We start from the raw sequence: 143545 nt of genomic DNA, 5'->3' as shown, positions 1-143545 counted from the left end.
AGATTTGTGGATGATGAATATGAGGACAGCCTGAGTAGCATAGTGAGACCTTGCCTCAAATAATACTAGTAGAAAAGAGGGAGGAGAGGTGAAAGAAAAAAAAGAGAGAGGGAGAAGAATGTGAAAGAGAAAGGGGAGGAGAAAATGTAACAGGGAGGGAGAGAAAAGGGAGAAGAGAAGGAAGGAAGGAAGGAAGGAAGGAAGGAAGAAGGAGGAAGAAGACCAGGAGGGAAGGGGAAGGAAAGAAGGGGGAAGAAGGAAGGGAGGAAAGGGAAGGGAGATGCAGGGAAAGGGAAGGAGGAGGGGGAGAGGAGGAAGAGAAGAAGGAAAGTAATATGAAAAGAGGGCAGAAGGGAGTGGAGGGAAGGAAAGGGGAAGTTCCAAAGTATAAAAGGCAGCCAGAACCAGCACATGTCCCTGCAAGAAGCTGAGCATGAGAAAGTGGTCAGGGAGGAGGCAAGGCAGGCCAAGCTGATCTGAGCAGGGACTCTCTGCAAGCCCATGAGGCAGGCTAGGGCTCCCTCTCACTGCTATGCTCCCTGTGTGAGTCCCTCCTGGCTAGAGCTTAATCTGAGCCCAGCCCACTGGTCCCGCCACTTCCACAGGAACCCAGATGCAGGCAGCAAATAGCTAGGCTCCTGGGTTTATTTAGAGAATATGCAGTGTGGGTTGAACCTTCCTGTGGTCATAGCAGAGCAATTAACAACTAGGGGGGTGAGGTCACTCCTAGTGAAGGGCCTTCAGCAGTTCAAGGAACAGAAAAAGGGTCTATCAGAGGTAGCATACAACTCCACTCTGGTCTCTGCAGCCTCTCTAGGTAGAAAGCAAAGCTCTGCTTGTTTTTCTGGAACAGGAATCTTCTTCCCTCCAGAAGCAGACTCTGTCAAGCCAAGCACATTCTCCTTCACTGGCAGGCTTGCATCTCAGTGATAGAATGCTTACCCAGCATGCAACATGAATGAAAAGCCTACAACTACAATCCCAAGTCCCAGGAAGCAGAGTGTGAGGACAGTCTCATCTACACAGCAAGTGCAAGGACATCCTGTCATAAAGAAAGAGAAGAGAGTAGATTTATGCTCACCAGGGCATAGGAAGAGGGAGGATGGAGAAATGAGGGTTAATGGGTTAAGGAATGCAATATGACTTTTCAATGAACTTTACAACGAAGGCATTAAATGACTCAAAAAAGACAAAGGAAATGATAAGAGCCCTTCAACAAGAACAGAAGATTATGAAACAAAAATAAGTAGATATAAAAAGAACCAGCAAGAGCTCTGATATTAAATGGATAGATACAGATGACTGATAGATAAAAGCAGGCTGGCTGGCAAGATGACTTAGAAAGTGAAGGTTCTTGCCACTAAGTCTGATGACCTGAGTTCAGTTCCCAAGACTCACATGGTGGAAGAAGAGAACTGACTCCCACGAGTAACACACACACACACACACACACACACACACACACACACACTGTGGTACACATGTATGAGTGCATACATTCAAGTACATTCACTCACATTAAGTAAACATGATTTTTTTAATATTTTAAATAGACTTGAATAATGTTCTACCATAATGTTCTGCACAAAAGTACGGTAATGGTGAGGACAACTGAATTGGTAGTAAGTATGAGTAATTGAATGTTCTTGGTGATGCTTGGTTAACAGGCAATTGGGTATTTCAGAATATCTAGTAGAAAGAATGTTAAATGTTCAGAACACACACACCCAAAAGGATGAATGTAGGGTCAGCTATGACTTTATGGGTAGGAGTGAAAACCTGAGTTCAGATCCCAGAAAAGCTAGTGGTAGCAACATATACACTTGGAACCGAAGCGCAGGATGAAGACAAGAGGGTGGCTGGGGCCTGCAGGCTATTAGCCTTGCTCTTGGTTCAGTAAGGGACTGTGTCTCAAAGGAGTCATCTCTCCAGCCCCTCAATTTAAATTTGTTAGTTTTAAAGAAAAGTACGTGCTTTAACCAGATTCATATTCTCTTAGCTGAGGGTTCTACAGAAAGTTGGGTCACCTCGCGTGTTTCCAATGCCTTACATGCAAAATGGGGTCAATAGCAGTTCCAAACTCTCTGGTTACATGCAGTAAGAAAAGAGGAATGTGTGTTAAGAAGTCAGGGTACACACTCACCTTAGGGGAGAAGATAATACTGTTGCTTTGATAAAATATCATGTTGGGAAACTGTCTTCTAAATATTTGTGTTTATGCACATAGATTAGTGAGTGTTGCTCTCAGCCTTGGCAATGAAGATTCTTCTACAGTTAATTCAGTCTCATAACTAATAAAAGAGATGAGACTATGTGACCATTGAGTGTCCAGCCCTAAATGGGAAATCTGTATCACATATACACACCACCACCACTTGAACACACATGATCCAGCCAATCAGCATACCAGGACAAAGAGGGGGAGGTTCCTGAGGCCTGTCTCTTCCTGAAGAGCTACAGCAGCTATTGATGGCCAGGAGCGGGTAAGTTGTTTCTTTACTGGTGTAGCCACTGGTGAGTTGCCATGATCCAGTGCAATCTAATGTCCATGTTTATGCAAACAACCCTAATAAAACTCACTTAGTCATCAAAAAAAGAAAAAGAAAAAGAAAAGGAAAGGAAAAAGACAGGAAGATGGCTCAATGGATAAAAACATTGGCTAAAAATGTCTAATGACTTCAGTTCAGTCCAACTCCATAAAGTTGGCCTCCATTTGTGCACCATGGTACAAATGTACACACATACACAAAATAACAGCAATAAATCGATTTTGCAAGATATGAAATTAAAAGGACTTGAGAATAGGAAGGGGTTCTGCAGGACTTGAAGGAATAAGGAGATGGTAATGGAAGTATGAAATGGCCAATTGTATTACACACAGACATGGAACTATCAACGGACAACATGTAAAGCAACCACAAAAAAAAAAAAAGTGAAGTAATAGTAAGTGACTCACAGACCTGTTTTTGACAAGTATTATTGTGTAAAATAATGCATTTTTAAATTTCTGCTGTTATCAGTATTGAAAATGACTGTATCCTTGGAGTTAACCCAACACAACTGTAATCATTCACAAAAGATATGACTTCTGTTCACGATGGCAGACCAAGTATACCCTGAAACCCCTCATTTTCCAAACACTGAAAAATCCTTAGAAAAAAATCTGCCTAGAAAAGGGCCTGATGACCAAAGTTAAAACCTTCTCCCATTACTCAAGGAAATGTGGGCTACTCTAATATACAAGGCAGGAAGAACACAAACTCAGAAAACCCGGGTCAGGAAGAAATAACCTGGAGAGATGGCAAATTCATGGCCACATCATGAGGTTTCTACAAGCTCCCCAGTGGGAAGAATTTACATCAGAGAAAATAGAGACTATCAGCCTTCAGTGAACTTTAGAGTGCATATACTAAGTGATTCAGAAAGATGAAGAAGAAGGGGACAGAGACATGGCTACCATGCAAGCCTGGTGACCTGAGTTCCATCCCTGGAACCTACATGAAGGTGGAAAGAGAAGCAGTCTGACCTCCCACTGTGTGCTACAGCAAGTGTGTTTACACATACACTCAAAACAAATGTACACTCAAAAACAAATATTTCTAAAGGTGAAGGAGGAGCCAGAGAGATGGCTAAGCAGTTAAGAGCACTTGCTGCCTTTGTGGAGGACCTGAATTTAGTTTCCATCACTTATGCTGGGTAGCTCACAACTGCCTAGAACTTTAACACCTAGATATCAGACACCCTCTTCTGGCTTCCTTTGGCATCCACATGCATGCGCACATAAATTTTAAAACAGAGTTTTAAGATTGCTTAAAGATATAATGGAAAACAAGAATTAAGCAAGAATGGATGATTATGAAAAAAAAAAAAACAGGAGGTTCAGAGTTCAAACCAAAAACAGCAGAAAATACGGAAATAGACTGGTTAGCAAAAGAGGAAATTGAGGCCCAGAACCACAAAAGGATCTTCCAAAGTTAATAAGGGATTTTAGTTGTAAAGAACCCAAAGGTTGACAGCCAGGATCCAAAACCTAACTCAGGACCTGAGCCTTGAGATAATTCTCTGCACCCTAAGATTTCTCTCTCTCTCTCTCTCTCTCTCTCTCTCTCTCTCTCTCTCTCTCTCTCTCTCTCTCTCTCTCTCTCACTCACTCTGTAATATGGAAGTCAGAGGACAAGTTGCTAAAATCAAATTCTCTCTTTCCACTACACATGTCCTGAGGATCAGACATGTGTCTGACTTAGCAAGTGCATTTACCTCCTGAGCCATCTCACCAGCCCCTAAGATTTTTTTAAAATGTAGTTCTGACTTCCTCTTTTCTGCTTTCTTTCCTTTCCCAGTACTGTCAGGTTGGTGCAGAACTAGACTGCATTTCCTTCCAAAGGGTGGGGGTGAGGGGGATTCCATTCCTGCCCAGGCAAGATAAAACAACAGGAAGACAGAGGCACCCAGGCATTAGCCCTGCCAAAAAATAAAATTGAATTGCACTGATTGTGAGAAGTGCATTTAATTGGGTAAAACTAAAACAAAAAGGCAATATAGGCAGTGGAATGTCAGATTTATGTCTCAGCTTCAACTTTGCTTTTCAAAATAAGCATTTTGTTAAGTGAAAGACAAATACCACTGACCTTCTTTCACAGATGGGAGCTAAAAAAGAAAACTTGATCTCCTAAAATCATAGAGAGTGACAGCAGTGCAAAGGGAAGGGAAAGGAAGAGGAAGATTGACTAAGGATTATGAAAATCCAACAAAATAAACTAGGTACTAGGGCTGGAGCACAGTTGGCAGAACCCTTGCCTAGAACATACAAAGCCCTGGGTTTGATGTCCAGCACCTCAGAAATGAGTGCTGTGGTCTCAGCACTCAGTGGATGGAGGCTGGAAGAGCAAGTGTTCCAAATAAAATAAGCTCAAGGGGATCCTTGGCTTAGCAAGTTAGACACAAGTCCAAGCTTTGAAAATCCTGTTTTAAATAAAGAAATAATCTCATCTTCTACAGCACAAAAAGGTGATGTCTATGTTTCAAAATACCTAAACAGATATTTGGGGTTGACACTTTTTTATATTTTGTTAACAGCACAATGTAACAACAGATGCATTTGCAGTAGTAGATATGATAATTACTGTGGTTTGATTATTATACAAACATTGATAACACAAGTTACTATGCTAAGAGCTGGGCAGTAGCTCAGTGGTAGATAGCTCAGTGGTAGAGCACTTGCCTAGCTAGTGTGGATGATGACCTAAATCCAGTCTCTTTCTACCAAATGAAACAAAGGAAATTGCTGAGGTTGTCTTTATAAACATTATATTTTACCCTCATAAGTACGTGCAGCTATTATAAACCAATAAAAGTATTCTGAATGCCTTCCAGAGATGGGGAGGGTAGCTGACTCAGGAGTTAAGAGCAATTGTTATTTTTGCACAGGACCTGGGTTTGATTCCCAGCACCCATGTATCATTCACAACCATCTGTAGCTCCAGCTCCAGGGGTTCTGACACCCTCTTCTGACATCTAAGGGCACCATGCACACATATAGCACATAAAATATATATACAGGGTCAAGATTGTGATGGGGGAACCCACAGAAACAGCTGACCTGAACTTGTGGGAGCTCACAGACTCTGGACAGATAGCCAGGGAGCTGGCATGGGACCAACTGAGGCCCTCTACATCTGGGTGACAATTGTGTAGCTTGGTCTTTTGTGGGGCCCCTAGCAGTAGGACTAGGACCTGTTGCCGATGCATGAGCTGACTCTTTGGAACCTGTTCCTTATTGTGGGATGTCTTACTCAGTCTCAGCTTGATGTACCACACTTTGTTGATTCCATGGGAGGCCTTGCCCCATCTAAGTGGAGATGGAGGAGTAGATAGGGGGATGGGGGAGGGTGGGAGGAGGGAGTGGGAGGAAAGGAAGGGGGAAACTGGTTGATATATAAAATAAATTTTAAAATGATAAAAAAACATACATGCAGGCTAAACATTCATGTACACAGAATATAAACAAACAAACAAATAAAATCATCTCATCAACTATAGTTACCTCTACAAGACCTATATACAAGATCAAGCTAGCCAAAATCCTGGCTTACATAGGTACATACTTGGTGCTCTTGAAGAGAAAAAAAATAATTTTTTCCCACATATTGTCACTGGTAAATTTCCCCTGTTCCACATAGGCTGGCCCCACACCTATACACATACAGGCAGCACTATATGGCTCTAATTATTTATCCAAAAAAAAAAAAAACAATGAACTTAGGAGAGAGCTATATGGAGGAAATTTTGGGAGAGATTCAGGGGGCAATTGAGGTGGATATGATCATGTTCATTGTATACATGCATAAAAATCTCAAAAATAAAATTAGTATTAAAATGGGTTTCCACATAGGTGGTTGGAGAATTTCATGATGAACTATGTGTAACACACCCAACATATGAAGGTGATCTCCCATGGAACACCTTCCTAAGACCTCCCAATGTTGTACACTGTTAAGCTGTGTCTTTGCCAAAGTACTCTCTGATTGGTTTAATAAAGAGCTGAATGGCCAGTAGGTATGCAGGAGAAGATAGGCATGATTTCCAGGGAAAAAGAGGAGAAGGAGATGAATCTAGATTCACAGAGATGACAGCAAGACTCGACCAAGTTGGATACACAAAATAGTGGAGAGATAAAAAGGCCAAAAGCAGGTTAATTTACGTTGTAAGAGCTAGTTGGTGACAAACCCAACCTAAAGGCAGAGCTTTCATAATTAATACGAAGTCTTCGTGTCATTATTTGCTAGCTGGCAGCCCTGATGAGAAAGTATGCTACATCCCAACCAACGTTTTTTTAGGCAAGATCTCACATATCTCAAGCTAGCCTCAAATGCTCTGTGTAATCAGGCTGACCTTGAACTCCTGATCCTCTCACCTTCCCAGCGTTGGGCTTACAGGTGTTTGCCTCCATATTTAAGTGTTGCTGGGCCTGGAACCCAAGGCTTTGTTTATGCTGGGTGAGCTCTGCCCACTGAGCTATACGCCCTATCTTTGAACTCTCTTCTTTGAGTCTAAAGACTCAAAGACTAAGGTAAAACTAGACATCCTTAGAAACCAAGTGGCCAGTGGAAGAGAAACTTAAAACCTTACATGGACACAAAAAAAAAAAAAAAAACTTGAGAAAAAAGGAGATGAATCAAATGACAGGAAGTAGGCTACCTTACAAATTCCCCACCCACATGGCCAAATAACAGCCACAGATGCTTTCTGCACTAAATCAGGGAGGGGTGGGAATGACCACAAACTCCTGTGGGTGGAGGACTCCTGAACACAAGAAGGAAGGACATGTTCACAGTGGTGCACACCTGTCATCCCAGCAATGGGGAGATGGAGGCAACCAGTGTCAAGAATTCAAGTTCATCCCAATTCACAGCAAGAACCAAACCAGCCCTGGCTACATAAAACCCTGGATGGGGAGCGGTCGGGGGAGGGGGGGCTGGAGAAGCCCAAGCAATGACGTAGGACCTGGTTCACCTTTGTCACAAACAAATGAAACATTCGTTGGCACCATGAGATAACAAGGTTTCCCACTGAAATTGGCACAGATTTTAAAAATCGATAAAACTCAGTGCTATCAAAGATGCAGTGAGATGGGCACTTCAGGAACTCAGAACGGGCGATATAAATCAGTTCCTGGCAAAGCAATCAAGAGATATGAAACAGGGCTGGAGAGATGGCTCCATGGGTAAAGTGTTTGCTGTGTAATCATGAGCACCTGTGTAAGCATGGGTTCAATCCCCAGCACCCTTTAAAATCTCAACTTGGCAGTGTGTGTCCATAACCCCAGCACTGAGGGGTGAACACTCAAGGGTCCTTGGAACACACTGGCCAGTAATCTAGCCAAACTGTCAAGTTCCAGGTCAGTGAGACACCCTGTCTCAAAAACAGTATTGAGAGCTGACAAGACAGCTCAGTGGGTAAAGGCATTTGTCACCAAGTCCAATAACCTGAGTCCAATCCCTAAGACCCACCTGGTAAAATGAAAGAACAGACTCTTGCAAATTCTCCTCTGATCTCAACACAAGCATTACTGTACACTTGCCATGACATTCACACCATATATATATATATATATATATATATATACATATACATATATTATATATATGTATATATACATATGTATATATGTATATATATAAATTTTTACATAGAAAATATACCTCTTGGGGCAGGGGGTTGAGAAAGATACCTGATATGGACCTCCAGCACACACACACACTCACACACACCAATAAAAGTTTTTTTTTTAATTAATCTCAATTTAAATGTCATCTGCTGCAGATAACATACAAGACTGACTTGGGTACCAAGTTCCTATTCTGGGCTCCAATAGTGCATTGGACTTCAGTTGTCCTCTCAGCCTCACCCGGAGTCTGTCCCGCAAGCTGCGCAGATCCAGAGTGGGCACTGGAACAAATACCGTAGGCGTGGGATTTTTGGAGAATGGAGGGCATGTGTTTGCTGGGTGTGTGTCGATGCAGATGAAAATTTCAGGGTCTGGCAGACTTTCCCATCTGAACTCCCTAAAGCTGCCTTTACAGCAGGGATGCCAGGAGGAGCTCAGGAAACAGGGATGGAAAAGCCATCCCTTCCCCAACCTGCTGTTCTGTGTGGACCTTTTCTGACTCAAAAAGTGGCTGAAGATAAGGGAGCCACAGGGGCTGTTCCCACGACCTTCCCTGGAAAAGCCTCAGAGCCCCACAAAGATTGCATTCTCACAGGGTTCAGGCCATGAGAGAAGCTCAGGGCCCTGCACTCTCACAATGAGTGAGCCCCTGGCATCACAAAAACCCTCATCAAAACCCCATCTGTAGAACCGAGAGGCCTTGGTGGGAACTTAGATTTCCAACGCAAAGCACTGTGAGACCTGGATCTAACCACCCCTACTTTTCTCCCCTCCCTGCACTTCACACCACCACCATCACCCAGAGGCCGGAAGTCAGTACCGCCTATGCCCCAACCCACAAACCCAGCTGGAGTCCAGAGTGCCAGGAACAGGCTCATGGGCAGGAAGTGCGGGGTGGGGGGCAGGGCATGGGTGTCTTGAACTCAGGTTCCAATCCCTGCCTTGTCAGTGACACACTGGAGCTCCTTGGAAACACACTGTCTGTGCTCCTTGGAGCCTCAGTTACCGCACCTGCTAAATGGGCACAGGAGCGATGCAAAAGATAACCTGAAGCCAGTAGATGCCCAGCCTGCCATCACAGTAGAATTCAGCTCTGTATTTGTTCCAGTATGGTATTTAAACCCACGACCTGTACATTCAGGCAAGCACTCTAGTACCTGGCTGTCTCCCTAAATGCTGTTTTTGAAGCTTAGTTTTTCTTTGTCTTTTCAAAACATGTGTGTGAATGTTGTAGTGTGTGAGTATGTATACACGTGGTTGCAGGGGCATGCCTGTGCCCTCCTCTATCACTTCCCACAGGATTTCCTTGAGACAAAGTATATCACAGAACACCTCATTTTTCTGCTTGGCAGGAAAACAAGTCCTAGCAATTCTCCCGTCTCCACCTCACTGCAGCACTGGAGTTACAGGCACAAACACCCATGCCAGGCTTTTCACCGGGAATCAGACTTAGGTCTTCCTGCTAAGGTGTTGTTTAATTGGTTTGATTTGGTTTGTTCGGTTTGGGGAGGTTGGGGGAGTTGTTTTATTTTTTGAAACAATGTCTCACTCTTGCGGGCCTGAAACTGGCTGTATAGACAAGCCAGTTCAAACTGGCTGACTTTGAATTTACAGAGATCCACCTGTCTCTTCTTCCAGGGTGCAGAATTAAAGGCCTGTGCCACAAAACCCAGCAATAATTGTACTTATTAATTTGTAGAAAAGAAAGAAAACAGTCATTTGTAGGAAACCGAGGCAACTAGGCATTGTCAAGTTAAGAGAAATAAGCAGGGGCAGAAGAGATGGCTTATTGAACAAGTGTGCTTGGCAGGCAAGCGCCAGGTCATGAATTTGAATCCCCTGCACCCACCACAAATGGCTAGGCCCAATCTCTCACATGCTTGTAGTGCTGTCACTGTAGGGAAGAGCAGGAGTGTCTTGAGGGCTTTGGCTACCAGCCTAGCTCCAGGTTCAGCAAGAGTCCTGTCAACCCTAAGGCAGAGAGTGACAGTACAAGACAGCCAAGGTCATCCTCCAGCCTCCATGCGGGTTTCACACACCACACCCAGAAGCACAGAGGACAGAAATAAGCCAGACTCAGAGAGAGAAACACCTGTTCAGCATGCCTCTCCTCACACATGAACTCTGGGCTTAGATGTATATGTGATATAAAAGTAGAAGGGGACACTGAGAGGGTCCAGGAAAATGGGAGGTGTAAATACATCCCAGAATTACTGGTGTGCAAATGGCATGATGAAGCCCATTTATTTGTTTCCTTTTGAGTTTGCTTCTAATTTTTTTATTATGTGTGGGGCAGGGGGGGGAGGGTATATTATATGTGTGAGGTCAGAGGACAATTGTGTAGGGTTGCCTCTCTCCTTCCACCTGTAGGAGAGCTTTAAGCATCAAACTCAGGTTGCATCAGGCTTGTGTTTGTCAATCACCTTCACTCACCAAGCTCTCTCTCTGGCTTTTGTTTTGCTTTGCTTTGTTTTGAAAGAAGTACCCCAGGTTAGCCCCAAGATCACTAAGCACCTGAGGATGACCTTGAGTTCTCCTGTTTCTACCTCCTGAGGACTTGTGTAACAGACATGCACCATCACACATGATTTTTTGAAACCCGTTATTTTGCACAATGAATATACATTAATAAAAGAAAGTATAATGTATACACACAAAGGAATACTATACATCCTTAAACAGAGGTTTGAGTCCTTGTCTTTGTGACAGTGTGATTGAATTACTGACATATTTAAAGTCGCTCTCTGTCATCAGAACTCTAGAGTCTGAGGGGAAGGGTGGTTTCCCTGTGCCCTCAGTATACCTGGTACATAGCAGGTGCCAATCACTATTGAATGAATGACTGAGTAGGTGAGTGAGTGAAGGGAAATATTGTTTGGTCCTTACAGTATGCCTAGGACACTTGAAACTCCTTTGATCAAAGAAAGAGAGGCTACAAGAAGTCCATTGACTCAAGTAATCAGCATCACACAGCCAGTTGCAGCAGGTTTGGAACACCGTCAGCTAGAACCCTCTTACACCTAAAGTTAGGTTAGATCTTGAAGCAATTCCCCCACAGTACTGTCAAGGTCAGAACACAGCTCCCCTGGGTCTGCCTATGGGGTTAAATAAGTGGCCATATTGTAGGTCAGGATTCAGTGCCCATAGAGGCCTGGAATCTCAACCTCTCTACTATGAAATGGAGTCAGGGAGCCAGAGAACTCCCTGAGGGAATGTAGCCTCCAGCCCTTGCAGCCATGTTCCTTCCTTCCCTCTCTTCAAAAATGACTCTCAAAACAAGGATATATCCCTTTCCCAGCCCTCATCCAAAGCCAGGGAGCAAAAAGAAATCATCAATCATCATTCCTGCAGAATAAGACTAGCTGTGTACCAGGAACCTCAGAGAACAGGACCTGGACTCTGTGACCATCCCCAACCTCCAAAAGGCACACCGGCATCATTGGAGCCTTTTCTGGGTGCCTGGTACCACCTATACTCAGCATTTTGCAGGCCGCTATCTACCAGAGGGATCTTGCACATGCAATCTGCTTAAAACCCTCAGTACATCAAAAATGTACTCATTCACCCCATACATGGGGCCCCCAGAAACTGCATGCAGATAATTCTGGCCATGTTCCACCCATCTGGCTCCCCCTCAACCTGTCCCCGCATCAAAAGTCAGTCACATAGGGCCTTTGCCCACCAATGGTGGTCCATGCCTTTAATCCCAGCACTCCAGAGGCAGAGGCAGGAGGATGTCTAAATTCAAGGCCAGCATAGTCTACAGAGTGAGTTCCAGGAAGCCAGGTCTACACAGAGAAGCCCTGTCTCACAAAAATAATACAAACAAGCAAAAACAGTCCAAAGGCCTTTGCATATGCAGCCTCATAGCCTGCAAGGCTTCTCCTTCTTTCCCTTAATCTCCTATTCCAAGTTTCTCATTACAATTTTGCTAAGGAACTCTCCTTGATATTTCAGGATAGACCTGGTTCCTCTAATAGATGCCTCTGAGGAATGTCAATTATGTCTGCCTTTTTCAATGGCATTTTAATAAGGGGGAAAGGGAGCATGCAAGGTCAGAAGATCATTTGCAGGAGTAAATTCTTTCCTACCAGCATCTAGCTCAAAGGAATCAGACTCAGATCGCCAGACTTCAGAAGATCATTTGCAGGAGTAAATTCTTTCCTTCCAGCATCTAGCTCCCAGGAATCAGACTCAGATCGCCAGATTTCGAAGCAAGCCCCTTTATCCACTGAGCCATCTTACTGGCCCTATTTTTCTGTTCCTCACATTCAGTGCCACAGACATTTTATATTTGTGTAAATATTTTACGAACATCTGTGCTTTCTCCTTGTCATATCAGCATTGAAGGGTCTGGTACAGGGCAGATGCATGGTAATACTTGTTCAAGCATAAATGAATAGGTCAAGACTTTGGCAAGTGTCCATGAGCCCTGGAACCTCAGCCTCCCTTCTGTGAAATGAACTCAGGAAGGCAGAGTTCCCTGAGTGAGCTCTTGGATCCATGTCACTCTGTCCCCATCTTTGTGTCACTCCAGGCTCCCAATCTCCAAGTAGAGGACACTGAGGCTTGCCCACCTGATGAGGTCACCAACGCTTTAGATTCATCCCTGAAAACACCGTCCCAGAGTCCCCAAGCAGCCTCATCTGCCCTCCAGATTTCAGAAAATGCCTCTAACCCTGAGGACATTTGACAGTGTCTAGGGATCTATCAGGTTCATGCGGCTTGAGACACAACAGCAGTCTATTAACTAGAGACCAAGGCCACCACTAAAGTCCCCAAGATGAAGTATTATTCAGTCAGATATCAACAATGTGCAGGAGAGAGGTCCTGCTTTAGGAAAAGGACCCATAAACTAGACCTAGGTATAAAGATGGATACTCCGGGGATGCCTGCCTGGAACACAGGGCAGCTTGATCAGAAGTAATGGCTGTGAAGTGTTTTCTAAGAAAGCATGATACTCCGGGTTCATTGTGGAGGAGGAAGAGGAAAAGAAGGAAGAAGAGGAAGATGAAAAGGAGACAGAGAGGAAGAGAAAGAAAAAGAGGAGGAGGGAAGGAGGAGGAGAGGGGAGGAGGTAGAGAAAAGGAAGGAGAAGAAGAGAACAGGAGGAGGAGGAGATGGAGAGGAGGAGGAAGAGGATGGGAGGAAGAGGAAGATGAAAGAGTAAAGGAGAGGGGAAGAGAAAGAGGAGGTGGAGGATGCTGTAGTGTGAATGTCCACTGTTTCCCTTGCTCACTCTGTTCCAAGCACATACCATGTGACATAGTGGCTGTTCTTCCAACATGCTAAGCATAGTTCTGCCTCGGGGCCTTGGTACTGGCTATTCCCTGTCAGTAATGCCCTCTGCTCTGACACCAGCTTGGCTGGTCCCATTTTCCGGTATGTATAACATACTCTGTTCTCAAAAAGATAAATAAATAAACAAACAAACAAAAAACTCCTTATGCTTACATGGGCTCCCACATCTACCTCACCCACCACACTCCTCTGTCAGCCTAGGTCATATGTTTCTCTCAAATAACCAACTTTATTTGCTCTCCCCATCCCCAAGCCAATGACTCCCATTCCATACACCAAATATGAACAGTGGAAAGGGAAGGTTCCCACATGGTGGCGCATGGCCCAGGTGACTGCTATAGCCAAATGCTGGTCACATCACACTTTCTCAGTGGATGTGTGGGGGTGGGGTATTATTTTAATTGTGTTGGACATAAGATCTCACTATGTAGTCCAGGATGGCTTGGATCTTGCTATCCTTCACTTTTATTAATAGTTTTGAGAATTTCATATGTGAGTGCTGTATTGACATCATTCCCAACTCTCTCCTATTTAACTTTTCCCATGCCCCCCAACTCCCTCTCAAATTCATAACCTCTTGTTTAGTTATTACTGGTGAGTGTGTGTGTGTGTGTGTGTGTGTGTGTGTGTGTGTGTGTGTGTAAATACAGCTTTCTGAGTCCATTTAAGGTTGCTTATATGTACATGTCTTTAGGGCTGACCACTCAAGATTGGAAAACCTATCAGGGCTTGTCCTGAAAAAGGCCAATCCTCCCTCTTTTAACAGTTAGTAATTGCCTGTAGCTCTTCATTTAAGAGTATGTCTTGTCAAGTGGATGGATCTAGAAAAGACCATCCTGAGTGAGGTAACCCAAATCCAGGAAGACAAACATGGTATGTATTCACTTATAAGTGGATACTAGACATAAAGCAAAGGATAACCAGGCTACAATCCACAACCCCAGAGAAGCTCGGTAAAAAGGAGGACCCTAAGATGAACACACAAGGAGGGCCCCAGCAGAGGGAATTAGTTAAGATCTCCTGGGTATACTGGGAGGGGGTAGAAGGGAGGGGATGGGAGATGGGAAGATGAGAGATCCAGATGGCCAAGTTGGGAAAGGGCCTGAGAGGGAGAGCAATGAAAGAGATATCTTGATAGAGGAAGCCATTTGGGGGTTAGGGAGAAACCTGGTGCTAGAGAAATTCTCAGGAATCCACAAGGAGGACCCCAGATAAGGCTCCTAGCAATAGTGGTGAGGATGCCTGAACCAGCCTGTAATCAGATTAGTCACCACCCTAACTCCCATCATAGAATTGACATCTAGCAACTGATGGGAAAAGATGCAGTGATCCACAACCAAGCACTGAGCTGAGCTCCTGAAGTTCAGTGGAAGAGAGGGGGGAGAGATCATCTGAGCAAGGGGAGCAAGGGGAGCATGGTCTTGACCATGAGGGGGGAACCACAGAGACAGCTGACCCAAGCTAGTGGTAGCTCACAAACACTGGACTGACACCTGGGGAACTGTGTGGGACTGTATTAGGCCCTCTGAATGTGGGTGATGGTTATGTGGCTTGATCTGTTTGGGGGGATGGGGGCCCCAGATACAGGAACTGGCTTTTTTGAGCCCATTACCTATGGTGGGATACCTTTCCCAAACTGATTCAGTGGGGGGAGGGATTTGGTACTGTCTCAACTTGGTATCCCAGACTTTGGTGACTCCCCAAGGAAGACGTTATCCCCACTGAGGAGTAGATGGAGGTGGGATGGGGAAGAGGTGGGAAGGAGTGAGAAGGGGAGGGAGGGTGAGCTGGGGTTGGAATGTAAAAATAATAATTAAAAAAAAGTATGCCTTGTGAAACCCACCCACCCCCATCCAATCAGGATGTCAACTGTCATTGTCACTGTGCAGTTCTTGTTTAGACAACTATATTATTAAGATTCCATGGGTGGCAATGGAGAGATATAGCTCAGCAGGTAAGAACACTCTTTGCTCTTACAGAGGACCCAGAATGAATTCCCAGCTCCTACATGTGGCTCACAACCATAAGTTACTACAGCTACAGTCCAGGGACCCAACAATCTCTTCTAACTTCCATGGGCACCAGGCACAGATGTTGTGGACAGACACACATTCAGCTAAAACACCCATATACATAAAATAAAATAAATCTAAAAACCTCAAACTAAAAAAGATTTTCTGGTGCAGCTCCATGTCAGACAAGAAGGTACCCTCTGCCTCACTGACACACACTGACACACACACTGACACACACATCAGGCATGAACCAGTACACCAGCTTCAATAAATGCTCAATTGAAAATGCAGTGTGGTGCCTGGGGGAGGGAGGGAGAGAGAGAGATCATGGGAATCTGTAATCCTAGTATTCCTATAAGGAGGTGAGAAGTAAGGTTACGAAGAAACCCAGCAGCTCAAGATCCAACTATCTGGCATCAGGTGAGGGGGCAGGGCTGCCTGAAACAAGGTGGGAGACAAGAACTGACACCTGAGACTGACCTCTTGACCTCCATCTATACATGTGCCATGGTGCACATACACACTCGCCTTCCCAAACACGAGTATGCACATATATATCACACACACACTACAACGCTACACAAAATAAGGAAAAGGAAATTTACTGTGGAAGGACTGAAGAGAGAGAGAGAACCCACAGAGACAGATAAAACAGAAAGGGCAAAGGGGAAGGACAGAACTGAGAGAGGAGGGAAGTCATAGGAAGGGAAAGGGAAGAAAGGGAGAGAAGTGAGTTCTATTCCTGGGCCCCACATGATAAGAAGGGAGAACTGACCCCTATGAATGACCCTTGACCTCCTCATGTGTGCTATGCTATGGAGCACACACATCCTAAAATATTTTTTAAAGCTAAACTGGGCATGGTGGCACAATCTGTAACCCAGCCTTCAGCAGGTGCAGGCATGGCAGAGAGTCAGGAATGTAAGGTCGTCAGCTGCTGTTATGTAGTGAGCTGGAGGCCAGCCTAGGCTACATGAAACCCTGTCTCAAAGAAAAGAGAAGCAAAAATAAAAGGTGCGAAGCATGACTGAGGAAGACACCCTGCACTGACCTCTGGCCTCCACCATGCAACTCTGTTAGATGCAAAACTATTTTAAAATCTATGTAATCTAACGTATGGGCTGAATGGACCTAAAACATAGACTAGAATTCTACCACCAACATAGACAGTTCATTATGTTTATGCAAATATCCCCAAGTCAGGGGTGAGGGAATCTTCTGGTCCCCAGAATTTGGAATAAGAGTTATTGAACTTGGATCAAATCTTTGTGACAACTGGGTTTTCACAGAAGAGTCTGCGAACCCACCTGACCAGCAGGTTCTAGAACAGAACTGGTCTCTATAATAGTACCTCTGGCAGATTCCCATAAATAACTTCCAGAAGCCTCACAGCAACCAGACCCCCTGGGTTCCACCTTCAGAGTCCTCCAGGGCCCTCCCACTCCCTCTACCCCCCACCACATCCCCACACACCCCCACCCCCGACCAAGCACACGAGTGGAGTCATAGCCCAAAAGAACAGGAGCTCGGCAGTGCGTCCAGAGTTGCCTTGCGTCTATGCTTGCTTAGTTACTTGGTGTTACTAAAGCTTCTGGTAGTGAACCTGAGGCAAGTTAAGACTCACTGTGTAGAGCACTGATGTGGAAAATATGCCTGTGGGAGACAGAAGATGAGAGGCCAGATATCCTCCGAGAAAAGGCAGGGTGAGCAATGAGAAGGCAAAGACTGTGGAGAGAATGTGGGCTGTGAGGAGAAATTGGCTGGAGAAGATGGACTTGAAGGAAAGGGCAGGCTTTCTAGAAAACAGGCTGGAAAAGCTAGACTACAGGAAGAAGATAGGTGTGGCAATAATGTTGCTGAGGGAAAGAAGGGCTGAGGGGGGAAGTTTGCTGATGAGAAAGTGTGGGAGAGGTGGCCTAAGGAGAAACTGGGCTGTGCGCTGAGTCTCCTTCATGGGGGACTGAGGTGTCAAAGAAACATAACCTAAGGAGACCACTGCATACCAGAACCAAGGGTTTTCTGGAGCCTCAAAGACACTGGCAGACAGAGGCAGAGAATAGGGGGAGACAAAGAGACACAATTAGATAGGGACATACACCAAAAAAACCAGAAAAAGATAGAGACCCAGAGACAGAGTCCGCTAGATAAATTTAGGATGAGACCAACAGACACACCAACTCGTAAAACCTAGAGAGATAGAGATGGGGGCAGGAAGAGAGAGGTTTGAGAGACTAAGAAAGAGATATAAAAAGGGGGAAATTCTAAGAGCCAAAAGTACCCAGACCCGTAAATCATGCCGGAAAGAAACACAGAGAACAGAAGGAAAAGGAGCTCAAAGCAAGGAGGCTGAACCTGAAGGCGAAGCCAAGCAAAGGGGCGAGGGAGTGCACGTGAGTCCCCCAGATCTCCCACCACTACTGAAACTGACCACCTCGGCTGGACCTTTAGCTGCTCAGAACTCACCTCAGCCTGGTCACCACTTCCCCTGCGAGTCTTGTATGAACCACACTAGCCATGTAAAGACCTTCAAACTCTGTGGTAGAGTCACTGGTGCTTACGTCAAAGGTGACACCGCAGGCCCCAGCCTGATGCTGGTGGCTCTCCTGCCAGGGCTGTACCCTACCTGGTGTCTGTGGGAGGGTCCTGGAAGAACACAGCCCTGTAAGGAGGACACATGTGGAAGGAGAGATGCTGGTCTAACCATTTCAGGACTCTCATTTCAACCATCTCAGACTTTTTTTTAGAAGGATCTAGAAAGAAAAAGACAGAATCCTCTTTTTTTTTTTTTCTTTTTTTTTTTTTTTCTTTGTCTCTAACTGAAACATCCTCTATAGCACCCCAGTGCCTTTCAGAATTTCTGGGTTTGTTTGTTTGTTTTCCTATGAATGACAGGCCACCATGCCTGATGTGTTCCATGCTAGGGCTCAAATGCTGGACTTCATCCACACTAGGCAAGTACTCTACCAAATAACTCCAACCTTTGAGAATTTCCGATTGCTTGCCTTGAACTTGCCCTGCACATACCTTCAATGTCCAATCTATCCAAGGGAGGAAACTGAGGCACAAAGCAAGAAAGCAATGTGTCATCCCAGGGTAAACTGAGTTCATGCCTTTAAGTGCAGTTATCAGTTTTCACTGTGGTCAGCAGGAAGTGGGAAGACAGTCTAACCATCATCAGGGAGGGACTGAGAGGTGGCTCTGTGGGTGAATCATTTGCCACAAACGCGTGAAGACCTAAACTGGAATTCCCAGAACCCAGATAAAGCCAGACATGATAGTCTAGCCATCTATAATCCCAACACTCCTATGCAGAGATGGGAGGTGGAGACAGAATTATCCACTCTGCCTGACATACATAAGGTAAAGAAAAACAAAAGACCATGTTTTCAAACACCTGACCAACACACCTAACTTCCACACAGGAGTGTCTGAATTCACACACAAATACACACACACACACACACACACACACACACACACCATATATAAACATAATTATATCCAGGCATAGTGATGCACTCCTTTAATTCCAGCATGCAGGAGGCAGAGGTAGGCAAACCTCTGTGAGTTCAATGCCAGTTAGGACTATATAGTCAAACCCTGCCTGAAAAATAATAATTTTAATATTTGACAGTGAGCAGCATATATCTAAGGAACCCTTCAAGGAGTTACAACAGTGGTTCTCAACCTGTGGGTCTCAACCCCTTAAAAAGGATCCGCACACATTTCAGATATTTACAGTATGATTTACAACAGTAGCAATCACAGTTATGAAGTAGCAACAAAATAAGTTTATCACAACATGAAGACCTGAGCCCAGCAGTGATGGTGCACGTCTTTTATCCCAACACTCGGGAAGCAGAGGCAGGTGGAACTCTGAGTTCGAAGACAGCCTGATCTACAAAAGTTAATTTCTGGACAACCAGAGCTACACAGAGAGACCCTGTCTAGGGAAGAAAAAAAAAAAAAAAAAAAAAAAAAAAACAGGCAAACAACATGAAGGACTGTATTAAAGAGTCGTGGCATTAAGAAGGATGAGAACCACTGACTTAGAGGAACCTGATCTGAGGTGTTTGGGGGTAAATCCCACACTAGGCCCAGCATGTAAATACATTGGATGCTGAGGACCAGGACCCAGGCAAGGGTGAGAACCCCCAGGCAGGTATTTGGACATTAACAGGCTTGATTTGTGAACAGCTCCCCCTCGTGGGCAATGCCTTGAACTGCACTCTTCACTAATGAACCAATTCCCTCCTCCATCCTCCACCCACTTCGTGCTGAGTATGGAACATAGGGCCCTGACCTGCATCTCCATCCCCACTTCATCTATTTTCTATGGATACAACAAAATATATGCGATGGAGTAATTTTCTTTAAAAAAAAAAAAAAGTTCATTTTGGTCCTTGTTTCTGGAAACTTCTAACAGGTTAAGACTCCCTGCTGCTTTAACAGGAGGAAGAGGAAAGACAAACCTGACTGAGCACTGCTAACCTGAACCTGGAGAAAGGGATGGGAGGCAAGCCTAAACATTGCCCAAAGGAGAGAGAGGGGGAGTATGAGAGGGCTTTGCAGGGGAAAGTGCTTAGCGCCAAGCCTGATGATTGGAGTTCAAATGTAGTACCCACAGGGTTAAGGGAGAGAAGACTCCAGACTCCTTAGTATTATTCTCTGACCTTTACTCGCACACTGCACATGTTCTCTCTTTCTCTCTCTCTCTCTCTCTCTCTCTCTCTTTCTCTCTCTCTCTCTCTCTCTCTCTCACACACACACACACACACACACACACACAAAATAAATTTTAACAAAATTAAAATTAAGAAAAGGAAAAGTATTAATCCATTTAGGACATATCTGCCCCATAACCCAAACACCTCCCATAAGCCCCCTGGTCCCAACACTGCAGCACTGAGACATTAGAACCTCAACACATGGACTTCGGCAGACCTATTCAAAATATAGCACTAAGGGATAGGATACAAGAGCAAGCTGATAACAAATTCATTATTTCCAAAACAAATTGGGTTCCTGTTTTTGAGATAAGAATTATGTAGCTGTAACTCAATCAGTAAATCAGGTTGGCCTTGAAGAAATCCAGCTGCCTCTGCTTTAGTCGGTGACAAGAGGTAGCCATTTGAGACTCTGTCTTTTCCATTATTTGGTAATTTCATTTAGATCCCCTTCACATATGTATACATTTTATGAAGCTTCTACTGCGTTAGGTTTTCATACTACCCCTCAAACAGCCCCTAGTTAACTCTCTCCATATTCCCTTCCTCATCCCCTTCTTCCCTCCCCCTCCCCACTTGGTCTCCCCTTTTCAGCCTCCTACATCCATCTATAACTATCTACTCCACTTCCCTTTTCTACTTGTTGTAACCCATCTTCATTGGGCTTCTGTCAGATCCAAAGTGTGGATTAAGAAACAGCAGGAAAAGATGCTAAGAAAAAGACAGAGACACAAGATAGAGTTGGGAGGGCAATCCAGTGAATGCTGGTCACCCCAAGTTTATTCTTCAGCATTGTATATGCCCCAACCAAAAAGGGGAACATGGTAAAAGACTTCTTTATCATGTACCAGGAACAAACAGACTTTCTTCCTTAGTTCTCCAGACATTTGGTAACTACACCTTACACTCAATTTCTCATTACCTGGCCTTGAGGGTAAAGAGTAACCACACCTCAGAATAAGTCTGTTGTTATTTAGATAAGACATCCACTACCAAGATCAAAATCCTACAGTAGTCATGCCTTAGAACTTTAGGTCTTATGACTTTAACCTTGAAAGACTAAAGGCAATTTTGAACTCTCTGACCTTAAGCCAAGATGAAGCAGAGTCATCTCTGTGAGCCCCAACATCTACTGAGATATCTGTTCCCCTTGGTCTTTTATTCTATACCTAACCTCTATGATTCTATGGATTGTAGCTTGGTTATCACTGATTTCAGAGCTAAGATTCACATATGAGTGAATATATACCATTTTTGTCTTTCTTTGTCTGAGATACCTCACTCAGGGTGATTTTTTTTTCTCTCTCTCTCTATAGTTCCATCCATTTACCTGAGAATTTCATAACTTGATTTTTTTATTAATGAAAGCTTTTTTGGGAGGGTATACAAGTTTTTGTTCTTCTAGCATATATTATTGTAAGGAGTACGGTTTTTCCTCCCGCCGCATGGTCTGGTCCCGCCGCCGCGCCAGCCCCAAATAACACACAGAGATTCTGTATATGATATAATTCTGTTGGCCAGTTACTAGTTTCTTATCGGCTAGCTCTGTGTTAATTATTAACCCATTTCTATGTATTTCCATGTGGTCTTACCAGCGAGAGGCAGCTGGTGGTTCTATTCTCTCCAGCCTCTCCATGTTGACCCCTCCTTCCTCCTTCCTATTCCCTCCTTGTCCCCTAGTCCCTCCTATCTTCCTTTCCTATTGGCCAACAGTGCTTTATTCATTAACCTGTATGAGAAACATATACAGAATGACATCTCCCATCATATTATATCCCAACGACAGTTTCCCTTCCCTAATCTCCCTTGAGTCTCTCACCCAACCTCACCCTTGTCTCCCAAACCCACTCCCCCACCCCACCCCACAGCTGCTTCCCATCAGAAAAGATCAGGCCTCTCAGGGACACAACCAAACTAGGCATAATATGCTACAATAATACCAGACAATTACCATCAAGGTTAGATGAGGTGACCCAGTAGGAGGGAAAGGGATCCATATGCAGGCAAAATAGTCAGAGACAGCCCCCGCTCCAACTGTTAAGAGTCCCATAAGAACACCAAACTAGCTACTCAGCCATAACATGTGCAGAGTATCTAGCGCATACCACTACAGGATCCCTAATCTCAGCAAGCCCCCATGAGTCCCAGTCAGTTGATTCTATGGACCATGTTCTTGTGGAATCCCTGTCTCCTCTGGCTCCTCCAATCTTTCCTACCCCTCCTCATCAGGATTCCCAGAGTTCAGCCTAATGTTCGGCTGTGGGACTCTGCACCTCTCCCATCAGTTACTGGATGAAGTCTCTCTGGTCTCCTCTGTAACTATTCTGTAGGCTCTGTTCCTAGAACACTGTGCAGGTGGGATAAACTATAGGTCAACGATTTTGTGGCTTATTAGTGTCCTAGTCAGTCCACTTGAGGACCTGTCTTGTTACAGAAGATGGCCAGTTCAGGCTCCATGTCCCCCATTAGGAGTCCTTGCTAGGATTACTCTTGTGGATTCCATGGAGTTTCTGTTACACTAGGCTTCCACCTCATCCTTGAAATGCCCCCTAATTCTAGTCCTTTCTTCCAGTATTTTCTCCTTTCCCTATTGGCATTAAAAACAGACAGGTTGATAAACAGAAGTGAATCAAAGGCCCAGGTATAAATCTACACGCCTATGGACACCTAGTTTTTTACAAAGAAGCCAGAAATATACAATGGAAAAAAGGAAACACCTTCAAAAATGGTGCTGGTCTAACTGGATTTCTGCATGTAGAAGAATGCAAAGAGAATAATATCTACCACCCTGCACAAAACTCAAGTTCAAGTGGATCAAGTACCTCAACATAGAACTAAATACATTGAACCTGATAGACAACTTCCTGAAAAGAACACCAATAGAGCAGGCACTAAGATCAATAATTAATTAATGGGACCTCATGAAACTGAAAAGCTTCTGTAAGACAAAGGACACCATTAATAGGACAAAAAGGTTCCCACAGAATGGGAAAAGATTTTTCACCAATTCCACATCTGACAGAGGGATAATAGCCAAAATATATAAAGGACTCAAGAAAGTAGACACAAACTAAATACTCCAATTAAAAACTGGTCTACAGATCTAAACAGAGAATTCTCAACAAAGGAAACCAAAATGGCTGAGAAACACTTAAAGATATGTTCAACATCCTTAGCCATCAGGGAAATGCACATCAAAATGACTGAGATTCCACCTTATACCTGATAGGATAGCTAAGATCAAAACCACAAGTGACAGCTCATGCTGGAGAGGATGTGGAGTAATGCAGAACACTCCTCTATTGCTGGTAGGAGTGCAAATTTATACAGTCACTTTGGAAGTCAGTGTGGTGGCTTCTCAGAAAACTGGGAATCAATCTACCACAATACCCAGCTCTACTGTTCTTGGGCATATACCCAAAGGATGCTCAATCATACCACAAGGACACTTGCTCAACTATGTTCATAGTCTCTAACAGCCAGAAACTGGAAACAGTCTAGATGGCCCTCAATTGAAGAATGGATAAAGAAAATATGTAAATTTATACAATGGAGTACTACTCAGCTGTCAAAACAATGACATCATAAAATTTGCAGGCAAATGGATAGAACTTGAAAAAAATCATCCTGAGTGAGATAACCCAGACCCAGAAAGACAAACATGGTATGTACTCATTCATAAGTGGATATTAGCTGGAAAGTAAAGGATAACCATGCTACAATCCACATATACAGAGAAGCTAAGCAACAAGGAGGGATTAAGAGGAGGCAAAGATCTCCCTGGAAAAAGGAAACAGAATAGACTTCAAGGGGCCAGTGGGGTTAGGAGCAGGAGGAATCAAATGAAGGGGAGATGATGTCATTTTTAACAGCTGAGTAATACTCGACTGTGTAAATGTACTGTCATATCCAAAGTAAACTCCACTCCCCAAGTTCTCAGGCCTGCTTCCCTCTCCCAAAAGAGCCATTTCCTTATTCATCAGAAGGGACAAATGGCTGTCCATGGTTCCTATTAGCATACAAAACACATGCTGACTTCCAGGCTCTGTACCTATGACTCCTCTCAGAACCTCTCACCCTACCCCCTACCCTAAACTCCAGCTCATAGGCTTCCCTTCCCCCGCTTCTCACTCCTACATAACTGCCATTCCTCCTCACTCCTACATAACTGCCATTCCTCCTCACTCCTACATAACTCTGCCATTTTGGCCATGTGCTCTCTGAGTCCTCTCTTTTGTCTGCCTCTTTTTACCCCCTCTCTTGGTGTCTTTCTCTTCCTCTCCTGCCCACTACCCCAGGACCCACTTCTTTATGACCTGTTCAGTTTGCTAAAAATAAAAATGGTTCAGTTTTTAACTGGGCAGTGGTGGCACTTGCCTTTAATCCCAGAATTCAGGAGACAGAAGCAGGCAGATCTGTGAGTTCAAAGCCATCCTGGTCTACAGAGTGAGCCCCAGGACAGCCCGGACTGTTACACAAAGAAACCCTGTCTCAGGGAGAAAAAGAAGGAAAGAGGAGAAGAAGGATGAAGAATGAGTAGGAGGAGGAACTGATTCAATCTGCTGGCCATTTTCAGTGTGGTACTTTCCCTGCTCTGGACTCACCCAGATGCCTCTAGCTGTATGCTTCCTCATATCTACAATAAAAACCTTCCCCTCAACCATACCTTGGGGAGGGTCATGGGCTCAGTTTATACATGTACTACATTTTCTTTCTCCATTCTCCTGCTGGGGGACATCTAGGCTGTTTCCATTTCTGTCTGTTATGAAGAGAGCAGCAATGAACCGTGTGGCTCTGTGGTAGGATGAAGCATCCTTTGGGCACATGCCCAAGAGTGATCTAGCTGGATCTTGAGGTAGATCTATTCCCACCTTCCTGAGGACCAGCCATTTTGATTTCCATAGTAGCTGTAAAAGTTTGCACTCCCATCAGCAATGGATGAGGGAATTTTTTGTTTGTTTGGTTGTTGTTTGGTTGGTTGGTTTTTGTTTTTGTTTTGTTTGTTTGTTTTGTTTTGTTTTTTACTGGGGAGGTTTGGGGAGGGGGTCAAGATAGGATTTTTCTGTGTAGCCTTGGCTGTCCTGAAACTCACTCTGTAGACCAGGCTGGATCTGCCTGCTTCTGCCTCTGTCTCCCAAGCTCTGGGATTAAAGGTGTGTGCCACCACCGCCTGGCAGCAATGGATGAGTTTTGTACCTTATTCCACATCCTTGCCAGTATGTGTTGTTACTTGTTTCATTGATCTTAACCATCCTGGGTTTTTGTTTGTGTGTGTAACTGCATAAAATGCTTACTTTACTTTTAAAAATATTTACCAAAACAAAAACCATGGATGAATGTACATGTTGTTGATATTTCATCATTGTTAGCAGCCTAAAAACAGCCGGGTGTTGGTGGAGCATGCCTTTAATCCCAGTACTTGGGAGGCAGAGGCAGGATCTCTGTGAGTTTGAGGCCAGCCTGGTCTACAGAGCTAGTTCCAGGATAGGCTCCAAAGCAATAGAGAAACCCTGTCTCAAAAAACAAAACAACAACAAAAAAAAAACCCTAAAAACAGTATTTAAACCAGCACATGGATCTGGAAAGATAGTAAAAATAGTAGCAGCATCCGGTATGCAATCACGAGAACTTGAGTTCAGATACACACACACACACAAAGCTAAGTGTGGCCTGACAAGACACGAGAACTGGTTATGGAAGTACCCAACCACTTTCTGACTGAATTTCTCCATGAGATGGAACCCATGCCTAGCACTGTTAATGATGCCAAGGACCTGGGGCTAGATAGGACATTGGTCCTAATTCTAGGACATGGACCAATTACCGCTCTAGTTAGTGACATGAACCTAAGAGAGTGGGGCCTGAAAATGAGGTGGACTAAAGTCTCATGCAATCACCAGGCAAGTTACTCTGAGGGTTAAGAAGAATCTCAAAAGGAAGGTGTTCAATCATATGGGAAAAACATGTTTTCCATTTTCTCATAGAGGCATATAAATAACAACTGAAGTAAAGTCAGCCCTATCTGCTACAGCTTGCAGGAGCACAGAAACATTCCAAGAACAATTCTGCATTTGTAAGAAACTGACTTCACAAGACTCTTGTCTTCTTTTCTTTCACAAGCACTCAGAAATCTCCTCACACAGCCAGGTGGTGGTGGTGCATGCCTTTAGTCCCAGCACTCGGGAGGCACGGGCAGGTGGATCTCTTGAGTTTGAGGCCAGCCTGGTCTATAGAGTGTGTTTCAGGACAGACAACGCAGAGAAACCCTGTTGAGAGTGAGGACAAGAAAGAAAAGAAAGAAGAGAGGGAGGAAAGGAGGAAGGGAGGGCAGAGGGAAGGAGGGACAGAGGGAGGGAGAGAGGGAGAGAAACCTACTCACACAACTCCATTCTTGGAGTGTGTTCCAACATGGACCTAGTATTAAAATGACTTCTAATGTTTTATTGCTATAACCATAGATAAGAACATCTCTCAATGCTCTGCAGAGAAGCTTACAATAGACAGAGACCCTCCAATGGTCAACTTTCATAGAAAAAGAAACAGTGTTAGACCCGAATGGGATCTAAATGGGATGTACATATCACGCCCCCTCCCTGAAAAGCTAAGGGATCTTTGAGAAGAAGGGGTGGTAAGATTGTAAGAGCCAGGTTTGCTGGGTGACTACAAGGAAACAGTGTTTTGGGGACACAACAGTGCAGTTGCACATGTAAATAATGACTATGACAGAGGTGGGCACAAAAATCCCATCACTGAGGACCACTCAGACATTGACAGCTGCCAGGAGAGGCCAAGTTTCCTTGAGGGTGTTTCCCCTGCTGGGCTGACCATATTTCAAGGCAGGCCCCATACACAGGAGTACATGGGCAACACAAATTGGACTAGATGGAAGAAGAAAGAGGAAGAGGAAAAGGAAGAGAAATAGGAGGAGTGTAGGGCCCATGCTACCATTTGTTCCACGAATCGGGTGAAGGCCTAGAGACTGAAATAAAGAGACAAGACAGCGGGTCATTCGTTCAATGGCAATGTCGGAACACCGAATGCTAAATGTCATTTATTGAGAGGAAGAAATGGGCTTAAATATTGACTGACAGCACAGTGGAAAATAACAGGATTTTTAGGCTTAGCTCCTCCCCACCAGGTGTGTGTTATCAAAACAGGAAGAGTACCAATTACAGCTTTGGGGCAAGGAGTTCCAGCCAACAGCTTCAGGCGTGCTCAAGGTGCCTCGGGGGTCTATGCAGGGCCCTACAGAGGAGGAGGAGAAAAAGAAGACAAGGACAACTGGAAGTGTTTGGGTGGGGAGGTGAGGGTGGAAAGGATGGATTTGGGAATAGTTGGGAGACAGGGGTGAATACATTTTAAAACCAGGTATGGTAGTACAAGTCTATAAGCCCAGAGATGAGGGAGTGAATGCAGAAAAATCTTCAGAATTCATTGACCAGCCAGCCTAGCCAATCAGTGAGTTCTAGATCTAGAGAAAGACCTTTCTCAAAAATAGAACATAGAGAAGGGCCAGGGAGGTGGCTCATGTGGCAAAGGCACTTGTCTCCAAGCCTGGCCACCTGAATGAAATCCCTGGAACACACACGGTAGGAGAGAACCAACTCCCATAAGTTGTCCTCTGATTTCCACATGCTCACTGTGATACATATATGCCAGGATACACACATGTACACATGCAGTCTTCATAAATATGCTCTTTCACACACAATGGGGTTTTAGCTCCACAACCCATGGTAAGATGACAAAAATCTCAATAAGGATTATAGATAGGGACACAGCCCAGAAGCACAAAATGCCCTGAGCTCCATCCTTACCGGGGGAGGAGGCATAGTTTCCCTGCCACATTTGTTATTCAGTCTGGGACTGTAGCTCGGCTGTCAGAGCATTCACCTAGCATGCACAACATCCTGGCTTCCAGACAAGCACTGCATAGCCTGGGCTCATCTGTAACCAGCACTCCAATGTAAAGACAGGGGGATTAGGAGTTCAAGATCATCCTTGGCTCCATAATGAGTTGGAGGTCAATCAGCCTGGGACACACGAAACTGTTTTTAAAAAGAAAACTCTGTGTTATTCCCCCATAAAACCACTAGGTGGCAAGCGTTCTTTAATTCAGACTTCCATTTACACTATACTGTAGCTGCTACAGGCCAAGGAATTAATTTATATCGCCAATTTTTATAAAAACAGGAACCTATATTGACTGTTCTTCAGAATAATCTGGATTTAGTTCCTAGCAGGCAACAATCAAGGTAATCCAAGGACTCTGACCACCTGCTCACATAGTACACAAACATACATGAAAGCAAAACACTCATAATATGACATGTGCCATATTTAACTACTACAGTGCTAAGGCAGGAGGATCATTTGAGTCCAAGAGTTCAAGACCAGTCTGGGCAATTCAAAGGGGGACCCTTGTATTTTATTATTATTATTATTATTATTATTATTATTATTATTATTATATTTTTAAAAGACCTTGACTGATAAAAAGTAAGGCTTTACTGAAGAATTAATTCTGCATGTTTTACCTTAATCCACATAGAATTCCCACAGAGTAGGCACTGTAGCTGCAGCTCCTGGATCTAAGGACCTTTCACAGCCCAGCAGTGCTTAACTCCAAGTTCTAAGGAACTGGCACCCTGTAGTCACCAAAGTTCAACCTGAGGTCACCTGAGTTTGTTGTCTCTCCCCATGAGCCTAAAGCTGCAAGCTCTGTTGGGAATCTACCAGGTAGACTCAAGCTTTATCAAGGAAAATTACAAACTGGCATGGTGGCACAACCCTTTAAACCCAGAACTCTAGAGGCAGAGGCAGGTGGATATGAGTTTGGGGCCATCATGGTCTATGTAACAAGTTATAAGTCATCCATCCAGAACTAGAGAGAGAGAGAGAGAGAGAGAGAGAGAGAGATCCTGCCAAATAAATAAATAAATGGCGAATAAAAAAAAAAACAAATAAATGAATGAAGGGTGAGAAATTAAAGAAAATTAAACAGATTCCTGAGCTCAACAGGAGTTTCAGAGAGAGAGAAGCCATTGAACTTCCTTGTCTAGGTTTTTTTGTTTTGTTTTATTTTTTGATGGAAGATATCATTGTCTTTTTAATTTATTTTCATTTTGGTAATATTTGTTTTGACTTTCTTTTTTATTGTTATTATTATTTCTTATTTTACATCTCAATCCCAGTTCCCTCTCCCTCCATCCCTCCTCCCATGTCCCCTGACCCCCCTCCCATCCCATTCCCCCACACACACTCCACGGGAAGGGTAATGCCTTCCAAGATGGATCATCAAAATCTGTCAAGTCATTTGGAGTATGGACTAGGCCCTCCCTCCTGCCTCTAGGCTAAGGGAATATCCCTACATGGGGAATGTGCTCCCAAAGTCCTTTCATGCACCAGGGATACATCCTGGTTCCACTGTCCGAGGTCCCTTAGACTGCCCAGGACTTCTAACTGAGACCCATGTTCAGGGGGTCTGAGTCAGTCCAATGCTGGTTTCCCAGCTATCAGTCTGGGGATCCATAAGCTCCCCCTTGTTCAGGTCAGCTGTCTCTGTGTGTTTCTGTAGCCTGGTCTTGACCCCTTTTCTTATCACTCCTCCCTCTCTGCAACTGGATTCCAGGAATTCAGCTCATTGTTTAGCTGTGAGTGTCTGCTTCTGTTTCCAACAGCTACTAGATGAGGGCTCAGAGATTCATATAAGGTCCCTCACAGAAGGGGAAAGGAACAAGATCTCCTGAGCATATGGGGGGGGGCAGTGAGTGGAGAGGGAGTTAGGAGAAAGAGAAGGGGAGGGGAGAGGAGAACATGTGAGACTAGGAAGATTTGAGTCGGGGAGGAAGATTGAGTCGGGGAACAAATAGATGAGAGCAAAAAGAAAAGAAAAAAGAGAGAGAGAGAGATACCATAATAGAAGGAACCATTATAGGTTTGAAGAGAAAACTGGCTCTAGAGAAATGTCCAGAGACCTACAAGGATGACCCCAACTAACAATCTGAGCAACAGTGGAAAGGCTACCTTAAATGCCCTTCCCTGATAATGAGATTGATAACTAACTTATATGCCTTGTCTAGGTTTTTATTGGTTGGTAGCAGAGTCAGCAACAGCTGAGATAATAGCTTTGAGGTTGATAAGTTCTCTGAGCTGAGCCAATGCAGAGCCCATATGCTCTGTGCACCAACCAAGGAGATAACTGTGCTCTGAGTGCTGCCCACCTAGTTAGGGCTGGCTGAAGGTCCCTCTGATAGCTACTGAGCATAACTCTGTGAGCTGTCAGTCACCAGCTGGAGTTGCTACCTCTACACTTGTGCATGTATCTCTAATGTTCTCTTTGTTCTCACACTTACATGACACCCCTGTGAATTTAGCATAGCAGAAAAGTCACCTGTCACAGCCACCAAGATGTAGCAGCTGTTTTCCTGGTTGTCTCTATTTAGCTCCTTGTCTACAGGTGTTCTGTAGTTGTCTCCTAAAATAGTTGTAGGCTCTCTTAAAAGCTATCTAGGACAGCTGCACTAGAAGCCAGGGTATGTGAATGAGCATGAATGCACTACATGCCTCTCAAGGGCTATGGAGCCCAGCCCTTCATCACTAGCCCAGAGCCCTCTCCCTGCTCTACTCTGCTCAGTTTGCTCGTCCCACACTAGCTACCAGTCCTCTTCCTCGGTGTTCCAGCCACTGGCAGCTTAACCTTTAGCCCTCCTTTTAACCCCAGCTTCTATCCTCACTGCAATACATATAGCAATTTTCAGTTTTCAGCACAGGCCCTTCTGCTTGCTGTTCACAGAGAGCTAGCTGTAGCCTCAGGGTTATTATCCCCATTTTACAGGTGAGGAAAATGGAGCACAAGAACTCTACATTCTTCTCAGATTTGCACAGCTGATTCCCACTAAACAGCCATGTTAGACTGATGCTGGTATTTTCTCTGGTTGTCTGAGTGATCCTAAGCAAGGCTTTAGGGATTTATGTCTCTTTCCTCCTTTTAAAAAATAAGAACCTAACTACAGCAGTTCTTAACTCAAGGGTGTGTCGTGGCTCAGCAGGTAGGGCACCTGCCTAGAATCATCCAAGCAGAGTCTGGAGATGTGTCTTGGTAGTGGAGTGCCTGTCTAGAGTCCACAAAGAGCATCTGAGGGTGGAGCTCAGTAGTGAGCATTTGTCTTCTACCTCTGGCTTCTACCCCCGAATTATTGGTCAGAGGGAGGGAGAGGTCTTAGATCAGAATGAGCTTCATGAATGAGGCTGAGGAGTAACCATGATGCCATATTTTTGTCGGCAAAAATCTTCCAGATAAATATATTTTAAATATATTTGGGGAGCTGGGAAATTAGATTTGGGTGGATTCCAACCAACACGAAAGGTGACCCTGAAGCATTAAAAAAAAAAAAAAAAATGCTGAAAAGGGGGTAGGGGATGAAGCTGAGGCAGAGGATTTGCCTAGTGTATGCCAAACTTTGGGCTCTTAGCCCAATGCACACACACCCAAAAAACATCAATTTGATACATCTACCAGACACAGGGCAGGAGGAGAAGGAAGGAGGGAAGGAGGGATGGGGAAAGAAAAGAAAGGAGGATGGGCAGAAGGCAGGCCAGTCAATATGCTCGCATACAGCCCTTGCACATGGCAAGCTTCCATTCCAGCTCATAACAAATGGCATGGTACGCCATGTATGAAGCAAACAAGCCGTTCCGTGAAATGGAACTACTGAGACGTGGTTATATTTCAGAACACCAGCTATCTTGCAGACTTGAGTGTGATACAGCTCTCTAGCACATCACACACCCTCATTCTAGAACTAGACCAATTCTGAGTTTGTCCAACTCATCCTGATCAGCCTAGGGAAGCTTCTATCTCACGAAAGTTCCTGTTGCTGTTACTTCAGCCTCTGATCTCTGGTGTGCCACACCATGAGAAGCCAAACTATGATGACAAGAATTAAATTAATGCATAGCATGCTCTACTGGCTGTAGCCCTTGTCTACTTTTCTAGAAGTCTTGCTTGACATGGTTGTCACTGGGAGACAGAATAGAAATATATAAGACATGGCTCAGTGGTTAAGAATGCAGCTGCTCTTCCAAAGGACCCGGGTTCAGTCCCTAGTCCCATTTGGAGGCTCAAAGCCATCTAAAAGCCCAGTCCCAGAACATCCCAGAGCGCCAGATACACATACAGATGGACAAAATACCCATACATGTAAAATGAGATTTAAAAAAAAAAAAGACATGGAAATTACAGGGATATGAAAAGGCAAAGGAACTGAACCCCTCACTCCAGTTGAGAAACAAGACTCGCAGCACAATATTTGGTGTGAAGGCTGATGACACTGAGTTAACGTTGCTTCCATACTTACAGATTTAATGTTAAAATAACAATGAACCAGGCTTAATCTTTAAACACACACAAGTGTGGGTAGGCCTCCGTTCCTTTCCTCAGACATTGCTTAGGAATCAAAAAAAAAAAAAAAAAGCAAACAACAACAACAAAACCTTAAGCTTGCAGTAAAAACATCCCTGTGAGCCAGACACCTTCCAGGGACCACCCAGCTACAGCTCCTCAGCAGTCCTTTAAAGATAGTGACTTTAATTCTGTGGCCAGGAGGTGGTGGCACACACCTTTGAGTTCCAGGCCAGAGGGCGCTAGCAAGATTCTACCTCAAAGACAAAATAAAGCAATGGTTTGCTAAGATTCCAGATGAGGTTTCTGTGACTCTTCTTTGAGTAACCACACCCATATTCTCAGGTGTATCTCCCTGTTTTCAGGGTGTCTCTCTTCCTCTTAAGCCTCACATGTAAGCCTATATTAAGGCTTCCTGGGCTGGCAAAAGTGGCTCAGTGGGTAAAGGGGCTTGCACCCAAGCCTGGCATCCTGAGTTGAATCCTTGGAACCCACCCGGTAAGAGACAGCTGACTCCTGAAGATTGTCCTCTGACCTCCACACATGTGCTGTGGTATGAGCCATTGACACATATCACAAAACAAAGTTTAAAATAAATAAATAAGATCTTTATACATATACATCTTTATTATTTTTACAGAGACAGACAGAGAGGAGAGGTTATGCACACAGAGATCAGAGGACAGCTTTGTAGAGTCATTTCTTGCCTTCTTCTCTTTTGTGGGTCTCAGGAATTGAACTTGGGAAGTCAGGCTTGGCAACAAGCACCTTTACCAACTGAGCCAGCTCACCAGCCCCTATGTTTTGTTTTATTTTGTTTTGTTTCTTTTTATTAAATCCTAACTTTGTTTATAAACTGGCTAGTCCTAAAATTCTTTTTTTGCTTTGTAGCTACAAGTCCCAATCTGGCCTGGGTAGAGGACCCTGAAGTCTGTGAGAACTCCTCCTCGGAGGTTAATAAGTGGGGAGCTGTGTCTCCTCCCTCTGTGTCCCAAAACACTGACAGCTGCTCCTTTGATACTGGCCTGGAATTAACCGCTTCCCTCATCTCCCCATGTCATGCCTGAGTCTGACAGCCAGTCTCGGTATAAGTACTGTACCAGCTCCTGCGTCTGCAGACTGGACTCCCGGCCTCAGCCTTGTGCCAGCTTGCCAAGGAAAACGCCTGTCCGGCGTCCTCACACAGCCATTGACCTTGGGTGTCCTCAGCGAGATTTCCCCTTCTCTCAACAGCCTGTTTAGCTCTAAGCCAGTCATAACACTCTTGGCTGTGTTATGCAAGAACTGTGCAAGTTTTTCCTGCCAGCACTGGAATTCTTTGTCAGGCATGATCTTACTGGAGGCAGCTAAACAATGTCAGAACCCTTGGAATGGTGGGATCTCAGGGAGGGCACTGTGTTTGGAGGCACTATGGACGTTCAAGCAATTGGATGCATAAACAAGGCCAGTCTGAGGAAAGAATGAACAAACAGGGCTTGTCCCGTCACCCCAACCGAAAAAAAAGGGATGGCCCCCAGGAGGGGCAGCAGGCAGGAACTCAAGCCAAGATGCAACCATGAGAACAGAGGCCCTGGGAATTCACAGACATCTCAGGGAGGGCACTGGCTCCCGGCAGGCCGTGGGAGAGAGGCAGGCGCCAAATCTCCTATTGACCCTAGCTTGACATCTGGGTAACATCTGTTATACAAAAGAGGTGTCCCCAGCCAGAAAGCCACAAGCTCGGCAAGCCTTTCAAACACCCATCAGGGAGGGTGGGGGTTAAACAGTGCTAGATTCTTTCCTGGAGTCCTGGGCTCAGACACACATCAGACACACCCCAAAATACACACGTCTGCCACACATAATGATAACCTAATATTTAATGCATGCTCAGGATATGCCAGAGAACCATCACTTCATTTTTTACACTGATCTACGTGGTGTGTGTGTGTGTGTGTGTGTGTGTGTGTGTGTGTGTGTGTGTATACATGTGTGGAGATCAGAGGACAACTCTGGAAAGTTGGCTCTCTTCCTTCCACCTTCAAGGTTCTAAGGCTCAAACTCAGGTCGTTAGGTTTGGCAACAAGCACCGTCACTCATTGAGTCACCTAACCCACCTCACACATTAATTTGAACAGTCTATGGAGGCTCTGCACAGGAGTTATTTACATAGCAGCTTAAGGGGTTAAAAACTTAGGACCTGGGCCTGTGAGATGGGACCCAACAGGTAAAGATGCTTGCAACCAATAGAGATGGAGTTCCATACCAACTCATGAATGCTTCTGGCATTCACCCCCTCTGTGTGTGTGTGTGTGTGTGTGTGTGTGTGTGTGTGTGTGTGTCCCCTTCTCTGTGTGCTTCTCTCCATGTCTCTGTGTGTATGCCTCTTTCTGTCTCTCTCTGTGTTATTCTGTTTCTCTGAATCTGTGTGTCTGTATCTTTCTGTGTATCTCAGTCTCTCTCTGCCTCTCTGTCTACCTGCCTGTCTGTCTCTGTGTGTATGTTTGTCTATCTGTATGTATGTATATGTATGTGTGCTCTCAGAGCCTAGAAGCATCAGATTCCCTGAAGTCACCCGATGGGATGCTGGGAACTAAACTTGGATCCTCTACAAGAGAAGTATGTGCTCTTAGCCACTGAGCCATCTCTCCAGCCCCATTCCTCATGACCAGCCAAGTAAATTCCTGTCCTGGGGCCTTTACACTTGTTTCTCTTCTACCAAGAATTCTCTCTCCTCCGTTCTCAAGCACTGTACAGCCACATCCTCATCTCTCAAGTGTCACCTCCACACCTGACACAGTGTACACATTTGTCATTGCAAATATGCTTTATCTCAAAGAGAACAAGAGACAGTTTATTCTGGAGTCAAATATGACTATGGTCTGGGGAACATATATTCTGACTATCCTAAATCCCATATTTTACTGTTGTAATGGTTTCATGAAATTTTTGTAGTGATAGAATGAAGAAAATCATAAATCAAGATTGTTTGGGAAGGGGTTGGTTTGCTTTGTTTTTAAGACAAAGTCTCACTGTGTAGCCCTGGCTGGAATTCCCTATATAGAGGCTGGCCTTGAACTCGCAGAGATTCGTCTGCCTCAGGCTCCCAAGTGCTGGAACTAAAGGTGTGCTTCAGTGTAGTCACCAAAGTAATTTTAAAATGCATTGATGGAAACATGAGGTAGACAGGATTCAGCAAAGGAAATCTTTACTGCAGCCTTCCCACGGAACCTGGTAACAACATTCTTAGGCTTTGGGTCAGTGGAAGCTAGGCATAGCTCTGCACATTCCAAAAAAGAATTTACTGAGAGTCATCAATATGCTAGGTCACACAGAGGTGGTCAATAAATGGCTATTTAGAGGGTAAAGACAGCCTGCCAAGGCTTTTGAGATGACTCAACAGGTAAAGGCACTTACTGCCAAGGCTGACAGCTTGAATTGATTTGGTCTCACATGATGGAGGGAGAGACACAAGTTTTCTTCCTCACAGACACTGTCCACATGCAGCCACACAGAGAAAAAGTAAATAATTGCAAAATAAGTTTTGTAATTAAGAAAGCAATTAGCACAGCTGGATGTTCTTCCTTATCTGGGCTTCATGTAACAGATGGTGTGTAACAGAGGTATGTGTGCATCCATAAAGGGTCACCACACACGGCCTGGCACTTTTGTGCATGCGTCCCTCTCAGTGCACAGTCCCTCTCCCATTCTCGGGAATGCTTTCCCTCTCTCAATTCACCGCCTCTATTTCTATTTCCAGCCACGTGTTCTGATCCAACCCTTTGCCGTGGGACACAAGAAACTGGACACTTTAGCAGGATTCCAGGATACTTCAATGGCGACTCAGGCCCATGCCTACAACAGGCAGGGGCTTCTGAACGCAAGGTTGCCCTTGTGCCATAGCAGTCACCATACATATGATTTTAGTGGCTTTTGACGGCTACTTAAGTGTGGTGGCGCATATATTTGAATGTTTGGTCATTGGAGGTGGCACTACTTGAGAGGGATTAGGTGTGGCCTTGTTGGAGTAGCTGTGGCCTTGTTGAAGGAAGTGTGTCACTGGGGGTGAACTTGGGGGGTCTCAAAAGCCCAAGCCAACCCCAGTGTCTCTCTCTTCCTGCTGCCTGCTAATCCAGATGTAGGATTCTCAGCTGTTTCTCTAGCACCATGTCTGCCTGAGTGCCGCCATGCTCCCACCGTGATAAAATGAACTAAACCTCTGGGACTGTAAGCCAGCCCCCAATTAAAAACTTTCTTTTGTAAGAGTTGCCATGGTCATGGTGTCTCTTCACAGCAATGGAACAGTGACTAAGACACTAAAGAATGCCTGACCCCAATTTTTCCTCTTCCAATAAATGATAAAGTGGTTTGTTTTGTTTTGTTTTCTCCTATCTTTCTTTCAGACACTAGCCAGAGCTGAAGCATGCATTTTCTGGTACTGAAGCCTTACTCTGAAGCTCTGTTCCACACCACACAAGACCTGACTACCTGAGTTTAATCTGCAGGATCCCCATAGTGGAAGAAGAGGACTGACTCCCTCCAGTTGCCCTCTGACCTCCACACACATGCTGTAGTGTGTGTGCATACACATACAAAATGTATAAAAATAAAGGTAACATTTTTAAAAAAATATTTTATTTATTTACTACTGATAGTTATACACAAAAAGGCTAGTCTCATAACCAATACTAACAACAATAATGGGACTGATTTAAGAGGACATATGTAGCCAGCCTCTGGACTCCATGAACATGCAAACAAGTACACAGATTGTCTTTGATAGGGTATCTACTGATATGATAAAAACACCATCACCAAAAACAACAGGACGTATTTCACCTTACAACTCTCGGGTCACACACCATCTCTGAGAGAAGCCAGGGCAGGAACCTGGAAGCAGGAACTGAGTCAGAGGCCATCGAGGAACAATGCTTACTGGCTCATGCCTCATGGATTTCTCAGCCTGCTTTCTTATAGAACCCAGGACCAGGTGGCACTACCTACTTTGGAGTGAGTCCTCCTACATTAGCTATTAACTAAGAACATGCTCCACAGACTTGCATACAGGGCATCTGACAGAAGCATTTTCTCATTTGAGGTTCCTCTTCCCAGATAACTCCAGCTTGAATTAAGTGAACAACACAACAACAAAAAATAAATAAATAAATAAAATAAAACCCAAAAAACAGCAACAAAAACCAAGACAATGTCCACATTAACACCTACATACACCACACACACACACAAATAACAAATAAATCAATCACGCAGGTTTGACCCAAGACAAATAGTTGAGACCAGAGTAAGGGAACTAATCTTGAGGGTAGGAAGTTGAGGCAGGATACCAGTTTCAGTATCATCAGAGGACATTGTTCCATGGTGGCTGTGGGAATATCCCAGGAAGCACAGAGAATTAAGGGGACATGGGAAGAGAAAGGAGCCCCTCACCCTACAGCCTGATCCAAGTCTTTCCAGCTAGATTGTAAACATAGTCAGAAACCCATGGCTGAGGAGGTCATGGACTCTAGGTGGAACTTACTACTGTTGTTTAGCTAAACTGACATGGTGCCAAATTGTCCCATAAATATTTATATCTATAGATAAACACTACTCCCGGCCTCCATCAGAGAAGCTTCTCTCTGCAAGGAAAGGCTACGAATGTAGAGATGCATAGCCGTTCAAAGTGCTGAGAATAAATGACAGTTTAAATAAATAAATAAATAAATAAATAAATAAATAAATAAATAGTAGACATTGCATCACTCACTCACTGTAGAGCTCAGGGAATATCCTAGCTGGGCTTTTGTCAACTTGACACCCCTGGGAAGGGAAGGTGGTCTTGGTGTGTATAAGAAAGCAAGCTGAGCAAGTGAGTAAGCAGCATTTCTCCACGGCCTTTGCTTCAGTTCCTGCCTGGACCTCCCTCCATAATGGACTATGACCTGAAATCTGTAAGCGGAAATAAACCCTTTCTTCTCCCGTTTGCTTTTGGTCATGGTGCTTTCTCACAGCAATAGAAATCCTGACCAAGACAGGGAACACCTAGGGAGAGGATGTAGAAAGAATGTAATATCTGGAAGCTGGAAAAAGAGTAGCGAAGCATTACTACGATCTGGGCAGAACACAGTTGTTGCAGACATGACCTAAGAGCAACGGCAGGCCTGCACTAGAGGAGGCCTATCACTTGTGAATTATGAACTGGGGAGAGGCCCACAGGGCTATACTTCATCATGCTGAACTTCTGTATATTGGCAGATTCTAGGGAAGTGGCAGTAATTGTCTGCAGTTCACTGGTGAACCCATGGGGCTCTAATAGGTACTTTAAGACCCCTGGTGAAACAGATGACCCCAGTTCATCTCAGTGGGTCACAGGATATAACAAAGACACGAGTGCTAGAATGGGACCTGTAGGAAAGAGGAGCTACTGGGTTACCATGGTGGGTGAGAGAAATGAGTCAGCGTGCACTGTGTGCACAGATCAAACTGTCAGAAGGATGGGAGATGTCATTCTGTATATGTTTCTCATCCTGGTTAATGAATAAAGCACTGTTGGCCAATAGGAAAGGAAGATAGGAGGGACAAGGAGACAAGGAGGAAATAGGAAGTAGGAAGGAGGAGTCAGGATGGAGAGCCTAGAGAGAACGGAACCGCCATTCCTCCGCTCTCGGTAAGACCACGTGGAAATACATAGAAATGGGTTAATAATTAAGGCAGAGCTAGCCGATAAGAAACTAGTACCTGGCTAACAGGATTATATCAAACACAGAGTCTCTGTGCATTATTTGGGGCTGGCGTGGCGGCGGGACAAGACTCGGCGGCGGGCGGAAAAACCATACTCCTTACATCAGAAGAACAATTTAATAAAATTGTTTATTTTTTAAACAAAGAGAAAATGGAAGAAGGAAATATTGGGGCTGGATAGATGTTTCAGTGCTCAGAGCAATTACTGCTCTTACAAGGACCCAGGTTTGATTCGCAGAACCCATATGACAGTTTACAACTGTCTGTAACTTAAGATCCAGGAGACCTAACACCCTCTTCTGGCCTCCCAGGCCACCAGGCACACTTACATGCATGCAGGCAAAATTCTCATCCTCATAAAATAAAAATAAATGGATAGAGAGGAAAATACTTAACACAACTAGCATTTTCTATTGTTTGCTATGTAGTGACAGTATCTTTTATAGAGAGGTATTTCAAATGCAAATGTTAAAGTAGCAATGAACCATGCTTAAGGCCTTTCTCCTTTCTCAGCTATAAACCTGCAGTTTTCTAGGAACCTCACCAGAAACTCCATTTTCAGTAAAATGGCTTAACCCCCTTGTACAAGCAACCCAATGACAAAGAATTACAATCCAAAGCACCTCTCATACCTTAATTTTTTGAAAAAGAAGATTAATATAGTTCCTTACCAACCCTTTGAGATGTAGGTTGAAAACTACCAAAATCACAAGCATGGCTACTTACTGTTGTTGCTTTTTTGTTTTGTTTTGTTTGTTTGTTTGTCTGTCTGTCTGTCTGTTTTTGAGACAGGGTTTCTCTATATTGCTTTGGAGCCTGTCCTGGAATTAGCTCTGTAGACCAGGCTGGCCTCGAACTCACAGAAATCACCTACCTCTTGCCTTCTGAGTGCTAGGATCAAAAGCATGTGCCATCACCTCCCAGGGACACCTCCCTCTTCTACTAAGCCCTTGCCTAAAACTTTGATAAACTTTCTTCCTAATAATTTCATATTCTGCTTGTTACTACCTTGTCCTTACAATGGTTTGAAAGAAAACGCCCCCCAAAGGGAGTGGCACTTTTAGGAGGTGTGGCCTTTTGGAGGAAGTGTGTCACTGTGGGGACAGGCTTTGAGGTCTTTTTCTCAAGCTTCACTCAGTGTGACAGTCAGTCGATTTCCTATTGCCTGCAAGATGTTGACTCTCAGCTCCAGCTTCATGTCTGCTGTATGCTGTCACACTCCCTGCCACGATGATAATGGACTGAGCCTCTGAAACTGTAAGCCACCATCTCAATTAAATGTCTTCCTTTATAAGAGTCGCCATGGTTGCCAGGTGGTGGTGGTGCACACCTTTAATCCCAGCACTTGGGAAGCAGAGACAGGTGGATTTCTGAGTTCAAGGTCAGCCTGTCTACAGAGTGAGTTCCAGGACAGCCTCCAAAAATACAGAAAAACCCTGTATGTGGGGGGGAGGGGATGGGGGGGATTGCCTTGGTCATGGTGTCTTGACAGCAATAGTAACCCTAAGTACGAAAGTCTCGAAATTCTTTTCAGTGGCAGAGTCAGTAATCTCACCTTCATCTGAGTGGAGGTCTCTGAAAAGAACTTTTTAGGGTACAGCAAGGGGCAGCATGGAGCTGTCTCTGACCTGTGCTGGGGTGCTGACAATCCCAACATTTAAGAAGCTGAGGCAAGAGGGGCATGAATTCAAGATCTGCCTGAACTCAAAATGAGAAGGAGATAGAGTTGGAAGAAGAGGAACAGGAGGAAAGGAGGAGAAAAGACAGAAGGAGGAGGAGAAAGAAGAGGAGGAGGAAAAGGAGGAGGCAGAGTTAGCAACCCTGGCCTGGTTCACTCTCAACTTTTTTCCAGAGTCCCTGCCTTATTTCTAATAACAAGAGCAATGGCAGTAGCCACCACACTACCTGCTGAGGAGAGGATGTCCTGCGTCCCTCTCAGTATCCCCATTCCTTTCTAGAATGTCCCCCCTGCATTCACGGAAGTGAAGCTAGAGCGGATCAAATCCCCAGGGCCCCCTCTCTTCCCTCTCCATGCCTAGGATGCTGCAAGTGTCCAGAGGTGGATGAACTGAAGGAGGCTGAGACAGAGAAGCTTGAGGCAGGAGTGGAGGTTAAGCAAAGGGCTAGCTGGCTGGTATGGCTGGAAGGAAGCCGAAAAGAGCGGGTGGTGTGTTTACTTTCAAATGAGTGGGGCTATCTGCAGTCTCCCACTGTGACCCCAAACTGGGGAATAAGAGATGAGCAGGAAAAGCAGTCACATACTTCTCTGTTGAGCAAACCCCTGGACTTTATCCCAGGGGACTCCACAGCCTTCCCAGAAGACCCGCCTGCCCTGGAACGCACCATTCCCACCCCAGATCAAAGCATGTGAACTCCAGTTCGGGATCTTCCTCTCTGTCTCCACCGGCCCCTTCTTCCTCAGCCCAGGCACCATCCCACTTGGCCCGATCCTGCAGTCTTTCCCTGAGCTCCTAATTAGGCCTGTCCAAAGTTTGCAACCCCACCGGGCCACCCCAGAGAGCTACAGGATACCAGCCTTGTTCTCAGTGCCCAGGTTCTCAGAGGAGAATAACCAAGAAGAAACCTTTGATGCTTGGCCAGAAATCTCTGCCTGCCTGGAATTCCAGATTCAAGCTTCCCCTTTAGGTTTTCCAGTATTATTTGAAGGGGGGGGGGCTTAAAATCACCCTTAAAAGATGATTCCAAGGGCCTGGAGAGGGTGGTAACAGTACAAATTGGAAAGCTGTACAAAGCATGGGAGTATATTAGAGGCTCTGACAAGGTCTGCATGAGCTAGCCTTAGCCCCTCTTTTGATCACAGTAAATTGCATATGGGGGGCTCATAGGAGATGGGGGCAGTCAGACCCAGACTTACATTCACCTGGTCAAACCATCTATCTCTCCTTCATCCTTGTCTCTGTCATTTGCCCTAGATGTTTGGACACTTCCAGCTGCCTAAACATTCTGGCCAGACATGCAAACTTCGCATCCATATACGCACATAGACCCTGCAGAGGCTACAAGATTCATAATGTACTGGTTATTTCATGGTTAAATTTGTTTGTTGGGTTGGGGGGGGAGAGTTTGTTATTGTTTCAGGTTTTTTTTTAATTTATTTTTGCTTTTAAATTATGTGTCGTGTGTGTGTGTGTGTGTGTGTTCCAGGTGACAGTTGCAGGCAGTTATGAGCCACTACTTGGTGTACAGCCACACCAAGCTTTGGGCCTATTTTCCGTATGAGAAAGTACAGAGAAATTAAATAATAAGAAAGGTGGGCTTCAAGCGCACAACCTTTGGTCTCATATGCTGTGACAAAATATATAACAGAAGCGATTTAAGCAAGAGAAGTTTGTTTTGACTCACTGTCTGTCAGCACAGTCCAACATGGCCGCAGGAACATGAGGCAGCCGCTTTGCTTACATTGGAAGACCAGAATCAGAAGTGAGAACTTCCCTCAAGGCCCAGCCAGTGGTCCACTTCTATAAACTAAGTCAAGGTCCCAGGGATTCCACAACATCTAGAAACAATTCCAACAGATGGGGAACAAGTATCCACATACATGAGACTACAGGCAACACTTAACATTCAAACCACAGCACCAAGTGAAATCTTTACACATATATCTTATATTTAAGATAAGGTCTCAGAGCTGGGCAGTGGTGGCACACACATTCAGCCTGATCTACAAAGCGAGTTCCAGGACAGCCAGGGTTGTTACACAGAAAAATCCTGCTAACCGCCTCCCCCACACCCTCTCAAAAAAGGTAAGGTCTTAGGTAACCCAGGATGACCTTGAACTGATGATCTCTTGCCTCTGCTTCTCAAGTTCTAGATCCATCAGTGTGTAAACTGCACTCACTCTGTAGACCAGGCTGGCCTTGAACTCAAGAGATCCCGCTGCCTCTGCCTCCAAGTGTTGAGATTAAAGGCATGTGCCACCATCACCAGACTTGATTGAACTTTTTAAATTATGTTACATTAATGTATTTATTTATTTAGTGTGTGTGTGTGTGTGTGTGTGCACATGTGTGTGTACAAGAGCATGTGGAGGTCAGAGAACAACTTTCAGGAATTGGTTCTTGCCTTCCCTGATGTGGGTTCTTGGGCTTGAATTCAAGTTATCAAGTTTAGCAGCAAGCCCCTTTGCAAACTGAGCCATCTCATAGCTCATGACCTTAAACCTCTAATCCTGCCTCCACCTGGATGACAGCTACATGCAGTCGTGTCCAGTTTTATGCACTGTTGGATATCAAACCCAGAGAGTACTACATGCTATAGAAAGCACTCTCCCAACAGAACTCAGTCTCTTTTGTTATTTTGTGAGACAGATTATCTCCTTGATCTTAGAGCTCACTGGGTTACATTGCTGTCTAGTGAGCTCAAAGAATCCTCCTGTCTCTGACTCCCTGGAGATTGGATCATAGGTGCATGTCATTGCACTTGGCTTTTTAAGTGCTGGAATCAAACCCAAGTCTGAACAATCTTTTCATATATATTCATGCCATCATTTCTATTCTGGTAGAGAGTCTAATACAAGACCTCTTGCCCAAGCTGTGTGAATACTTCTAGAATGTCCTCTAATTAGGGTGGCAGTATTTTTTGTTTTCCTAATGATCCACCTGACCCATTTAGCAGATACAACTTGTCTTAAGATTTAAGAGGCTTCTAAGCCATCTGGGAAAAACAACTAGCAAATAGTCTAGGTGGACATGGGAACACTAGTCATTAGAAAGGGGATTACAGGGCTGGAGAGATAGCTCAGTAGTTAAGCAGTGGCTGCTCTTCCAGAGGACCATGGTTCAATTCCCAGCACCTACATGGCAGCTCGTAACTGTCTGTAGCTCCAGTTCTAGGAGATCTGACACCCTCACACAGAGACACATTCGGGCAAAACACCAATGTACATAATATAAAAATAAATTAAAACACTGAGAAAAAAGGAAGGGGTCACTCCTTAGCAACTCACTTCCAGAGGCCTCTGGAACCCACTCCTACCCTGAGGGCAATGTCTTCACCATCAAAGCTCACCTTCCTTCCCTCTGGGTGAGCAGTCAGTGGCTTTTAGTTGTTTTTTTCTGGATGTTCATCACTCTAGAGATGTGTGAGCACAGTCATACTCAACCTCTTTGTGCCTCTGCTTCTTCATGTGGGAAATGGGCAATGTCTACTGCACAAGGTGGGTGTGAAGTTAAAATAGCCTCAAGCCTAGGGGATGGCTGTACAAACATGGGGGCCTATACTGTAGTCTCAGCACACACTTATAATCCAGGTACTGAGGAGCGGAGACTGGAGAATTCCTTGGGGCTCACTGGCCAGACTGTCTAGCCTAATCAGTGAGCATCATGTCCCAATGACGGTGACCCTGTCTCAAAACACAGATGAGGGCTAAGGCACAGCTCAGTGGATATAGTGCATGCAAGAAGCCCTAGATTGGATTCTCAGCACAGCTTAAACCAATAACTGTGGTGCATGCCTGTCAGCCCAGCGATTGGGAGGTGGAGGCTGGAGAAACAAGGTTCTAAAGTCATTGTCAGCTACAAAGGGAGCTAGCCTGGAATACATGAGACCATGTCTCTAAAAAAACAAAAAACAAAACAAAATACGAGGAGTGGTGGTGGCACACACCTTTAATCCCAGCACTTGGGAGGCAGCGGCAAACAGATCTCTGAGTTCAAGGCCAGCCTGGTCTACAAAGCAAGTTCCAGGACAGCCAGGGCTACAAGGGAAACCCTGTCTCAAACAAACAAACAAATGGACTGATGTTGTAGAATATTAGATGAGGACATGCTATATTCTTTTATGCTGTGGAATTATTTGTTTAATGATGCAAAAATGTGGTGCATTCCTTCATGATGTGAAGCTGTGTTACTTTGCCCGACCAAACCATCTGATTGGTCTAAATAAGAGCTGAATGGCCAATAGCTAGGCAGGAGAAAGGATGGGTGAGGCTGGAAGCAGAGAGAATAAATAGGAGGAGAAATCTGAGATGAGAAGAACTGAAGAGGGAAAAGGAGAGGATGACACCAGGGGCAGACAACCAGCTACACAGCAAGCCACAGAGTAAGAAGTAAATAAAGTTATACAGATCAGAGAGAGATAAAAGCCCAGAGGCAAAGGGTAGACAGGACAACTTAAGAAAAATTGGCTGGAAACAAACCAAGTTAAGGCCGGACATTCCTAAGTAAGAATAAGACTCCATGTGTGTGATTATTTGGAAGCTGGGTGGCATGCCCCTCCAAAGAGCTACGAGTAAAAAAACAACCAACAACAGGCTGAAGAGATGGCTCAGCAATTAAGAATATTTATTTTCCAGGCTCACAGCCACCTGTAACTTCAGCTCCAAGGAAAGGCAATGCCTCTTCTGACCTGTAAGGGCACCTCCCTGCACTCACGTGCATAAACACTCATGCCCCCACACACATACATATAATTTAACACAATTTTTTTATGACAATTTAAAAAGTAGAAAGGAAGGAGACTGCTGGCCTCTACATGTGCCTACACACACACACACACACACACACACACACACACACACACACACCCCTCTAAAAGATAAACCCCCACATATTGTTATTAACCAACCCATCTTTTGCCACAGTCTAAAGTCCTAAAGTAACAATGGGATTCCATTGCACCTCCAGTGCCAGCCCTGCAGTGCAAAACCTTAGGATTCTAAACATTCACTGTAAATTTTATCTTCCCCCAAAAGAAGTCAGTCCAAGCTGGCTTAAATCACTGTTGGACACATGTGCTTTGCCCTTACTGAGGCCTTGTCCTAGAACAAATTCTTAACATTCAAACTACATCATCAGGACACAGTGGCCCAGGGTGTTCTTCCAGCACTTGGGAGGTAGAGACAGGAGGAGCCAGAGTTCAATGTCATCTTCAACTAAACAAGTTCAAGGCCAGCTTGGGTTATATGGGAGCCTGTCTCAAAAACCAAAACTAAACAAACAAAATCACCGACTCACCACTCTGCCTTTTACCACCTTGTGATTTAAATACTGTTACTTATTCAGTGTGAGACCCTAGGGGATATTCCTGTGAACCACAGAGATGAACAAAACCCACCATCCCTTCCACAAATAAGGGTAGTTGTTGCCCCCTCATAAAGGAAACGTCTCTTTGCAAGAGATAAGAGACCATTCCAGAAAAATCACAAAATATCAAAAATGCAAAATTGTGGAGCCCTGGCCCAGTGGATACACCTGCAAAACACTCCCACACCTGAGGCTCAGGAAACATTCTGGAAGGAGGAGCAGAAAGATAGTAAAAGCCAGGGCATCAGGGAGTTTGCTCTAAGACTGTGTCTCTTAGTAATGTAAGAAGCTAAACCCATAAAGTCTCACCAACATGGTTGCCTATACATGATCTGAACAAGGACAAACATGGAAGCCAGAGATCTCATGGGCCTCAACCCCAGATAAATGCTGAGAATAGGGGTTCTCTCCCAGATAATACCAACTGGCTATCTAATACCAAATGGTCAGACCTGAAAACATACAATAAACTAACATTATATGGACTGAGCAGGTTGAATTATTAATAAATACACACACACACACACACACACACACACACACACACACACACGAAAAAGAGGCCATGAATTTGAGACAGTGTGGTAACAGGGTACATGGGAGATGTTGGAAGAAGGAAAGGGAAGACGTAAAATGATTTTATTATAACCCCCAGATTAAAATATACATTTGAAAACAAATAAATGGAAGAGAAAAAATCCTTCCCTCATGAAGCTGGTCTTTTTGTGGGTGAGACAGAGTATCAAAAGAAACAAGCAAGAGTTCTCTAAAGCATATGCAATCGTGACTTCTGGCAAGAGTAAAATAAACCAGGAAATGGGGAAGGGGATGTGGGAGGGTGTGACACTGAAGTGTGAGGTCAGGACAGGCTTGCTGGGGGTGATGTCTGACTTGAGACTGGAAAGACAAAATGACTGGATACTCTTATTGGAACAGGAATATAACAAGTGGGAACAACACAAGTTCAAAGGCCCCGAGGCCGAATATGTCTCCTATGGAATGGACACTCGCTCTTGGTATTGTCCTCACTGTCCTAGGGTGGGCACCTGGCACAAATTAATAATCAGTAAAGATGGGGTGAGCATAGAAAAGCCCAGCTGTGAGTTTCAGGACCAGCCTGCTCAGAGCTCAAATCATGATGGCCCAGGGGCACTGTGTCCTTCACCTGTAATTTTTCTGCTTGCAAGGGGTCCCCTCTCCCTGCTGACTACAGTGCCAGCACCCTGCCTTAAATCCCACTCCATCCAGGCTCTGTGATATGCAACTCTTGTCTCGGACCCTCAGGAGAGTGAGGCAGGTGTAAGGGCTGAGCACAGAAGTTTCTAGCCAACATGGGCAACATGGTGAGACCTAACTATTAATAAATAGATGGGGTTGGAAGATGGCTCCCTGGTTAAAAAGCACTGGTTGCTCTTCTAGAGGACCTAGGGTATGGTCGCCAGCACCCACATGACACCTTACAACCGTCTATAAATCCAGTTCCAGGCATCCAAAGCCCTCTTTTGGCCTTCCCAGACAATTGCATGCATATGGTGCACAGCCATAAAAGCAGGTAAAACAGCCATATCTATATAATTTTTTTAAATTTATTTTTCCTGATTGTTTCTCTGTATATCCCTGGCTATCCTGGAACTTGTCCTGCACACCAGGCTGGTCTCAAACCCACAGAGATCTGCCTGCTTTTTGCCTCTCAAGTACTGGTATTAAAAATAAATATTTTTAAAAGATGAATAAAGGCCAGGCACGCCTTTAATCCTAGCACTTGGGATGCAGAGGCAGGTGGATCTCTGTGAGTTAGAGACCAGCCTGGTCTACAAAGAGCTAGTTCCAGGACAGCCTCCAAAGTTACAAAGAGAACCCGTCTAGAAATAACAAAAACAAACAAACAGAAGATGGTTCAGTGGAAAAGCTCTTGCTGCACTAACTCAAGAACTTGGACTCAGGGTTTTAGCTTTCCAGTGACCCACACACACTCTGGGAGGGAGTTAGGAGTGAGGTGAACTGATATCAGATTATCTGAACTCACATAAAAGTCAAATAGGCATGCCAGGAACTCTTGAGCAAACAGACTAGAGAGACCAAGTGAACCAAAGAGCTTAGGTTCATTGAGAGAATGGCCTCACATAATAAACTGAAGAGCAATTGAGACAGACATCCATCTGTCTCTGTCCGCTACATGTCCCCAACACATGCACCCACATCACATATATACACATAGATATGTATATATAATATGTGTACATATTATATATGTGTGTGTGTAATTAGTTAAATATATATAAAAGTCCTAGAATTCCCTGCAAAAGTCCCAAAGGAACTCATTGAGGATTTACAAATCATGCTTACCACCACCAACACCCTCCAATCACTGAAGCCACATGTCCCTCCCTGATGGGAAAAGGAGGCTCTAAGAAAACTCTGGGGTTATAGTATAAAGGGAGGAAGGGTATGTAGAGGAAAGCCAAGATTTTGCATGTTAATTGAGGTATTGGTTTCAAAACTGGTAAGTAGCAGGAACTGAGGTCACCTAAACAGAAGCTACCCAGGTAAAAATAGTCCTGGAAATATTCCCACTGTAGGCCAGACGCAATCCCAGGACTGGGGACAGCTGGCTGGAGCGGCCTTCAGCACTAGTACAACTTGAGAAGACAAAAGCAGCTGCCTTTTCTACAGAGCAAGAGAGCTAGGGAAGACAGGCCAGGAAAGGGGCCCAAGGGAGCAATATAGTTAGTAGAGGACAGGGATGGGTAGGAGTTCCAGCGAATGCCTTATCTAAGAGTTAGCTGCTCCTCCGGCCCGGTATGATGTCCATGCTGTATGCATGAACCCTAATATGTCATTTCCACATTCAAGATGAAGTTCAGGTTAGAGACAGTGTGCTACCTGTATCCCTAGCTGAACCCAGCACAGAGCGAATGCTTGTGGTTGAAACTCCCCTGTTCCCTCCAACAACCACCCTACTTCCTCCCCTCCTCCTCACAAAGGCTGTCATTACCCCATTCTAAGAATAAGTAAACCTAGAATCAGAGATGGTCAAGGCCAAGGCCAAAGCTGTCTCTGGGGGCCAGGCCTGGAATTCTGAGACCATGGGTAACAGTTTGGCACTCCCACAATCATGCCTGGGATGAAGCTGGCTGGAATCCCAGCCCTGCTCCACTGTTCTGGTCATCTCCCTCCTGTACCGACTCCTTTTGAATTAAGCACTGTGCCCCAAAGATGACCACGACACCCCTGGCTGGCCTTAGTTTTCACATCTGTAAAATGGGACTGGTCTACTAGTAGAGTTAAAGTAGTGAACTCAAGGGAAGAACCAAGGCCGATCAAAGCCCCCACACGGGAGCTTTGTGAAGGCCGGGACCCAACCGAGTTTTATTCACTCACCCTCGGGCACTGTGCCTGGCACACGGGGAGGCGCCCAATAAATGTTTGCTTGAGCAAGGACCAGCCCTCAATAAATAACAGCTGTTGTTGATGCGGCTAATGGAGGCGAGTCAGTGGGCTCTCCCCTGTCCCATCCCCCTCGCCACCCCCAACTCAATTTTGCCCCTTCCTCTATGCCCCCATCTCCTCCACCTCTTTCTAGTCAAACTCTCCTTCCCTCCCCCCCCCCCCACCAACCATCTCCGCCTAACTCCCATCCAAGCTATTCGGTCTCCCAGCCCATCCCCCTACTGTGTGCGCCCTCTCCTCCCCCACTCTCCATCTCATTCCCCTCACCCCGGCCGTCTATCCCCGCCCCTAGCTTCCTCCTCCCCCCCCCAACCTTCCCCTACTCCCCATCCTAACTCCCACCCCAAGTTCCTCCCCAGCATCTCCACCCGTGCGGGGCGCCCTTCGCAAGGCGGGGTAACCCGGGCTCCGGGGTCCTTGGCACGGGTCCAGCCTGAGGCCCTGGGCGGCGGCGGCCGCGGCAGCAGCAGCGGGCGGGGTTTGGGGGTTTTTTATAACCCTGGCAGGCTGCTCAGGAAGTGAGTGCCTTCCCGCGCCCCCTCCCCCGGCCACGCCGCCGCGCGCTCGCTCCCTCCCTTCCTGCGCGCTGGGCGGCGAGACTGTGCGGCCACGGTGGACCAGAGGCCCCGGGCACACAGGTACGGAAGATCGGGGACCCAGTTGGGCAGCGTAGTCCTCGGAGTGCAATGACCAGGAGTGACTGAGTGACCTTGTGTGTGTCGGGGAAGCGGGGGTGGGGGGGCCGCAGATGCGCTGCATGGATCCCGCTGTGCGTGTGTTGTGTTGGTGCGGGATGTCCCCAAGTGTGCTATACATAATTCCTGTTTGGTTTGGCTCAGGTTTGGGGGCGGTGGGAGTTGGGGGCTCGGGGTCAACCGCGTATCCAAGTGGTTGTGCTTCTGCGGATTGTGTGTCTTTGTGGCTGTCAGTATCTGGGAGCGACTTTGTGTTGAGTGTTTGCTTAAGAGATAGTAAACTGGTGTTTGCAACTCAGAAAACTGCCTGGTGTGTGTGTGTGTGTGTGTGTGTGTGTGTGTAAATGCCAAGTGTGTCTGTCTGAATATTTGCATTTCTCTAGAGTGTGATTAGTAGAAATGCCTGTGTGTTTGCGTTTGAGTGTGTGTGTGTGTTGGCTTTCTGTGTTAAATGAGTGTGTGGTGTGCAATGTGTGATGTGTGTAGGGCCTTGGGTTTGTGAGTTGTCTTGGCTTGTATAATTGTGTGCACATATGCCTCTGATATACATGTTTGTCTGGGCTTGTGGGTTGTCTGGGTGTCCGTGTGGGAATATGTGTTTCTGTATACATAGGTTTGAGATTATGTAGTTGTGTGTTTGGGTTTTAGTGAACCAGGCCTTCCTGCTATACAAGTATGGTTGCCCTATAGAATGTGAGTGTGTGTTTGTGTCTGACTGAGGCTGCTACTTCCCCTCAGCTGGTCATCTAGGCCAAGGTACTCTTAATCTGAGTGTCTCCTACTTGGGGGAGACACACTTTAATTAACAGCTGGTTGGTGGTAATAAGGGTAGTGACCAGCACAGCCCCCTCCCCCTCAGGCCTCCTCTCTGGCTGGGCCTTTGTCTGTCTGCTCACAGCAGCCAGGCCAGATGTGCAATGCCTAGAGGGAGCCTACTGCTCCAGGCTGGTGGCTGCCTTTGCCTGGCCAAAGAGACTCTATCCTCCACAGGAAAGCCTCTGCAGCAGGGTTTCCCTACAGCCTGGCCTACAGAGGTCTTGGTGTGGAGTGCTGGTCCCTGCAGGATCCCAGGGATGGGATGGAGCCATATTTTCTGGGAGGCATTTTCTCCTCCAGCCCTGCCCCCCCCTCCAGCCTGCTGGAGGAGAGGCTTGAAGGGAGGATTGAGCCAAGCCTAGGTGTACACACACACATACACACACATTCACCAGAGTTATACAAGCACATATACACAGAGTGTAGATCCCCCTCTGTGATCTTGTGCCCCCTCTCAATTGGAACCTATCCTCTGATGGGCCTTGTCTCCCTCAGACCTGCTGACTTCTCTGTGATCTGTCCCATAGCCCCATCTTGGGATCTGGGAATGTGTCACTCCTACCCTGTGGGCAGGTGACTACCCATCTCCATCTGCCACTCACCCAGCGGGGTCTTTCTACCCTGCTTCGAAGCCCCACCTGAGCTAGAAACACTAGATATAGCCTATGTAGTTATTGAGAGGGGTGGGGCTCAAGAATAGAGGGCTCGGGGTTAAGGTCTCAAGGGCACCACAATCCATTTCTACCCCTGGTAGGACTAGTATGAGAAAGACTCAGAGGTGTCGGGCTGGGTCGCCTGCCTCAATTGCATTGAGACTATGGCTACCTTGAATGGAAGCAGGGTAGTTAAGGTCAGACCGAATCATGATCAGAGTCTTTTTAAAATTTAAATATATTTAAAGTATATATTTATGTATATAAATGTGTACATGTCTGTGTTGGCATGAGTTTATGTGTACCATGTTTATATAGGTGCCCATGGTGGCCTGAAGAGGGTATCAGATCCCCTGGAACTGGAGTTATAAGTGGTTGTGATCTGCCTAAGTGGGTGCTGGGAGGGAACAAAACTACTGAGTTATCTCTCCTGACACTTGAGTTGATTTCAGATTTAGCTGAGGTCTCCATGGAAGGAGCAGTGGGAAAGAGGCAAGAAGGAATAGGAAGAAGAGTTTTGGGAAACGTGGGGGATGTCACTTTAGGAACAGAGAAAGGATTATTAACCGGCCCAAGTAAGGGATAAGAAAACTCAGCAAACTTTCAACTCCAAAAACTCATCTCAAGGAAGCTGGGAATATAGAGCAGTTGGAGTGCTTTTGAGGCCTGGGTTCGAACCCCAACGCTGCACAGACTGGGTATGGTGGCATCCTGGAGCATGGAAGGTGGAAGCAACAGAATGAGAAATTCAAGTTCTTAGCTACATACAAAGTCTGAGGTGAACCTGGGATGTATGAGATCCTGTCTCAAACTAACAAAGCTTAGGGCTTTAGATCACCCTGCCTCTCTCCCTTTGTGCCTCTTCGGGCTGGGTCCCTTGCCCATTGCCAATTGACTGAAGAATCCATACACAGGATTCAACATTATACTAACTATTGAGCCCTTCCCCCCCACCACCACCAGAAATGGGGACTGAAAGGAAGATGAAAGGGATCACCATCCAACCAAGGGTATGCATGAGCCTGGCTGAACAAAACTGCAGTCTCAGTATATCTGTGAGAGAGCCTGCTATTACTGGAAGGACCCAAGCAGAAGTAGGGAATGTGGCTTTCTCCGCTAGTATGTTGGAGAATTCCGGCTTCTCTCTCTGCTGCCAAACTGCCCTGTTTGGGGATCGACTCTCAGACTTGGCTGGAATGCAAAGAAAACAAGACAGTGTGTGATTAAGGGGGGCTTGGATTTGCACAGAAGAGGAGGTGGAGGGTGGAGAGCAGAGGGCAGGGAAGGGGCTTAGCACAGAGCAGTTAGCCCAAAGAAGCCTCTGCAACAGACTAGCCTGGGGCAGATGCCTCAGAAACAGGCCTGCCGGATCTGAGCGCAAAAGCCGAATAAAGACCAGTGCTAGGGGGCAAACGAGATGACTCAGTGGGTAAAGGAGCTTGCTGCCAAGCCTGATGACCTAAGATGGATCCTGTTGGCTCCACATGATGGAAGGGAGAGAACCAACTCCCGAGAGTTATCCTCTGACCTCCATACACATAAAATAAAGGAATGTGATTTTTAAAAAATGAAAGAGCAAGGCTAGGAATGAAGGGTGAAGCGAAAGGACATTAACAACCTGCCTATATGCCAGGCATGGTGGTACACATATTTGATCGTAGCATTAAGGAGGCAAAGACAAGTGGATCTCTGAGTTCATAGCCAGCCTGATCAAAAGAGTGAGTAGCAGGATAGTCAGGAATAAGGGGAGTGCGAAGGGGGGGGGGGGGAGAAACTACCTGTAGCTAGGGTTCCAAAGCCAAATTCCAAGATGTTGGGGGACTTGAAATTCTCCCTGACCATTGCCCCAGTTTTCAAATGACCTGAGTTTTTTGTTTGGTTTCAGGGATTGGTTTGTTCAATTGCTTTGTTTTGTTTTTAAGTTACATTTATTGGGGATGGGGAGGAGGTGGGACATAGAAATAAATACTAAAACAATTCATGAATCTTCTGATAGAAGTGCCTTGGTCATGGAGAGAGAGGCTGCAGGATGTCCCTTTTAGTCTGGCAAGGGGCCTTAGCACAAGCTATGCTGGGCAATGGGACCAAGGCCTCTCCTGATTCAGTCTCTCTTCCCAGGAGACCGGTGATGCTGCCCAGACTGTGAACAGGGGGAGGCAGCACTGTAGGGGCTGCCAGCAGCCGGGGCTGGGGAGAGACATGTGGACACGTAGCCCCTATGGCTTCTGCCTGCCAGATCCTCCGCTGGGCCCTTGCCCTGGGGCTGGGCCTCACATTCAAGGTCACCCATGCCTTCAGATCTCAAGGTAGGAAACATCCACTGGTGGTGATTTGAAGGGAATGAGAAACTAAGGAAGCCAATTGGTCCTTGAGAAAAGAAGTCAGTGGGCAGTGGTTGGGGGAGTATATAGGCAGAATAGGTGACCTGGATTCAGGGATGGGTGATGCCAGCATCACTGGCTTCAGCCTCAGGGACCCACCCCTGTGTTCTGCTCCCTCTACCAATAGATGAACTCCTATCCAGCTTGGAGAGCTATGAGATTGCCTTCCCAACCCGTGTGGACCACAACGGGGCAATGCTGGCCTTCTCTCCACCTGCCCTCAGAAGGCAGCGTCGGGGTACAGGGGCCACAGCTGAGTCTCGCCTGTTCTACAAGGTGGCCGCACCCAGCACTCACTTCCTGCTGAATCTGACCCGCAGCCCCCGTCTACTGGCCGGGCACGTCTCCGTGGAATACTGGACACGGGAAGGCCTGGCCTGGCAGAAGGCTGCCCGAGTCCATTGCCTCTACGCTGGCCACCTACAAGGACAGGCTGGTAGCTCCCACGTGGCCATCAGCACCTGTGGGGGCCTGGTGAGCTGAGGATTCTGGGAAGCAGGGGGAAATGCTCACTTTTCTTCTGGAAGTTAAGAAAATCGCATGATCAGCAGAATGGAATAATCAGTGGGTTGTTTTAAAACTATTTTGAGCTCATCAGTCCCTTGAGATGCAGCCAAAGATGTACTTAAAGGAAAATGTGTAGCCTTATAGACAAGTAGCATAGCATGATGAAGTCAGTAATAGTAAGGCCAGTGAGATGGCTCAATGGATAAAGGCATTTGCTGCCAGTCCTGAAGATTTGAGTTCACTTTCTAGGACCCACATCGTGGAAGGAGAGAATAACTCCCTCAGTTGTCTTCTGTCTCCACACTTGTGCTGTGGCATGTGCACATCCATACCCAAATAAATGTTAAAACACTTTCAAGGAATTAAAAAGTGTAGGAGGGGTTGAATGGAGGAAAGGGGAGAAATAATGAAATTTTATTTTTAAAGTTTTTTTTTTTCCTTTCTGAGGAAGAGGTGTCTCAGTAGAGTTCAGTTATACACAAGGAGTTGAGTTCAGCTCCCTACCCTGCACACCTGTAACTGGAGTGCTAGGTGGTAGGCAGAGACAGGCAGATTTTGGAGGGCTTCATAGCCAGCCAGTCTAACCAGAAAACAGCAAATTCCAGATCCAGTGAGAGACCGTGTCTGGAGGAGTGCTCAGGTTGGGCACTCTACAGAGTACACACACACACACAAAGACAGACAGAATACAGACCAGATATGTGGTGATACAAGCGCATAATCCCAACCATTTGGGAGGTGGAGACAGAAGTTCTGAGTCATCCTCAACTACATAGTGAGTTTCACCCAGCCTGGGCTACAATGAGTTCCTAGACAGCCTGGGCTACATAAGACCCCATCTCAGAAAAAAAAAGAACCAGACAAATAAAAGGGGCTGGGGATATATTTCAGTGGTAGAGTGCTTGCCTAGCATGCAGAAGACCCTAGGTTTGATTCCTAGTCCTGAAAAGGGTGAAGAAAGAGATGAGATTGTAGAGAGAGGTCCAGGATATCAGAGCCTGAACTGAGCTTTCTGTCCCCACCCAGCATGGTCTGATTGTGGCAGGCGAGGAAGAGTATCTCATTGAGCCCCTACAAGGTGGGCCCAAGGGTCGCCGAGGCCCAGAAGAGAGTGGCCCCCACGTGGTATACAAGCGTTCCTCTCTGCGACACCCCCATCTGGACACAGCCTGTGGAGTGAGAGGTACTCCTGTGTCTTTGGGGATGGGGAGGGAGGTCATATGGTATTACTCCTTTGAGGCGAAGACAGGCAGCAGAGTTTTTCTACCCCGAAGGTCAACAGGGTGCTATAGAATAAGGAAAGACACTGTTGTGCAAGAACAGCTATTGCATTCGAGAGCTCCATTCATCTGCGGGCAGGGGGTCTGAAAGGATGTAGTTACTAAGAGGGTGATGCTGTAAGGCAGTGGAGTGACACGTCATTGCTGTGGCCAGTTGTCTGAGACAGGCGTTAAGTGGGGAAAACATTCCTCACCAAGAATTATTGCCAGATCACACAATTAAGCTGCAGAGTGGTCAGAGTAGACACTTGGGTGGTGATGAAACCAAAGTGACAAGAGCTGGCAGTAAGTTCAGTGGTGGAATGCTTACCTGAGTTGCATGAGGCCCTACAAAATATGCACACAGAAGCCAGGCTGAGGAATTAGCTTGGGCGTAAAACCCTCACCATGCAAGTAAGGGGACCAGACTTTATTAATTCATATCCCTAGCACCCAGGCAGGTATGGGAGGCCACCTAAAACCCCAGAACTAGGGAGACAGACAGGGATCCCTAGAGGCGCTGGATACTAGACTAGATGAATCAGTGAACTCTGGGCTCTAATGAGAGACCATGCCTCCGTATATACAGTGGAGAACAATCGAGGAAGATGCCCAGTAGCAGTATCAACCTCTGGCCTCTACACACACACCCAGTCAATCTGCTAAAGGGCACAGGCACTGTTCATACAATCATTCGAAACATGACTGGTAACTGTAGGACATTTAGGGAGTGAGAGAATAGGAAAGCTATATGAAGCCATTGTGAGAACACAAACCCGTCATCACTGTACTAGGAAGGTGGAAGCAAAGGAATCAAACAAGAAAAAATGCCGTCGACTAAGGCAGAAGAATCACAGGTAGCCTAGAGTTCTGTATGACAGTTGTCAGGCAGTTCTGTGACCCACCAGCAATAGGTGCACAGTGGCTCTACTTTGTCTCCAGATGAGAAACCGTGGAAGGGTCGTCCATGGTGGTTGCGTACCCTGAAGCCACCACCTGCCAGGCCCCTGGGGAATGAGACAGAGCGAGGCCAGCCGGGCCTGAAGCGGTCAGTTAGCAGGGAGCGCTATGTGGAGACCCTCGTAGTAGCCGACAAGATGATGGTGGCCTACCATGGGCGGAGAGACGTGGAGCAGTATGTGTTGGCCATCATGAACATTGTAAGTGCCTCCCCCTTCCTGGATCCAGAGTCCTGGGGACCTGTAGCTAGCCTTTAGGTGTCATATCCTCACCGCTGATCTGCAACCAGGGGCCAGAACAATAAAGTGGAGAGAGGAAAGAGTGAGGAGAAAGGTCTAGGGCCAGATGCTCTAGTGGATACAGCCTGCCTGGGCTTAAGTGCAGCCTTAGGTCAATGGCTCTCAACCTTCCTAATGCTGAATCCCTTTAATATAGTTCCTCATGTTGTGGTGACTCCCCAATCAAAAAGTTATTTTGTTGCTACTTCAAAACTGCAATTTTGCTACTGTTGTGTCGTGATGTAAGTATCTGATATGCAGGACCCATGAGTTGAGAACCACTGCCTTGAGTGAGAGAGTACTTTATCTCTCTGCCTTGTGTTAACCACCTGTAAAGACTACAGTAGACTCAGTGAACAGATACTGCATTTAGAACAGTGCATGGCATGCCTAATACACACAAGGCTCTGGGATCCCCCAGCTCCTAGAATCTCAGCATTTAGAGGCGGAGGAATAAAAAGTGCAAGTCAAAGATGAGCCTGAGCTGTGGGAAAGACATTGTATCAAGGCACAGGAGAAATGGCTCCCTGGTTAAGAGCACCAGCTGGTCTTCCAAGAGGTCCTGAGTTCAATTCCCAGCAACCACATGGTGGCTCACAAGCATCTATAGCGGGATCCAATGCCCTTGGCTGGTGTGCAGGCAGACATGCAGATAGAGCACTCATATACTTAAAAAGAAATAATACATATTTTTAAAAAATACCAAAAGAGCACAGGATAGCAGGAGTCATGGGAAGGTGCAGAGATGGCTCAGTGATAAAGAGTACTTACCACAGAGGACCCGAATTCAGAGCCCGGCATCTACATGAGGCAACCCACAACCAAAAAAACACCAGTTCCAGGGGGTCCTACACCATCTTCTGGCCAGTTCTGCTTATTTGCACTCACATGCACACACTCATATGCAGACACCCACATATACACATAATTAAAAAATAAAATAAATCTTGAAAAAATAAAAGAGTGCATAGCTCATGGTAGGTGCAACATAAGTGTTTGCTTTATGTAAAAATAAACTTGCAGGGGCTGGAGAGATGGTGCAGTCAGTAAAGTGCTTTGTTGTGCCTAAGAACCCACATTTAAAAAATTAAAATAAGAAGCAAGAGAGCCAGCAGAATGACTCAGCACATAAAGGTGCTTGCTGCCTAGATCTGAGTTCATTGATTCCCAGGACTCACACTGTAGAAGGAACAAACTGACTTCTGCATGTTGTTCTGTGACCTCCCCATGCAAATAAGTGAGCATTTTTTAAGTGAGCAATATATTTACAGGTTCACACCTATGCATGCAGTATTCTTACATACAGGCTCCTACCTATTCATTCACACTCAATAACCTCCTTGGCTAGGTGTGGTAGTACACACCTTCAATATCAGCCCTTGAAAAACAGAGACACAAGGTCTCTGAGTTTGAGGCTATCCTTGTCTTCACAGTGAGCTCCTGGACAGCCAGGACTACATAGTGAGGCCGTCTCAAACAAAACAAACAAAACACAGACAACCTTGTTGTTCCACACTCAGATCTGCAACCATCCCTTTGTGTCTAGCGGCAGTTGGCTCCAAGACTCCTATAAATGCCAAAGCCTCCAGGGGTTTATCTGTCACATTAGACTATGGAGAATTTCATATAACCTATGCACATCCTCTCAAAGACTTTAAACTAGCTTTAGAGAATTACATATTACAGAATAATAACCAGGGGAAGTCTTTATTGTTCGGTACACATGTGATTCTGTGCATATGTGGCATATATATGTATTCATGTGTTGGCATATATATATATGTCATGTATGTGCACATGTATATGGAGGCCAGAGGTGAATAGTGATGTCTTCATCAATTCTACATCTTGGTTTTTTTTTTTTTAATTATTTGTCATTTTGTATGTGTGGGTGTTTTGCCTGAATATCTGTCTGTCTGTGCACCATGTACATGTAGAGTCCTTGTAAACTGGAAGAGAATATTGGATCCCCTCAAAATGGAGTTATAGGCAGCTGGGGCTGCCAAGTGGGTGTTAGGGATCGAACCCACGGCCTCTAGAAAAGTCAGTGCTCTTAACTCCTCAACTGTCCCTACAGCCCCTCCATCTTAGTTTTTGAGACAAGGCTCTCATTGAACCTGGAGTCACCAACTGGCTGACCTGGCTGGCCTGGCCGTGAGCTCCAGGATTTGCCTGTCCCTGCTCCCTCAGCACTGTCATTGTAGATATGGGTGCTGGAGATCCAAACTCAGATTTTTGTGTCTAGACAACAACTCACCAACTGCCCACCATGCAAATTTTTGTGAGATATTTTCTTTCTTTTTCTACTCCTCCCTCTCCTTCTCCTTCATGTCCTTAGACAAGGCCTTATTTAGTCCAGACTCAATTCTTTATGTAACTGAGACTGGCCTTGAACCCGATATCTTCCTACCTCCACCTCCCAAGTGTAGGGATTTAATAGTGTGCCACCTTCCCCCCCCCCATTGTCCATATATTTAATCTATGCTTGGCTGACTCCATGAGTGATGAGTCCAGGGTTACATAGTGCTGACTATACTCAGTTCCTGTACTAGAACTTGATCAAGGACCTATGCCTTGCTGGTCCTCAACTCCTTCCCCTGTTAGCAGGGTCTATAATAGCTACAGAGGAAGATGGTTAGTGGTAGAACACCCAGCATATAGAAGATTTGATGAATGGGTTCTTGCTTTATTGAAGCAAAGAAAGAGACAAGGACCAGCAAGAGACATGGCGACATGGCTCAGTGGGTAAAGGTGCTTGCACCAGGCAACCAGAGTTCTATTGGCTGAGTCCCATATGGTAGAAGGAGAAAACTGACCTCCAGATGTGTGACATCCATACATTCAGGAGCATGCAAGTGTACGCACGCACGCACGCGCGCACGCACACACACACACACAAATGTAATTTAAAAAATTTTAAAGACAAAGTTTAGCAGACTAATAAATAATATACAATGTTGACCTAACATTGTCTCTATGTTCTTCCCAGTCCCCCATCTTTTCTTGGGCTTTCAAAATTTCCTAAAACTTTCCCCGCCTCCTGGGAATTTCCAGTAAGACAAGGATATCCCAAGACTCTCAAGAATTCTGCTTTGCCTGATCTCCATCTCGGGTCCACTTAACCCTTAGGCCACTTCTTCCTGCCTACTGCTTCTCCGTCGTCTCTTGCCTTTGAACTTCCACCTTCCTGTATTGATGCTTAAGTTGGTACCCTCAGACTGCAGAGGAGTAAGGACACGAATACATCCTTCATGCAACTGCTGGTTAGGTAGGGAGGGGACAAGAGCAGGAGATGGAGGACAAGTAGAGAGAAACTGAATTGCAACTGTCAGAGAGAGGCCTGCTAGCAAACCATGCAGACTGGAATCTCACCCATGGCACCACCAGCCATGGTCCCTGCTCTCTGTACATCAGCACCTTCATCTTTAAGGTGGATATGAAATAATATCTGTTCGTGAAATGATACAGGCAGCACACTCTACCTGGTACCCAGCACACAGTAGGTGCTTAATCAAAGCAAACTATCACTGCTTTTGCTCTTCAGTTTCAGGGCAGAGAGGCATGTGGGGGTGGGGGTGGAGGCCAAAGGCTGACACTGGTGTCTTCCTCAGTGGCTCTCCATCTTTTATATGTACATTTTTTTATTTGAACCTTGAGAATTTCATGTGTATACATTATGTTTTGATCATATACACCCTGTACTCTCTTCCCCCACAACTCCTCTTCCCATACTTTCCCACCATTTCTCCCTCCAAATTTCATCTACTCTTTTCTTTTCCTCCCCCTCCTCTCTGTAGTGGATGGTTCTTCCCGCCAGCCTGGTCCTCCAGCTGCATCAGCCCTAAATAAACACATGGATGCTATATTAATTATGAAACTGTGGACCAATGGCTTGGACTTCTTATTGTCTAGCTCTGTCTTAATATTAACCCACAACTACTAATCTATATATTTCTACATGGTCGTATCTTACTGGAGAATGCCTGACTGGCATCCTCTCTTCCTGGGCTCACATGATGACTCCTCTCTGCCTACTCTTCCCAGAATTCTCCTCCTCTGATAGCCCCACTTTCCTGCCTGGCCACTAGCCATACAGTGCTTTATTCATTAACCAATAAGAGAAACATATGTACAGAAGACATCCCCATCACCTCTCCCCCCCCCTCTCTTGAGATAGGGTCTCACTATGTAGCCCTAGCTGGCCCAGAACTCTCTGCCTCCTGAGTACTGGGATTTAAAGTGTGCCACCACACCTGGATCCTTTTTGGTTTGTTTGGTTTTTTTCAACCTGCTGAGTCCAGTTAATTCTTCCCGTATATGTATGGACAACCAAGCAGGGACTGTATCCCTGAAGAAAACTGCCTCTCTCTCCCCCTAGGAACCATCAATTGGCAATAGCTCCTCAGATTATGGGTGGGGCTTTTGTTCTCTATCTTACTTTTTGAGACAAGAGCTCTCACTGAACCTGGAACTTGCACATTTAAGTGGCTGGCTGGCTAGTGAGCCCTCAGGGTTCCACCCATGCCTGCCTTTTGTTTGTTTTAATATGGGTTTGGGGAATTAAACTCAGGTTCTCATTCTTGTATAGCAAGCACTTTACCAACTGGGTCATCACCACAGTTCTGTCCTTTAGTGTTCTGGGCTCCTCTTAAGACTCGGTTTCTCTTGTTTCTTGGAGGTCAGGTTGCCAAACTTTTCCAGGACTCGAGTCTGGGAAACATCGTCAACATCCTTGTCACTCGCCTCATCTTGCTCACGGAGGACCAGGTGCGGGATCTGGAATGCTGTTTACCCTTTCTCTATCCACACCATTGCTGCCTGTTGTCTCTAGAGTGGCAGGGCACCCATGCACCTCAATCTTCCTGTCCCCAGCCCACCCTGGAGATCACCCACCATGCCGGGAAGTCACTGGACAGCTTCTGTAAGTGGCAGAAATCCATTGTGAGCCACAGTGGCCATGGCAACGCCATCCCAGAGAACGGTGTGGCCAACCATGACACAGCCGTGCTCATCACACGGTAAGGAGCAGGAAGGACTCCAGGGCTAAGGCCAATGGAGATGATGGAGAAAGGGTCATCAGAGTCCAAGGAAGTGGGACAGTTGGAGATGGTGGATGGAAGGGGGCTGGGAACCAAGGAGAAAGGATGCTGAGAACCTGAAAATGGAAGATTGACATTTGAGCCCTAGCCACACACTCCTTCAGTAAGTCACTGATTTACTGTCAGTCATTTATTGTCAGCATCCCCCAGACCAACTGATTAGCACAGTATGAGGCTTAGGCAAAATTCAACCCAGGGTTGAAAACCAGTCATGGCAACCCAGCAATGGAGGAGGTAGGAGAATAAGGAATTCAGGGCCAGCTGATAAGAGTCCTTGAATAGCATTCCTGATGCCCTGGGTTTCATCTCCAGTACCATAGAAAACCACGCATATTCATGCACACTTAAAATACCAGTACTTGGGAGGTAGAGGCAGGAAGATCAGTAGCTCAGGGTCATCCTTGGTTGCATGGAGAGTTCAAGTCCATCCAGGACCAAAAGATCTTGTAGCTCACACTCACAAGTGTATACACACACACCCTCACACCCTCTTCCCCAGAACTCTGGCGTCAGCCAGGGAGGCTACCCAACCATCTCACTGTCATCTGTTTCCACAGCTATGACATCTGCATCTACAAGAACAAACCCTGTGGCACTCTAGGTACCAAGTCCCATCGGTTGCAGGCACTATGGAGGGTGGTCTTAATCCTGGGGTGAGATGTCCCATGGCGGATAGAACCTAGCCAGTAGGGCCATGGGTCCCTTGACCCACCCCATGTTCCCATTTCCCAGGCCTGGCCCCTGTGGGTGGCATGTGTGAGCGAGAGAGGAGCTGCAGTATCAATGAAGATATCGGCCTGGCCACAGCTTTCACCATTGCCCATGAGATCGGGCACACGTGAGGCCAGGGGACACGGGGTAGGGAAGGGTGAGAGGAGCAGGTGAGTTACTTTAGTGCCTAGCAGAGCTGACACCCATCTCCTCAGATTCGGCATGAATCACGATGGTGTTGGGAACGGCTGCGGGGCCCGTGGTCAGGACCCAGCAAAGCTCATGGCTGCGCACATTACCATGAAGACCAATCCATTCGTGTGGTCATCTTGCAGTCGAGACTACATCACCAGCTTTCTGGAGTGAGCTACAATGCCCCTCAGTGGGGACACAGTCATGTCAGGGGAGCTGACTCCCCCAACCCACCTAACTGGGTATAGCCCTGAGGTCATGGCCTTGCAGCCCCTTGGCATTATAGCTGTTTTCTTCTTATCACAGCTCAGGCCTGGGACTTTGCCTGAATAACCGGCCTCCCAGACAGGACTTCGTGTACCCGACGGTGGCTCCCGGCCAAGCCTATGATGCTGATGAGCAGTGCCGATTCCAGCATGGAGTCAAATCGCGTCAGTGTAAATACGGGGTAGAGAGAGCCTTCCTGCTTTCCTTCCTGGGAAGGGGAGGTGGCCACAGGGTGGGAAGCTTCTCCAGGACACCCTCCCGGAGAAGCAGGGGGAAAGGAGTAAAATGAACACGCGACTCCCTCTAGGGACCTAGGAGGACCAGAGTGTATGGAGTATCCAGATGCCAAGCAAATCAACAGATAGAGAATAAGAATAATACTGGGCTTGGGCTTGGGGGGAGGGAGTCAGGAAAGGGTTTGCTCTGTAAGCCTGAGATCTGAGTTTGGTTAACAAAACCACATGTAAGTGAGTATGGCAGTACATGTCTATAAACCCAGCATTGGGCAGGCAGGAGCAGAGAGATCCCTGGTGCTCACTGTCCAGACAGGCCACTTGACAAAATCTAGGTTCTGCGAGATACCTTGTTTCAAAGATGGGTAGCTCCAGTGAACAAAGCCAAGGTTGACCTCTGGCCTCAACAAGCACATGGGTCACTCAACACAAGCATGTGGGCCACTTGCCCGTGTGCTTCCAAGGGAAGCAGGGGTGTGTTTTACATGTCCAGACAGCTAAATTGAGGACTGGGCTAGGGAGAGCCCCCTTTGTTCCCCATAAAAGGCCACTTGGGGGCTGCAGCATATCCAGATCTCTTGGTGGGTAGAGATGGGCTGTCTCCTTGGTACTGAACGGGAGAGAACTTTCCAGGGACTCTGAGCAACTCCCCTATCTTCCCTGAGGTTCAGACTCTCAAAGTTTCATCTTAGCATCAGTAAGTGGGCTGGGGCAGAGGTGGGGGTATGTGTCACACTTCTAATCCCAGCACACAGGAGGCAGAGGCTAGTGGGTCTCTGTGAGTTTGAAGTCAGCCTACTTGTCTGACTTCACAACCTAATGAGTTCCAGGCCTCCCAGTGCTGTGTACAGTGAGACCCTATCTCTAAAATAGGAGCTGAGTAACTGGAAGGATGACTCAGTGGGGAAGAGCACTTGCACATACACACATGTGTCTTGAGTTCAGAATGCCAGCACCGTTCTGAAACAGTGGGTGCAGCCATTATCTATCTCTAGTGCCCCTAGTGCCGTTGGGGGAGGGGGAAACAGTAGGATCACCAGGCCTTGCTGTCCTGTGAGAGACCCTATCTCAAGGGAATAAGGCAGAAAGTGATACAGTAACACACCAGGAGAAAAGGAAGCGAACTGGGGTGCAGGGCACCCCACTCCCAGCTTCCCCTTGCAGCTCCTGAAAGCTGGAGATCTGCTGTCTTCCTACTTTGGTGACAGTTGGACAAGTTAGCCCCTGCTCTGCTCCACTCCAGCATTTCCGTAATCACAGTCTCTGATGCCCTTCAGCCATCGCCCTAGTGACCCCAGCCCAGGAAGCCTCTGCACTTACACAGCTATTCCCCAAGACGGATGCGAAAGAGCAGGTGACTGTCAAACTGCTCCTCACTTCCTCTCACTGGGAGACCAAGAAACACATCCTGAAGCAAGGGCTCAGCAGTTAAGAACAGGGGTTGTTCTTCCAGAGGACCCAGGTTCGATTCCCAGCACCCATATGGCAGCTCACAACTGTAACTCCAGTTACAGGCAATTCAGCACCCTCACACATACATACATGTACACAAGATTCCAATATACAAATAAAAGAAAAAAGACAGGATCCCACTACTGTGTTGACCAGGCTGGCCTCACAGTCAGAGATTCATTTGCTGCTGGGATCAAAGGTCTGTGCTGCTGTACACTACCAGACATTTTTACTCTTGCCCCATCCAAAACATTGATTTGGCTGGTCACCACAGAACCTTCTAAGTAATTCTGGGCCCTCTGAATGGCTTCTGTGTCCTGCAACTTAAGATGATAGTAGCACCAGGCTGTGGGAGGCACTATGTGGGTGCTGGGACCTAAGCCCAGGTCCTCTGCGAGAGTAACAAACAAGTTCTTTACTGCTAAGCCATCTCCAGCTCCGTGACCTGGCTTTTATAGCAGGTTCTGGGGATTGAACTCAGATCCTGATGCTTATGTGGCAAACAATAACTGCATATCTGCATGTGTATCACACACATGCCCCAGACTGTGAAACTTTTATATTTGAAAATATAACATCTTCCTGGCATAGTAGAAAATCATGTACTGCATGGAAATTGGTTGATAGCTGGGTTTGAGTTGGTAGCAAGCTTGCCTAGCATGTATGAAGCCTGTGTTCGAGCCCAACATTTGTGAAGTGAAAGTTCAGAAGTTCAATGTCATCCTTGACTACATATCAGATTGAGGCCATCCTGGGCTACAAAAGAGCCTTTGTCAATAATAATTGGTTGATGTATGTGAAGAATTTAGCCCCTGGTCCTGGGTTATCTATGTCCATTGTTATCTAGTCAGAGGACATTTATGTAAGCGATCTCATTGATTTTGTCAGAAAGCAGCCATTAGGCTGGCCATCTTATAGATACAAAAACCAGTCCCAGATAAGGTGATGAAATGCAAGTCAGTGAAAAGTTGACACCTGGATTGGCCTAGGAATTATTACTAGCTGGAAAACCTGGTGTGCCCTTGTAAGTGGCAGAAGTAAGCCAGGGACTCTATGGAGTGGGTGTTGTTGAAGGAGTGTTGGGGGCAGGGAGCTGACCCTAGAAGGCTACCTTCTTACAGCCATTGGTTACTTCAAATGCAAGTCTCATTGGCCTGGAACTCGGGAATTGACTTGGAAGGGATCTGTTCAAAGAGGATAATAGATGGATGCTTGGATAGAAAGATTCTAAGAGGGTGGGGTAGGAGTTAGGCTGGAGAATATTCATGAAATGTGGCCATCCCTGAGTCTGGTAGGGCTTCTCTCCAAGGACACTAACCTTGACCTAAAGCAATGGTTCTGAACCTCCCTAAAGCTGCAAGCCCTTTAATACAGTTCCTCACATTGTGGTGACCCCCAACCATAGAATTACTCTCATTGCTACTTCATAACTAATTTTGCTACTGTTATGAATTGTAATATAAATATCTAATATGTGACTTTTGTGAAAGGGTCATTTGACCCCTCCAGGATTGTGTTAAGAACCACTGACCTAAAGGATCAGAGCAGCTTTCTGGATTGCTTCTGTTTTGTACAACAAAAACAGCCTGAGCCAGCCCAAGCAGGACTCAGAGGAAGTAATGGCATGGCCCATAGACTTAGTCTGAGCCTGCCGCAGACACACACTCATTGCTGAAAAAATGACACATGAAACTCTTGCACTGAGCCAGCTGACTTTTTAAATTGTCCTCTCCTGTGTCCAAAAAAGGAAGTGAAAATCCTTCCTGCTTCCACAGTCCCAGATTTTGGAAGGACCTGAAATCAGTGAGATTCAATACCTACTTCAAAGATCTGAGTTAGACTAGGCTACCCCCACAGAAGTGGTGAGGCATCTGGCTGGTAACCATGTTTTCTGTAAAGTTACATTATTTCTTTTGGGTGTGTTTACTCCATAGTGTATGTGTGGTTAAGAGATCACACTGAAGAGCTGTTCCCTCCTTCCACCACTTGAGTCCTGGGGATTGAACTCAGGTCTTCATGCTTGGCGGCAAGGGCCTGTACCTGATAAGCCACCATCATGGCCCGGAAGGATCTTGTCTTTCTACATCTTGATTTTCTTTTCTTTTTTTAAAAATTTATTTCTTGTGTGTATAGTGTCCTGGCATGTGTGCCTACACACCAGATGAGGGCGCCAAATCTCTTAGATGGCTGTGAGCCACCATGTGGGAATTGAACTCAGGACCTCTGGAAGAGCAGCCAGTGCTCTTAACCTCAGAGCCAGCTCTCCAAACCACATCTTGATTTTCTTGCACTGAAATAGGGCTCATGATGCCCAAAGGAGTTTTTATAGCAAGTATAAGTGTTCTACACATACTGGCAAAAGAGAAGTATCAGGCCATGATCCTCAAGGGGGATCATTAGGATTGGGTCCTCCAAGGCATTGCCTGTGGGGAACGATGGGCCTGAGAGGTCTCCTCCATTCTGCAGGAAGTCTGCAGTGAACTGTGGTGTCTGAGCAAGAGCAATCGGTGCATCACCAATAGCATCCCAGCTGCTGAGGGAACACTGTGTCAAACGCACACCATCGACAAAGGGGTACGTACCAGCTAAGAGCCTTCCCTGGGCCCTGCCCCTCGCCCCTCGCATTTGTTTAATAGGTCCCTATATTGTTTCTTCTTAAGCCGTGTCTGCTAATTGAACAGTGTTACTCCTTAGCCATGCTCTGGATTCAAGCTGTGACCCAGTGTGCCCAACTCCAGCCTTCAATCCAGCCTTTCCTCCTGTCACATCCTCCCCATTTCAGAGGGGACTGCCTGTAATTTGGGAGATGGCAGACAGAGAAGAGGCGTAGAACTCTGCAAAGTCACACTCACTCCGTTCCTTCCCACCCCCCAACTTCTTACCCAGTGGTGCTACAAACGAGTGTGTGTCCCCTTTGGGTCTCGACCAGAGGGTGTAGATGGAGCCTGGGGCCCGTGGACTCCATGGGGTGACTGCAGCAGGTCGTGTGGTGGTGGTGTGTCATCTTCCAGTCGTCACTGCGACAGCCCCAGGTCAGCCGTTGGGACCTTCTCCCTACAGTGAGGCAACTCCCAATGTCCATCACCCCCTTATTCATCTCTCCCCACTGCCCCCTGCTCCTCCCAGGCCGACCATTGGGGGCAAGTACTGTCTAGGCGAGAGACGGAGGCACCGATCCTGCAACACCGATGTGAGTCCCCCACGGTCCTGATCCAGCCTCCCTCCCTTGCCCCCACCTCATCCTATCAGTCTCCCTCAAACCAGCACCTCCTCTGCCATCTGATCCAGACTATTTTCACAATAGAAATTGCTCCCTCAAAATAATTGCCCTCACTCCCCCAACCCCACTCCAAATACAGTTTAGTGTCTTCACACTTCACAGCTCAGTTATCCTCAGAATCAAAACCCAGCTCTACTCACTGTCATCTGTCAAAGCCTGATTGAGCTTGCTCTCACTGAACCAGCATCCTTCTGAAGCCCATGTTGAGTGTGTGCCTTCCCCAATCTCAGTTGCCCTCTGGCGTCCCACCAGTTCCTCCTTAAATGTAGGGATTCCCTTTGACTGAAGATGGCTCTATTACCTAATCATAGAGATGTTTAGGTGTGCAGGTCACCAAGCCAGAGGAAGGGATACTCTGAGGTCAGGAAGAGCTTTGGGAATGAACAGTGGCCTTTGTGGTCCCCTGCATAGGGATTATCAGAGCATCTATATACCCCTCATGTACAAGAATAATTCAGCCCTTTTCCACAAACCAGCTCCATCCTGTATCTTGAACTCAGAATGCAGGCATCTACCCCCAGCTCAGCTTTAACTTAATGAATCACCCAGGTCCCATCTCACAAGCCAGGTACAGTGATGCACATCTATAATGCTAGAGGATTATGATTTTGAGACCCACTTAGCCTATCTATAGCAAGAGCCTGTCTCAAAAGCAAATATACAAGGGCTAGGAAAATGGTTTACCTGGTAAAGTGCTTGCAATGCACGTATCAGGACCAAAGTTCAGATGCCCAGTACCCAGACATGAGCACAAACACAAATATTCGCACAAGCCATCTCGTGCATCTTCATGGCTAGTGTGGCCCATCCATTCTCACCTAGACTTTGCCTCATTCATTCAATTCCCACCTAACTTCTTCCTTACATCTGCCCCAGGACTGTCCCCCTGGCTCCCAGGACTTCAGAGAAATGCAATGCTCTGAATTTGACAGTGTTCCTTTCCGTGGGAAGTTCTACACTTGGAAGACGTATCGAGGGGGTGAGTGAACCTCCCAGAGGCTGTGGACCATTGAGGATGACAGCAGTTGGCTTATAGACTCACAGAGCCCTCATCTTTTGCCCAGGGAAACAGGTGTCCTTGATTTAACTCAGTCCTTGATACAACTCAATGGTTCTTTACATGTAGGAAAGCATTGCTGTTCCCTCTGCCCATGGTGTCAGGTCCTGGGTCTGTTGCTCTTGTCCTTACCTCCCCTCAGACAGGGAGTTCCAGGGTGACCTGGCTCCAGGTCTGATGGGGCCATGCCCCCCAGGGGGCGTGAAGGCCTGTTCACTGACTTGCCTAGCAGAAGGCTTCAACTTTTACACGGAGAGAGCAGCAGCTGTGGTGGATGGCACACCCTGTCGCCCCGACACAGTGGACATCTGTGTCAGTGGCGAGTGCAAGGTAGAGGAGACTCCCAGGGAGGAGGCAAGAGAGGTTGGGGAGAAGTTTAGCAGGGGGAGGGGCATCTCCATGACACCATCAACACCACCATTGTCTTCCTGTGCAGCACGTGGGCTGTGACCGAGTCCTAGGTTCTGATCTCCGAGAGGACAAATGCCGAGTGTGTGGGGGTGACGGCAGTGCCTGTGAGACCATCGAGGGGGTCTTCAGCCCAGCTTTGCCAGGAAATGGTAAGAATCCTTGCCTCTACTTCCCTCCTGTGGCTGGGATCAGAGTTAGCCTCATTATAGTAGCCAAGACCAGTGACATCTTAGACTTTGGGGATCCTGTGGCATTTGAATTACAGTGAAGGCCTTGGGGACCCCAAAAGTCCTGGGAACATAGAATTGCCCTTTATTTTCTTGTTGTTGAGACAAAATACCTCACCAGAAATAACTGAAGGAAGATTTCATATGGCTTGCAGTTTTCGGAGTCATGGTCCATCGTGGTGCTTAGCTCTCTTCCTCCTTTTTGTGCAGGCTGGACCAGTGCTGCCAATTAAGGTGGACCTTCCCACCTCTGTTAACCCAATCTAAAAAAAAACCCACACAAACATGCCCAGAGACTTGTCTCCACGTGACTGCAGGACCTGTGTCGTTGACAACTCATGTTAACCCATCACAGTTATAATTAGGAAGGGCCTTCCTTAGCCACTGGTTTGGGACCTGGCTTACAGAAATGCACAGGTTGGGATGGAGGACTCAGATCTCTCCCCTCCAGTATCCTGGGAGCAAGGGGTCACTTTCCATCCTGTTAGTGTAAGGCACTGGGGAACTCTACACCAGTATGGGAGGTCTTACTGTCAGGGAACTAGGAGGGTGTTCAGAACATCCTTTCCAGCTTGGGTTGAGAAAGAGAGTGCCCAGGGAGTAGGGATGAGATAAGAGGGTTCTAGAAGGATGACAGAGCTGAAAGTGCTACCAGAGCGATTGTGGCCAGATAATATCTGATTGGCAGGGACCCCACAAAGAATGAGTTGCAGAATATGTGTGTCATTCTCTAGGCAGGGTTAGATTAGTGGTAGGTAGGTAGGTTGGTTGGTTGGTTGGTTGGTTGGTTGGTAGGTTGGTTAGTTAGTTAGTTAGAATAGAACATTTATTTGGCCAGGTAGGGGTGGCCCACACATTTAATCCCAGCACTTGGAAAGCAGAGGCAGGCAGAATTCTTGAGTTTGAGGTCAGCCTGGTCTATAGAGCGAGTTCCAGGATAGCCAGGGCTATTACACAGAGAAACACTGTCTGGGGAAAAGAAAACAAAAAAGGACATTGACTAGACTAGGAAGCAGAAATACATCCCAAGGGGAAGGTGATTGCAGGATCTAACACAGAGAGGACAATGTGGGGATCCAGGCATAGAAGCTAAGAATCTTGGGAGTATGGGTGAACAAAGATGTAGTAGTCACAGCCCAGCAGTCACTCTTGGTGCCTCATGGGAGACTAGCTCTGATGCGCAAATCTCATTGTCACCTATATGGATTGCGACTTCCGTGATACTCTTTTCCCCTCTGCCTCAGCTCAACCTCACTGGTCAGTGAGACATGAGGAATTAGATCTGCCCATTCTGAGGCAAGCAAGTTTGGGTTCAAATTCTAGCCAACCACTTCTGACCTGTAAAGCCCTGGTGAACTGCATAGCTTCCCCTGAGCCTCAGTGTATAATCTGTACAATGAACACAACGAGGGAGGTAAATAGTTCAGTCAGGGAAGTGCTAGCATGAGAATTTCGATTTGATCCCCAGGACCCACGTGTGAAAGGAGAAAGCAAGCTCTTTAAAATTGTCCCCTGATCTACACACACCATGGCACTCATGCATCCCCCCCCCACACATACACACACACACACACACACACACACACACACACACACACACACACACACACGGGGAGCGGAGAAAACGAAATGTGATGATCTGCATACTTCATAAGGTCTGAATGAGTTTGCTGTGATATATCCTCTAAGCACGTAGCATGAGCTGGCTCGATGCAACCATCAGGTGTGAAGGAAGAGGGGGAGGGACACAGGTGGGTGTGGAGGCAGGCTGAGTGGGTGACAACTGAACTCTACCACCCAGGGTATGAGGATGTCATCTGGATCCCCAAAGGCTCCGTCCACATTTTCATCCAAGATCTGAACCTGTCCTTTAGTCACCTGGGTAAGCAAAGACAGAGGGATGTGGACTGTGATTTTATGGGAGTTGGAGGGCAGGCAAAGTAACTTCAGTTCTAACTACTGTGTTCTACCTCAGCCCTAAAAGGGGACCAGGAATCTCTGCTACTGGAGGGACTACCCGGGACCCCCCAACCTCACCGCCTTCCCCTGGCTGGGACCACCTTTCATCTACGACAGGGCCCAGATCAGGCCCAGAGCCTAGAAGCCCTGGGGCCCATTAATGCATCTCTCATAGTTATGGTAACAATGAAGCTGGGGGCAAAGTATGGGAGGACCAGAGCATTCTATGGGGAGGGGGATTCCATGACACCTCCTATGACTATTCCTTATACCTCCAGGTGCTGGCCCAGGCAGAACTGCCTGCCCTCCGCTACCGCTTCAATGCGCCCATTGACCGGGATGCACTGCCTCCCTACTCCTGGCACTATGCCCCCTGGTCCAAATGCTCAGCCCAGTGTGCAGGCGGTGAGGACAGGGTGCGGGACTAGCACTGCAGCCAACCTGGGCTCCTCTGGGCTGGCCCGGGCTGAGAGGGCTTCTCCCTTCCCCCAGGCAGCCAGGTTCAAGTGGTGGAGTGCCGAAATCAGCTGGACAGCTCAGCAGTGGCCCCACACTACTGCAGTGCCCACAGCAAATTGCCCAAGAGGCAGCGTGCCTGCAACACAGAACCTTGCCCGCCAGAGTAAGTGTCCTCCGTGGGACAAGGAGGCCCAGCGCAAGGTGGGAATGTTCTCTGCAATCAGGGATAGTCCTTGTAGGAGTGAGTGGATCATTACAGGATTGGGGTGACAGTAGGATGAGTACTGGAAACATGGGGCTCACGGGGTCAAGGTGTCAAGTGTTCAGGAGGATGAAAGTCAAAGCCAGATTATCAGCTGAATGTAGCAGTTCATGCTTGTAATCCCCGCTCTTGGGAGTCTGAGACAGAGGGTTAAAAGTTCAGTGCCAGACAGGTGGTGGTGGTACACACCTTTAATTCCAGCACTTGGGAGGCAGAGGCAGGTGGATCTCTGTGAGTTTGAGGCCAGTCTGGTCTACAGAGTGAGTTCCAGGACAGGCTTCAAAGCTACAGAGGAACCCTGCCTTAAAAAATGGGGGGAAAAAGGTTCTGTGTCAATCAGGATGACCTAGTGAATTGGAGGCCTCCCTGAGCTACCTAATATCTTGTCTCACCAAAAAATGAGCAGGAATTTCAGAGATGGCTCAGTGGCTTAAGCGCACTTGCTTCTTAATCATGAAGAGTTATGACCCGGATGTCAGTGTTAGATGGATCACAAATGCCTGTTACTCTGCCTCCTAGAGATTCGGTACCCTCTTCTGTGCCCTCCACATACATGTGTGCACACACTCATACAGACATGCACAAAGATACACATATAAATAAAGACAAGTCTTTTAAAACTTTAAATCACACAAGGTCTGGGGGAAAATGGCTCGGTTGATGTGTCACAAGTGCCTGAGTCACAAGTAAGATACCCAATAAAAATGTGGGCACAGTGGCAGGCCCCTAACCACCTAACCCTAGTTTAGGAGGAGAGGGCAGAGACAGAAGATCCCTGGAACTGGAATGGCAGCCAGGCTAGCCAGCCAGTGAGCTCTGTTCATCAAGAAACACTATCTTAAAAAAATAAAAATAAATATATATACATACATGCATACACACACACACACATATATGGGGAATGGTTTAGGAAGATACTTGAAGTCACCTCTGGCACTGTAATTTGCACACATGCTCATGCACACACACAAACGTATATACACCAAAAAGCAATTAAAATATTGAATTGTTCTACAGCCTGAGTTACCGTGCGCTCTAATCAAGCTAATAGCCCAAGAAATGGTTCTCTTTATAGCCCTCCATTCTGTCTGAAGTGTGTCTATAGGGTAACGGTGATCTCTGAGGGAGGAGCTGCCTAGTGCCAGTTTGGGGAAGGCCAGGATAGGTGAAACCAGAAGCTCGCTGGTTGAGCTGCCCTGCCCTGTGCATCACTCAGACGGGTCCTTCCACCCCCACAGTTGGGTTGTAGGAAATTGGTCGCGATGCAGCCGTAGCTGTGATGCTGGTGTGCGAAGCCGCTCAGTGGTGTGCCAACGCCGCGTGTCTGCTGCAGAGGAGAAAGCCCTAGACGACAGCGCCTGTCCACAGCCACGCCCACCCGTGCTGGAGGCCTGCCAGGGCCCAATGTGCCCTCCCGAGTGGGCAGCCCTGGAGTGGTCTGAGGTCAGCTTCCACCTTCCCACCCAACCCACTCTCAATGCGCAAAGCACACAGGAACTGTACTGTGTGGAAAAGCTGCTGAAGCTGTTTTGCTCCAAGCCCCACTGTTAGCATGATCAAGAGAGGTGCATTGTGGGTCCCAAGACTTCCGAACTCTGGGCTTGGTCTCTCTCGTTGGGTGTGAAAGTTGGTCCTAGCCTGGGGCAGGGGGTAAGGCTTGTGGGTGACATGGTAACAATTGGGCTGGAGGACAGCACAGGGGCCACCAGCTACCTGTCCATTCCTCGTGTCACACTGATCTAGCACCCCTTCCAACTGCAGTGCACCCCGAGCTGTGGGCCTGGCCTCCGCCATCGAGTGGTCCTTTGTAAGAGTGCAGATCAGCGGTCCACTCTGCCCCCAGGGCACTGCCCTCCCTCAGCCAAGCCACCAGCCACTATGCGATGTAACCTGCGCCGCTGCCCTCCTGCCCGCTGGGTGACCAGCGAGTGGGGTGAGGTAGGTGGGCTCCGCCCCATGGGATAGATAAGGGTGAGGACAGTGGTCTTAGAGAGATGACTCAGTGGCTCCTCTCTTCAGTGCTCCTCACAGTGTGGCCTCGGCCAGCAGCAACGCACAGTGCGCTGCACCAGCCACACAGGCCAGCCATCTCGAGAGTGCACAGAGGCCCTGCGGCCATCTACCATGCAGCAGTGTGAGGCCAAGTGTGACAGCGTGGTGCCCCCTGGGGATGGCCCAGAAGGTAGGTGGACCCAGGGGAAAAGAGCACCAGGCTTTGAGAAGCCACAAGTGAGCATGGGCCAAGTTTCCTGATTATTAGTCCTTGTGATTCAAATACTATTTTTTGCATAATTCAGGGTGAGATGAGGATTCATCTGCCTTGGGGCTCCTGTGAAGCTCAGAGGGCAATATGCAGGAAGTTGATTCTGACCTTCCATCATGGGGGTCCCAGATTCAACCTCAGACCTCATGTAGCCTGGGTTAATTTCCAACTCAACATACAACCAAGGATGACCTTGAACTCCTGGTTCTTCAGCCTCCACATCCCAAGTGCTAGGGTTACAGGACTTCACCACCACACCCAATTTTTGCAGTGCTAGGGATGGGAGCCAGGGCTTGGATGCAAGGATGCTACTGCCTCTGCCCCAGCCCAACTCAGGCACTGATGTTTTGGGCCACATAAATCTGCAGTATGGTTTGTAAGATGTTTATAACATCTCTGGCCTCTACTCACTAGACAATGACAGTCCCCACCACACTCACGGTTTATATAAACCTCTCCATAGCTCCAGATACCATGTGCCCAATTTGGGAGGAAGGAAAATTCAGTGCTTACACACCATTGCTTTTACACTTATCCTTTTTTGTCTGTTTGTTTTGTTTCTTGGTACAGGGTTTCTCTGTAGCTTTGGAGCCTGTCCTCTAACTTGCTTTGTAGTCCAGGCTGGCCTCAAACTCAACAAAGATCCTCCTGCCTCTGCCTCCTGAGTGCTGGGATTGAAGGTGTGTGCCATCACCACCCAGCTATACCTATTTTTTGTGGTTGTTATTTTGTTTTTCGAGACAGAGTTTCTCTGTGTAACAGCCCTGCTGTCCTGAAACTAGCTCTGTAGATCAAGCTGACCTCGAACTCACAGAGATCCTCCTGCCTCTGCCTCCAGAGTGCTGGAATTAAAGGTATGCACCACCACTTACCATTAAAGGCTAGGCTCACAACCAAAAATGGACCTATATTTTAATCTAAGTCATTTTTTCCTTTTCTTTTTCATCTTCACTTATTTGCTTGTTTTTGAGGGTTTGTTATTGTTTTGGGTTTTGTTCTAACATTTATTATTTTTATTTTATCTTCATTGGTATTTTGTCTGTAGTAGGGCATCAGACAGGAGTTAGACAGTTGTGAGCTGCCATGTAGGTGCTGGGAATTGAACTCACGTCCTCTGGAAGAGCAGCCAGTCAGTCTCTTAACTACTGAGCCCTCTCTCCAGCCCCATGGTTTTGGGTTTTCAAGACAGGGCTTCTCTGCATTGCCCTGACTGTCCTGGAACTCTTTAGACCAGGCTGGCCTCTGCCTGAGTTTATAGAGTTCTGCCTGCCTCAGCCTCCTGAGTGCTGGGATTAAAGCAGTGTGCCACCACTACCCAACTATTTTGGTTTGTTTTATCATTCTGAGACAAGCTCTCATAGACCCCAGTCTTGTTTGACTTTGTTTCATAGCCAAGGATGACCTTGAACTTCTTGTCCCAAATGCTGGATTTACAAGCATTTGCCACCACACACAGCTGGTTCTTTTTATTAAATCAAGCCTTGTTACCTCAAACTCTATGCTCAAGCAACTGTCCCTAACACTTAGGTGTGAGCCATTGCACCCAGCTGTAATTGTTTTTTTTAAATATATTTTTGATAGAGGGAAGTAGAGAAATTTATTCCAAACTCTAAAACTAGGTAACAGTGGTTCCCCTTTCAACACTCATTTGTGAAGAGTGCAAATGATACGTTCACTTGGAAGGAAGTGCTACATGAAGGATGGGGAGCCTTTTCTCTTCCACACACCACTGCTAAGTGGAAGCTTGTATCATGGCCCCAAATGGAGGCTGTTAAATGCTGTGGGCTTCGTGGGTATTAGGTGGATGCTCTCTCACTGAATCATTGCCTGGTCTTTAAATACACAAACTCTCTGAGCTGAGATCAAGGTCTTTGGTTTAATTGAAAAGTCAGATCTCTGTGAGTTCGAGGCCATCCTGGTCTACAGAGCAGGATCCAAAGCAATACAGAGAAACCCTGTCTCGAAAAACAAAACAAAAGGAAAAGAAAAGAAAAGCCACAGGTGGTGGTGGTCTCAAACAAGTTCTCTTGGTATCAAAAGAATAACAGGTCTGTCATCTTTAAGTTATTGGGGTGGTGAGGACAAGAGGACTGCATGTTTAAGACAAGCCTGTACTGCAAAGCAAGGCCCACCTGAGCAATTTATCCAAACACTGTCAAAATAAAACGTCAAGGGAGGGCTAGGAAATGTAACTCAGATAGAGTGCTTGCCTAACATACTCAAAGCCCTAGATCCAATTTTCCAGCAGAGGCAAAAAGGGGGATGCTAGGATAAGAAATGTTTTTCTTGTTAATAATATGTCTTAGGCAGCTTCAGATGCTGTATTCAGATTCCTCAAAACAATGACCAGGAGACAAAGGGGCCAGAGAAATGGCTCAGAGAGAAAGGTGCTTGTTGTGTAGTCCTGATGACCCGAGTTCTGGAAGGAGAGAACCCAATCCACAAAGTTCTCTGACTTCCACGTGTGTGCTGTGACATGCACACCTGTGCATACACACCACACACATTATAACAATAAACACATAGATCCTCAAAAAGAGGCTGGTGTTGCAGTCGTGATTATATATCCTCTGTGAAGGGCGAGGAGACTGGTGTACAGGAAAGCAAAGTGGCTGGCTAGAGCTCACGACTGCTGGGAAAAGCACTGGACTCTGCTCTCTCCCTCCCTCCTCCCCTCTCTTCCTCCCCACTGCAGAATGCAAGGATGTGAACAAGGTGGCTTACTGCCCGCTGGTGCTCAAATTTCAGTTCTGTAGCCGAGCCTACTTCCGCCAGATGTGCTGCAAAACCTGCCACGGTCGCTAGAGGGCGTACAGCACCAGGAGCCAACTGAAGCACAAGCTAGGGAGAAACCCCACTCGAGAGGGCCTGAGGTGGGGTGGGGGTCTGGGATTGAAGAGCGAGATGCAATTGGAAGTTATTTATTGGGTAACCCCTATAGAACTCCTGGCTAGGGGATGGAGAAGAGCTGGCCACCCCAGAGACCCTCTTTTTGCCCAGTTGACAGCGAAGGGAGAGGACTGCCCCTTTTTGCACACATCTTTAAGTCCCCAGCACTCCCCCCACCCTTTGATCGGAATAAGTACTGTGAAGAGTGGGGGTGGGGAGGGGGTATGTTGGTGCCCTGCCCCCCCAGCACTGTTCTATCCCTCCACTCTCAGCTGGGGGATTTATATCTGCTATGGGGGAGTGGGATTAATACCACCTCCCTTCGACCCTCCCCCAAATTGACCAGGGGGAAGATCTACCCCAACCTCTGCCCTGCCTGCCCCAGGGGGAGCCCAACATCCAGGCTACCCCCATCATGGTGCTACAAGCCCTGTCCTGGGGCCCACACACTCCTCACCAAGAAGCCTTACATCAATAAAGTTTTGTCTTGTATAGATTTCTGCTCATGAGTGGGTCTGTGTCTCTGTATAGGCATCCCATCCAGCCCCCACCCTAGGATCAAAAAGGAACACAGGTAGGGTTGACAAGATGTTGAATTTGCTGCCAAACCTAACAACCTAAATCTCTGGGATCCATATGGTAGAAGGAGAGAACCAACTCCTATAAGTTTTCCTCTGCCCTCCACGAGTTCCCCCTGGCATGTGTGCTCACACATATGAGTTAGTAAAATAAAACTAAAAACTTTTAAAAGTGAGGCAGGTGCTTACACTTGATTATGGTTCATCCTTGGCAGAGGAAGAGAACTTTGGCCACTACAAATAAAAACCTATCATTTGCTAGGTGGTGGTGGTGGTGCACTCCTTTAATCCCAGAACTTGAGAGGCAGAGGCAGGTGCATCTCTGTGAGTTCGCGGCTAGTCTGGTCTACAAAGCAAGTCCCAGGACAGGCTCCAAAGTAATACAGAGAAACCCTGTCTCAAACACACACACACACACACACACACAAAATAAAAAACAAACAAACAAACAAACAGAACCTATTGTTTAAAGAAAAAAGTACAGTTTCTAAGATCTCCCGTGCTCTTGGATAGGTAGAATAAACAGTAAAAATGGCAATCTTGTCAAAAGCAATCTACAGATTCAATGCAATTAACATCAAAATCCCAGCACAATTCTTCATAAACCTTGAAAGGACAATACTCAACTTTATATGGAAAAACAAAAGACCCAGGATAGCCAAAACAATCCTGTACATCACCACCCCTGATTTCAAGCTCTATTATAGAGCTGTAGTCCTGAAAACAGCTTGGTATTGGCACAAAAATAGACAGGTAGTCCAATGGCATCTAATTGAAAACCCTGATATTAACCCACACACCTATAAACACCTGATTTTTTTACAAAGTAACTAAAATTGTACAATGGAAGGAGAACTGTGTCCTCAACAAATGGTGCTGGCACAACTGGATGCTGGCTTGTAAAAGACTGCAGATAGATTCATATTTATCACCATGCACAAAATTTAAGTCCAAATGGAGCAAAGACCTCAACATAATCCAGTCACACTGGTACCCTTGAAGGAACTTACAGGAGACAGCATCCTGAACATAACACCAGTAGCACAGACACTAAGATCAACAATTAGTAAATAGAACCTTCTGAAATTGAAAAGCTTCTGTAAGGCAAAGGATATAGTCAACAAGACAAAAGGGCAGCCCACAGAATGGGAAAAGATCTTCACAACCCCACATGTGACAGAGGGCTGATCTTCAAAATATACAAAGAACTCAAACAGCTAGTCACCAAAACCCCAATAATTCGATTTAAAAGTGGGGTATAGAACTGAATAGAGTTTTCTCAATAGAAGAATCTAAAATGGATGAAAGACACTTAAGAAAGTGCTCGACATCCTTAGCCATCAGGGAAATGTAAATCAAAACTACTCTGAGATATCTTATTCCTATCAGAATGGCTAAAATCAAAAACACCAATGACAGCTTACACTGGAGAGGATGTGGAGAAAGAGGAACACTCCTCCACTGCTGGTGGGAGTGCAAACTTGTACAGCCATTTGGGAAATGGTTCCTCAGGAAAATGGGAATCAGTCTACCACAAGATCCAGCAATTCCACTCTTAGGCATATACCCAAAAGATGCACATTCATGGGACAAAGACATTTGTTCATCTAGGTTCATAGCAGCATTATTTGTAATAGCCAGAACTTGAAAGCAACCTAGATGCCCCTCAACTGAAGAACAGATAAAGAAAATGTGGCATATTTAAACAATGGAGTACTATTCAGTGGGAAAAAAAACAATAGAATCTTGAAAATCATAGGCAAATGGATGGAACTGGAAGAAACCATCCTGAATGAGGTAACCCAGTCACAAAAAGAGGGACATGGTATGTACTCATTCATATATGAATTTTATACATAAAGCAAAGGATCACCAGCCTACAATCCACACTGCCAGAGAAGCTAGGAAACAAGGACTCTAAGAGAGACATACATGGTCCCCCACAGAAGGGGAAAGGGACAAGATCTCCTGAGCAAATTGGGAGCAGTGGGGGTGGGGGAGTTAGGAGAAAGAAAAGGGCAGAAGAGGAGGGGAGAGGTGGGCATGAGGGAGCAGGAACATTGAGTCGGGAAGAATAGAGAAGAGCAAGAAAAGAGATACCATGATAGAGGGAGCCATTATAAGTTTATAGAGAAATCTGGCACTAGAGAAATATCCAAAGACCTACAAGATGACCCCAATTAACAATCTAAGCAATAGTGGAGAGGCTACCATAAATGTCCTTCCCTGATAATGAGATTAATGACTACCTTATATGCCATCCTAGAGCCTTCTTTCAATTGCTAACAGAAGTAGAGGCAAACACCCAGAGCTGAACACTGACCTGAACTCATGGAATATAGTTGCAGAGAGGGAGAAATAATGAGCAAAGGGGTCAAGACCAGGCTGGAGAAACCCACAGAAACAGCTGATCTGAGCAAAGGGGAGCACACGGACCCCAGACTGCTAGCTGAGAAACCAGCATAGGACACACCCAGACTCCCCTGAACATGGGTCTCTCATTTAGGAGACCTGGGCAGTCTATGGGACCTCTGGCAGTGGAACCAGGATGTATCCCTGGTGCACAAAAGGACTTTGGCAGCACATTCCCCATGGAGGGATATTCCTTTAGCCTAGAGACAGGAGGGAGGGCCTAGGTCCTACCCCAGATGACTTGACAGTTTTTGATGATACCTCATGGATGGCCTTACCCTTCCTGGAAATGAATGGGGGATGGGATGGGGTTCAGTGGGGGGCATGGGAGAATGGGAGAGGGAACTGGGACCAATATGTAAAATGTGAAAAATATTAAATAATAATAAAAAGAAACACTACACCAGTTGTTCCAAAAGAAAAAAGTACAGTTTCTAACTGAAGCTTTCCAAGGTCCTCCTTGTACTCTCAACCAACGCACCCATACTCAAACACACAAACACAAAGATTGATCTGACATACAAAATTAGAAACCTTACTAGGGCATAAGGGTTGTGGTGCCTTCCGCTGTGCTGTCTTTGTCCTGACTAGCACCTGGCTTTGGAGATATCGTCTACAGGCAGGGTCATAAGGGTTTTACAGCAGGACACTGAGAGCAGACACATCTGAAGCATCACTTCCCTTCCTTGACTCTGAAGAGCGAGACCTCAACTGGGTGGCCAGTCCTGCAGTCAGCTGACCTGGGTGCTTTTTGCTTTAGCCTCTTTTCTTGTGGGGGGTGGATAGAGAAGGGACTCTCTCCAGTGTGGCAGTGGCTGCCAGCCATCTTTAACCTATCCCTTCAGGCACCAAACTCCAACCAGCTTCAGCTGGGTCCTTGCTGCTGAGAGCTCAGAGCATTGTCCCCGCCCTCAGCTTCCCTCCCCTGTGGCCACAGCCCCTCCCGTCAAAGGAAGTGAGAGAGGGGCTGTTGCAAGAGGAACTGGGGCCAGAAGTCTGAAGGAGTAGGTCAAGAAGCAGGGCAATGCCAGAGCCACCCCCAAGGACCCCCTAGCCTGCACCCCTGTCACTACCACAGGAGCCCAGACACCCCCTCACCATGGTAAGTTCTCCAAGGGTGGGCTCTGGGAGAAATAACCTGGTGGCAATGCCCTAAGTACCCTCAGAAGTTGGGGCAAATGTTATGAGAATGCAGAGCCCTGGGAAGGGAATCCCACAGGGCAGCATGGAACACCATGTCCTCCCACAAGAATCAAGTTCTAAGGGAGCCAGATTGGCTATGGGGGCCAAGACTACAGAGTAATAGGAAGGGAGAAGGTGTCCCTGAGGTGATTACACAGTTTGTAGGGAAGGGACATGTCCCTTTCCATGGACTTAGAGAATCCTCTCAGATTCTAGTCTCCCCCCGTGGTTCGAAACAAGCATTTCCCCCCATCTTGGTCTCTGTTCCCAGAGCTCATATTTGGAAATTGGTCTAGAGATAGGAGTGTTTGAGGGGCTCTTATTGGAAACATTCATGGAGTCTGTGGGTTTGGTCACCGTAAACCCACAAGTGGTGGGGCTGGCTGTGTCTCACATGAGGGCTGTGGGGTGTTAGCAGTGAATGCAAGTGATGACAGGTGTTTTGCCAGTAACAGTCTTAGAGGCAGGTGATAGTTCAGTGGTAGCGTCCTTGGCTAGTGTGCTCAAGGTACTGAGTGTCATCTCTAGCACTGAAAATAAACTATCATCGTCATCATTTAAGCTCTAGTTAGTATTACTAAAAAGGAGGAGTTGGAGATGTGGGGCTGGAAATGGCAAATGACAAGGAGGAGGAAGAGAAGGAGCTGGACAAAGAAGAAAGGGAGAAAAACAGGAGAGGAGGGGAGATGGGAAGGAGAGATAGAGAGAGGAGGAGGCAGGACTAGGTGACAAATGATGGAGGGGTTCAAAAGCAAGAGACTGTATTCTGGCTACCACAAGGATGGCAGTGGAGACACTGCAGCCAGAGATGTCACAAGTTCAAGGCCTGCTGATGGCGGCAAGGCTGCAGGATGATCAACCCCTGGACATGCTGTCTAGACCCAATAGCATCATGGCATGTGCAATAAAAGCCAGCGGTGGTCTCACAAACCAGTCCCATGGCTCCACAAAGCCATAGTCTACTTCAGCTTTCAATTTTTGTCATTCTGTCACTGAGAAGAAGGGTATGCTCCTAGAAGAGGGGTAGATGTTGGTGTTCTTGGTGGTTACAGCAAACGTGACTAGAGTGGAGGCAGGGAAGCAGCGTGAGAAAGAACATTTTTGAAAAAGCCAGTGAGGGCTGGGGCTGTGCTCAGTAGGCACCACGTTTACTGGCATGTACACGTTTTGTGTTCCATCCTGTGAGCATCACATAAACTGGATGTGGTACTGCACACTTGTTGTCTCAGCACTTGGGAGGTGGAGGCAGGAGTTTAAAGCCATCCTTAATTATACAGCAGGTTTAAGGCCAGCCTGGGCTACAGGAGACTCTGTCTTAAAAAAGAAAAAAAGAAAGAAAGAAAAGAAAAGAAAAGAAAAAGAAAAACAGGAAGAGATTTGCTTCTTGAAAGGAAGGGAAACCCCTCCTAGGCTGCCAACACTCTGAAATGCTTAGTCAACAGACTGGGGGGAGAAATGAGTCAAGTGAACAGCCATAAACCTGGAGCCAGGTGTGGAGGCACGCAGCTGGAGGCGGAAACAGAGAATCATGGACTGGAAGACAGCCTGGACTTCCTACAAAAACCTTGACTCAATAACCAAAATAGGACCAAAGCTGGGACTCAGCTGATTGTTTCCTAGCATGCAGGAAGTCCTGGGTTCCATCCCCAACACTGCATAAACCAGGTCTGTCAGCCCAGAACTCCAGCAGGGCAGAATTTGAGTCCTGCAGGGGCTATAAGAGACAGGCAGACAAGCAGGCAGCAGAGAAGGAAAAGAAAGTCAGAGAATAGTAGGGGAGAAAAAAAAGACAGACACTATATTTGAGCACAGTAGCTGTGTCTGCGGATACTGAGAGCTTCCCGAGGGTTGCTGAATGCAAGGATGCTGTTGAAAGAGAGTCTTCTATGAACATGCATGCTAAGTGCCCGGGAGGCTTGTACAATACTGGATTCAGTGGTGGAGATGGGCACAGGTCATTCCTCACTGTGGACAAGTCACTGGGCATTCCTTGTTGAGTTGATACTGTTGTGGTTGTAATGGTAAGGGTTGCTGTTGGTTGGTAGAGACTGGTGCTAACACTGGTTCTCATGGATGGGTTGGAGGTGGTGGTGGTCATCTATGATGACAGCTGGTGTTTAGTTTTGTTATTTTTAAGACGTTTCTGTTTTTATTTATGTGTACACGTCAGTGTGGTTTTATACCATGTGCATGCAAGTGCCTGTGGAGACCAGAAAGGGTATCAGATCCCCTTGAGCTGGATTTACTTTTGGATGTGGGCACCATGTGGTGCTGGGAACTCAACTTTCATCCTCTGAAAAAATATCAGGTGCTTTTAACCAGTGAGCCATCCCTCCAGCCCCTGCCAGTGTCTGGTGCTTTGAGTTGGGGGTCTCCTGTATCCCCAGGCTGGCCTCAAATCCATGATATAGATATGGATGACATTGGGAATCTGATCCTCCTGCCCCTGCCTCCCAAGATCTAGGATGACAGCAGTGATTCATCATGCCCTGCTGTATGCAGTACTGGAGGTAGAACACAGGGCTTCATGTATGTGAGGCAAGCACTCCACCAGCTGAGTTACAACCCCAGTCCATTGTTTTTTGAAACATATGCGGTTACATCATCCTTGAACTCACTACGTAGACAAAATGACCTTAAACTCCTGGTCCTCCTGCCTCTGCCTGGTGAGTGCTGGAGTTATAGGCATGTGCGTGCTGGAATAGGTGGTGTTTAATATTAGTCATTAATTGTTGGTTGTTCTCAGCAGGATACTGACTATGCTGGTTAGTTGGAGCTTGAATGGTTGGTTAATACTCACTTGCTGTTGGTTGTTCATTGCTAGTTTCTAGTAATGGCGACTAGCAATTCACTATTAGATTTGGGTTGGGATAGAGTTGTGTCTGTCAATGTCTGTCTCTATGTGTGTGTGGTGTGTATAAGGTGTATGTGCTGATGGACCACGTATGAAAGCCAGAAGAGAACATCAGGTGTCCTGCCCTGTTACTACCTTATTTCCTTGAATCAGATCTCTCATTGAATCTGGAGTTAGGCTAGCAGCTAGTAAAACCCACAGATGCGTTTGTCTCCACTTCCGTAGCTCTGGGGTCCTCGGTGAATTCTTGACCATGGCTGACTTTTTATACGTATGCTGCGAATTCAAACTCAGGCTCCCATGCTTCTGTAGCAAGCACTCTTATTAAGCCATCTCACCAGCCCCTCGGTGTGAGTTTGGGGGTGGGGCATATGTAAAGGTCAGAGAACAACTTGCAGGGGTGGTTCTTCCCTTCTACAGTTGGAGTACTGGGAACTGAACTTGGATGATCAGATTCAGCTATTTTTCTGGCCCCTGGAGTATTTGATGACAGTTATCATTTTGTGGCTTTTTTTGTTGTTGTTGTTGAATAGTTTTATTTATTTTTACATTGTTGCTCAGCCTAGCCTCAAACTCATGATCCTTCTCCCTCAGCCTCCAAAATGCTGGGATTGCTGGCATGCATCACCACTTGTGTCTGCTTGTTGTTGGTGGTGGTGGTTAGCTGATTCTGGTTGGTGGCAAGGGTGATAGATATATATATATAAGCAATGTTAATGGTGGAATTATTTGTTGCTTCTGTTTGATGCCCTGAGTCAGAAGATCATAGCAGTTTCTATCTGTCTGGCTTTGTAGAGTGTGAGTGAGTGGGGGCAGCTTTTATTTGGTAACAGTGGTAACTTGAGGGTAAAGGTGGTTGCTTTGAAGGTTGAGGCACAATGGGTAGGAGACAGAGCTGAAGATATGGTTCCCTGGCAGAGCACTTGCCTAGCAAGTTCAGAGCTCTGGGTTCCATTCCTAATACCACAAAACAAACAAAAGAAATAAGGGGAAACTAGAAAGATGGATCAGTGGTTAAGAGTACTTGGTGCTCTTGCAGAGGACTAGAGCTCAGTTCCCAGCACCCACATCAGGTGCCTTTGGACTGCCTGTAACTCCAGTTCTAGGGATCCAGCTGGCCTCCATGGGTACCCACACACATACAGCACAAACACATACAGACACGTGATAAAAATGAAATAAATCTCTCCTAAAAACCAGGAGGAACAACGAGGCCGGTGGCCAGGGGAATGAACCAGAAAAAAAGGAGATATTTACAAAAGAGACTTAACAAAACCCACAACTGTGGGGCTGGGGTTGTAGCTCAGTTATTGTGGGGTTTGCTTTACATACATGAAGCCCGGTGTTTCAAGTCAACACTACATAAACCAGCTTGGTAATGCCAACTTTCATCACAGCACTTGGGAGGTAGAGGCAAGAGACTCAGAAGTTCAAGGTCATCCTCTGCTATATAGCAACTTTGAGGCCAGCCTGGGTGATATAACACCCAGCCACAAATAAACTAAAGAAACATTGATTTAAATAACATTTATTTATTGTGAGGAAGTGAACTTGCTTGTGGGCCATGGCACACTTATGGAGGTCAGAGAACAACTTGGAAGAATCTGTTCCCTCCTTTCATAGTGTAGATCCAGGAGATCAAACTTAGGTTATAAGACTTAGAAGCAAGCCCCCTTACCCACTGAGCCATGTCCCTGGCACAGATTTTTTTTTTTTTTTAAGTGCCGGAAACTGAACTGGGAGTGGTATAGCACACCGGTAATTTTCAGAACTTGGGAGATGGAGCCAGGGAATCAAGAGGTTAAGAATACAATGGATGATGAACACAATCTCAAACACACACACACACACACACACACACACACACACACACACACATTATTCCTGGGCTATTGAGATTGTTCAGAGGGTAAAGTGCCTGCTGCCAAGCCTGATGACTTGTTTCCATCCTGAGACACATTTCTTCATGGTACTCTCTGAGTTGTGTGTCACACAAACACACTCCCCAACATATAAATAGATAAATAAATGTAATTTTAATTTTTTAAAAAATCATACAGAGTTAACAAACTGTATTAAATATGTAAGGCCTTACCTCCATGGGTTTGATTACAGAAAGCAGTATGGTTTTTTTTTGTTTTTTGTTTTTTTTTTTTTTTTTAATAGTGAGCAATAAAAAGGACTGACAATTGATGGGACAAGAAAGATAAGAGGGGACAGGCAGGCATCTGCTTTGGGCATTGGGAGTTCCTAGGCTCCTCTCTAGTGAGCGAATGACTAAAACCTGAGTTCCCCCAACTCCAGCCTCTGTGTGGAGAATCTGAGAAGCTGCAATAGACCCAGCTGCCTCCAGAAAGACAAAGGTCCCTACCTGTTGGCTGGCCTCCAGCTAAGCCCAAAGGAAATAAACTAACTGATACCATCCAATACACAGCCCTGTGGAGGGAGAGTTAGATGCTCAGGGCTTTGAGAGGTAAGAAGGTTGTTTACACAATTCAGAGGTGCAGCAGGGTGTGGTCCAAACAAACTCCCCTGGCTGGGGGAAGACAGGTCAAGGATTCTAGGGTCACCCTGCGTGCCAAGGGCGGGGTGCAGAGCACCTATAACATCAGGCTCACATCTCCACAGCTTGCAGGACCCTGGTGAGGAAGGAAGTGGCTCTTGTATTTATTTCTCCCGATTCTAACAGAGCTTTGTTACCAGACTTGGGGTCACAGCCAGTGCTCCCACAGGCCAGGTCCAGCCACTGTCCTCCATAAGCCAAGTAAAACAGCTGGATTAAGAAGGAAAGGCAGCAAAAGGAGATTTGGTCAGTGCGGCCACTTTGGGGACAGGGCTAAGGAAATACAGTGACAACGCCTGAAAGGACTCTCTCTGGCCAGCTCAAGCAAGTGTGGCGGGCATGGCTCTGGGAAACCTTGCCCTTCTTCCCCATTCCCTCTTCCTTGCTTAAAAACTGTTAGATTGCATTTTTTTTTTTTTCAAGTTAGCCACCACAGTCTATTCCCTTATTTGGCCACTTCCTCCTTCTGAAAGTCCAGCAATCAATCAAAAGTTCCTTTCAGCTCACCTAATTAACACCCATTTAAAGTTAAACACCTCATCCTAACACAGGGTTTCTTTCCCCTTTTACTTTTATAGACCACATGGACCACATCTGTCTCATCTCTATCCAGAGGCAGTCCTGTCTTCCCCTCCGGGACAAGTATTCCCTGCCCTCTTCCCCCTTCTCCTCATCCTCTGTCTCCCATCTTGTCTCTTATTCCCTGCCCTCTGTCCCTCTGGGGCAGATAACTCCCCTTTGTGCTGAGAATTTGGTCTTGGGGGTCCTGAGCCGCACACCAAGTCTATCTTCAGGGCCTTGAAATGAGGTTAGGTTTAATTAGAGGCCAGAGTTACGCTTATCTGTGTAGCTCCTAGTGAAGGTGTGGTCCTGCCCTGACCCATCCATGTCTCTGCTGTAAGGTGGTCTAAGAAGTCAGGCACCTCTGGCTGGCCCAGGCTTTAACCTTTCTCTTCTCCCTGCATGATAATCCTGGGGGGTTGTCTTTGGGTCCATTATTTCAATAGTCTGATAGCCAAAGTGATGCACACCAGTATTTTTGTAGACTACGTTCACCCAGCCAAGCTGGTTATAATTGGCATATCTGGGGACAATTCTAAAGCTCCACTATTTAACTCTTCCTTCTGTCTTGGGCCCACTAGTGCTGGCCATGTTCAAGGCTGATACCCATTAATGATGATGGGGAGTGTTAGTACTTTGTGACAAGTTTTGCCTCATTGAATCTGTGCAGCTGCACCATCAAGTCTATTCTTTTGTTCTTGTTCTTTAAGATGAGGAAGGAGGCTGCTGGATAAACAAAGAGTGGAAGATGATTTCAACATGGTCCCTTTAAGAGGGCACTTCTCTTAGTAGCCATCTTGACTACAGCTTCCTCTTGCTTTTCCTAGGAAATGAGAGCTTACCTATGGCTTGCTGTTAAATAGCCTCTGAGCATTCTCCTGGCCTTATTTGAACCTGGGCTCTCCACTCAAAGAAGCTAGAATCCTGGAGTTTCATACCTACCACACATGCATATCCAAGGTCTTCTTGGCCCTTGAGTTCAAGTTGCAAGTTTAGCTTTGAGTGATATACCCACCTAGCCTTTGCACCCTCCAACATGGCCTCTCCCTAGGGGACTAGCTTCATCAACTTGCAGCACCACTAGGGAGCTTCAAGAGCAATGTGGGCTAGGCCTGCACCTACTCCTAGCACTGATAGAAATCAGGAAGTGTGTTCACTATACTGCAGAGCTTACAAGCCTGAGCCCTAAAAATGCCACCACCTTGACCACAAACAGCCCCTCCCTTTGACTACACCAAGAAGGCTGTCATGTCATCTCCCACCCCCACACCCCCACCTCTCATGTAGGCAGAGCTGGCTGAAGAGCTAGAGGAAGAATCTGCCTTCCACTTCTCACCATAGCCACCTCCAGCCCCTCAGTATCTTTCACAAGACACAGCAGATTGAGTCATATTTAGCTTGTGGTCAGCTGAGACCACAAACCTATTTGTTGCAACTCCCCCCACCCACAGCTCAAGGAAGGAACTTAGGAACACATAGTTTCAACTTGAGCCAGGGAGACAAAGGAGTTCTTGAGGGGGTACAAAGGACAATCTTACCTCCCTGATACTTCATTCATTCACTTATTTGATCGTTTAGCTAGATTTGGGTTGCTTTTCTTTTATGTTTATTTATTTTTGTCTTATGTGTGTTTTGCCTGCATGAATGTCTATGTACCAAGTGCATATAGTGTCCTAGGAGGCCAAAAGAGGGCATCAGATTCCTTAGAGCTAGAGTAACAGTCAGCCTCAGCTGTGAGGCACCATGTGGATGCTGGGAACGCGTCCGCTGCAAGAAGAACCAGTGCTCCTAACTGCTGAGCCACCTCTCCAGCACTACCACACCCCATAGCCAGTTTGAGACAAGGTCTCATGTAGTCCAGGCTAGCATCCTGGGTGTTCTCACTATGTAACCGAGGATGTTCTCAAACTCCTGCTCATTTGGTCTCCCCTGCATGAAAAATAGGGTTCAAGGTGTCCACCACCACAGCCAGTTTATGTTGTGCTGGAGATGGAAGCTAGACAACTAACTCACTGTAAACTGAGCAACACCCCTACACCCTTGCCTCTACCTCACAAGTGGTCAGGAGTGCACACAGGAATTCATGGATGGTTTTATGACATAGTGGAGCTCAGAGCAACTGGAGAATCTTGGGTACTGGAGAGAATCAGGACAGACGGAGACTGAGTACCATGAAAAGACAGAAGCAGTGTGAAGAGGAGGGAAGAACAGAAAGGGGAACCCAAGAGAAACCCGGCTTGAAAGGCCAGAGGGGCCAACCTTGAGGCACCAAAGTTTTCTCTTCTGGAAAATGAACATAATAACAGTACCACCCTATGTGTGATGAAAGGAAAAGTTGAGGTAATCCACTTTCAAAATCCTGGTCACAGAACTAGAACAATGGCTCAGCAGCGAACAGCACTGATGCTGTATTGTGAGAATGGAAGAGGCCAGCATCCATATCCCCCAAATGTGTATTAGTTCTGGGTCCTAAAGATGCAGCTAACATCCTCTTCTGGCTTCTGCATGCACACAGGTGCCAGCACCCACACCCCACACCGCCTCATACTTGTACACACACATGCATGCGTGCATGCGTGTCCTTGGCTTTCCTAGAACTCACTATTTAGACCAGGCTAGCTTCAAACTAACAGATCCATCTGTCCCTGCCTTTGCCTCCAAGTGGATGGGACTAAGGGCATGAATAGTGCCCTTAAATAAAAAAAGAAATAAAGAGGCCAGGCATTGGTGGCACACCCCTTTAATCCCAGCACTCAGGAGGCAGAGGCAGGTAGATATCTGTGAGTTTGAGGCCAGCCTGATCTACAGAGTGAGTGCCAGGACAGTCTCGAAAATAATACAGAGAAATCCTGTCTCGAAAAACCAAAAAAGAAAAAGAAAAAGGAAAAGAAAGAAAGAAAGAAAGGAAGGAAGGAAGGAAGGAAGGAAGAAAGAAAGGGCTGGAGAAATGCCTCAGCAATTAAGAGCACTGGCTCCTTTTCCAGAGGTCCTGAGTTCAATTCCCAGCAACCACATGGTGGCTCACAACTATCCATAATGAGATCTGGTGCCCTCTTCTGGCCTACAGGCAGAACACTAAATGTAATAAATCTTAAACAAATAAATAAATAAAAATAAAGACAAGCAAGATGTCTCAGTGAGTAAAGGCACTTGCTGAACAACCCTAGCTCCCTCAGTTTGATCCCCAGAACCCATAAAGGTGACTGGAGAGAACAGACTGTATGGCATTGTCCGCTGGCCTTCATACATGCACATCCACTCACATCATGCACATACACATATAGTAGTAATAAAAAAATTTAAATGAAAGAAAAAAAAAAAAACAACCAAGAAGCTTAGTAAGGACTGAAAGTGAAACTTAATAGTAGAACACACAGTACATGGAGGTCTTGGGATTCTATTCCTGGCACTGAAAAGTTAGTCAAGTATGATGGCACTCAGGATGTTGAAGCCAAAGGGTCAGTAGTTCCAGACCAGCCCAGGATATATAGCAATCCCAGGCCATTTAGAACTTCTGAGGAAGGCTCTGCACCCAAGCAAGAAGCTTAACCTGGGCAATAAGTGAATGCCAGGAAGCTTACTATGGCTGCTATTGTTATACACTGTGGTCCCCAAACAAGAGCCTTCTTTCCCCGATGCTTTGCTGCACTAGAATCCACTTCCTCTCCCATCAGGCACTTACACAGCCTGCATGTCCACACCCCAGCTGTTCTCCACACCCCAACCATCAGCTCAGAGAATGGCAGATTTGTCTTTCCATGTCATGCCAAACCCATGAATGACTCCTCCCCTAATTTTCATGATCTGTCCTCACCAACCAATACTCTTTGTAGTTCCTGTCTTGCAAACAAGAAATACCGGCTACTGTGACCTGACCTCTCTCCCCAGTCTCTGTCCTTCCTCTTCTCAGCCAGACTGGCTGGTGGTGGGTCCTCACTGTCCTCTACACCTCCCACTATGACTCCAGGATTAATAGAAATAGGTTCATTTAAGTTATAAGAGCTAGTTAGAAACAAGCCTGAGGTGAGGCTGAGCTTTCATAATTAAAAAGAAGTCTCCATGTCATTATTTGGGAGCTGGTGTCATCAGGCAGAGGCAAGTGGATCTCTGTAGGTTGGAAAAACAGAGGCCCTGGCCATAGGCTTCTGCTATGAAGCCTCCTCCATCCTTGGATAGGGATGACTGAGATGCCCACTTATGCCACAGGACCTTGCTTTTCTCTCTCTAGAGCCTCTGCCACGTTGTCCATCTCTGAACTCTTCTCAGAACCTGAACTAAACTTCTGCAACTCAGCCTGTCTGTCCATGGTGTTAATAACTTTTTTGGTTGTTTTTTGAGACAGGGTTTCTCTGTGTAACAGTCCTGGCTGTCCTGGAAGTCGCTCTGTACACCAGGCGGGCTTCAATCTCACAGAGATCCACCTTCCTCTACCTCCCAAGTGTTGGGATCCAAGGTGTTTGTCACCATTGCCCACCACCTGGCTTTTTACTTTTTTAAAATTATTGTTTTAATTTCAAAGGTGTTTTAATGTTTTGCCTGCATGTATGTCTGTGTGCAGTGTGGATGTCTGGTGTCCAAGGAAGCCATACAGGGCACCTGACCCTCTGAATTTGGAGTTACAGACAAGTTATAACCCACCACATGGGGGCTGGTGCAACTAAAGCTGGGTCCTCTACAAGAGCAGCAAATGCTCTTAACTGCTTAGCCATCACTCCAATGTCCTGAAACTTACTTTTTGTTGTTGTTGTTGTTGGTTTGGGTTTTTTTTGTTTTGTTTTGTTTTTGTTGCATCACATAAGCTGGCCTGGAACTCACCATCTATTTGCCTCGGCTACAGGGTTCTGGAATTACAGATGTATGTGAGCCACTAAACGTGGCTCAAACTTGAGTATCAACAAATTACATAGGTAGAAAACTCCACACCTGACCTCGTGTGGCAGCCCCAGAAAAACTCAGGAGTATTACATAGGATATATAAAATGACCCTCAAAGCTTTGCCAAATACTGCATGGCTGAGCCCATCCTCCCTGTACAGACTCTGTGAGTAGTGAAAGCAGAACCTTGTGGGTCTGGGAAGTGGCATTGCTGACAGATACAGAATGTGTCCGGACTCCGCCTCTGTAGTAAGTCTTTCTCTGTCCCACCAGCTCCCAAATAATGACATGGAGACTTCTTTTTAATTATGAAAGCTGAGCCTCAGCTCAGGCTTGTTTCTAACTACTCTTGTAACTTAAATGAACCCATTTCTATTAAGCCATGTGCCGTCATGTGGCTTGGGGCTTTTGCCTCTTCTCCTGCATGTCCTGTTTCCTCTGTGTCTGGCTGGCAACCTCCACCCCCATTTCTTCTTCCCAGAGCTTTCTCTGTCTGGAAGTCCTGCCTATACTCCCTGCCTAACTATTTGCTGTTTAGCTTTTTGTTAAACCAGTCACAGTGGCATATCTTTACACAGTGTAATCAAATATCTCGAAACAAAGCTCTGCTCTCCAGGTGTCTTGAATGGTCTCCAGCTGTACATAGCATTAAATAAACACCCAACCCAAGCATGAAGCAATAAGTATCTAAAGTGACTTCCAGGCTAGATGTGCACTCTAGCCCCAAGATATAATATGTGTGCAAATATTTCAAAATCAAGTATTTCTTTGAGACAGGGTCTCGTGTATCCCAGGCTAACCTCCAACTGATCATGTTATAACTGATGATGAATTGAATTGATTCTCCAGCCTCCACTTCCTGGGAGCTGGGATGAGAGGTGCACACCAACAATGTCAGTTGTATGCAGAGCTGGCGTTGTAGCCCAGAGCTTTGTACATGCTAGGCAACTGCTCTACCAAATGAATCACATTTGGTGAGGTAAAGATGTACCTATTTATTTTGTCTGTGTAGATGTATGTGCAGGTATATACACATAGAGAAAGCCATACATGCTTGCACCAGGACACTGGAAGAGGGCAAAGAAGGTGGCGGGGTCCTCTTCTGTCAACCTCTACCTGTTCTCCTGAGCCAGTGTCTCTTCTTGAACCTCTTTGTAAGCTGAAGCCACAGACTCCAGCAATCCTCCTGTCTCTGCACACTGTACCCAGAACTAGGGTTACAGGCAATTTTGAGGGGTGTCCAGCTTATTTCAGTCCTTATGATTTTGGTAATTTTGGAGCAAGTGCTCTTAGCTCTCAACCCATCTCTTCAGCCTTTTTTTTTTTTTTTTTTAATACAATTGGTTTTTTGAGACAGGGTCTCACTCTGCAGCCCAGGCTGGCCTCAAGCCATAGCAATCTTGCCTTGTCCTCTCAAGTGCTTGGAGCCACCACACTTGTGTTCCAAAACGAGTTTGCTGTTTGGTGTTTTTTTGGTGGTGGTGTTTATTTTTTGTTATTTGTTTTGTTGTTTTGGTTGGTTGGTTGTTTAAAAATAAATGTTAAAAACTTGAAACAGTTTAGATTCCTAACATTTTAATTAAAGATGTTCAACTGGTATTGATTTTCTCTTTGTGTATGAAATATTTTTGTTGAGCCAGGAGTGGTCACAATGGTATTAATCCTGACACTCTGCCAAGAGAACTCTGTGAGTTGGAAGGAGTCTGATCTACATAGTGAGTTTCAGGCCACTCACTGCTACATAGTGAGTCAGTCTCCCCTTCTCCCATCTCTAATTAACTGTGTACAGACATCCACCCACTAAATGCCAACCATATCACCATCTCTAAGGCAACCAAAAATAGTCACACAGGCTGGGTAATGGTGGCACACATCATTAACCCCACAGATCTTTGTGAGTTTGGGGCCAGCCTGGTCTAAAAGAGTGAGTTCTAGGACAGCCAGCCAGGTCTACACTGAGAAACCCTGTGGGGGGGGGGGGGAGCAAAGCCACACAGGCTGGGAGTGTGGCTCAGTAGTAAACCAGTTTCCTAACATGCACAAGACTCTGTTCCATCCCCAGCACAGATAAAAACAAAACCCTGCTATTCCAAAGTACCCCCAGCCCAGAGACACCATGCCCCAGTTCAGAACTCTTGAAGGTGTTAATCCCTGGAGAAACAGTCCCCTATTGTACATGGAGGCTCCCCCCAGAGATCCATGGATCCATACTTGAAAAGTATGAACGAGAATGACCCCACAAGAGCATATGTCTTAATACTTAGTGTCAAGCCAATGGCATGGTTTGGGCAGTTTGAGAGGTGTGGCCTTGTTGAAGGAGTATGTCACTGAGGGTGAGTTTTGAGGTTTCAAAACTGGCACCATTCCCAGTGTGTCCTCGCTGCCTGTTGTTTGTGGATCAAACTGAGAGCTCTCAGCTAGCTGTTCCTGCCATTATGCCTTTGCTCTGCCATCATGGACTCTCAACCTCTGGAACTGTAAGCTGAATTAAACACTTCCTTTTGATAATCGCCTTGGTCACAGCGTTTTGTCACAGCATTAGAAAAATAACTATGACAGGTTTATTTGGGGCATATGGTTCCAGAGAGATAACAGCCCATCACCATCAGAGTGGGGAGTTGTAGGAGCAAGAAGGCACGGTGACTGGACTTGGAATCTGAGAACTCACATCTCAACCATAAGCAGGAAGCAGAGAGACATACTCCCTACAGCAAGGTCACACCTCCAAACTGCCCACACAGTGCCACCACCATCAGAATGGTGGGCAAGTATTCAAATACCGGAGGCTGTGGAGGGGGATCTCATTCAAACCACCACACCTTCTTTGGCCTCCTCACCTCTCAGTGTCCTTCTTTCTCTAGCTCTGTCTGACGCAGACAACCTAATAGGGGAAGGATTGACTCATGGTTTCAGCAGTGTCCATTGCTTTGGACCTGAGGAAGATCAGTGTATCATAGCATTGGGAGCTTGTGGCGAAGGCTGCTCCTATTGTGATGGTCAGGAAGGAGAGAAAGTGAGACAGAGGAGCTGGGAGCTTGCCAAGATCAGTAAATGCTTGCCGCACATGCACAAAGCCTGGGGTTGCACCCCCAGAACAGCATACACCATGTGTGGTTGTGCACTCCTGTTATCTCAGCACTAGAGGTAGAGGCAGGAAGATCTGAAGCTCCTATTAGCCTGGTCTACAAGATGTGAGGGCTCAGAGGAAGGGAGGGAGGGAGGGAGGGAGGGAGGGAGGGAGGGAGGGAGGGAGGGAAGGAAGGAAGGAAGGAGGAAGGAAGGAAGGAAGGAAGGGAAGAGGGAATGTATTAATGAATAGAGGTGAGTTTAGTTAGCCAGGACCACATCCCATAGTTTGAATGTCAAGAATATGATTTAGCCCTCATTGTGCAGGCTGTGAATTTGAGACATGGCTGTAGCTGATTATATATATATATATATATATATATATATATATATATATATTTAAATTTTTAATTTCTTGATTGATTTGGAGAGTATGCACATGCTATAGTACATGTGTAGAGGTCAGAGAACCAGGAGTTGGTCCTCTCCTTCCACCATGTAGATCCCAGGGCTTGAATTCAGGTCATCAGGCTCAGTAACAAGTACCTCTACCCACTGAGCAATACTGACAGCCATTTTTTAGAAATGGAGTATCAATATATATTCCCAGCTGGCCTGAAATTCATGGAAGTCCTCCCAACTTTGCCTCCAAAGTGCTGGGATTACCAGCATGCCCCTATGCCTGTCTTGTACCAAAGTTCAGAAGGATCTGTCAGGGAGCTTAGGCTGTAACTCAGACATAAGAGTTGTTGCCTATGTGCCCAAAGTCCTGGGTTTGATTCTCCAACACTTCACAAGTTGGGCTTGGTGACGCACCAGAAGGGTCTCTACAGAGAAGTAAACCTCAAAGAAATGAGAGTGAAAACTTGGTTCACATTGACTTCATTGACCTGGATCAAGACTTCAAAGAGTCCAATGACGAGCAGTTCATCACCAGCATATTGAAAGCACAGTACAATTTAGAAAAAAAAAATCCTGGTATAATACAATCCCTGTTGCACAAGGAAGTGTAATTACATTGACGCTCTACTCAGAGTAATGTCATTTGTTCCAAGAGGATGGGTTCTAGAGATAGGCTACCTGTGCTAGCTCAAGGTCCCAGGGAAGGCTCTTGCCTGGTCTGTCATACAGATAGCACAGAAGTCATTTGGACTATTAGCCACCTCTGGTCCTGGTTATGGGAGCTTAGGGGAGCCCCTGGCTCTAAGGGTCATTTAGACTACTAAGTACCTCCAGTCCTGGTTGTAGCAGCTTGATGAGGCCTGGCCCAACACAGACAACTAGGCTGTTAATCATTTTCAATTCCAGTTTTCCAGGGGAAAAACAGGTATTTCATCTTTCCCATTGGAAAGACAATCATGTGTGTTTAATATCCCTGGTCTCCTTGGAGATCTGTGGGCACAAGGACCTTCATGCTATACTCCCAACAGCACACACTTGTCAATCAAGCACTCAGGAAGTCAAATCACATCCACAGTCAAGAGCAGAGAGGGTCAGAAGGGTCATACTACATAGTGAATTTAAGGCCAGTATGTTCTACATGATTCTCTGTCTCAAAGCAAACCAGTTATTTGTAGACTTGAGTAATAGGACCAAACATGTCACATGTGGGAGTTACTTTCACTGCGTTGTGACATACCCTCCTGGCAGAAACTACATAAATGAGGAGAGGTTGCTTTGGAACACAGCTTCAGGAGATTTCAGGGTGGGGAAGTCATGGTAATGGGATGGCTCCATTCTCTGCAGCAAGAAAGTAAAGGTGAGGGTTTGGGTGGAAAGAGGGACCAAAAGAGAAGACCCAGAAATGCATATTGCTTTGGACAGGAAGCCTGAAGTGGCCTTCTCTACTCCTGGGTGTTCCCAAGAGGTGAAGAAGAAACAGGGTTATCATCTTTTCTTTTTTGTTTCTGTAATCAAATATTCTGACAAAAGAGACGTTAAAGGATAACGAGTTTCATTGACTCACAGTTCCAGCCTACAATCCATCAGTATGGGGAAGTCAGAGTGAAGACCTGAAGCAGATAGTTAGATCACATCCACACTCAAGAGCAGAGAGAGCCAGATATGGTGGTACACACCTTTAATCCCAGCACTTGGGAGGCAGAAGCAGGCTGATCTCCATGAGTTAGAGACTAGCCTGGTTTACATATTGAGTTCTAGGCTGGCCAAGGCAACATAGTGAGGCCATGGAGAGAGAGAGAGAGAGAGAGAGGTTGTAACCAACCCTCTCTGCAAACACTAGTGTAATGCTAGCCTAGAATCCCTCAGTAAAGGGCTGGGGTGTAATCAAGGCAATCTCCCACAGGCCAAACTGACCTAGCTAGACACTCCCTCATTGAAACTCTTAATAGGTGATTCTAAATTGTGTCAAGCTAACAATTAAAGCTAGCCACTCAGGCAGATCTTTGTGAGTTCAAGGCCAGCCTGATCTACAAAGTGAGTTTCAGAACAGCTAGGGCTACACAGAGAAATGCTGCCTCAAAAAACAAAAACAAGTAAACAACAACAATAACAACAAATCTAGCCATTACTGGAGTCATCTGAGGAAGCAGAAGCTGTGGTGGAGGTAAGCTAGATGCCCCGACCATGCTCCCTTGAAAGGACTTACCCTCCATCCCTCCTCCCCCATCCACAGGGCAGCAAGGAGCGTTTTCACTGGCAGAGTCACAACGTGAAGCAGAGTGGTGTGGATGACATGGTACTGCTGCCCCAGATCACTGAGGACGCCATTGTGAGCAACATTCGCAAACGCTTCATGGATGACTACATCTTCGTATCCCAGGCAGTGTGGGGCATGGGAGGGTGAATGAGCAGAAGAGGTTGTAATAGTGTGCTGGGATGGGAAGGATGCCAAAGGGAGGGATGGCAGTGCAGAGGGGCCTGTGAAAGTCCAGCCCAGGGTTGGAGGGGAGGATGGATGAACGGAGGAAGGATGCTGTGGTTTGAGATGCCGTAGCTGTCACTGCACCCCTGCCTTAGAGTAGCTAAGTTACTGCACTGATTCCCCTCTTTCTGGATCCAGCCTTCTATTCCTAAGAGACTCAAGGTACGTTCAAGCATCTCTCCAAGCAAAGTGGTTTTAGGAAGTCTTGTCGGGACCGAATAAGGGGTAGAAAGTATTTGAAAGACAGAGCAAGATACTGCATGGTTCTTAACTAACTCTCCAGACATATATTGGCTCAGTGCTCATCTCTATAAACCCCTTCAAGCAGATGCCTTACTTTACTGACCGAGAAATTGACCTCTACCAGGGCGCGGTGAGTCCAGGTGGGATGGGTGGAAGTATGCCCACAGCTACCTACGCTCTGTGGCCTCTCCAGCTCTGGACTGACCCCCAACCTCCCCCACCAGGCCCAGTATGAGAATCCCCCACATATCTACGCCCTCACTGACAACATGTACCGGAATATGCTGATCGACTGTGAGAACCAGTGTGTCATTATCAGGTACGGCAGGGTGAGGAATTCTGGAACATTCTGTCCAGGAATGTCCTCAATCACCACCACCAAGGCTGGTTTGTTATGAGCTCATAAACCATACCATGCTGTTCCTCTGTTTCTATTGCTGTTCTACTTTCTTTATAGCCCTTGAATACTGATACAATGTATTTATTCATATTATCGCCCATTAGTTCCGCCTAAATATCAGCTCTGGAGCTAAGGAGATGGCTCAGTGGGTAAGAGGGTTTGCTGCTCAAGGATGAGACCCTGAGGTCAAGTTCCCAGAGGTTACATAAAAATCCATGCATGGACACACACACCTATAACTCCAGCATTAGGAGACACTGAAACAGACGGGTTGCTGGGACCTGCAGGCCACAAGCCTAGCTCCAGGTTCAGTGAGAGACCCTGTCTCAAGAGAGTAAGGCAGAGAGTGATGGAGCCAGATACTGATGTCCTCTAGCCTGTGTATATGGGCCCACAAATACATAAACACATGCACATGTATCACAAACGCATATACCATGCTTATTACACATAAACACACATCAAATAAATAAAATGGGTGTGATTTTTTTGAGTTTTTTGTTTTGTTTTGTTTGGTTTGGTTTGGTTTTGATACAGGGTTTCTCTGTGTAACAAACAGCCTGGCTATCCTGGAACTGGCTCTGAAGATCAGGCTGGCCTTCAACTCACAGAGATCTGCCTGCCTCTGCCTCCAGAGTGCTGGGATTAATGGCGTGTGCTACCACCACTTGGGTTTTTTTTTGGGGGGGGGAAGAATTTTTAAAATATGTTTTACTCATTTATGTTGTGTGTATTTGTGTGGGTGCATGCACGTCAAGGTATGCACATAGAAGTCAGAAGACAACTTCCAAGAGACAGTTCTCTCCTTCTACCATCTGAGGGATCAAACGCAGGTCTTCAGGCTTAGCAACGGGTGCTGAGCCATCTTCCCAGCCCAAGGGATTTTTACATTATATCTACTTATTTATTTATACTTATCAGGGTTGCCACATGCCATAATGGGTGGGTGAGGGAAGAAGGGTTTTTTTTTTTTAATTTTAAAAAATTACTATGTTTTGTTAAGTGTGTGCATGATTTGCCTGCATGCATATCTGTGCATCACATTCATACTGTTGCCCTCAGAGGCCAGAAGAGGGTGTCCAATCACTTGGAGTTACAAGTGGTTATCATTACCATGTGTTAGGACGCAGAGCTAGGTCATCCGCAAGAGCAGTAAGTGCTCTTAGCCACTAAGCCATCTTTCCAGCCCCTGGGGCAGGGATTTTTTTTTTTTTAATCTTTCTTGCCCACTATTGAATCTCTGGAACCTAGAGTAGGTTCACTGTGGGTGCTCAGTAAAAGAATGAATACATGCACGAATTAATGAGTGACTTGGCATTAGAAAGGATCCTTCCCACTATCCCTGCCCACTAATTATTCCTTCCTCCTACCACCTCCAGTGGCGAGAGCGGAGCTGGGAAGACCGTGGCTGCTAAGTACATCATGGGCTACATCTCCAAGGTGTCTGGTGGGGGCGACAAGGTCCAGGTGAGACAAGAACAAAATGCCGTGTCGGGTCTCCCTCAGTTACGCCCACCTGACCCAGACTGATCCTTTCCACCTGGCTCTACCCTAGCATGTCAAAGACATAATCCTGCAGTCAAACCCACTGCTTGAAGCCTTCGGCAATGCCAAGACGGTGCGCAACAACAATTCTAGCCGATTTGTGAGTCACTATAATGTCCCTTGTGCTCTCTCTCAGTCTCTCTGCACACACAGGCACAGACACACATACAGGCAAGCACACACACACACACGTATGCAAATAATGCACACACCCAAGTACACACATACATGTGTCTAAACATACATGTGCACACTCACACACTTGTGTGGCAAGTACTTTACTCACTGAGCCATCTAACCAGGCCCCATATTTCTTTTTGTGTGTGGGTGCATGCATGTGTAGGTGTACGCGTAGAGTGTGCACATGTATATGTGTGCACATGCAAGTGAATGGCAAAGGTTGACATGGGGTGTCTTCCTCAGTAGTTCACCACCTTACTATTCTTTTTCATTTTGTGTATATAAGTATTTTGAATGTACTACATGAGTGTATAGTGTTGGCCAGAAGAGAGCATTGGAACCTCTAAAATTGGAGTAACAGATGGTTGTGAGCAGACATGTGGGTGCTAGGCATAGAACTCAGGTCCTCTGAAAGAGAAGTCAGTGCTTCAAACTCCTGAACTATAGCTACAGTCCCTCTGTCTTTTTTGTTTTGTTTTGTTTTGTGTTGTGTTGTTTTTTGAGATAGGGTTTCTCTGTGGCTTTGGAGCCTGTTCTCTGTCCTGGAACTTGCTGTGTAGACCAGACTGGTCTCAAGCTCACAGAGATCTGCCTGCCTCTGCCTCCCGAGTGCTGGGATTAAAGGCATGTGCTACCACCTCCTAGCCCCTCTATCTAATTTTTTGAGACAAGGTCTCTCACTGAACCTGGAGCCACCCAAGCAAGATCTGAGTTTAATTCCCATCACCCACATAAAAGCTTTGCTAGCTCATACCTTTAGTTCCCACACTAGGAGGCAGACAGGAGGATCTAGATGCTCACTGACCATTCAGTCTAGCCCAATAGTGAGCTCTAGATTCATTGAGAGAGCTTGTCTCAAGAAATGGAGTGGAGGAGCTGGAGAGATGGCTCAGCATTTAAGAGTGTGAGGACTAGAGTTCAGATCCTCAGCTCATGGAAAGTGGAGGCAGGGAATTCCTCGAGCAAAGTGGTTAGCTAAAACTAGTCAAACCAGCAACCTCTGGGTATGAGAGTTCTTTCCTTGATGTATAAGGTGGCAGCAGTCGAGAAAATCCAATGTTAACCTCTGACCTTCACCTACACAAGTGTACACCCAGCCATGTATGCACACACCATGTTTTCACACACAAAAGAGACCCAGAAACCTCTGAAATGTGGTGGGAGTCTTGAGGTGAGCTCAGAGCTGAATGCAATTAGCAGGGGTCTAGAGTACCACAGGAGATGGATGGGTTAGGGATGTCTGGCCCCACCCAGACAGAGTAGTCTAGAGGAAGACACTGGTGAAAAGAACAAGGTTAGTCAATCAGTGGGTGGTGGTTAGCTAAATGGCTCAGTAGACATTTGCCACCAAGCCTGAGGACCTCAGTTCAATCCTTGAGAACAACTCCCACGAATTGTCCTCAGATCACCATGTGTCCACCATGGTACACCCCCCGACACACACACACACACACACACATAAATATAATTTAAAAATAAATGAGTCTAACAGGGGTGTGGGGGTGGAGAGGTGCCTTGGTCCTGCCTCAACTAGATGGTGGGACAGACTTAATAGACTTACCCTCTTTGGGGAGCAGATGAAAGGAGGGGTGAGTGGAGGGGAGTGGGAGGAAAGGAGGGAGGGGAAATTGGGATTGGAATATAAAAAATAAATTAATTTAAAAAAGAGAAAAGATAGGAAATGGGAAAAAAATAAGTGAGTCTGAACAAGAGATAGGCAAATTTAGGTCAGAAGAGGAAGAGAGGAAGAGGTCAGGTGCCTGAGATGGTAATCATTGCACCATCTACACTCCTGGGACTCTGGGATGGGCTAATGTGGTTCTCTGGGATTCAGGGCAAGTACTTTGAGATCCAGTTCAGCCGAGGTGGAGAACCAGATGGAGGCAAGATCTCCAACTTCCTGCTGGAGAAGTCACGTGTGGTCATGCAGAATGAGAATGAGAGGAATTTCCACATCTACTACCAGGTGCAGGCGAGGGAGCTGGGGGCTGGAGGCAGAGGGAGACCCATCTGGATCCCAAGAATGGAAGAAAGGAAACGAGGGAAGGGCAGTGTGTGGGAGGGCAGGGCAACCACATTGGCTACACCAGGCCCAGTTGAAATGCATGACCTTCTGACGCCCTCCAGCTTCTGGAAGGGGCCTCCCAGGAGCAGCAGCAGAACCTAGGACTCATGACACCAGACTACTATTACTACCTCAACCAATCAGACACCTACAAAGTAGAAGGCACTGATGACCGGAGTGACTTCAACGAGACCCTGGTAAGTACCGACTGCCACTCTGGATGCCTCAGAGAACCTTTTTGTGTTACAAATAAGGAAACAGAGTCATAGAAAGATGCAGGCACTTATCCAAAGTTATACAGCAACTGGATAAAAAGAGCAGATCATGGAGCCAAGTAGATAACTCTGTGGGTAAAGTGCTTGTTGCACAAGCATAAGGACCTGAGTTCGATCCCCAGAACCCACATTAAAAAAAGGTGGGTATGGCAGCACAGGCTCATATCCCAGCACTGGAACTGCAGAGACAGGCCGATCCCCAGGGTTTGTGGCCATCTGGTCTGGTCAAATCAGTGAGCTTCACGACTAGTAAGAAATTCTGTCTCAAAACTAAGGTGAAGATCTGGGGAGAAAGATCAAAAGGTAAGAGCACTTGAAAGGCAAGCCTGTTGAGCTGATGAGTTTGGATTTCCTGAACCCACATAAAAACTGGACTATAAACCAGGCATTAAGGTGCATACTTTTAATCCCAGCGCTCGGGAGGCAGAGGCAGGCAGATCTCTGTGAGTTCGAGGCCAGCCTGGTCTACAGAGAGAGTTCCAGGACAGACTCCAAAGCTACACAGAGAAACTCTGTCTCAAAAAAAAAAAATTGGATTGCAAGTATGTGTGATCAAGTGCTTCTTTGGAGAATGGTAGGGCGAGATAGGAGAATGTCAAGCAGCTCACAAGTCAGCTAGCTTAGCTTATGCAGCAGCAAAGAGAGTCTGTCTCAAATTGAGTGGAGAAATGAGAACAGACAACTGCAGATGTTTCTCTAACCCCCAGACAGGCTGTGGCATGCACATGAATTCACACACACTCACACTTTTTCAACTTGGAGAACAATAGAATACATCCAATGTAAACCTCCGGCCCCCAGGTACGCCTGCATTTACACATGCATGTGTACCAATACACATGCACACCTGCACAAACACATACACAAGGCAGGTCAGGTGGTTGGGGAGATGTTTCAGTCAGTAAAGAAAGTCACCATGCAAGTTCAAGCCCCAAGACTCATTAAGAAAATTAAAATCCCAGGCATGATGGCACCAGCTTGTAACCCCAATACTGTCAAGGCAAAGACAAGATTACTGGGGCTCATCAGACAGCCTCACTTATTTGCCAAGTTCCAGTCCAATGAGAAAAACAAGATAGACGGCACCCAAGGAATGACACCCAAGGTTGACCTCTGACCTCCACACACATAGGTGAACACATATGCTGAGCACACACACAAAGCAGAATCAGGCATCCAAACATCTTGTCTCCCTAAGACCAAGCTGTGAACCCAGAAGTCTAATTCTGCAGTCAAGGTGGAAACCAAAGCAGGAGGCATAAGCTGTCCCTGTTGTGCCCACAGAACGCCATGCAAGTCATTGGGATTCCGACCAATGTGCAGCAGCTTGTCTTGCAGCTTGTGGCAGGGATCTTGCACCTGGGGAACATCAGCTTCCGGGAAGAAGGGAACTATGCCCGTGTGGAGAGCACAGACCGTGAGTGTGGGTGCTATTGCGAGTCAGGTGTCAGGCTTATGCATTAGGACTGCTTCTTCCCACTTGCGATCACAAGAGAACCATGTTGGTGTCACTGGGGACACTCCTTTATCCTGAGAGCCTGACCGGCTGCTTCCTTTTGCTCCTGCCTGGTAGTCCTGGCCTTCCCAGCCTACCTGCTGGGCATAGACAGTGGGCGGCTGCAAGACAAGCTGACCAGTCGTAAGATGGACAGCAAATGGGGTGGACGCAGTGAGTCCATTGATGTGACCCTCAACGTGGAACAGGCAGCCTACACTCGTGACGCACTGGCCAAGGGACTCTATGCCCGCCTCTTCGACTTCCTGGTGGAGGTGAGTGGATGCCTGGTACCTAACAAGCCCATAGCATTTGGACAGACAAGTGGGAAGACAGGCTTGACCTGTCCATCTCACCAGCTCCTGAGGTGAAGTGCAGCTTTCAACTTGGACAACCTGCAAATGGAGGGACTGTTGAAGCCCTCCAGGTCCCATCACAGTGATGGTGATAGAGGGTGGGTATATTTCTGAGCTAAGATGGCCATCAAGGATACAAAGGGATAGGTATGGGGTTGGGTGAGGTGAGGTGAGTGGAAGGGGATGTCAGGGCCAGTGATAACCACAGTACTAACAAACATGTAACAGTTAGAGGAGCCACACATGGTGATACAGACCTGTAATCTCAGCATTCAGGAGCCCGAGGCATGAAGACTATGAGTTCAATGCCAGTTTGGGCTGCATAGAATGACCCTATAGGGGTTTGTTTGTATATTTATATTTATTTATTACTTTGAGACAGGATCTCATTATGTAGCCTAGCCTGGAACTCTCTACAGAGACCCGGCTGGCCTCAAACTCACAGAGATTGGCACTTCTATCTCGGGTGAGTGCCAGGATTAAAGGGATACACCGTTATGCCTGACATCTTGGCTAGGGAGAAACCTCTGTTGATGAAGCAGTTGCTTTGCAAGCATGAGGACAGGAGTCCCATCACTAGAACCCACATTTAAATTTAGTCCATTTATTTATTTACTTAGTGTGCATGTGAGCATGCACACTGCAACATGTGTGTGCATGGTAGAGGTCAACTTGAAGGACTTGGCTCTCTCCATCCACCACATGGGTCCCTGAGACCAAACTCACACCATCCATCTGGCTTGTCATCAAACATCTTCACCCACTGAACCATCTTGCCAGCCTGGCACTTCCATTCCAAAAATGCCAGGCATGAAGCTGGTGAGGTGGCTCAGTGGATGGAGGAGTGTCTCACCAAGGCTGAGGACTTCAGTTTGAATCCCAGAACCCACATGGTGAACAGAGAGAACAGACTGCCTTAAATTGCCTTCTGATCTCCTCATGCACACTATCACATACAAGTAAGTGTTCATACACACACATGTACATGTACATACACACACACACTAAATGTAATTTTAAAACCTGTTAAGCCAGACGTGGTACACTTATAATCCCAGAGCTGTGGCGACAGAGAGAGGCAGATCCCTGTTGGACAGCCTCACCTAACCAGAGACCACAAAGAGAGCCTGCATCAGACAAAAAGCTAAAAACAAAAGCCAAGATAAGCAGTACCTGAGGAACAGCAGCCAAGGCTGTTCTCTGGCCTCCACATACACACAACTGTATATATATGAACACCTAAACAAACACACACACACACACACACACACAAAATTATATACCAATCCTCCTCCTCAGTATTTTATGTATGTAAAGTGACTTTCTGTTTGTTTTGTTTTTTGTTTTTTGTTTTTTGTTTTTTTTTTCGAGACAGGATTTCTCTGTAGCTTTGGGACCTGCCCTGGAACTAGCTCTGTAGACCAGGCTGGCCTTGAACTCACAGGAATTCATCTGCCTCTGCCTCCTGAGTGCTGGGACTAAAGGCGTGTGCCACCACCACCCAGTATAAAGTGACTTTTTTAAAAAATATTTTTTTTATTTTAAAACAATATCTTCTCATTTTACATACCAATCCCAGTTCCCACTTCCCTCACCTTCCCCCACCCCACCCTATCCACTTCTCAGAGAGGGTAAGGCTTCCCATGGGGAGTCAAAGAAATCTGGCACACTGCTTTGAGGCAGAACTTTTTAAATGTATATTTTTTTTAATTCCCATAAAGATGGAAGGTGTTGTTCAGTGATAAAATTCGTGAGGTCCTGAGTTCTGTGCCCAACATGACAAATGTACACATGTGTGCACACATGAGCATAGACTAGCACACGCACACACAAGAAAGGAGGAGGAAAATTTCCTATAAGGTATAGGTTGAACATGCATAATTTGAAAAATCCCAAATACAAAATGCCTCAACATTCCAAACTTTTGAACATCAACATGAAACTACAAGTGGAACATTCCATCTCAGACCACATACATGGCTCAACCTACAGCTAAAACCTAGCCTAGCAGTTAAAAAGGCGTAGAACCTGCAGAAAAGCCAGGTTCAATAGCCAGCACCCACGTGGTGGCTCATAAATATCCCTAACTCCAGTTCCAGGGAATCCATCGCCCTCTTCTGGCCTCTTCTTGCACTGCATGCATGCTGTTCCCAGACGTTCATTCATGTAGGCAAACCACCAAACACATAATATAAAAATAAATATATCGCCAGCCAGCGGTGGCGCACACCTTTAATCCCAGCACTTGGGAGGCAGAGGTGGGTCGACCTCTGTAGATCAGCCTGGTCTACAAGAGCTAGTGTCAGGACAGGCTCCAAACCTACACAGGGAAACCCTGTCTCAAGAAACAAAACAATTAAATAAATAAATATGTCTTTAAAACAAAAAAAAGTACACTATAATTAATGCACAAAGTACATATGAAGTGTAAGTGAATTTCATGTGTAAACTTGGGTTTTGCTGGACATGGTGGAACACACCTTTAAAACCATCTCGAAGGAGGCAGAAGCAGGCAGATCTCTGTGAGGGCAGCCTGGCCTACATAGTGAGTTCTAGGTCAACCAGAGCTTGACCTTATCTCAAGCAAATAAATAAACATGCTCAAGATATTGCCTGTTTCTCAGAACTGAAATGCAAAACACTTCTTAGTCTAAGTATTTCCAATTATGGATTATCAAACTACAGTGCTTTTTGTTTCATTAATTTTGTAGTAGTAGAGATGGAGTCCAGGAATTAATATACACTATACAAAATGCTCTACCACTGAGTCACTTGCCCAGTCCCTAGTATTTGCTATTACAAGTCAGTCAGTCAGTCTGTCTGTCTGTCTATCGAGACAGGGTCTCTAGTATTCCAGGCTAGACTTGAGTGAATTTATGACACATATGTATAGATGTCCACATGGTACTTCGGTTTTCCTGACGTGATAATGTCAGGTAGTTGTGAGCCACCTGACATGGGTACTGAGTTGTGGAACTTGTGTCCTCTAGAAGAGAACAGGAGACACTCAGAGTCACTGAGCCATCTTTCCAGCCCTTCAATTTCTTAGTTTTAAGACAAGATCCTGCTCTGTATCCCAGCCTGTCCTGGAACTCATGCTCAGGCCAGCCTGGAGCTCACAGCAGGCCTCCTACTGCAGCTTCCTGAGTCTAGGATTACAGGCACTAACCATCATGTGTAGATATCAGTCCATTTTAGAGATGAGAAAGCTGAGGTACAGTGGGAAGATTTGACTCTAGGGTCAAGAACTGTGATACTTCAGCACTTGGGTTTTCAGGTAGGAGCTAAAAGACTAGAGAAAATCTGTCAGCAGTGGATGGAGCCACAAATTTAGCTAAAAACGCATCAAGGGGTTGATAAGACAGCTAGGTAAAGGCATTTGCTGCCAAGCCAAACAACGAGTTCTATCCCCACAATCCACAAGATAGAAGTACACAACAGACACCTGAAGTTGTCCTCTGACCTCCACACACATGCCCTGACATGCGTGCGCGCGCACACACACACACACACACACACACACACACACACACACACACACAGGGAAAAAAAGCAGTTTTCAAAACATCACAAGAGGGTAGTGATGAGTGGCAGGGTTTGGCTACATGCCCACCGGTCCCATTTCCATCTGCCCATAGGCCATCAACCGTGCTATGCAGAAGCCTCAGGAAGAGTACAGTATCGGTGTCCTTGACATCTATGGCTTTGAGATCTTCCAGGTTTGGCCCCGGAACCCTCCCCACTTCACCACCATCCTCAGCCCAACCCTATTCTGTCTGTCATCCTGGGCTCACCCAGTGTTTGCCAAATACTCCAGCATCATCCACTAACAGAGATGCCCTTTTTTCTCCTTGGCAGAAAAATGGCTTTGAGCAGTTCTGCATCAACTTCGTCAATGAAAAGCTGCAACAGATTTTTATTGAGCTCACCCTGAAGGCAGAGCAGGTGGGCAGGGCAGCCAAATGGCAGAAGACAGGACTTCAAGTATAAGTGTCCCTAAGCCACTTGGGACCCCACACACAAGCTCCCTGTTACTGTAACAAAATACCAGACATAATCAGTTTATAAAGAGAAAAGGGAGGTTGGGGAGGTCATTCACAAGGCAGAAGCAGGTGGATCTCTGTGGTCTACATAGATACTTCTAAGACAGCCAGGATTACATAGAGAGACCCTGCCCCAAAAAAAGAAAAAAAAAAAATAAGAAGAGTAGAAGAAACAGAGAAAAATGCAGTTGTTTGAGCAGCTGCTTTGTGCCAGGTACTGTTTGACACAGAAATCTCTGCCAAGGACTCTCCAGTGTATAGATCAGAAGTAGAACAGCCTGGCTTGCTGGGTTGCAACCGCAGCATCTGAAAAAGAAAACAAATCTGCCTTGATGTTGCCTCTCTCTTAAATGCAAAGCCTGAGGCAAGGGTTCGGGACAAAGAAAGGGCAATGGAAAGGTGATTTAAAAGGAATTTTAGAAGATCCCAGGCTGGGGATGGGTTCCATCCCCAGAACCGCATATACCAGGTGTGATGGTGGGCAGCTGTTTTCCCAGCACAAAGAGGTGAAGGCAAGGAGAATCCAAGGTCATCCTTGACTACATATTAAGTTCAGGGGCAGCCTGAACAACATGAGACCCATCTCAAAAAAATAAAAAGAGCCCAAAGCCCAAGAAGGGTCTTCCTGAGCAGGCTGTGTTTGCAGCTCTTCCCTGATTCTGCTGAGCCCCAGAGGTGTCATGAAACACCACAGAGTTGGTTTAGGAAAGGAATAAGGGCTCTGGACTATTTACAACTCCTGCTGGCTATAGGTCGGTGGGGATCAGAGGCAGGGGTATCCTCTGGAGGATGAGTGATAAGATGGGGGAGAGGGGAGCAGGGTAGGTGCCACACTACCTTATTCCCCACCCGCAGGAGGAGTACGTGCAGGAGGGCATCCGCTGGACTCCCATTGAATACTTCAACAACAAAGTCGTGTGTGACCTCATCGAAAACAAGCTGGTGAGAACTGAGCAGACTTGGGGAGGGGGGAGATCTCACCAGGCTTCAGAGCTAAATCAGTATCTAGAAAAGGTTTATGACATCCTAGGAGATCCATACCTGAAATATCTTCCAGCCACCCCATCCACTGATTCTTCTGCCCGCCTATTCACTGTTCTTTTATTCACTCAGCAAACCTTCCCATAAGTAACATTTTCAGAGTCACGGAGATCCTTCCAAGTGATGACAGTGTGGGGGAAGGGGAAAAAGCATGGATTCCCTGCACTCCAGAAAGGAGAGGAGAGGAAAGACCGTGGCAGGGCAGAGGGAAGAGAAGGAGAAAGAAGAGAGAAAGGTCACAATTTGAGCTTATATTTAGGAGTCTCCTACCAGCCCCCCAGCTCACTCAGAGACTTCTGCTTCCGCTCAGAATCCCCCAGGCATCATGAGCGTGCTAGACGACGTGTGTGCCACAATGCACGCCACCGGCGGCGGCGCGGATCAGACGCTGCTGCAAAAGCTGCAAGCTGCAGTGGGCACCCACGAGCACTTCAACAGCTGGAGCGCAGGCTTCGTCATCCATCACTATGCAGGCAAAGTGCGTGGAACTCCCCTCAGCCCCTTCAAATATTCCAGGTCCTGGTTGCAAAAATTCTACCCCTCTGACCAAGTTTCTCCTCCAAAGCGCCCCCTACTGACCAGACCAGGGATCTCTCCCCCTCCCCCCCAAATCGCCTGGACACCTGCCTTGTGTCCTTGCAGCCAGGGCTGCAAATAAACACTGGCCTCTATTCAGTTTACCCACTTAACAAGGCAACTCCTAACAGACATGACAGATGGAATCCAATTGGGACAACAGGTCACCACGGTTCTTCTATGCCAGCACATACACACACCTCAGTCTTCAATATAACCTTGTGACAAAATACAACAGCCAGTTCCCCAGACGCATGACAAACAAAATGGGCTGGAGCCTGTCTGCCTCAGCCCTACCTGAGGCTACAGGAATGTCCTGGTTTCTTACCCAACCTATAGCCACCTTCCCAAGAGTTTTCTAGCAGTTCCCATGACCTCAGCAGCAGAGGCAAATATTTCCAGATGTCCTCAGAGGTATTGTCTGTGTTCCTCAGCCAGGGCTGCAAAAACCAGGAGCAAGACCTCTAAAAGATCTCATTTGAAAGAGCAACCCAGTCCACCTTCCTGACTTAAGTCCCTTTCCCCCCAAAAAAAAATCCTCTGCCCAAACTCCAAGCAGAGGTTCAGGGCCATCATGGGCTACATAGGGAGTTTGCGGCCAGCCTGGGCTACCTGAGACCTTGTCTCAAAAAAAGAAATAAAATGAAAACAACAAATCAAAACCAAACTATATATAAAGCCCATCATGGTGGTGAATGCCTTTAACTCCCAGCATTCCAGAGGCAGAGGCAGGCAGATCACTGAATTCAAGGCCAGCCTGGTCTACAAAATAAGTTCCAGGCAAGCTGAGCTATACAGTGAGACCCTGTCTCAAAAACAAACAAACAACAAAAATATTCTTGGAGCTACGGAAATAGATCAGTAATGTGCAAGCATGATGACCCAAGTCCAGATGCCCAGCACCCACACAAAAAAACAGATACAGTGGTTTGCTCCAGCACTGGCAGCCTGGAAAAAGGGGATCCCTGAGGCTTGCTGGCCAGCCAGTTTAGACATCCCGAGAGTTCTTGGTTCAGTGAGAGGCCCTGTCTCAAAAAAAAAAAGTGGAGAATCATTGAGGAAAACATCTACTTCAGAACGCCACACAGGCCAGGACAGATACCCAGCCTAATCTCACCACCGGCAGCACTCAGGGTTCTGTCCTAGCTTTAGTCCCCTGCCCTCGAGTTTGGCCTATAACTTCCTGCCTTTCTCTGCTATTGATCAAACCTGCAGCCCTGACCTTCAACCTGGGCTTCTCCTTTTACCTCCAACCCCAGCCTTCATCTTCCAGCTTCAACTGAACATGAGACTTCTGGGGCGCCAAGCCCCAAACAATAGATCACAACCCACCATTTGGAATCACAGATTTCTTCTATGTATGTGACCCCAGTCCTCTCAGCTCTGAACAGGCCACCTGGCCTGACATTTACACATCAAACTCTTTGCTCCTCACCAACCTTCAATGCTGTCTCCCTCCAGGTCTCCTATGATGTCAGTGGCTTCTGTGAGAGGAACCGAGACGTTCTGTTCTCTGACCTTATAGAACTGATGCAGTCCAGCGACCAGTGAGTGTCCTGTGCGGCCTCTGGGAAGAACCTCCAGAGGAACAGAGGCCAGGGAACTACTGTGTTTTGTCCAGAATTGGTTGTGCTGTGGACTTTATGACAATGGTTGTGTTGCCAAGACATAGCTCTGATCTAAAACTCTGAAGGCTGGGGATGTAACTCAGCCACAGGTGCCCCCTAGAGTGCAGGGGCTTGCATTCCAGTTCTAGGACAGAAAAAAAAAGAAAGAAAGAAAGAAAGAAAGAAAGAAAGAAAACAAAAACAACTCTTAAACCCTTGATCTACTGACTCTGGGTCTCTCCAGGGGAAGCCCCTGAGTTCAGCTCCCTTCATGTCTCAACCATAGTGCCTCCCTGCAATCCCAATAGTCCAGTGAAAACACATTTTAGGGATGGCAACACAGTTGGTATGCTAGGCAAGCCCTGGATTTCCTCCCCAGTACTGTATAAGCTAGGCAAAATTGTGCACTCAGGAGGTGGAGGTGGGAAGTGAGTTCAGGGCCATCCTGGGCTCCATGAGACTCTACCTCAAAGGGAGATGGGCTTGTAGCTCAGTTGGTAGATTTCTTGCCAAATATACAGGAAGTCCTTAATTCCATCCCCAGTGCTACAGAAAACCTGATGTGATGTCATACACTCATCATCCCAACACTTGGAGGGTAGAGTCCTTTGGGACTGAGAGCACAAAGTTTCCTCAGCTGTATATTGAGTTTGAGCTTGAGCTACATGAGGTATAAACAGGGGAGATCGCTCAGTAGGCAAAGCACTTGCTATACACACCCGATGGACAGTTCTGCCTTGAGTTTGGATCCCAGATCCCACATAAGCGGGACATACTGGCATAAGCAAGCTTCTGCAGGCAAATAGACCTATGGGGAAATGAGGGATGAGAACCCCAGAATCTTCCTACTCTCTGCCTGACTTATGAAAAGACTGCCTCAAGTTGAAAAGACAAGGAACAAGGAACATTCAAAGGCTGTTCTTTGACCCCCACCCAAATGCACCTATACTCACACAAAAACCTTGCATAAATAAGACAATAGGTAAAAAAGGCATGCAGTTAAGGTTTTTGAATCAGCATGCACTAATCTTAGAAGCAAAACAAGAAATGAGTTCTGGGACTTGAACTTGGGTTTTCATGTTTGCATGGCAAACACTTTACCAACTGACCAAGCTCCCCAGACCCTGTGCACATTTTTGAGGTGGGGATTGTGTTTGTTTTTGCTTTGTTTTGTTGAGGTCTTGCTAGGTATCTCTGGCTAGCCTGGAACTTGCTATATAGAGAGACCATGTTGTTCTCAAACTCATAGAGATCCATTTGCCAAAGGAGGCTGAGATTAAAGGCATGCACCACTACTCCTGCTGCTGTGCACATTGCTTTGCACACATCATATGTAAATGTGTACCTATAGCATGACTGCTTGAAGGACACATGCCTCTGTTGCCCCACTTTACAAATTAATATACTTTTCTATTTGTTTATTTGTTTGGGTCAAGTTGGTTTTTGTTTTAGATAGGATCTTGTGTAACCTAGACTGACCTCTAAGTCACTATGTAACCAAGGGTGACCTTGAACTTCTGACTTTTCAGCCACAATACTCAGACTATTGGCATGCATGGCTGTGCTTGGTATATGTGCTGCCAAAGATGGAATCCAGGGCTGTGTTCATGCAAGGCAACCACCTACCAACTAGGCCATACCCCAGGCCCTTATTTGTTGCTGTTGCTTGGTTCTCTCTCAAGCTTGCATGGTGGTGCAGGCTTTTAGTCCCATCACTTGGGAGCAAAGGCAAGCAGATCTCCATGAGTTCAAGGCCAGTCTGATCTATATAGTGAGTTCCAGGATAGAAGATAGCCAGGGCTATGTAGAAAGAACCTCTCTCTCTCTCTCTCTCTCTCTCTCATACACACACACACACACACACACACACACACACACACACACACACAAAGTCTCATATAGCCCAAGCAGGCCTTGAACCCACTATGTATTTGAAGATGAACTTGAGCTTCTCCTGCTTTCACCTCCTGAGGGCTGAGATGAAAGGTGTATACCCCCACAGTTTATACATGTTTCTATTGTATTTAACATACTGTGTGACTTGCTATTATCATGGAGTAAGACAAAAAAGTGCAGATAAATTCAGAGACGTGAGAAACAGTGCCAACCCCAGAGCCCCTGCCCACAGTCAGAGAGAACCCTATTTGCATCTTGGCACTGAGGCAGCCCCTACAACTCTGAGAGAAGAAAGAAGATGCCCCAGGAGCTGTCTGTATTACCACCCACTCCTCTCTTGTGCCTAGAGCCTTCCTACGGATGCTCTTTCCTGAGAAGCTGGATGTAGACAAGAAGGGCCGCCCCAGTACTGCTGGCTCCAAGATCAAGGTAGGCCTGGTGGCAGGGAAGGGGACAGGAGAGGCAAGTTCCACCTACCCAGACTCTTTCTCTCCTTGTTCCAGTGTTCCTTACCATTTAGGTTCTCAATGTCTGTGGCACCCTTTGGCTTACGGGGTCTTTCTTCAGCTCTAGGTTTAGGAAGGAAGATGGGCCAAAGTTTGGTTCATATGTCTTTTATTCCTTTTCTACCTTCTCTCCCTTCATTTTCCTGTCTCTGTCCCTCCTCTCCCTCTTTCCTTCATTTCCCATCTCTCCCTTTCTCTGCCCTCCCTTCCTCCCTTCCCCCTTCCTTCCACTTTTCCCTCCCCATCCTCATCTGAAGCTATCGATCTTCCCTCCTTTCCTTTTTTCTGTCCCTCCATCTTCCCTCCCTTCCTTCCTGTGCTTGGGGACAGAACCCCCAAGGGTGCTTAGCATGCATGCTATCCCTGGGTTACACTTCTCAAATCACTTCTTTTAAAAGGTGTAAATATACATACATACGTGGGCTATCTTACCCATTTTAGGTGTGAAGTTTAGTGACACTGGCTATGTTCACAGCCATTCCCATCAACCATCTCCAAACCTTCTCATCTTTCCAATTTCCAACTCTGCCCCCATTCACAACTAACTCCTCAGCCCTTGGTTTCTAGCATCCTAGTTTTTCGTCCAGAAAGATCTAAGCACCTCTTGTGAGTAGCATCATTCAGAATGTGTCTGGCTAACATCACTCACATAATGTCCTCAGGGCCCATCCTTGCTGGAGTTTGTGTCAGAAAGTCCTTCCTTCTTAAGGCTGAATAATACCCACTGTATGATAAACCACAGTACATTCCTTTTCCACTCACTGTGCAGAAAGGCTGGGTTCACTTTCTGTTGAGGGTTTATAATGCTGCAGTGAGCATGGGGTCCCATCCTAAGCCCACATTCACAATCTTTTGTTGAGGACTTTGTGATGGTAGCAGATGCAGAATCCTCACACATACAAGAAATTGGCTGAGTCATACTAGGCAGATGGAGACGACATGGATCCGAAAGGGCAGCCACAGGTCATACATACAGCAGAGTTTGAACCTAAATGTCTTGTGTCACTTCCCTAGTCTTCCCACTTGGCCCCACACCATTCCCCAAATGACTAAAATGCATTACCCAAGAACCCAAGGCTGACACCCCCACCCCCCACATGCAAGTTCCTTATTTCCAAAGTCGCTGTCCCCTTGAAGACAGGAGGAAGTCTGGGCAGCAAGTTGTTCTGGTTTTTCTATTACTCAATCTTCAAACATCTCCTAAGTACTTACTATGTGTTAGGCTATGTGGTAAGTGTGGCAGACAACTGAGAACTCCAAGTTTGGGGTTTAAGAGCTGGGTAGATGCACAATAGCAGCCCTCATAGTGGGAGCTGAGGGAGGTATGCACACCTGCAGCTTGCCCAGTCAGCCTCCTCCCATCTTGGATGAGTATGTTTCTTGAATGGGGAGAGCAGTGGACCCATCCTCAAGCCTTCCTCACTCCTGCCTTTCCCTCTGCCTCAGAAACAAGCCAATGACCTGGTGTCCACGCTTAAGAAGTGCACACCCCACTACATCCGCTGCATCAAACCCAATGAGACCAAGCGGCCCCGGGACTGGGAGGAGAGCAGGTGAAATGACCACCCCTTTGCATCCCAAACCAGACCTAGGCACTCCTTGCACCAGCCACTTACATTTGGCTACAGACAAAGCACCAACTTTGAACCCCTCCAGATTAAACTCTAGGACCACTTTACAATCCTCTAGGGGGTCAGTTAGATAGCTCAGCAGGCAAAGGCGATTGCTGCCAAACCTGATGATCAAGGTTCAGTCCTGGGTTCCACACAGTAGAAGGAATGAGCCAATACCTGCAAGTTGTCCTCTGACCACCATATGCATATAGTAATACACACACACACACACACACACACACACACACACACACACACACCAATAAAAATAAACTTTAAAAATGTAAAATTTCTGTGGCCCCAGAGTTATAGACAGAACTGATGGAGGCGCACGCGTGCACACACACACACACACACACACACACACACACAAACACCAATCCCCAGGTAACCCCAGACTGACTGTGAGAGAATCCAAACCTAATTTCTCAGACCTAAACTCCAGAGCTGATCCTAGAACCAACCTCTGAGATGAGCCCAGACCTACCTCTCAGGTCTCAGTCCAAGATTTGGTTCTCAGACTGATCTGAGAAACCCCACACCTCACAACTCACCGTCTACACCACATCCCAGCTAGACATGGTGACTCACATGTTTATTCATAGCTGTGGGAGGTAGAGGCTGAAAAATCACACATTCAAGGGAAACCTAGGCTGCAAAAAGAGACACTAGCCATAGACAGACAGACAGGTAGATATGCAGACAATAGATAGGTCATATAGACAGATAACATATAGATAGATGATAGAGAGATACATAGATAATGTATAGATAGGTGATAAATGATAGGAGAGCTATAAGACAGATTGATATAGATATGATAGATAGATAGATAGATAGATAGACGGACAGATAGATAGATAGACGGACAGATAGATAGTAGGATGGATCATAGATACATGGATACATGACAGATAGATGGTGGATGGATAGATAGATAGATAGATAGATAGATAGATAGATAGATAGACGGACAGATAGATAGTAGGATGGATCATAGATACATGACAGATAGATGGTGGATAGATAGATAGATAGATAGATAGATAGATGATAGATAGATAGATAGATAGATAGATAGATAGATAGATAGATCGTAGACAGATGACAGACCAGCTGACCCATGAGATACCCCTATCACAAATAATCCAGGCCCCATGTTCCTAGTCTGCTCTGGGCAGCTCCCACTCTCTGGGACTAAGGCCACCTCACTCCCACAGGGTGAAGCACCAGGTGGAATACCTGGGGCTGAGGGAGAACATCCGGGTGCGAAGGGCAGGCTTTGCCTACCGTCGACAGTTCTTCAAGTTCCTGCAGAGGTGAGGCACCCGCCTTTCCTGCCTTGACTGTCCTGCCTATTAAAATGGCCAACCACAGGCCTGTTCCAAATCCCCCACACCCTCATGCCTTCCACCTCCAGGTATGCCATTCTGACCCCTGAGACATGGCCACGGTGGCATGGAGATGAACGCCAGGGTGTCCAGCACCTGCTTCGTGCTGTCAACATGGAGCCAGACCAGTACCAGATGGGGAGTACCAAGGTCTTTGTTAAGAATCCAGAGTCAGTAAGTGTGCATGCAAGAGGAAAAGTTCTAGGTCAGTCCTTAGACCTCACATAAAGGTGGACAGATAAAACAAGTCTGTCCTCCTCTGAGCCACACATATGCCCTATGGGACTCCTGCACCATACTCATATACACACACATAACACACACGTACACAGAGACACATGCATACACACAGACAACAGACACACACATTCACACACACACAACACAAATAAATGCAACTTTTAAAAGAAAACAGTGGTGGCAAATGCTTTAATACCAGCACTTGGGAGGCAGAGGTAGGCAGATCTTTGTAAGTTCAAGGCCAACCTGGTTTAGAGAGTAAGTTCCAGGACAGCCAGGGCTACACAGAAAAACCCTGTCTTGAGAAAGAAAGAAAGAAACAAACAAACAAAAAAGGGTAAGACTATAGAAAGACTATTTATATGAAAAAAAATACAAGTTAATGATCTTGAACCTTTCTCAGTCTATGTCCAGGTAGGTGTGTGTGTGTGTGTGTGTGTGTGTGTGTGTGTGTGTGTGTGTGTGGTACTGGAATGGAATCCAAGACCTCACCATAGTAACTACACATTCTACCACTGAACTATATATACCCCAAGCCCTTGATCTGAATTTTGTTCTTATTGGGGTGAGAAGTGTTCTAAAATAGAATCTCTTGTAGTTCAGGCTGGTCTCAATTCACTATGCAGCAGAGCCTGGCCTTGAACTCCTGATCCTCCAGCTTCCATCTCCCAGGGGCTGGGAATACAAGTATGTGCCACCATACTGCACCACCCAGTTTAAGCAGAGAACTCTGAACACAGATGCAGGGAGACAGATGCAAGGATGAAGGCAGGGATTGAAGGAATGTGTCTAATCTCTAGTTTGAGGCTGCATCAGAGCATTAGCAGCATTGGGACTCTTATGTGTTGGGTAAATCCCTCTCATGAAGTGTTAATTTTATTTATGAAAAAGGAGGGTTGCACAAGTGTCAAAACATATATGTGGAGCTCAGCTTGAAGGAGTGTGATCTCCCCTTCCACCATGTGAATTTCAGGGATGGAACTTCAAGTCTCCAGGCTTGGGTGCAATATTTTTATTCACTGAGCTATTTCTACAGGCCTTAGCTATTTTTTAAAACACAGAGCCCAATTCTGTTTTCAATAGTATGTCCCAGGCTGTCTAGCTGGCACAGTTAGTAAAGTGCTTGCCATGCAAGCCTGAGTTTGGTCCTCAGAATCCATGTTAAAAGGCCAGGCTTGATGAGACATACCTGTAATCCTGGTGCTGGAAATAGGAGGAGTATAGGATCACTGACCAGCCAGTCTATCCCTGGGTTCAGAGAAAGGCCCTGCCTCAAAAAATTGAGGTAGAGGACTGGAGAGATGGCTAGGCAGTTAAGAGCATTGGTTGCTCTTCCAGGAGATCCAGGTTCAATTTCCAGCACCCACATGGTGGTTTACAATCATCTGTAACTCCAGCTCCAGAGTACTGAATGCACATGTTGTATATACAGACAAGCATATTCACACAAAAATAATAATTAAAAAATAAAATAAGGTAGAGAGACATAGAAGACACCCAACATCAACCTCTGGCTTCCAAAGGTACAGGCATGGGCACACACTGGGGGGTGGTGAAAGGGGGGAGGGATGTAAGGAGAGAGAGGGAGGGAGGGAGGAAACAGAGAGAGAACACTATGCATGTACAGGCGCTCACAGAGGTCAGAAGGTGATGTTGGATCCCATGCATGAAGCTGGAGTGGCTGGTGGTTGTGGACTGCCCGACAAGGCCGCTGGGAACTGAACCTGGCTCTTTTGCTGTGCCATAACTCTAGCATACCACTCATGTTCTAACTTAATGCAGAGGGATGTGTGTGAGTCCCGAAATGGGAAGGACTCCTGGGTACAGTCATGAAGGGGAAGTGAAAAACATTTTGGGTGGAGAGGATGTAACTCAGCCAACAGAGTGCTTTCTTAGCATGCACAAAGCCCTGGGTTCCATCCCCAACAACACTTGAACTAGAAGTGAGATCCACACCTGTCCTCCCCAAGGCAGGAGGATCCAGAATTCAAGGTTGGTCTCAGCTACATAGCAAGTGTGAGGCTATCCAGGAGGATCCATGGGAAATCAGGGATTTGGGAGATGCCAGGACCCAACCCACCTCCCTCCTACCCAGCTTTTCCTCCTGGAAGAGATGCGAGAAAGGAAGTTTGACGGTTTCGCCCGCACCATCCAGAAAGCTTGGCGGCGCCACGTAGCAGTCCGAAAGTATGAGGAGATGCGGGAAGAAGGTGAGGAGCCTCTGTTAGGAGGCTCAGTCTGGGGGCAGGAGGATTAAGGAGAGGTCATGACTTTCAGCCACACACATGTCCTCACAGCTTCTAACATCCTACTGAACAAGAAGGAACGCAGGCGAAACAGCATCAACCGGAACTTCGTCGGGGACTATCTGGGGCTAGAAGAGCGGCCTGAGTTGCGCCAGTTCCTGGCCAAGAGGGAACGAGTGGACTTTGCCGACTCAGTCACCAAGTATGACCGCCGCTTCAAGGTGAGACCTGAGTGGGTGTTCCCATCAGAGGCTGTGCCTCTGCCTAGCACCCATAATAGAAGCACACCACCCACCTGTCCACAGGTGTATTTTCACCTAGCCTACAGACATTTCTCCTAACAGACATGCACCTCCAAGCTCAGGCACACCTATCCACAAGTAAATCCTCCACTGTGGTAAATACTGCTGTCCATCAAATACGACCTCATGGGGCTGGCAGAGTACTTGCTTAGCATGAACCCCGGGTTCTGTCCCCAGTACTACACAAACCAGGCATGGCAGCAAATGTCTATAATCCCAGCCCTTGGAGGGTTTGGGATTTCAAGGTCATCCTCTACTATATGGTGAGTTCTAGGCCAGTCTGGGCTATGTGAAACCCCAAGCAGTAGCACTGTCACACCCATCCAAGCTCCCACATCTGGCAATAAAGCTGTCTATCAAACCTATCCTTGTGTAGCCCAGACACATCTATCCATCAGCTACATGCTCGTTTTCCAGAGCCTACTGCAACATATCCACTTTTCCCAGAAGCCCATCCCACAGGACCACTTCCCTCACCTGGCTTAGACACACCTGCCCATTGGATGCACTTTCACTTGATTTTGATGCCCCTGTTCATATAAACACTCTCATCAGACCAAGGGGGCCTTGTTCACAGGTGCAAACCTGACTGTCCCAGAAATCATGACCAGATTCATTATCATGACCAATTAACCTAATTTAGAAAAACCCTTATAGCCATGCACAGCTGTATACGGCATGCAGTTCGTGGCCCATATACCACCACCAAGGACACATGCATCTATGGATCAACTTCCATCAGACACATTGTCACCTGCTGTCTCCATTAGGGTTTCTATTGGCTTGAAGAGACACCATGACCATGGCAACTCTTACAAGGAAAACATGTCATTGAGACGGCTCACTTACAGTTCAGAGGTTCAGTCTGTTATCATCATGACAGGGAGTATGGCAGCGTACAGGCAGACATGGTGCTGGCTACATCTTGATCAGAAGGCAACAGGAAATGGACTGTGACACTGGGAGTAGTTTGAGCACAGAAGACCTCAAAGCCCACCCCCACAGTGGCACACTTCCTCCAGCAAGGCCACACCTACTCCAACTAAGCCACACCTCCTAAAGTGCCACTCCCATTGAGGGCCATTTTCTTTCAAATCACCATACCCGTTGTCTTAGTTTTGTTACTCAGTAAAATACTCTGATAAGAGCAACTTATGGAAGAAAGGATTTATTTGGTTCACAATGTTCATCAGTGTGGAGGAATCAAGGCAGGAACCGTAAGCAGCTAGTTACACCCACAGCAAGGGCAGCAGTCAACAAACTGAAGCATGTATGCATGCTGCTTGCTTGGTCCTTTTTACTCTGCCTGAGGCACAGTTTGTGAAATAATCTTCCCACCTCATTAATATAACCAAGATAATTTCCCACAGATGTGCTCACGTGCCAACCTATTGTAAAGAATCCCTTGAATCTAAATTGTGCCAAATTGACGGTTAAAACTAACCAGCAGGGACCAGCGAGACAACACAGCAGAAAAAGGTACTTGCTGCCAATCCTGAGACCTGAGTTCAAGCCCTAGAACCAACTTGGTAGAAGGAGAGAACTGACTCCCACAGATTGTCCCCTGACCCCCATGCCACGTCATGCACATGTCCACACATACACAGACTCACACAAAATAAATAATTGTTAAAATAAAATATGACTAGCCATCATTGTTGACTTTTGGGTCAACCTGTGTAGATCTTGTCTGCTGGACCTGGGAACCAAGCACCAGAGAGAATGGGGCAGACTAGAGTCTAAGGCTGTAGACAGCCTTACTTCAGTTTCAGTGTACTCTTATACAGGAGTGTAACAGAGAAAGTAATGATCCAAGGAAAGTTATTTGAGTCCAGAAAAGCATGATCAGAAAAACATATAAATGAATATCAGTAAGCACATAGTAAATTTTAACAGAGCAGACCTTTCCAGAACTCTCAGGACAGACCAATTTCGCCACAATTGTCTGGCATGTATAATAGGTTATATCTGTGAAATCATGAAAGCAAGGCAGAAGGCCATATCCAGAGTCATGGTACACTGACCAGAGTGGGTTCTAGAGCTATGTTCTGACGTCCAACAGAATAAAGATGTCTTATAAACTAATGTAAATGTTTGTCACAGGAGATAGCAAATCACATCCAATAACAATCCAGGGAACAAAATGCACCTGAGGCAAAAGACCCTTTGCCTTTTTTTCTGGAGCCTCTCTCATAGTTCCCCAAGACATTGTTCTTCATGCATCATTCTTTTGATCACATTCCGACACATACCTGCCTTCCTATACAAACTCAGGGACTCTTGTGGTTCATATACCCACATGCTCCTTACTTATGATCATGACTTTTCGATTCTTTTGATCCAAGGCTGGCCTAGAACTTGCAATCCTCCTGCCCTAGGCTCCTGAGCACCAGGATTACAAATGTGTCCCACTATGATCAGATGGTTTAGGTCATATACTCTACCTTTGTAACTTGTATACACTCACCCAAACAAGCCATACCTGTATATAAACTGGGCTGAGGGTATGAAGTTCAGTGACAGAATGTGTGCTTAGAATGCAAGAATTATTCCATTCTCAGCAAAAATCCATACACATGCATACAGCTTTGTGAACTTTTCCTAGAGAGGCTAACAAGTGTCTCTTCACTCCAGATAGGACAATCAACAATAGACCAAAGAAATTATTCCATTAAAGTATAGCTTGGTGACACAATAAGTTTAATCCAGGGTATTTCCAGGAGTGTGGATGAAGGGTTGGCTATTTACAGAACCATGGGCAACTTAGAATTAGCTACACCACCAGAGAAAATGTCTCTCATTCATTCTTTCTCACAAACCATGAGTCCATCCTGCATGAGTCCCTCCTCCTAGCAACCATTAACTGTCTACAAATCCTAAGAACCCTGGCCTCATAAGTCCATCACCTACCATCAAAAGCTAATGGGTCCAAACTTGTGCAAGTCTCTTGAGGGTAAATGTGACTGCAGAGAGGGCAACAGCCATGTCATATCCAGAGGACAGCATTCCACAACATACACACAGGGATCACCTCCATCAGGTGTTTCTTCTATCTTGTACCTGTCAACTGGCCCAGACATCTCTAACCAATATACCCTCACTTTTATTCTGTTTCTTACATGATTTAGCAACACACACACACCTTCACTTGGAGGGATTTCTCAGTCACCTTCCCTGCAAACCCCACCCTTATATAGAGTTGATCCTCCGGTGCCAGCCTGCTTAGGCCCTGGGGTCCAGCCATCAGCCTCTTTCCTTGCCTCTCCACAGCCCATCAAACGGGACTTGATCCTGACCCCCAAGTGTGTGTATGTGATTGGGAGAGAGAAGGTGAAAAAGGGACCAGAGAAGGGTATGGTCCGTGAAGTCCTGAAGAAGAAATTGGAGATCCAGGCCCTTCGAGGGGTGTCCCTCAGGTAAGGCCAAATTCCCACCTGCCCTGTAGTAACCCACCTACCAGGTGTTTCTCAGCTGACTGCTTGCTTATTACCATGGCAACCTTAGTTGCTATTATATCTGTAGCTCTCTTGCCCCTACCTGCTACACTCACTTGCCCCTACTTTCACGACCTTCAACAAGCTATTTAAATATATTTTTGTTTTTGGGTAGGGGCACATAGCACAGCATATTGAGTGGAGGTCAGGGAAAAACCATCCACCATGCGGGGCTCCGGGGAATGCAACTCAGGTCCGGCCCTACTTTCACAATCTTTGTGTGGAACAATTTCTGTCTCTCTTCCTATCAAACCCCTGGTTCTTCTCAATTACCACCTTCCCGGGCTCTTCCTTCTCCCTTCCCCCAATTTGATCTTCACAGATTGGACCTTATAAGTTTTCCTACACCCTCACTTAACGTTCTCCTGCCTCCCCCCCCTCCGCCCCCCAGCACCAGACAAGATGACTTCTTCATCCTCCAGGAAGAGGCTGCCGACAGCTTCTTGGAAAGTATCTTCAAGACCGAATTCGTCAGCCTTCTGTGCAAGCGCTTTGAAGAGGCAGCGCGCAGGCCTCTGCCCCTCACTTTTAACGACACGTATGCTCCTCCACCCACAGCCAATTCAAGCACCACTCTGGGCCGGGTCTATGCGTGGTCTCTTCTACCTGCCTCAGGGACCCCGGCACGGGTTGGGTGTGGAAGAAGAACCGCAAATGGCGCCCTCACGATCCCTTCTCTCCCCTAGACTACAGTTTCGGGTGAAGAAGGAAGGCTGGGGCGGAGGCAGTACCCGCAATGTCACCTTCTCCCGCGGGACAGGTGACTTGGCTGTGCTCAAAGCTGGGGGACGAGCTCTCACTATCAGCATCGGGGACGGACTGCCTAAGAGCACCAGTAAGTTCGCGGGAACCAGAGGGGGGCATTGTGGGGGCGAGGCCTGTTGGGGTGTGGTTAATAGAGACCAATCAACGTTGTGGGGGTGGAGCCAGATAGGCTGGTCTAGAGAGACATAGGCCTCTAAGGTCAGGTATGGAGGAAGAGAAATGGCCAATGAGAGGGAGGGAACATGAAGGGGCGTGACCAAAGAAGCAATCCTAAACTGTCAACATATGGTGGGGCGTGTCCTGGAGTAGAGTGGGAGAGCTCCAATGGTAGGGAGGGTGAGGGGTAGGGCCACATGGGAGAACCAATGAGCATGAGCAGAGGCGTGGTCTCAGGCATAACTAGTATAGAGGGAAGTTGGAGGATGTAGTCCAAGTACATGGTTTGGCCTGACCATTACTCAAATCTATCCCTGCTTCTTTCTTCTTTCAGAGCCTACACGGAAGGGGTTAGCCCAGGGAAGACCTCGAAGGTCAGCGCAGGCCCCTACTCGAGCAGCCCCTGGGCCCCCCAGAGGTAAGGTGATAATTCTTAGTGACTTCCCTTGCCTGTTATGGACTTCACAATCTAACAACAGTGACTCTACTCACTATAGCTCCCCCAGCTACCATAAGATGCAGGAGAAGCATAATTGGAATAGCTTAAGATCTTGACCTCTCCCACCACCCCACACCACTTGTACCCCAGTGGTAGAATGCTTGCTTAGCATGCAAAAAGCCATCTAAATCTGGGTCTGGCGACTGCACAGGAAGGAGGAGAAGGAAAGGAAGGAAGAAAAAAGAAAGGAGGTTAGAAAGAAGAAGAAAGAGGAAGACAGAAAGAAACCCACCAATTCCTCAACAAGTAAAGGCTCTTGCTGCAAGCCTGGAGGCCTGAGTTCTATCCTCAGGGCCCAAGAGAAGGTGGAAAGAGGCAGCCAAGCCCACAGAGTTGGCCTCAGACCTCTATGTGCATGCTGTGACATGTGCCCCACACATACAACAGTGATACATAAAGTCACTCATAAATCCCTCCTGTGGGTATACCAGCACCTTGTAAAGCTTCCCTATAGATGCTCCTACCCCCAGGGTCCCTCATTCAGATTCTGTCCTTTTCTTTTTATTTATTTTGGTGGTTTGCTTTTATTTTTTGGTTTCTGAAAATAAGAGTGTCTTGCCCTGGCTGTCCTGGAACTTGATCAGTAGACCAGGCTTGCCTCAAACTCAGATATTTGCCTGCCTCTGCCTCTGCCTCCGAGTGCTGTGAATTAAAGGTGTGTGCCACCACGACTTGGCTCCTGTTTTTGTTTTTGAGACTGGATCTCAATATGCAGTGTTGGAACTCACAGAGATCCACCTGCCTCTTCCTCCCCAAGTGCTGGGGTTAAAGGCATGCATCACCACTCCTGACCCTCAGACACAGTCCTGACCACACTGGGTTGAGAGCAGCTGCATCTTCTGTCAGGCTCAGATCTTAGAGCCAATTCCTCAAATGTTCACAGCCACACATGACACATAATTCTATCTTTGCTTCCACCACAGGCATGAATCGAAATGGCGTACCACCCTCTTCCCGGGCAGGGCCCCTACCCCTGGAGATCACATCTGGAAGGAGTTCCCAGAGGCCTCCCCAGGGCCCTCCATCCTCAACCCTAGGAGCCAGCAGACGTCCCCGGGCACGGCCACCTTCAGAGCACAACACAGAATTCCTCAATGTGCCTGACCAGGGTGTGGCAGGGTAGGTGGAGAAGGGTGGAGGGCACAGCCCAGGAGGTGGTCAGGGGATAGAGGAATATCTAGAAGTATCTGTGATGAGACCACACTGCCTCCTACAGCATGCAAAGGAAGAGAAGCATAGGACAGAGACCTGTGCCAGGTGTGGGCCGGCCCAAGCCCCAACCACGGATCCATGTGCCGAGGTGCCGGGCACTGTACCAATACATAGGCCAAGATGTGGATGAGCTGAGCTTCAATGTGAATGAAGTCATTGAGATCCTCATGGAAGGTTTGTATTCTGGGGTAGTGAGTGGGACTGTTCAGAACCCTGACACAATGAGGCAGCCACGCATTACTGCATAGCTTTCCCATCTATGCAAGAACCAGGAGCAAGGACCAGTGAGATGGCCCACTAGATAAAGGTCATTGCCACCAAACCTAATGACCTGAGTTCCATCCCCAAGACTCACACAGAGGAAGAGAGAACGGACTCTAACTTATGCATGTGTGTATGTGAGTGTGTGCACAAGCTGGATGTAGCAGTCTGGAATTCCAGGCTCTGAAGACAGAGTCAGGATCCCCAGAGCAAGCTGGCTAGCAATCATAGCCACATCATCGAGCTCTGGTTCTGACTGACAGATTCTGCCTCAGTGAGTAAGGTGGATGAGCAGAATGGGATGACAATGTAGGGTCTCCACATGCACCCACATACATGGGCACATACAACACAGAGGTACATACCATGCACACACTTTATGGAAAAAGAAAGTGTAATTAAAAAAAAAAAAAACCTTAAAGCTGAGAGCAGTGGTACACACTCCTAAAAATAAATAAATAAACAGACTGGGTATTCAGCTCACAGCCTCATCACAGCTGCATAGTCTGGATAACCTAGTCTCTGAACATTGCCTTCCTAATGCACCTAGGGCTGTGATATCATTTCATCAAACCTCATGACTACGCCTCTTTATTACTTTATTTTGTTTTGAGACAAGGTCATGCTATGTTGCCTTTGAACTCACTAAGGATAGCCTCCCTCAGAACTCCTGCATGCTGAGGTGACAGGGAACCACCACCATGCCAGGCTGTAGCTTTATTTTACAAATAAGCCTGACTTTATGGATCCTTGTGAGTAGGAAGGAAGCTGAGTCTGGACAGCCCTGCCCAATTCCTCCTACCTTCATCCTCTGGGATGTCCCCAGAAGGGTGGTAGACTCGTCACACACTCCAGAAGTGGATGGCAGGGTCTCCTGGACATCATGGCTATTCCTGACTACACCTAGGGGTTGAAGGAAGGCAGCTATAGAAGGAGTCATTGGATAAAAGAGTGCAAGTGAATCGTCTAGAGAAAGACAGGAACTGAGTGAAGAGCAGTGGGACAGCACTTGCCTCACGTGCATGAGGTGCTGGAGCCCATCCTCATGCAAGGGAGGGATGAAGAGGAAGGTAGGATGGAAGAGAGAGGGAAGTCAGGGTGCTGGGGATATGGCTCAGCCAATAAGCTGCTCCGCAGTAGATCACTTGCTTAGCATGACAAGGCCCTGAATTCAATCCCCAACACCCTGCCTCCAGATCCAAACAGCTATGTGTAGTGGCACATATATACAGTCCTAGACCTTTGGGGATTGAAGAAGGAGGATGCAGAGTATAAAGCTGGGCTTACTCAGGGAGATAGAATCAGTCTCCAAACAAAACAAAAGTGAATGTGGTTACCCACTCATATAATCACAGTCTTCAGAGAACAGTGGCAGGAGGGTAAAGAGTATATATGTGTGTATCTGTGGGTATGTGTATGTATGCATCTGAGTGTATGTGTGTGGGTACACACGTGCATTCCTGTGTTTTACCAAAGGTGCACATGTGTCATGTGCCTTCCACCTTGTTTGAGACAGCGTCTTTTGTAGCTTGCTTCCATATATACAAGATTAGCAGACCCAAGAGTTTTCATGGGTTTTCCTGTCTACCTCCTGCTTCACTATAGAGCTGGAGTAACAGATGTGTCATATACCACTGCATCTGGCTTTCATGGGTTCTCAAAAACCAAACACAGGTCCTCACCCATGCATGACAAGTACTTTCTCGACTAAGCCATCTCCCCAGCCCCATGCATAGTGTGTTTGAAGACAGTTAGAGCCCCACAATACCATGTCTCCAAAGCAAACAAAATATCCAAGGTGAATAGAAGATAGGTACAAAGTAAATATGCACTCTTCCTCTAGTGCACACTGGGCACCTCAACCTCTTCTCTCCCACAGATCCCTCTGGCTGGTGGAAGGGCCGGCTGCATGGCCAGGAAGGTCTCTTCCCAGGAAACTATGTGGAGAAGATCTAATTGTCCAGCCACAAGCTTGCCTGCTTGCCTTCCAGGGAGCCAAGCCCTGCAACTCGGAGCTTTGATTACCCTGGCTGCACTGGCCAGAATGCTCAGGCTAGTGACCTCCAGCCCAGTGAGGGCTCTATGTGTGAAGGATCATCATTTTCACCCTGTGCCTGGTCTCCCATGGGTTGAATCGCTGTTCAAGTCTCCATTTCATCCTATGTCCAATAGGATTCACTGAAGAACCTACCTCCCAGCTGCCTTGTGTGTATGAAATGAACCATGTTCTGCCCTGTGAGCAAAGTGCTGTGCACAGTCCAGGGTTAGGGGACTTTGACAGTCAGGCCTTCCCATCTTCCTCTCATCACTGAGACAATAAATGTGTCAGGTAAAAGAAAGGAGAAAATTACTGAGTTCTGGGGCTGGGACTGTGGCTTCCTTGGTAGAGTGCTTGCCTCTCAAGCATGAGGCCCCAGGTTTCATCAGGACCACATAAAACTGGGCATGGTGGTACATGACTATGATCTCAGTACTCAGGAGATAGGGACAGGGAGACAGGGGGATCAAGAGTTCAGTGCCAGCCTTAACTACTTGACTATGTAGCTGATTTTTAAAATATTTATTCCTCTGTCTCTGTCTCTCTTTCTCTCTCTCTCTCTTTCTCTCTCTCTCTCTCTCTCTCTCTCTCTCTCTGTGTGTGTGTGTGTGTGTGTGTGTGTGTGTGTGTGTGTGTGTGTGTGTGCACGCCAGAGGGGGATGGTCTAAGGATAATTTCATGAAGTTCTCTCCTTCCACCATGCAGATTCTAGGAATCAAACTCAGGTCGTCAAGCTTGGTGGTAAGGGCTTCAGCCACTAAGCCATCTCATTAGCCCCTACATAGCTGATTTGGAGGACATCTTAGACTATATAAGATTCTTTGGGTGGGGGGGGGGGAGGCTGCTCAGAAGAGTCCATCTAATCCTCCCCCTTCTGAGTTTGCCTCAAGAAACCAAACTTGTCTGGTAAATCAAGCACAAGTTTGTAGGGCCTCCTCAGGCCTCTTGTTGGCCAATCATTCTGCAAAAACATTTAACCATCCCTGAGTGCGGCTAGACTGGTCCATCTCTGGATTCTTTTACACTCCAGTTCAAGAGCACTTGCTTAGCATGGAGTTAAATCTCAGCACTGAGAAAGAGAGGGAGGGAGGAAGAGTGAGAGAGAGAGTGACTTACTATATATACCACACTAGCCTTGAACTTCTACAGCCCTGTCTGCCTTTGCCTCCCAGGTGCTAGAATTACAGACATGTGTCCTCTGCCTGGCTTCAAAAAAAATAGCTTTAAAAACAATATTTATTCATATTAGATAATTTTTGAGATTACAAAATAGTTATAGACTGAGCAAGCTGTATTTATATATTTAGGAAGGGCAAAGTGAAGTAACACTACCGCCTGCCTTGAGAGCTACTTCTTGCTAGCTGTTTGGTACATGTTTGCCCATACATACATAGCAAAACATTTTTTTAATTGCAATTTTTAAGTTAATAAATTTCCATTACCCTCCCCTCAAAAGTCAAGGGTTGGGGATATCAGTTGGTAGTGTTTGCTTAGCATGTGTGAAGGCCTGGGTTTCAGTCCAGCACTGAAATAGAAGGAAAGGAAACAGAAGAAAAACAAGGCTGAGGGGAGTGGCTCAGAGATATAGTGCTCCCCTAGCATGTAAGAAGTTCTGGGTTCTGCCAGGCAGCGGTGGCACACACCTTTAATCCCAGCACTCAGAAGGCAGGGGCAGGTGTGAGTTCAAGGCCAGCCTGGTGTACAAGATATAGTTCCAGGACAGCCAGAACAGCTAGACCTACACAGAGAAACCCTGTCTCAAAAAGAAGTCATGGGTTCCATCCCCAGCACTGTATGAACCATGTATTGGTGGTGTACACCCCATCACCCCGGCACTCAGAGGGTGAAATTAGAAGAATCAGGAGTGCAAAGTCATTCTTGGCTACAAAGCAACTTTGAGGCCAGCCTAGGCTACATAAAAGGAGAGGAGGAGGAGAGAAATAGAAAGATTTTCCATTCTTTTCCTTCAAACTCACCATTCAGATTGCTCTCCCCTCCTAGCACTTTAGGAGTATAATCCCCTGGCTCCACTGGCATGTAGGAGACCACACTTACAGGAAGTAAGGCTTTTAAGCAGGGTGGATGGTTAAGTATTGGGCAGGGTGCTGGGATTGGAGGGGGAAAGTGGAGTTTGACATATTCTGAAGGACGCTTTTGCATATTTATGTTAGCTCTAGACTGTAAACCACTATCCCCTCGAGCCTACCCAGTCCTCAGCCCCCACATCCTGTGGGCTCTTTCACAAAATTTCTTACATCCGGCCCTTCCTCCCCTTTCTGTTGTTCCTTCCGGGGCCTCACCCCCATCCTTCCCTACCCAGCACAAACACACCTCACAGCCTTGCAACAAAAAGAGGCCAAAGCTCTAGGTCAACTGCTTGGCCAAATACACACAGCCCCAGGTTGGGTTCTCGGTGCTGAGGCCCTAGCCTGGCTGGCCATGTTCTTGTCTAAATACACAAAGCTCCAGCTTGGGTCCCCAGTATGGCATACAGCAAATGTTGTGGTATATACCCACAATCCTAGCACTCTGCAAGTGGAGGCAGGAGGATAAAAAATTCAAAGTTATCCTTGGCTACATACTTGAGAATTTCATAGGAAATATTTTGAACATACTCACCACCACCCCCATCTTCTCCCATAACCACCCTCTCCATTCCAAATAAACCTTAAGATTTCTTTGTTTTTCTGTTTTGAATTTCTTTATCAAATCTAGTTTTGCTGCCCCTTTATTCTTGGAAATAAGGTCTACTTTGATGTGTGGTCAACCTCCCAGGGGTTACTGTGCTGTGCCCAGACTCTGAATCCCCAAAACCACTAAGAGACCAGATCCGATGCAAAAGCAAAGAGTTAACTCAGGTCCTCTGTCCGACCAATGCAGCAGGTGGAGTAGAAGGGACCCCAAGCAGCAGTGGGGCAGGGCATATATTGGGGTAGAGCAAAGGGATGTCGGGGGGGGGGGGGTCTCCTAGTCGCATAGCAACAAATAGTCTCAGGATTAGTGCATCTCTGGGAATGGGCAACCTGCCCTGTGTTGATTGGTCAGCTGCAGCTACAGAAAGGGGCCCTCCCAGGGCAGTGCTATGCCCTGCATTCCACTGTTATCGTAAAGCACATCCAGAGCCTGCCTGCTGACTTCTGATTGGTTCCTTAACACATGGAGGGTATCTGGGGGTTGCTTCCTAGTGGTTAGGGCAAAGTCGGGGGCTCAGCACATGTTGTTGAGTTAGGGGCCTACCTCTTGCTGGTTCTTTTCTACAGCCTGTCAGGGCTGCCAAAGCAGGGGGCTGGGCGAGGGGCTGGGTTCTTCAACTGTTTTCTTGATGTTATCTACCATCTCTAATTCCTACACTCTTTCTGACATTTCTTCTGAAAAGATGACCCATGGAGGAAGAGGTGTGAGCATTCAACAGTCTTTTTTTTTGGGGGGGGGGGGTGACAGGGTTTCTCTGTGTAGCTTTGGAGGCTGTCCTGGAATTCACTCTGTAGATCAGGCTGGCCTCGAACTCAGAGAGACCAGCCTGCCTCTACCTCCCAAGTGCCTGGCTTCAACAGTCTTTTATTCTCTGTAATTGGCTAACAAGGGTTAGCCTTGTCTGGTTGTTTTGGTTTTCAAAAACAAAATTTAGCGTATTTATTTTATGTATGTGAGTGCTTTGATTGTATGTTGAGCCATCTCTCCAGCCCCCAGATGTTCTTCTGAATAAGATCTCACTAGGCACACATGGTAACACATCTGTGATCCCAATACTAAAGAATCTAAAGAAGGCTGGGCACAGTGACAATCCTGGCACTGTGTTACAACTTGGACCTCCTCTTCAACTTGTTGTTGCTATTGTTTGGGGTGTTGTTTGTGGATTTCTTTGTTTATGAGATAGGGTCTCACTGAGTATCTCTGGCGAGACTGGAACTTTATGTAAAGCAGGATGGCATTTTCACGAGATCATGCTTCTACCTCCTAAATATTGGGATTAAAGATTAAACATCCCTGGCTTGTTTTAGTTCTTTGTTTTGGTTTTTTTTGTTTGTTTTTTTGTTTTGTTTTTCGAGGCAGGGTTTCAGTGTATTGCTTTGGAGCCTGTCCTGAAACTGGCTTGGTAGACCAGGCTGGCCTTGAACTCATAGAGATCCACCTGCCCCTGCCTCCCATGTGCCAACAACGTCAGGCTTTTGTTTTGTTTTTAAGATTTGTTTATTATATATAAAGTGTTCTGCCTGCATGTATGCCTTCACATGAGAAGAGGGTACCAGATCTCATTATTATAGATGTTCTTGAGCCATGTGGTTACTGGGAATTGAACTCAGGACCTATGGAAAAGCAGTCAGTGCTCTCAACCTCTGAGCCATCTCTCCAGCACTTGTCTCAGTTCTTTGAGACAGGATCTCATGTGGTACAAGCTAGTATTGAATTCTGTATATAGCTGAAGATGACCTTGAACTCCTGACCTTCCTGCTTCCACCTTCCAGTGTTGGATGACAAGTGCACTGACACAGATGGTTTACGTGGTTCTAGGGACCAAGCCTATGGCTTTGTGCATGCTAGGTAAGCAATCACCTACTAAGTGACTTCCAAGCCCTCTTTCTCAGTTTTAATTTAATTTTCAAAAGATTTATTTTATTATCTATTTACATGTATGTGTGTATCTGTATGAGTACAAGTGCCAGCAAAAGACGACATCCAAGTTGAGTTATAGATAATTTTGAGCATCCATGTGAACTCTGGTCTTCTGTAAGAGTTCAACTTCTGGGTCATCTCTCCATCCTCCATCTTTCTCAGGTTCTAAATGTCTTCTAACAGTCTACTTTGCTTACAGTGACACATACAAACTCTTAGTTTACCTCAAAATATGCTGCATGTAAAGTCTACAGTTGATTATGACTCAATAAACATCTCATGAATGGTGAATGTCTAGAGATCTAAGTTCTACTTTACCGTCTGTCTCCAAGCCCATCCTCCAAATGATCACCAGAAAGAGAGGCTGTACCTTCGCCAGTGTAGCTAGCTGTTCCATCCTGCAGGAATCTCCTTAAGTTAGAAGGTCAATAATTCAAAGTAACTACAGGAAGTCCCTGAAATTGACCAGATTCACTAGGCCCCTCGCTGCCAGAGTAAATAATACAGGTTACTGAGAGTCATTTTCAGAAAATCCAATCTTCAAAGAAGACTCTGAGACCTGCCCAGCTACCTGGAAAAGGTTTAGACCAACTGAGTCACCTGGAAAGGATACTCTCCAACCTATTGAGCTGCCTGTAGGCTGTGCAGTGTGCTCCAGCTTTCTAGCTTTTGTGAGCTGTCACTTTAAGGGGTGGGTTTTGGTGATGCAGTTGTTTTTGAGTCATTTCTGCTTCTGTAAGTAGCCTCTCACCCATATTTCTGTAAGTAACCCCAATAAAACTCCTGATTCATGCAGGTGGGCTCCCTATCTAAGGTGAACAAATGTGTTTATGTCTCCCTAGAAAAAGTCTTGTCACACAACAGCACCTACCACGGAAGCATGAGGCCCTGAGTTCAGATCCCCAAATACCAGGTAAATGCCAGGTAGGCACTGTTGCTCTCCTGGAATTTCAGCTTTAGATGGTGGAGACAGAGGATCCCCAGCGGAAGACTAATCACAGTGGTGAGCTTTGGATTTATTGAGTGGTCTGTCTCATTGAATAAGAAGGAAGAGTCACAGAGGAGTATTACCCACATCAGCTTCCCGCCTTTACATGCACAAGCAACCAGGTACACATGCACCCACATGAAAACCCTTTACAAACATGTATGTACATATAGGTGCACCACACACATAAAAATAGAAAAATAAATATTCATCAGTGACTACATCAGAAACCATGTTTTCTTCCATTTCTATCTCTCACACAACCTATAGGACCCACCCAGTTCTCTTTCTGACCTCCACACCACGTCTTCATTCTGTTTCCATGGTGCAGAGAGCTCCTTGTTGCTTGGCAGGAGGAACTTGTTCCTTGCCAAGTTCAGGATGTCTGTGCCAGCTTCCCAGAGTGCTCTGCTTCCCCAGGCATAAAAGCACAGCTCATCACCCCCTCAGACAGGCTCCCCTGACTCAGCATTTTCACACACTTCTTCTGTTTGTTTCCTTATCTCATACGATAGATCCAAAATCATTTTTCTGCCATTGTTGATTTATTGTCACTCCATTTTCAGTGGTTGACTCCAGTCTCCCAAGAGCAGTACTAAGTCTCTTCCTGGTTCATAGCATGCACTTAAGGGAAGTAGAATGGATAGGAAACCTCACTGCACCAGCGCTAGTGGGATTCATGTTCACACCTTGATACTTGTGGGATTTACCTGTTCACTAAACCTGAAGGTCCACAATTAGAGTGTTTCCTGAATTAGGCTATTACAACAGATGTCATCCCCCTAGGTAGTAGCCCCACATAGTGGCACCAATCTGTCATAACCCATCTTTGTGAGGCTTCAGTTGGAGCCAGCCCACTTGCCTGGTTCGTACCTGAGAAGAGTATGAATTGAGAAATGGCAGGAAAAGACACTAAGAAAAGGAGAGAGACGCAGGATAGAGTTGGGAGAGCAATCCAGTGAATGCCCTGACTGGATGCCCTAAGTTCATCATTCAACATTCTTAAGTACCCCAACCAATAGGGGCGCATGGCAAAAGACTTATCATGTATAAGGAACAAACAGACTTTCTTTCCTTAATCCTCCAGACATTTGGTAACCACACCTTAGACTCAATATCCTGTTATTTGGCCTTGAGGGTCAAGAGTAACCACACCTCAGACCAAGTCTGTTACTATTTAGTAAGGTATCCTCTACCAAGATCAAAACCTCCTACTGTAACCATGCCTTAGACCTTTAGGTCTTATGACTTACTAAGGACAGTTTTGAACTCTCTGACTTTGAGCCAAAATGAAGCAGAGCCATCTTTATGGGCCCCGACAAACAGAGTCATTCTTTTCTTTTTTATATTTATTTATTTGTATTTCATGCACATTGTTTTGCCCACATGTACATGTGTGAGGGTGTCGAATCCCCTGGAATAGGAGTTACAGATAGTTATGAGCTGCCACATGGGTGCTGGGAATTGAACCCTGTTCCTCTGGAAGGGCAGCGATGCTCTTAAAAACCAAGCCATCTCTCCAGGCCCACATAATCATCCTTACTGCCCACTGGAAGCACTGAAAAATATGGAGCTTGCTAAAAAGATGGCTCTGTGCAGACAGGAGGATGCAGGGTTCAGGCCCATAGCACTTGTGTAAATTATGAAGAATTTGGATCCCTGGCATTCCTTGGGTGGGAGGCATAGCAACTACCTGTTATTGGGGCACTTGGGAGGTGGACACAGAAGCTTCTGGTAAGCTAGACTAGTGTGAATTGGTGAGCTCTAACATCGGAGCCCCAGTAAATAAAGCCAAGAACTAAGGCAGACAGTGTGTACGCTGGACCTCGTGGAGCTCACGGGCTCACATATATGCACATTCCCTTTATACGTACGTGTATATCGCTAAGGATGTAGCTTAGTTTGCAGAGTGATTGCCTAGCATACATGAAAACTCTGGTTTACGATACCTAGTACTGCTTAAAACCCGGTGTAGTGATATCCAAGTTCAAGGTGAATCTCAGTGTAAGAACAGCTGCAGCTAAAAAAAGAAAAAAAGAAAAAAAAAAGGGGGGGGGTTGTTGTCAATTTCCTCTAAAAAGTAAGCCCAAACAAAAGCAGTCAGAGTCTGCCATCCCAGAACTCTGCTGGCTGAGATGGGAAGACTGAGACTTTGAGGTCAACCTGACCTGGTATACAAAAAGAAGAAAAAGTGCTGCTTTTTGTCTTTCCAGAGTTTGTTATGGGGCATGCAGGGAAAGGATGGCGATGCCCGTTTTGCAGATGAGGACGCTACAGCCTGGAGAGAATGCTCATGCAGGATTATCCACCTCCTTCTTTTACAAATTCTCACCTGCCTAGGAGCAGCAGTCTGGCCTCAATTCCCTCCTCCTAGAGGAGCGCTCAGGATTAGGCCACACCCAGATCTCGCGAGGTCTGAGAAGTGGAAAAAATGGCGCCGATGTGATCGAGATCTCGCGTCGCCGAGGAAGTCGCCCCTGCAGGAGCCGGAGCCACCGAAGGCACGAGAACCAGAGGTCGAACTGAATGGAGGATGGTGAGCGCTGCACCGAGCACGCGGGCGCGGAGGAGCAGAAGGGATTAACAGGGAGCGGTCTTGCAGGGCGCACCCCCTCCGGCCAGCCCCGCCCCCACATCCGGGTCCCCGCCCGCCCCTGACTGTCACCGCGCGCGTTCTGCCCTTCCTTTAGGCCTGGCTTTGCTTGGGCCACGCCTACCCTGCTCGAGTTCAGCCCCTAAACTTCACACATCCTGGCCCTGAGGTATCCGAGGTCGTCCATACAGCTGTAGCTCGGCCAGCATTCCCCATCATCACACAATCCACCGTAGGCCCTGCAGCATTTTCCAAATTGCTCTCAGGCCAGACCCTCTCCCACTCCGCTAGGCCACGCCTCCGCTCCATGGTGCCTCTCTCCTGCCAAAGTTGGAGACCAAGGGATATTGATGATGATACTCTTTTATGTATAATGCCTGATCTATACCTCCTCCTGCAGTTGGAATTGGGAGACAGTAGCTTAGTCTAATCTTACCTCCCTTAACTCATCTTGCTGGTAACTCAGAGGTGGGAGTGGGAGTTAGAAACCTGAGTCTTGCAGATCTTCGGAGTGGAAGGACTTACCTCTGTTCTAGGCAAACTCTGATCCCAGCCTTATTCTATCCACTTCTTGCACCAGGAGGAACCGTCCAAGCCCAACCCAGACATGCTAGCCGTTGCAGAGTCCAGCTCCAGTGAGCCCGACAAGGAGGTGGATTCTCCAAATGTGGTAGCTACAGCCACTTTCTCCTCCATGGAGGAGCCAGGCCCTAACCCAACAACTGTACCATCAGAGTGGGACCATGGAGGACCTCCACAGCCGGTTGCCTCCCCAGCCCCAGACAGCTGCCAACCTGGCTCAACCAGCACAGGTGTGGGGACCAATGAGGACCTGAAGTTGCCCAGACGACGTCCACCACCAGGTGATCTGTGATGAGGCCTTCATAGGTCCTTTGATAGGCCTGAGATAGTGCAGGGTAAGGAATCACCTTCTATCCCATCTAGGATTCCGCACCATTTACTGAGCATCAAGTCTGTGTCAGCCGTAGCAACCAAACCTATCCAGCTTTTCCAAGCAATTTATTGTAATAGTGTGTGGGGGGGGGGACTTGTTCAAGGGTTTGGGAATGGGGGGGATCAGTAAGGAATAATTGATGACACCCATTTATCCTGCAGGGAAACAGATACCCTGCTCTAGCCCTGGCTGCTGCCTGAGTTTCCCCAGTATTCGTGATCTGGCACAGCATCTCCGTACCCACTGCCCACCTACACAGTCACTGGAAGGTAGGATGAGGGTTGGCAATAGTGAGACATGTTAGGGTGGAAGACAGACAGAGCCTCCCAGGGTCAGTCTTAACCACCCTCTCCACACCCGCCCTTCATCCCTACCAGGCAAACTCTTCCGATGCTCAGCCCTGAGCTGCACTGAGACTTTCCCCAGCATGCAGGAGCTGGTAGCCCATGGCAAGCTGCATTACAAGCCCAACCGCTACTTCAAGTGAGACCCTGAACGTCCCCCCTGTTGATCCCAGATTTTTAGCCCTCCCTAGTGTGCATGCAGGAGGGGTGGGTTGGGAAACCAGCCCCAGCAGTGCATGGAAGATCGATGTGAATAGGAGTGACTGGTTGAAGGCTCGGCTGGAGTGGTGGGGCATACATACGTGCAGTGCTTCTGTCCACCTCACTTCTATGGTAAACTGGCCACCCAAGTGAAGTCGAAGCTTGAGGCTCTGAGCTGGGAAGGTCCAGAATGATTGAAACTTCAGCAAGGGAGAGCATGTAAGGCAAGCTCCTTCACTTGGGCGTAGAGTCATGGAGATTATAACCTAGATTCCTCTCCTACATCTTGGTCCCTGGGGAGCAATAGCTAGGCCCCTTCCTGTTGCCCAGGAGACTGCAGCCCTATGCCTACCCCCAGGTGTGAAAATTGCCTCCTACGCTTCCGTACTCATCGCTCACTCTTCAAGCATCTGCATGTTTGTGCAGAGCATGCTCAGAGCCCAGCCCCGCCACCACCCCCTGCCCTGGACAAAGAGCCACCTGTGCCCGAGCGCCCCCCAGAGTCCGACCCTGCGTCTAACCTGAATCTGCCATTCCCACTACTTGAACCTTTCACCTCTGCCCCCTCTGGGCCCTTCCTTCCCTACTTGAACCCTGCGCCCTTTGGCCTGAGTCCCCCACGACTGCGCCCGTTCCTGGCTGCTGCTCCAGGACCACCAGCCTCCAGTGCTGCCATCTGGAAAAAGAGTCAAGGTGGGTATGAGAACCAGTTGCCTACAAAGCTGGTTGGGTCCACCCCTATTCTGAACTTGACCTGCCTCTTTCCTATAGGTGCTGCTGGAAGTCCCAGAAGACCTCAGGGCGGTCCCGATGCGCCCTCAGGTGCGTGCAGGTGACCACCAGGGTAGGGTGGAGGGGCCTTCATTCCTTTGCCATGTTCCGGCCCTGTGAATGCTCAGAAGTAGCAGTGCCTGTCCTTTAAAATACATGATTTTTACCTTAAAAATGACTGGCACCTATGCCTTCTCCTGCGCCGGCGTTCCTTTGTAAAAACTTGCGCCTTGTTCACATGAGTGGCCCTCTCTTGTGGAGGTCCAGGGATGGGAGCCAAACTTGGTGCCTTCAGTGATGGGCAATCAAGCCCAGGAGAAAGGATCCAGCCTACCTGGACCCTGGAAGCCGAGGGGAATGGACATAGGAAAGAATCTAATCTGCCTGGCCGACATCCACCATCCCTGGTAGAAAGGTCCTGTGGGGTGAAACCTGCGACTGACCGTGGCCTGCCCGCCTACCTGCAGGGTACGCAGGCCCCAGCCGCATCGTGTGGGAACACACACGGGGCCGTTACTCGTGCATGCAGTGTGACTTCTCCACAGCCTCACGGCCCACCATGACACTACACCTCCAGGACCACCGCCCTGGCGCCTCCACAGCCCTGGTGTCTGGGTCCCTTCCTGCTGACACCCTGGCCAGTAAGGCTGAGGAATGCTCAGGCATGGAGCCAGAGGCAAGGAGTGAGGCCCAGGTTCAGCGGCCTCCTCCCCAACTCCACACAAACCCAACTCCGTTTGCTCCTGGGGTGTCACAACTGTCAGTGGAGTAGCATCCCATTTTCTCTTAGATTTGAACCAGCCGTGTTGGGCTGGGTGAGAGAGCCTACAGAGAATTTTGTAATTTGAGAAGGGGAGGGACAATAAAAGAGGCAAGATGAGCTAGTCTATGATGTGTCTTGGGTCCCTTGCCCCTCAGATAAGATTGTTTTTTATTTGTGTGTGTGTGTGTACATGTGTGTATGTGTGTGTGCACACATGAGTGCAGTGCCCATGGAGGTCAGAAAAGGGTATGAAGTCCCCAGGAAGAGCAGAATGAGAGTGAACTCTTAACCACTGAGCCCTCTCTTGCCCTGCCCTGCCCTCCCCTTCCCTCAAATAAGCAGTAGGCTGCAACCTACTGGGGTGCTTATACACCATGGGAAGAGGACTTAGAATTGATTTTCACCTAGCACTCCTCTGTCACTGTCTATGTGGCACCTCAGCCCTGGAATCCAGGGCTCCAGCTCAGTGCCACCCCAGCCATCTCTAGGGAGGGGGAGCCAGTGTCCACCATTCTATTCTACAACTTCCAGAAAACAGGATAGGATTTTTTCAAGTGTTTTTCCTTTATTTAAAAAACAAAGCAAACAAACAAACAAAAAACAGGCAGAAGCAGGCAGATCTCTGAGAGTTCTAGGCCAGGCTGGTCTACAGAACTAGTTCCCCACAGCTAAAACGGGACCAGTCAGATGGTTTATCATGTTCATGTGCTTGCCCTTGTACCCTGATGACCTCCCATTTGATGCCACAACCCACAGTCGGGTGAAAAAGAAATCAACTCTAAAGTTGTCTAATGCATGGTTGCGTGCACCTTTAATCCCATCACTTGGCAGGCGGAGGCATTTGGATCTCTTTATGTTCAAGCTATGATCTAAGGATCTAAGTGGCAAGTTCCAGCTAGGCTACACAGTAAAACACTGTCAGGAAGAAGATGATGAGGGGGGAAAAAAAGCCTTAAGGTGTGGTGGCAAACTTGGGAAGCTGAGATGGGAAGAACTTAAAGAAGTTCAAGGACAACCCAAGCTACATAGCAAGACAGTCTCAAAAAAAAAAAAAAAAATGTTTTTTTTTATGTATCAAGGATTAGGAAGACAATGTGGGAAGCTAAATCTATCTGAGTAAGCTCTAACGTGACTTAGAGCCCCCTGATTCCGAGGCCAATGGGTCACATCAGCAAGCAAAGCCTTGGTGGCTGAGGTTGAAGAGGTGGACAGGGTGAACTTTATCCTTATCCTTTCAGTCTGCAGACCTGCTGCTGCTACTGCTGCTGGCTTCTGTCCCAGCTCTAGAGAGTTTGGGGTCCCTGTTTGAAAATGTACCAAGGACAGGACTGTAGCTCAGCACAGTGCTTGCCAAGCATGCACAAAGCTCTGGGCTCTAGCCCCAGCACCACATAAACCAGGAGTGCTGATGCAGGCATAGTTCAGGCATCCCCTCCTATCAGTCTTAGCACCCATGGAAGCAGTGGCCCCTCTGGGTAAAGACTCCTGTTATTGGACTGGAGAGATGTTATCCTAGATACAAGCAAGATCTGAGTTCAGATTCCCAGTATCCATTTTAAAACTGGGCATGGTGACAATGTGTCTGGAACCCACAAGGGGGTGCCTGTGGCAGAGACAGCCAGGTTCTGGGGTCTTAGTGGCCAGCCAGTCTAGCCAAAACAGTTAACAGTTCTGTTGAAAGACCTTATCTCAAAAGATAGTGAAGTGACTGAGGAGGGCATCCTATGTTAACCTGTCTGGTCTCCACAGGTGTAGGCATGGTTATGTATACCCCCCCACAATAAACATAAACACACACAATAAACATAAACACAGAATCTGTTCTAGTAGCCCACAGGGCTTCTCAAACCTCCCCATCTTCAGTGGCTATACTGGCCATACTCTTCATAGTTGCTTCTGGGAAACTTAAGAATCTGAAGAAAAACCTGAAGCCTTGGTCCCACCCCACCTTGTCCCACTCACCATTTTTATCCTAACTCTGAATCAGAATTATCCTTTGTCACCTCTTTGTCCTGGTATCTGCAGCCAAGACACCAGTCTCACCTGCTGAGCTGGGTCCTCCAGGCCCTACATCTTGTCACAGCCCTCCTGTCTTCTCTTTATTCAGTGTCACTATTTGTAGGATCTAGAGAATGAATTACAATAGCCACACTTTTGGTTTTGAATGAGTTTTGTTTTTTTTGTTTTTTGTTTTTTTTTTTTTTTAAGCCAAAGTAGCAAGTGATTAATGGGAAGAAGAGATAAGGCAGGCTATCAAAAAGAGTGAGCTTCAGGTTCTTGTCTCAAACAAGTTGGAAAATAGAGACACCTGGTGGCAACCTTTGACCTCTGCAAACACAAGCACAGATTCAAGCACCCACACAGATGCATACACCACACACACATACACACAGGATGTCATATGGCTCGCACTTTGGGGAGACTAGGAGATTTGGGAAATGTCTGCTCAGCGATTCTCATCCCAGGAACTGGATATTGGAGATCATATACCAGGAAACTGCAGAACTTCTATTGCATTCCATTCACTGCCCAAACCTCCCTGCTTTACACATGCCCAACTTTTGTCTTCGGGGAAAGTTTCCTGAACTGCCCTCACCCTCAACCCTGCCCTGCTCCTTCTGAACCCCTTAATACCTGACCTCCTCCTGCTCAAGCTGGGACCCTACAAGAGTTCTGTTCAAGATAGCCAAGAAACCGAAGTCTTCTTAGTGCCTCAGCTTTCCAGCAGGGAGCACCCCAGACTGTCAGTGTGAAAGATCAG

At 46.7% G+C, this 143545-nt stretch overlaps 3 protein-coding genes across 6 annotated transcripts; all 3 read left to right on the top strand.

Annotated features, from left to right (window-relative positions):
• Positions 1-50169: 50169 nt before the first annotated feature.
• Adamts10 (ADAM metallopeptidase with thrombospondin type 1 motif 10) lies at positions 50170-78642 on the top strand. Of its 2 annotated transcripts, XM_051178792.1 has the most exons (25): positions 50174-50464; positions 54109-54296; positions 54499-54845; positions 55905-56061; positions 57080-57297; positions 62059-62142; positions 62248-62393; positions 63032-63075; positions 63207-63312; positions 63401-63547; positions 63684-63825; positions 67796-67903; positions 68216-68361; positions 68456-68519; positions 69486-69588; positions 69863-69996; positions 70103-70226; positions 72106-72186; positions 72280-72443; positions 72542-72668; positions 72756-72885; positions 74223-74427; positions 74746-74922; positions 75004-75166; positions 77943-78642. In XM_051178792.1, exons 2-25 carry the CDS (start codon positions 54209-54211, stop codon positions 78050-78052), a joined length of 3315 nt encoding a protein of 1104 aa, XP_051034749.1. In that variant the 5' UTR covers positions 50174-50464; positions 54109-54208; the 3' UTR covers positions 78053-78642. The 2 variants fall into 2 exon arrangements, with proteins under 2 accessions (XP_051034750.1, XP_051034749.1); XM_051178793.1 differs by lacking the exons at positions 74746-74922; positions 75004-75166; positions 77943-78642 and having other exon boundaries at positions 50170-50464; positions 72760-72885; positions 74223-74372.
• A 3470-nt stretch (positions 78643-82112) lies between these two features.
• Positions 82113-130086, top strand: Myo1f (myosin IF). The gene is made up of 28 exons (XM_051178791.1): positions 82113-82228; positions 98862-98999; positions 99394-99483; positions 99578-99672; positions 101133-101220; positions 101309-101398; positions 103313-103444; positions 103606-103740; positions 105103-105235; positions 105392-105588; positions 109308-109388; positions 109528-109614; positions 110568-110654; positions 111064-111231; positions 112791-112876; positions 115180-115261; positions 116785-116891; positions 118172-118270; positions 118372-118516; positions 120678-120792; positions 120880-121049; positions 124401-124546; positions 125016-125162; positions 125311-125459; positions 125880-125963; positions 126968-127163; positions 127261-127430; positions 129397-130086. Exons 1-28 carry the CDS (start codon positions 82226-82228, stop codon positions 129471-129473), a joined length of 3297 nt encoding a protein of 1098 aa, XP_051034748.1. The 5' UTR covers positions 82113-82225; the 3' UTR covers positions 129474-130086.
• A 7459-nt stretch (positions 130087-137545) lies between these two features.
• Positions 137546-140808, top strand: Znf414 (zinc finger protein 414). 3 transcript variants are annotated; one of them, XM_051178789.1, is made up of 7 exons: positions 137546-137693; positions 138331-138613; positions 138867-138974; positions 139083-139188; positions 139609-139943; positions 140022-140072; positions 140489-140808. In XM_051178789.1, the coding sequence occupies exons 1-7, from the start codon at positions 137691-137693 to the stop codon at positions 140791-140793; spliced, it is 1191 nt and encodes a 396-aa protein (XP_051034746.1). In that variant the 5' UTR covers positions 137546-137690; the 3' UTR covers positions 140794-140808. The 3 variants fall into 3 exon arrangements, with proteins under 3 accessions (XP_051034746.1, XP_051034745.1, XP_051034747.1); XM_051178788.1 differs by having other exon boundaries at positions 139609-140072; XM_051178790.1 differs by lacking the exon at positions 140489-140808 and having other exon boundaries at positions 137547-137693; positions 140022-140196.
• Positions 140809-143545: the final 2737 nt, after the last annotated feature.

Source organism: Phodopus roborovskii, unplaced genomic scaffold (genome assembly GCF_943737965.1).
Source record: "Phodopus roborovskii unplaced genomic scaffold, PHOROB, whole genome shotgun sequence".
Classification (NCBI taxonomy): Eukaryota; Metazoa; Chordata; class Mammalia; order Rodentia; family Cricetidae; genus Phodopus; species Phodopus roborovskii.
This window is presented reverse-complemented; position numbering and strand designations above follow the sequence as displayed.

Coding starts and splice junctions, on each gene's coding strand:
- Adamts10 (XM_051178792.1), top strand. CDS start 54,209: ATGGCTTCTGCCTGCCAGATCCTCCGCTGGGCCCTTGCCCTGGGGCTG. Junction 63,076..63,206: donor CAAACCCTGTGGCACTCTAG/GTACCAAGTCCC, acceptor CCCATTTCCCAG/GCCTGGCCCCTGTGGGTGGC. Junction 63,313..63,400: donor GCCCATGAGATCGGGCACAC/GTGAGGCCAGGG, acceptor CCATCTCCTCAG/ATTCGGCATGAATCACGATG.
- Myo1f (XM_051178791.1), top strand. Junction 99,484..99,577: donor TTGACCTCTACCAGGGCGCG/GTGAGTCCAGGT, acceptor CTCCCCCACCAG/GCCCAGTATGAGAATCCCCC. Junction 101,399..103,312: donor ACAACAATTCTAGCCGATTT/GTGAGTCACTAT, acceptor TCTGGGATTCAG/GGCAAGTACTTTGAGATCCA.
- Znf414 (XM_051178788.1), top strand. Junction 138,614..138,866: donor CAGACGACGTCCACCACCAG/GTGATCTGTGAT, acceptor TTTATCCTGCAG/GGAAACAGATACCCTGCTCT. Junction 139,189..139,608: donor AAGCCCAACCGCTACTTCAA/GTGAGACCCTGA, acceptor GCCTACCCCCAG/GTGTGAAAATTGCCTCCTAC.